Source organism: Caloenas nicobarica, chromosome 3, assembly GCF_036013445.1.
Source record: "Caloenas nicobarica isolate bCalNic1 chromosome 3, bCalNic1.hap1, whole genome shotgun sequence".
In the NCBI taxonomy this organism is placed as follows: Eukaryota; Metazoa; Chordata; class Aves; order Columbiformes; family Columbidae; genus Caloenas; species Caloenas nicobarica.
The window spans coordinates 17,049,075-17,153,480 of NC_088247.1; the positions used below are offsets into that span (position 1 = coordinate 17,049,075).

Here is a 104,406-nt window from a genome sequence, read left to right on the forward strand (position 1 = left end):
ATATCATGAGCTTTTCCTCAGGGCATTTTGTTAATTGAAAGTACAGAGTTCATTCAGTAGGTCAATTATTTGCTGCAAATATTTCATGAAAGTCTCAGTAACACCACCTCCATGGATTTATATAGATGCACCAGAATAATTTCTTGTGACTAGACTATGATTCAGAATTAGCTATCAGCATTTTCTAAAGCAGCTCTTTAGCGGCTTCATTCGAGAATGTTTAGGTTAAGATTTCCAAAGATTTGTGTGTCTCCTTACTAAAAGAAAATCAAATAAAATGAACTTAGTCTCTATATACATATGTATAGTGTAATGCAGACTATACTGAGCCTAGTAGCATTGCACTCCTATGAAGTTACTCACACGTATATAGAATTTGTGGGTTTAGATTTAAGGGACTGATTCAGAATTAATTGAGAAAAGGGGTTTTTTTTCTCCTTTCTGAAAGCAGCTCTCTTTGCTTTACTACAAAACCATCATGCTATTGCTTCTGAAGCTGCAGATGCTACCACAATTCTAATTGCCTGTCACGCAGTGAAGAAATCTAATTAAAACCACTTATTTGTACCTATTAGCCAGTCTCTTTAAACGCAGACAAAAACCCTTACCACAAGCTAAAACATAAGTACAGAGTGTGGTCTGCAACTCAGTCAGAGAAACAACAGATGTTTTCAGATAATTACACTTACCTCCATTTTCCTGCTACTACCAATTACCATTAACCAGGAACTTAAATGGCTATGTAAATCACTATACCTAGCCACTACTGCAGACATGGTTCAGACTGTCAGAATGATATTGGACAAAGCATTTCATCTCTCACATAGTTAAAATTGTGACATTTTTGTGTTGAGGGTAGACTACTGACCATAGCATGGTTTAGAGGTAACATATACAATAATGATTATAAATGTATAATAAAATGCAAGTAATAACCTGTAGTTTTCTCTCAGTAGATCCAGGATTCTCGAGCAGTTTTATAAATAAGAGGAGTATAGTCCTTTGGAGGTTTCCTTCACCACATCATTTAGAACAACTAAGGTTACAGTTATTTCAAAAGAAAAAACTCAACGCTAACACAACAGAAAGCTGTAATGTAAGAGAGGCAGGCAGGGCACTAAACCAGAATGATTTCATAAATAGCCTACTGCACAAGCTCATCTGGTTTGCTGCCCTTCCTAATGTGAAGCCCTCACCCAAGACTTCACTCACATTGGATAGTGTTGACTGGGCAGATGGAAGAGCTGGGCTGTGCACCGATCTATTCCATCAGCATCACCATGTCACTTCTTGAGAGAGGTCGAAAGAGGTTCTCCTAGGTCGAGAGAGGTTCTCCTTCCCCTCTGCGCTGCCCTGGTGAGACCTCATCTGGAATATCGTGTCCAGTTCTGGGCCCCTCAGTTCAAGAAGGACAGGGAACTGCTGGAGAGAGTCCAGCACAGGGCCACAAAGATGATGAAGGGAGTGGAGCATCTCCCTTATGAGGAAAGGCTGAGGGAGCTGGGTCTCTTTAGCTTGGAGAAGAGGAGACTGAGGGGTGACCTCATCAATGTTTATAAATATATAAAGGGTGGGTGTCACGAGGATGGAGCCAGGCTCTTCTTGGTGACAACCAACAGTAAGACAAGGGATAATGGGTTCAAGCTGGAACACAAGAGGTTCCACTTAAATTTGAGAAGAAACTTCTTCTCAGTGAGGGTGACAGAACACTGGAACAGGCTGCCCAGGGAGGTTGTGGAGTCTCCTTCTCTGGAGACATTCAAAACCCGCCTGGACGCCTTCCTGTGTAACCTCACCTAGGTGTTCCTGCTCCAGCGGGGGGATTGGACTGGATGACCTTTTGAGGTCCCTTCCTATCCCTAACGTTCTGTGAAACTGCACCACTAGGCTGAACCTACTGTAAAGGTACTCACCCTTGTACCATTTGAAGTATTTAAGAAACAGGCCATTAGTAAATTAACACCTGTGGCTTATAGCTGCGACAGGCAGGCATCCTTAAGTCAACGGGTGGTTGTAGGAACAGGGTTTTTACCCATTTTTTGTGACTTCTTCAGGGTGCCAGGCCACCCTCACACCCTGTGCGCATCCACCACTGCTCAGCTACCGAGCGGCCTCCGCGTCCGTTCTGGCAAAAGGGGGGTCGGCCAGGAGCAGAACGGGGGGCTGACCTTGTTACCTCAGCATCCGCCTGCATCCACACGGCTTCGCGCTGCCCTCGGCGACAGACACCTGGTCCAGCCGGCACCGGGGCGCGCCCCTGCCGGGCTGTCCCTGCTTCCCCACCCCACCCCGCGCAGGAAGGCACCACTTTCCCCCAGGTGCCCCCGGCGAGGCCGCGCACAGCCCAGCCGAGCAGAGCCGAGGGGAGGGGAGGGGAGGGGAGGCGCGGCCGGGCCCCTGCCCCGCGCCCCCCGCAGCGCCGCCTGCCGCAGGGCGAGGCCGCGCCGGACCCTGCGCGGTACCTGCGCGCTGCGCGCACCTTCGGCCCGCCCTCAGCGCGGAGCGGCCGCCGCGGGGCCGCCTCCTTCCACTCCGCTGGGCCGCCCCACGATTTACTTCAACGACCCCCGCCGGCCCGGGCCCCATCCGCTCCCTCCCGCCCCCCGCGCCGGACCGCTGCCGCCGGAGGGGAGCCGCCTCGTCCCGCCCACCCCGCCGAGGGGCGGGGATTGGGCCAGCCCGCCTGTCACTCTGCGGCGGCCCCGCGCGCGGATTGGCCGCCAGCGCTGTCAGTCGGCGGCGGGGCCGCGCCGGCCCCTTGTTGTCACGGCGCCGTGCGGGGCTGGGGCTCTTCGCGCTGCCGCCGCCGTTGTTGCTGCCGCCGCGGGAGCCCGGGCGGGGAGCGGCGCCGCCGCCGGCCTCGTCACCCGCTCTCCCGGCGTGGGGAGAGGCGCACTCGCCATGGCCACCAGCACCACGGGCTCTACGCTGCTGCAGCCCCTCAGCAACGCCGTGCGACTGCCCGTCGACCAGGTGAGGATGGGGAGGCGCCTGCCCCGCCGCTGCCTCCCGAGGGCTCGCCGGGGCGGGGCGGTGCCGCGCCGGGCGAGCGCCCCAGCTCCGCGCCGTTCCGCCCCGCCCTGTCCCCCCGCGGCCCCTCCATCCTCCCCGCCTCCGCCGGGCGGGGGGCCGGGGGGAGGGTGGGCAGCGCCCGGCGAGGCGGCGGCGGCTGCGTGAGGGGAGAGCGGGGGCGCGGGGGGCGGGGGGCTCCGGCCGCGCCCCGTGTGCAGGTGCGCTCCCGCCGCTCCGGCAGCGCGGCCGCGTCCCGGGCCCGTCCCGCCCCGCCGGTGCGCGGCCGCGGGCGCGCCGGGGTCAGGCCGCGGGGGCTGCGATCGCGGCGCCGGGCCGGCCAACTTGTTGGCATCCGCCTTGGGCCAGATGTGGCTCCGCAGCTGGGAACGGGGCCGCTACCAGCGCAGCGATGCGAAGGCTGAGCGATAATTGCGAATGCAAAGCAGTGCGCTGTGCCTGGATGCGCCTGCCAGGGGTTTTTAAATGCAGCGTTAAATAATACTCTGTGCTGCACACAATGCTCTTGGGGATGCATGTGTACTTTGTTGGCAGAGCGTTTCTGTGGTATCTTTTGTCCGAGTGATATAAAAATTCCTGAAGCCTGTTAATCCTGTTGTCTGCACAAAACATCAGAGGATTTCAAAATAAGATTGGGAGACTGAGGTTTGCAGAGTTTAATAACTGAAGTTGTACAATATTTTTTTTTTAATGGAAGAAGTGGTCTGGACCTGCTAAATCTACAGAATATTTATGTGGTTTTGAATACATAAGTAGCCTGAATTATCTCCTATAAATTTCATGTCAGGAATTCTTATTAAAAAAACCTTAAGTCTATTAATGAATGAATGAAATACATCAAGGAAAACAGTCTGTGTTTATGCAGAGGGAGATTTTAATGGTTTGGTTTTACAAAACACACCTAATGAGTGAGAAAACTAAGTGGAAAATAAATGCAGAGGAAGGAATGTGTGTAGTGGAAGAGTTTTGTGATAGACTGAACTACTGAAATACTTTTTTTTTTTTTCCTTCCCCTTTCCCCCCACCATTTGTTTGAATGGAGAAGAGAGAACCTTAGGTTAAGGATACACATGAAAAAGTACCTTCTAGAACACTGACAAAAGCAGGCAAGTTTAAATGGAGCTCGCTGTGATGGCAGAGATACTGTGTGCAACTTGCAATGATACCTGTGCCCGGGGTCAATGGCACCGCCTGGCTCGATGCCTCGGATGCGCAGGCTGGAAGCTCTTCTTGCCGTGTGCCATGTATTTGTTTCCATAAAGTGTGTAGCTCCTATGGGTTACCATAAAACAAGTAAGAGATGACAGTCTTTTCATGGCATGATGCTGGCGTCATATAATTATCTATTCATAACAACAGTCATAAATGTAATTGCTTCATGACGTAGTGCAGCTTCTACCCAATTTATTTTAAATGTTGTGGATCTGGAATTTTGATGATAATAAAACTACTTTTTGTCAAAGCCTGGAAAACTTCCCTGTATTGAATGTTTTGCAACAGACACTCTTATAAAGCCAAGATGTTTTTATAACATACTATTTGAGCTCTGTTGGAGCTTTTGGGGATAATGACAATGGAGGGTGGCTAAACACATGGTTTAAAAGATTTGTTATAAGCAGTTAAAAACCATACATACTTTGGTTTTAGACATCAGTGGGCTGTACGTAATATAGGTCCAGTTGTATATGATGACTGGAGTATGAATTGAGGACTTATAAAATTATGCTGCACTGAGGAGAATGTATCTATAACTTTTTTAATCAAAGTTAGATTTTTGTAACCTCTCAGCTTGAGTCTATCTTGATAGTAAGTTCGTAATACAGAAAGAATGTGAAATGTGTTCAGTGTAATCAAATCAAAGGTAGTAAAAGGAGAGAATGAGGGCAGAGAAGAAGAAGTGTTTATACTCTTTGCTGTGTGTGCTCAAAGATTATGTGTGACATTCAGTGATACTATACTCATACTTGGTATGAAAAGGTAGCAGTGCTTTGAAAAAAACCCAAGAGAATAAAGGTTTTTCTGATCAGTAGGTTGTTTCTGCTACTTGATCCCAATCTGTACTGTGACTACAGTCATACCAGTATGGCAGGGACTTGAAATGAGCACTCCAGAATAATTCCAGCACTCAGAACTGAAGGGGATGAATGGGTTTTGTTTCTTCACTTCTATGTTCAGGTTTTGACCCCAAGTAGCTACTACTTTTTATATCCAAAATGTTGCGATTGTCACTTACGTTTAAGCCATTACTGTCTAATTATCCTGCTGTAAAGTCGTAGTGAAGGCAAAGGCATGTAACTGCGGGAGGACAAATCCAGGTAGCATGTGTCAGTGACACTCTGCTGTCTGGGTGTTCAGACAAATGGACGAAGAACCTGCCTATTTGGCAGTGAATGGAAGTAGGACTTTCAGTTAAAAGGTGAAGCTGGTAAGATCGAACTAATTAATCAGATCCAAATCTGTGTGTAGATTGAATGTGAGAAATAGATTACTTTTTGACTTAATGCTTGTTAGAACTAGAAGCAGAGATTTGTTTGCGAATGGTATTGGTTATGAGCTTGTTAGAGATCAGTGCGGAAGATGGAGTATGACAGCTCCACCAGAGCCATTTGACACACTTTTATGAATGGTCTTCTCTGCATGCCCAACTGTGTTACAAGAGAAAAGCCTTGTTGCTGTAACAGATTGCTGTTCCTAGATCTTTCCTCCTGGTACTAGAGTGCTAGTTAGCTGTAGGAATGGAAGAGAACTTATTTTCTGCTTTCATGTACATCCCTCAACAAGGTATTATGTGATAACTTGCCACTATATTAAACCTTCCTTTGGCTCTTATTTTGCCTTGGACCAGGTTAACTGAAGTGACTGCATGGAAAAGCTAGTGCATTTTTGGTAGGCTTCTTGTTCCAATTTTTCTATTGTTATTTTAAGTCTTGTGGTGCAAGGGAAGATGCTTGGTGTGAACAAGAACCTATGATTATCTCTGTAGATTTGGGAAGGCAAACTTGCATACCTTTCTTTTGTATTTTATTATAAAGGGAAAAAAAAAATCGCTCCTTGGTGGTGAAAAGCCTCAAGTAAGGACTGTATCTTTTCACTTCTTGGAGAGCCTCTTTGCTGCTTGGCAAAGGAAGCATTCCGTTGACAACTGTATCACCTTGGGTCTTGAATGAATGAATGTATGTTAATGTACCACAGTATTCCCTCTGTCTTGCTGGGGGAGAGAGGGAATAAATGCAGTTATGTCCTTACCGCCCCGACAGCTAAAGAGAAGTATAGGAAGGATTATCATAAAAACCAGGCTGCTAGAGAAGCATGTATTGCATAGTGCATCGAGGTAGCAACTTGAATTATTTTATTATAGTTACGTCTCTCACCTAGCCTGCTGTTTTTCCTGTGTGTACTCATGTTGTATTTGTGCCTCTGCCACTTTCTTCTTTCTCAGAGGTGAAGCCTGACAAATAGCGCATTGGACCAGGGTCTGTTTCTAGTTCTGGCACTATCTTGCTGATTGTCTATTGACAAATGACTTCTCTTGATGACATGTCAGCCTACCTGTCATTACATGGGAGATATTTAAATTTGCTGAGAGATGAGAATGTTTCTAGGAGAGCAAAGCTTTCTTCTTGCTTTTAGGTCTTTGTGGGGTGAGGCGAGATCAGAGAACAATCTTTGCTTTCACTGCTTCCACCAGAGGGAGCAAATTTTTAATCTGCAAATTGGCAAAAATTATATGGGTTACTAATGCCCTTCATTTGCCATAGAAACAGATAACTGTACTAGAGGAGCAGCTGAGCAGGGGAGATAGGAGATTGACTGTAACAATATGTGAGTGTCAGCTTTTTGCATGGTTTGTCCAAGAGATTGATCTTGAGATCTTGAAATATGGTCTGAACAACTGGATCAACTGAACTAACTTCAGTCATTATCTTCTAGATAAGGAAAGAGGGTATGGTTCCAACTGCTAGCGGTATAGCCATGTGAAGATGTATAGACTGAATAAAATGTCCTGTTTATGATTATGCACTTCACTTAAATTCCAGGATGTAAAGATAAGCAGTATGTTTTGTTGTTTTTGTGTTTTGTTTTTTTTTTTTTCCAACAAAACTAAAAAAAACCCAACCTTGCTATTCCCGTACTTTTCTTGGTTGGTGTTTGGTATTTTGTTTTTTCTTCCCCCACAGTCTAATTTTAGCTTTTATTTGGATAAATTTGCTCATTTGTGTAGAATAAATATAATTTTCTACACGAGTGCCATCAACCTTCAAAGAATCTGAGCTGACCTTTTATAAATAATAAGCATTAAAATCCAAGTCCTCCTAAATGTGAACTGTATAAACCATATGTACTTCATGAATTTGGTCATCACAGACCAGTCTGCTCCATCTACATCTTTGCACAATTTTCTGCATATGCTTCTTTGTGCAAAGGGTTACCCAAGTTGCTTTCAACATATGCTTAATGCACTAAGTTCCACATAAAAGCAATTATCATTGACATATGTTGAGCCTTCATGTTTCACCTTATTGCCTTCAACGAGAGTGGGCAAGATTTTTTTTCCTCTTATATCTGTCTGAAATGTTTATTTCTTCCATGCACGTGGCTGGCAAGATGTATCTGCAAATTTTCTTACTTTATGCTTTGGAGATGAGCCACAGCTGGAGTTTAGGTTGAAGAGCAGGCTTGGAGGTGGCGTAGAGAGTCACTTTGAGATTGCAGCATTTTGAGAGGCCGTATGTGCCTGATCTGCCTGCAGGCAACATCTGGATGTGTCTCCTAGTTAGCGCTCTGTTCTTTCAGAAAGTTTTGGGCATTAGTGATACCTCAGCCTCCCTTGTTTTCTGCCAAGGCAACCTGAGTACTGAGGATTAAAACGCTTTAGTCTGATAAAAACCCTTTTTGTCTAAACATGGAGTGGAAATTAAAAAGTTTGTCCTGTATAGCTGTCCAGAATTTAGATGGCCTAGTATTTGTATTAAGCATTATGAAACTATAAAAAAGAATAAAGTGAAGAGTGTCCCAGGTTTTATTCTCTTTCACCATTTATTCTTAGACCTTTGTGTGCAGGTGTGAAATACAGAGCAGCACGTTACTGTTTTTTCTGATGTGACCCAGGAAACTCCTGAGTAAGAGAAGTGAGGAAAAGAAACATTTGAGTGTGTGTGAAATCCAAACACTAAAGATGAGGGAGTGGTAGTATAAGAAAATTGTGCCCCTTCTTTGCTCTGTGCTTTCCTTACCCGCTGCTAGCAGCAGTCAGAAGACCGAAGGGTGGATAGCAAAGCACAAGCCTGGCATCACAGAATGGTTTGGCCTGGAAGGGACCGTAAAGCTCATTTAGTTCCAGCCCCCGCGCCATGGGCAGTGGCACCTTCCACTAGGCACCTCCCATGACAATAGATGGAGGCTGTAGTAGGTGAAAAGAAGCTGGACAAAGACCCCTTTCTCCATCTGTATGTGCTGTTCTCAATGACTGGATGTTTTGAGTTGTTTGGATTCACTAGCAAAGTCCTGGGATGGTGTTTTTATCAGTTTCTTAGCTTCCCTTTGAACTAGTGGGAGAGAATTTATCATCAGATGGATCCTAGTCTCTCTGCATTGACACCTTTCCCAGATTTTGGGATTCATGTTTAGGTGTTGACTTAACTCTCCTGGTATTGTTGGTTGAAGTTACTCCAAAATGAAAAAGTGTGTAAAGAAGGATGAAGCTCTTGGGATAAGAGAAAAAATTGGGAAGGGGAGGCGACTATCTTGAAAGGAGTAGTGGAAGCTGTAATGGGCAGAATTGGAAAGGAAAGGAGACACTGGCTACGGTGCTGGAAAAGGTGAACCCATCTATTAAGGGACAGAAAGATTTAGTGCAAGAAATAAATACTTCTATTTAATTCAGGTTCATGAATATTGTTGTGAGGACATAAAGTATAGAGCTACTGTAATTTTTTAATTTTTAGGGAGGCAGCAGTGAATTTTCTTTCCAATATACTCTTGCTCCCTTTCATACTGGGTATGTTTTCTCCAGGTTTTTGTGAAGCAGTGGAAAACTCAAATATAATTACAGCCCAAGGTTTCTACAGTAAACATCTAAAATCCTATAGTCACCTGCTTTGTTTTCTCAAATTGTTTTTCCCATCCTTAGGCAGTTCATTTACGTGGTGTAAGTGTGAACACTTACTGGCCTATGTTTGCCACAGTACAAGCTGTTTCTGAATTCAAAATACAGTTCAGAAATTGCTGCGAAAATACTGCAGTCCAAGGATGTTGAAAAGAAATACGGGAGTGTCCAAAGAACAGGCTAATGACATAAAACCAGTAAGACATAAGGAAGATTATGAGAGTCACTTATTTACTGAGTACATATTTACCACTGTGTTGCTCTGTCTTTGGAGTGTTACTGCTGTAAATCTGTTGCACCGCAGGTATGTAGATGTTTTCCCTCTGCGTGCTTTTTCTCAGGTACAGTGCTGACTTAAAACAAGAGTTCTGAAAACCGAAAAAACTTAAGTTATCTTTATCATTCATTAGCCCTGATATTTGTTGATTTAACTCCTGTTTGCCTGTTCCTGTGTTGAGCTAATGAAGCACAGTGATACATCCTTTGCAGCTTGATTGTGGCGTGTCATCTTCACATTTATTATTTTGAGTAACATGCACTTTTCCTGAGTAACAGATGCCCAGGTTTTTTTCTTGTTTTCCAAGCCTTTGAATGAGGGAGTCTAGACTGTGGGGTTTTGGTTTTTTTTACTGGAAGGTGAGAAAAACTACATGTACCCAGCTGAAAGGCTGTTTACTTAATATGTGCATCTTTACAGCATTTTTTTTTTACAGAAAGTCTTGATGCAGTTCTTGAGTATGAATATTTTGTTTTCCCTATATGCTTTGGAAAGTACTTTAAATTCAACATCAGTTATTATTAGACTTATAGCACTTGTTCAAGTGAACAGAGCTGTTTGGCAATTTCCATTTGTCTGCAAATTTAGGTAAATGCTAGTTATGCCTGCTTGTTTTAAGTGATGTTTTTGGCAGGTAAGCCATCTTTTGTAAAGGAAAACATCCATAGCTCTGCCTTTTATTGTGGAATAATGTATCCAAAGGTGAAGAAGCTATTTTGGGTTTGGCTATAATGGCGTAATTTGCTGTAGCTGAGACTTTGGTGTTGCCTTTTAATTCTAGTTAAAGTGACCCAAGCTGCAGAAGAAGGTACTGATATTCTGAAACATGGCTTGTGAACACGCTGGTTGTGTACCTACAGTGGTATATGCTACCTGTATAGGTCATTCTTCAGCTTTCCGACCTGCCTGCAGGCTGAGTAATGCTCTTGATTCTACTGCTTCCTGTCAATCATTCATATATATGTGCGCGTGTATATATATATATATATATAAATATAAAAAAATTAATAATTCAGCAAAGACTAAGCATGTCACTCAAAAAGTGAACTGACAGCCCAGAATATAATGAATGGGTTTTTATTCTTCACGGTGGAAAACCTAGAAAGAAATTGAGGCCACTATGAATCTGCAGGAATTTGTTAGAAGCCCAGTGGTGGCTACCAGATCTGTAGAAGGACTAACCTTGGAATGTGTTAACAAATTATTATCTGTAATGGGATTGAATGTAAGAAGTTAGATAAAATATCTTACAATGGAAGCATAATTTTAGATGTTACTAAAATATTATAAAAGAAAATGGAATTAATTTGAAAAACTCTAACAGCTCGAAGTAGCGTCTATTACTTCTGCAGGTTGCTGTGTATTGCAAATGTTTTCAGGGCTGTTGTGCTTGGAGATTTTGTAGGTGGCTGATTTCATGCAGATGATTCCTGAACTGGGAAGAGCAGGAGGATAATGGACATGGAGGAGTAGAGACTGAGTTGAACAGTAGTTCATTCAAGGCAGAGCATAGTAAACTTTCTTTTTTTTTTCTTTTTTTTTTCCCCGCATGGAGAACACTGAGAAGCTGACTCTCTTAAAGATGGAGAACATTAGTTTTACTTGCTAATTAAGTTGACTGCTGCTGTTACTGGATTTCTGCAGGCTATATGGACAAGAGAGTGTTACTATCTATGTTTTGTTTATTTTAAGATGGTTTTCAGTTTCTCACGTATCAGCAGAATATACTAGTAGATCTTAATGGAGAAAAGTGTCTGTTTCTGGTTGCATTTGAGAAGGATACCTCCAAAGATGTTAGTTATTTTGCTTTATTTTTAAATGGCTAGGAAAGTGAGAAAATGGTAAAGTTTTTACAAAATTTCAGGCACTTCAGTGGTTCTCTGTGGGCATTAAATAAAACCTTGTTGCTCAAATACACGTTTGAATATATCGTATACTGCTGACACTTATGTGACAAAGAGTAGAGATTTTGAGGTTAATGACTATATGCATGTGTGTGTGACAAAAAGCCACACTTCTGAAAATGTCATAGCTCAGCTGGTCTTTGTTTGGAACTGTGTTTTGCCAACATAATGCCAGGCTGTTGTGTTTCAGTGTTGTAAACCCATTTTCCCTGGTAGTCTGAGCTCTGCAGCCCTTAACTGGCCAAACTAGTTTTCGCTCAACAGGAGCAAGTGCTTTAGGTCCCTGTTGATGTTGAGAAGCAAAACAAAGCACACAAGCAAGAACCCCAACCCAGTACTGTTAGTCCAGTTTCACCTTTGAACCAACTTGTTTCCTGGTTTTCGTCTGTTCCTGTGAATAAATAGCTGTTACGTGTGACAGCTCAGAATCTATAATGCCGAATCCTCAAGAGCTCATCAGAGAGACCCCCCTTCAGCTGACATCTTCCTATCTTTAATGAATTAGTTTTAGTTGTTTCCACTTTATTCATACAGTTTTTCTTAGAGTAATTCTGAGTAATGGTTTAGTAAGCCTTGTTTGAAAAAGCTTATTGGATTTGATGCTCATTCATTGAACAAACCAGATTATAATACTTGTACCCACATCATGTTCTTCATGATGTTCTTCACTCTCTCCAGCATACTTAAGAACTACAAGCTAGAAATTGGAAGTTAATACTGGAAATAGAAGTACTATTATTAACGTTATGTCATAGCTGTCTTTGATGTTTTGGACTGAAATCAGCTTGGAAAGAAAGCATTCAGAATCTGATGAGTAAGTCTTTACAGCTGCCAGTGCATTCATATGAAGATGAAGTATATTTGTGCACCATTAAAAAGCTTTGCCAGTGGTGTCAAAGTTGACAGACACAAATGTTTCGAGTATGTACTTGAAGGAAGTGGCTGCTAGTAGAGGGGCCGTGCTTGGAAGTCTCATTTGAAAATGAGTGTTCCTTTACATTGGGTACTGTATAAACATGCAGTAACAGACTTTGCTGCAAAGCGCATGCTGCCTTAACATAAACATCTCCCATATGGATACTACTCCAAAAATAAGCATTACTGCTTCTCCTCCATTTCTTCAGATTTCAGCCATGAAGTGAGGTTGAGCCCGAAGGGCAGGACTGTTAATTAGCCACATTTTCATCATCGAAGACGCTTGTTATTGTTTGAACAAAAAAAGCATTTGAAAGCATTGCCACAAAATTTACGATCTTTGAGTTGAAAGAGGAATCCCTGTTCCTTCCTATCAGTTAGAGAAGAAGAGTTCTCGTTATTGATCTCTCAAGTGTCCTTTACCTTTATCAGATACCTGTACCATTGTCTCTGGACTTCTCTTTCTGACATTTCCCAATAAATTGAAGAAAATTACCAAACACTTTGATTTTGATTCTTGTCATGGAATTGCTTTTTTCAGCTTTACTGCGGAAATTGTTCTTTTTTCCTTTTTTTTTTTTTTTTTTTTTTAATAAATATGAGGGCAGCAATTTTCAGCAAATAGTTGGAAAATTGATCGTTGGGTTTCAAATAGTTATTCTGACTCTTGAGCTCTTAGTGGTTCGGCAGTCAGCAATTATTGGATAATTGTACAAACTGTTAGTTTTCTTTTATACTAGATGAAGGTTAGCAATTGGGCAGAAGAAGATCCATCTGTACTGCTATCTGGTTGTTGTGCAAAAAGCATCAGCTCTCCTGCATTATAAGTATTAATAGCTTTTTGTGAACATCTGTAGCTGTTTTTAATTCCTTAGCTAATTGTTTTGGTGGAAAAGGGAAATGGTTTTGACCTAACAGGCAGCACGAACAAGAAAATACTGACATTCGAGAAACAAGGCACAACTGAGGCTCCATTAATTGTGATAAAGCTGGGCAATTTTTGACAAGTCTGTGTCAACAAATATGATGCTTGCAGAGGTTTGTGGTTTTACAGTGTTACTGCTAGTAAAATAGCCCTATAGATTCAGGAAAATAGAAGTCAAAGCTTCAGCTTCAAGATCAGCGCTTCTTTTTAAATAAAATGTGCGTTATTCTGTCTTGATCTCCCCGCTCTTGCAGGAGCTCTTTTCAAAGTGTTTTTGTAGTTCATGTTCTAAAATGTTTTTTTTAAATGTGTTTTACCTCTAATAACTATGGTGGTTGAAAATCGAGCCATAAGATGGGAGAATAGGAGTTCTGCCCAACACACTGTGCTCACTAGCCCTGTCAGACAAGGCAGGAAGCATCTGTGATAACTTTTTCTGTGGCAGAGTGGTGGGCCAAAAATGGCTGTAGACAGGGAGAGAAAGGGTGCTGGCATCTTGCAGCTCAGAGAAACTGAATTCCATGGAGGAGACTTGCTACAGTGTGGTGAAATGGGTCAAAAACCCTAAATCTGTGGCTGCAGATTCGTTGTCTCTGCAGGTTATTGACTGTTACCAGTGATGCATCTTGCATCTTCAAACTGTTGTTTTAGGCTCTGTGCATGATCAGGTAGGATTCAGTGCTTCTGCTTATATTTGGATGACCATTTTCAAAAGCCTATTTCATCAGCAATGAGAACTATACTGCCTTTTTTTTAATTTAACAACTTAAACCAAACAAAAATACCACACAAAACCAACCAACCAAACCAAGCAAAAAACCCACATGGGCTTTAATTCATCCAAAGTGTGTTATTGAGGCCACAGGTGTTCATTGCAGTTTACAGGTTTGAATACTTTTTTTTTTTCTTCTGAACAGAGAAGATTTGTTAAAAATGAGAAAATAAAAAAGCACAAAGATGACATAAATTCCAAGGAGGTTATGTGTGACATTGACAGAAGAGAGTAAAATGCAGTATTCCTGAATTTTATTTGGTGCTTTACCCTCTAGACCACTGTTTCTCTTGTATTTCACAGTCCCTATTTTTCTTCTAAGTGCCTCTCGGTGCCTTGTTAGAGCTGGTGTGCAAAACTTTGTACAGTCATGTTGCTGCTTCTCAGTGGATTGTAGGCTGTGTGGGTTTGTATGATTAATTTGTGCCATCCAATTAGGAATTATCTATATCAGTTAAATTCCTCTGCTGCTTCGGCTGCTTTTTTGAATGAGGCAAATGCCTTCTGTGCTGTGAAAGAGCATGATTCTGGAGGGTTTGGCTGCAATGATTGGCTTTTGATATTAAAAAGAAGCTGATATGAAGAGGAAGCTTAGCCTAAAATCTGAATTAGTGGATAAAAATGGCACAGTAGTGTATTAAAAATTAGTTTCATAGGATAAATAATATTTTCTTCTATATTTCTTTTTAACATGGAATTTAGAAACTTCTTTAATGGTTTATTAAAGATGCTGGCTATATCAGAAGATTGGAGATTTCTAGCTGTTCAAATTAAATGTTTTGTCAAACTTCCTCTTGATGATGAAAATCCTTGTAGCTGTCAGTGACCTTTTTCTCCTTTTCTTTTGCTACATGTAAAGGCTTGATCCCTCAAACGCTTTTTTTTTTCCCTAAGAAATAACTTCGTTTTTACAAATGCATGGCATAACTTACATTTACATTTTTAAAAGACTTGAACAGATGTCTTCAAAAGTTTTATTATAAACTTTCTTTTGACTTTTGCACAGGTCACACAAATGGGAATTTTTTAATGTGGATAGCTTAGTGCAGTTAATGATAATGGGTTTGAATTTTCTGTAGCTACTCCAAACATTGAAATTGTGAATTTGTGCTCATGTTTTACTGTTACATTTGGCACAAAGTGTGCCTGTAAACTGCACTAGCTGTGTCACCAGTCTTGCACCAAAATAGTGGATTTAATTTTCAAATTGCTAGAGTACATACAGCAGGTTTTGTAATAGCTTAGTATGTCTAAGTGGTATTTAACACACACCTACATTAATCATTGCTGAGTAACCAGTGCTAGTAATTTATATTATCGTTGTAAATTTTTTATTCTTCTGCACACATGATTTTCCATTACATGTTGCTCTCTATATGGGACTTTGAGGTGTTACTTTCATTATAAGCTGAGCTGTTGATATAAGCTGGAGGTAAAAAATTCTGTGTCTGTTTTCTTACACATATGCTAAATTATAACTATTGAGGGTGAAACTTGCTGTTCCATGCAACTGCATCAGAATTTTTTCCTGAGGAAGTCTCAGCTTTAAGTGGATTGGGCCACTTCTTATTTCTTTTATAAAACTGGAGCTGCTGATTGGAATAGATTTTATTACTTTGAAGGGCGGAGGGCGAGTTAGAATTTGGTTTGAGGAATTAATCGTGCTGCATTTGGGAATACGTTGTCTTTGTGGGTGTTCAGCTCATGTCTGACCGAGTCGTGAAGTTCTTAAACAATGTATATGAAACAATGTTATAAGAGCTCTAAGTTTTCAGAAGGTACGCAAGTACATTGCTCCCAGATGTTGAAGTTACTGTGTATGACATTTGCCAACAAAATCACTGCTTGGTTAAGCACCTGGCTTTTGTGGAAGCTTTCATGATGGTGATGCCCAGCTCTGTCCTTGTTCTTGCTCCCTTGCTGTCCAAATGGCTGTTCCATTGGTCTTCTAGGAAGCCGGATAATTTTTGTGCTCTATTTCAAGGCAAGCTGTATATCTTCAGTTCTTCACGTATCTCAGTGAAGCCGTATGTCAGCTCCACACTGGTCAGTGTGGGTTAAGATGGGAGAAGTAATTAGGAAAAAGCTAAATGTTACATTTTGGCTTTGTTTACTTCAGCAAGTAGTGCAGTACAGGAGGAATGCTTCTGTGGAATGAAGTGGTTGGCACTGAGGATCCAACATTGATCCTACAATGATTTTGGGAAATTCTGCTTTTGCCTTGGGTCAGTCCATGGGCTAAATGAGCGCTGACCTTTGGAACGGATCTTCTAGTTCCGTTTAGCTTAAAAGAAATCAGCTTTGTGTATTTGGACACCACTGCAATGCACACCAAAGCATCTGAAGTGAGGATGACTGGGAGGTTTGCTGCAGAAGCCCTCTCCTGATCTAAACTAAAACACTGTGTAGATGCACACATTGTCTTGCAGCTGGAACTGGAAGTGAATGGGATACAATTTGGGAGCCCAGAGAGTCCGTTTATCTTTCTACCCTCTGCAGGATTGGTAAGGGTTTACTCTTATTTCCATGTGGAAATTAATACCTATTTCTAATAGCTGAAGTGGTAGAAATCTATGCTTTGGACTGAAGCAGCCACAGGTAATTGCAAACAGATAAGCTTTGACTTTGTGATACATATGCTGTGTTTTCCATTTCTTTTTAAAATGTCAGAAATCAGATATTCAAAGTGTTGACCAAGTGAATATATAGCCTGTAATAGCAGATACTCAAAAGTCAGAAAAGTGTCAGGTGAAGATTACGTTTGTGACTGTAGCACAACCCAATAGCAGTTACATGCTCTTCCATTTGAGCTCCTTCTCTTATTCAGAATACAAATCAGTAGTAAACCACAGAGTTTGAGTGACCTGGAGAAACAATACAACGAAAATATGTTGTAGTGATGATTTTCAGTTTTGCTTGCATTTTGAGATACTTTGGGCCTGATTTATGGGCATGCTGATATTCAAAATAGCAGCTGAAGTTATATTTTCAGAGTACAGCTTCAGTTTAAGTTCTCTTAAAAGTATTGACTGAAGAACTAGGCACTGAGTGTCTGAAATTGGGGAACAAAAGTTAGTGGGCATTTATTTTACCCTCTGGGTTTTCATCACTGTGTGCCGGTCAGACACCTTTCAAACAGGAATAGGAATACTGATCTTGCGAAGTTTACATTTATTTTATGTGGTCTTCCCACATTAAGGACAGAACTGCATAAACATGTCTATGGGGCGATGTAAGGTGTTTCTATTCAGTATAGGATGCAGGTGGTAAGCACTTAATGGGTCATAGAATGAGAGCAAAAACTGGCAATTGCCCGTTCACTGAATGAAGCAGAAATCCTGCTGGGGAAAATGGAATAAAGCAACAGAAAGAATATTATCAGAAGCAGGTATGTGTAAAGGCTAAACTGAAGCTGCATGGCTCACAAATCTTAACTGCTGCATAGCTTGGTTTTACAAATATGTATTTAAAGCTTTGGGACGATTTGATGTGATATAAGTCTGCAAAACCGTTGGTGCTTTGTAATCTGCATTTGGTACACAACGAGGCAAGTGTCAGGATCCGATTGTTGAGAAGAAACACAGGGTGGTGTGTGAACATCGTGGTAATGTCCTTCATACATCCAAGTATGCGTATGTTTGCAGATTTTGGGAAAAGCAGTTTATAAATACCCACTGGTAGTTCTGGAGTCACTTGTTAGGAAGGCTTTCAGAACAAGATTGTGTTGCTTGAGTCGTTTAGTTGTGTGTGCAAAACACCAACATCCTGAATTGACATTCTTGGAACTTTTGCCTGTGGGGTTGGTCTGAATTTTATTGCTGTTCTCAAAATATTCTTATGGAGGAAGATGGGTTTTTTGTTTAATGGGATACTGTTTTTCAGATAGGGATTTGGTCATTTGGGTTAGTAATTAAAGCAAGAGCAAGCACTCAGGAAAGGAGTCAGCAGATAGGGAGTGAAGAGGGGACACTTTGTTCAGATTCACTTTGCAAGTTTTCATGAGGCTTTTCCACATTCCTAAACCTGCAGGCTCACCCTGAATTGTGAAATTCGAGTTTGGTTGTGAGATGATGATGATACAGGTCAGAGATGCCAAGCACTTCTCTTTGCCATGGTAATAGTAGGGGCCAGATGATGCCTATTTTTCTTCTCTGGGTCTTGCTACCCTGCTTGGAGAGGTAATCCGAAAAAGAGGGGCATCATGAGACACCAACAGGCAAATTATCTGTAATGCGCCAAAACAGTGTTGTCTGGACGTTCAGTAAAGCCAGCAATGCTGACTTGTCTGCCGTGCTATCACTTATGGACTGGTGTTCATGTCCATTCTTTCCCTCTGTCTCTCCACCTCAGCTTCACGGTGTATCTGTCCCAGTTTTCTCCTCTGTCTCCCTCTACCTCCTAATATGTCTTGGGTGACAATTTTTTGGGTCAGTAACATGCTCTGTGGTATATCCCATAGCTTAATTTCTGTAGTAAATATCAAACACAAATATCGAGACTGAATTCATAGTTAGTTGCTTTGACTTTATTTTTTTTTTTATTTCTTGCCTTCTATTTTTTTAAAAAAATGTTATGAGTTTGTTTCCCTTTCAGTGGCTCATTAAACTTGACAGTTTGTATGAAACTTTCCCACTAAATCCACAGATTTGTCCTGAGTTATAAACCTTGATCTGTTTCGTTTGCATCATTGCTTACAAAGGAGAGAAAACAGGTCAAGTCATACCCTGAGAGAATATCTCCTCATTCATTTAGGATTTTTAAAATGCTGTTAAAAGCATAATGTAAATGTGGGAATAAGAGAATGGATGGCAAGATGTATGTGACGGTTTAGTTTAGGGAACTGCTCCTGTTAAAAAGAGCAGCCCTGCCTTCCGAGCCTCTTTCCCTGTGAGCACTTAATGGCTGTGGAACTTGGTATTACAGAAGGTTTTAGGGTGGTTCAGAAAAAGGGGAATTATCCCTGTATTTGCAAATGAGGAGTCTCTGCAATTGTTACAAAGGTGAGAGTTCTGTACGTAGTTGGTGTTATTTAGCTTCTACTGGAAATATAACAGTGTTTAAGTACATTCATACCCTTACCTGTTACTGCCTGCAGCTTGCCTGAAAAATGATGAAGGAATGGACTGGCCGAATTATAGCACTAGAGGTGTGCACTGTGTTCCTGCAAACATCAATCTTAGGCTTGCTGTCATGAATATAAAAGTGTTGCCATTGTACCCTGTGGTATTAGGATAAAGTATGTATTTCAGCTAAGTGACATCAAAGAGGCTGAAACATTGTTGTGCTAAGGACCAGTCAAGCGTGCGGTGTGTGCAAGCGTCTTGTATTGAAGTGCTTATGACCTGAGGGAGTGGTCCCCAAGCTGTTGCTTATGTTAAGTTGGGATGATGCTATTAGACACAGAACATTGTTAGGCAGTTTTCTACAGAAGAAAAAAAATCCATGGGGGTGGGAAATGTTCTTTTCTAAATAAAGGAATTCATCCGGCTTTCTGTAGCTTAAGCCAGTTTTGGTAGCAGTTACTGTATTTGAGGAAATTATTTCTTTAGCATGCTCTTACTGTTATTTTTTTTCCAGGCCATAGTCAGAATGATTCTTTTCTACTCATTGGTTTGTTTTTTTTAATTCCACTTTTCAGTGCCCTAATGTCTTTAAATATTTAATATACAAGAGATTTTCTGTCTTCTAGAATAAATGGCCTGAAGCGAGGAGGAATTTCTGAAACTCTTACTTGAATGTACAAGAAGAAAGTCCAGTGTGCAGCCAAGCTGTTTATCTGTTTATGTACCACTGAAGTGCACTTTGTTGAGCCCTGCTTCTGCACGGGACGCTGAAGTTATCTGCCAGGGATTTGTGTAGCTGATATGGTTTTATTTCCAAAAAAAACCAAGTGAAAACCCAACCCAGGTCTTCACGCTACTGGGAGAGTATAAGTGATTCCATGGTTGATAGCGTGGTTTGGTGTACAGAAAATTTACAGGAATATACATACAAGTTATGTTTTTTTGTTCTTGATTCATGCATAGATTGCTTCTACTGGTTTGATCTATCTTCTTAGCTGCTCAGGGGAGCACTGTTTTGTGCTTTATGGAGGGGGGTTCTTGGGAGAAGCTCTCTGAGACTGTTGGGCTGTGCTAAGAGCTGTGGCAGAGCCAGAGGTTCTGCACATTGATAATAGTATGTGGGTATTTCTATTAATTTTTAATACACAAGTGTGTGACAACTTTTTTCTTTTTTTATACAGGTCAACTTTGTAGTGTGCCAACTGTTTGCCTTGCTTGCGGCTATTTGGTTTCGAACATACCTTCATTCAAGCAAAACTAGCCCATTTATAAGACATGTTGTTGCAACCCTCCTGGGCCTTTATCTTGCACTTTTTTGTTTTGGATGGTAAGTCGCACTTAAATTCACTTTTCAGGGACTTGTAGATTTTCATTTCTTGTTTTCAGGAAAGTTTTGCTATGAAGAATTACCTAATTCTGTGGGTTTTAGCTGCTGCAAATGTATAGAAATAGCTTAAATTTTCTGATGCGGTGCACAAATTTTGAAAGATCTTCCATTTGCTCACTGGTAGCTAACATGCTGTCTTCCTGTAGTTTTGGGAGGATGAAGCAGGTGCAGTTTGTTTAATTTGTACCAGCTTTTCTGTAAAATTGCTTGAGAAGTATTTTCTTGAGGCACAGCACAGGTGTGCTGACTAAGGTAACTTCTCTTAATATTCACTGCATGAGATAACTTGCTATGTCTTTTTCTGAATATTGGATATAATCTGACATTTTGGAGGAAGAATGTCCAGAACTGCAGTATTGATGAAAAAATACCTGGAAAGGGCCTGGTCTCAATTTGAGAGTATTTGGGAGGAGGGAGGGCCTCTTTCATGTTTCGGAGGGAGAGCGTGTTTTATTTTGGTTTTTGGTGTGTGGTGTTTTTTGGGTTGGTTTGTTGTGGTTGGTGGGGTTTTTTTGGGTTTTTTTTGGGTTTTTTTAATATGCAAATTTTCTCTGACTGCTGTTTTCACATCTTGATCTTTTCACAGTGTAGCAAGCCAGGATTTTAGTAGGTCTAATAAAGGATATGCATTTAATTGGGTGAAACTTTTTCTTTCAAAAATAGCTTACTAAATGGCTCTCATTTTCCCAAGCTGGTTTAAGATGAATTAATTGCCAGTTTTGTTCAATTGCATGGTAAACAAAGTGCTTGCTTGGCGTTAGGTATAGAGAAGACTTATACTGACTATTACTGAACTAGGGGGAATTAATCAAGCTGTTGTGCAGGTGGGAAGATGCACACTGTGTGCACAAACAGAGCGTCTATAAATAAATCTTGGAATTCCAAACCACAGATTTGGCCTCTACATTGGCATGTTGCAGAGGCTTCTCACCATGAGTTGATATGTATTACTTTTAAATTTAGGAAAGAAAAATCAGTAGGTTTTATTATTTGGATTTACACGTGCAATTTACTTGTATATACAATTCCATAACTCTCGTGCATTTCTTAAACTTTTGGCTGTGGTATTCTGCTTTCAGAGAATGATCTGATGTCAAATACTTCCAATTTTAGCACCAAATGAGCAGGATGATACGGGAGATAGGTGCTCCTGTGTGTGGTTTTTGTGAGACCTGTGTAAGCTTTCAAAGCACGTTTTGTATCCGTTGTACTGGAAACAGAAATTGTTAATTGTAGCTTGTAATTAGAAAGTGTTAACAATATGTTCATGTCTGAAATTTGGGGATCAAAGACTTTAGAAAGAAACAACCTCCATCCCCAACAGACAGAAATAAAGATTTGTGGAAGCTTCTCATTGGCAATACACACTGGAAAATAAATTTGAGAGAAATTTTATGCCGTAGTAGAAATCCTGGTTATTCTGGTTTGCTTTGGATCATACTTAAAGCAATTATTTTAGCAATTAATTTCTGTTTTACTAAAAGGCTTTCTTGCAATCATGGAACTAAAAGCTTTTTAAAAATTGTGAAAAGAACATAATTTGAGCTGTTAAAAGTATATGTTCTTTAGGAAGCTGATACTTCCATTGCACTTGTGCCAACTCTTCTTCCTAGTGCTTAAGTATGTATTACACAAGCATGTTTTTTGAAAGTTTTGTTTGGTTCCTCTCCCCCCTCCCCAAGGAATCAGAGTATATGTATAGGTTACAATCCTTGTAAGAATATTTATTAGTCATTATGTTGTCCTCTTCAATTTCAGGTGTGTTAGTTTTCAGTCACATTTGTAGTGCTTGTGATGGTGATGTAGGACAGAAGAGAAGGAATAATTTCCTTGGGACAATAGCAAATAGCATAGCTATTGTATATAGCTAAAATTTACTACTTTAGTTTGTATTTAAATGTTTCCCTTCTAATTTTTGAATTGGAGATCAATCATATTGCTACTGTTAACAACTCTGGAAGAGAAATATTCGCCAGTGGTTTGCCAGAAGTGCTCTACTATTGCTCTCTTCTAAAAAATAAAACAAAACAAACCTCCCAAACAAGGATGGTGTGGTAAGATGTGAAAAATAAATAATAATAAGAGGTTAGAACACCTTTGTGAAATAAATCTGTGGGTTTGTGGGATGTAGGGGTTTTTTTTGTTCATGTTTTTGAGACCATCGTCACCATGATCCCTTTATGACCTGAAGTAAAGAGACTGGCTGTACAGAGTTACCATTTATATTGACTGGGAAATCTTCCCATATGCAGATATTGTGGAATTAAGATATTGCTTGCCTTATCTGAGATACCTGTTCTTGGAAACAGATAAAAGATGAGTCTAGAAATTGAACCACAAAATATTAATGTTATTTACACATGAAATAATGCCAAGTGGAAGTATTATGAGATAGAATCTTTGTATTTTAAGGATTACCAGCATTTACTATAGTCTTGTTTATGAGTTCTAGCCAAGTCTGTAGTTATTGTTCATTGCTGCTGTCTGTGTTGTGCTAAAGGGCAAAGCTCTCAACAGAAGGCAGGGCTGTAGAAAACCTAAATAGAATGAAAGGCTTTTCTGGAAGCAGTGATGGAGTTAAAATTTGGCAAACCTATTTAATTTCACGTTACATAAATACATGCAGGCAGTTTACTATCATTAATGAAAATGCCGTGAGGGTTTACTCTTATTTTTTTTTTCCCTAGGTATGCCTTACATTTTGTTATACAAAGTGGAATTTCCTACTATATCATGATCATAATAGGAGTGGAAAATATGCACAAGTAAGTTTCCATTGTAAAATATTATTTTGCTTTTACAAGAATGCTACTGTTTAGGTTTTTTAGTAACTGTGTACATATGTCATACTTCTGGTTGTCTCATAATATTTCAGTACTTGAATTCTGCTAACCAGGGTTTTATTTCCAGGAGATAAAATGGCTTCATTGGTATTTTTGCCAGCTTTTTGGAATACCTAAAGCTTGTTAAAATTGGTAATATTCTACTGAGACTTCTTTTGTGTTCTCAGCGTTCTGTGTGGTGGTGGTTTTTTTATTGTTGTTGTCTTGTCATTACTTAATCGTAAGTAATTCTAGGTGTCTCACAAATGAGTTAACTCAATGTAATTTGATAACAGCCAGTGGTAGAAGAAGGAAGATGTCAACAAAATTTGTGTGAGAAATACTTTTAGGTACTAAGTGTTTGTCATTTCCTTTTTTGTGTGTGTTGTTTTGTAAGAATAACACAGTGTGAATGCTGTCTTAGGTTAAGAATACTATTGTAAAATTCCATACATAGGGCATTTTTTTAGGTTCGCTTGAATGCATGATTAGATTAACAGTATCTGAATCCATATAGAATGGTGCTTGTTTCTCTTTTTCAAGCATTCTTAAAAGCAGGAAAGACATTTATTTTATTACTGCATGCATACATCTTACTATTTCACTAGTATAGAGATCAGAACCAAATTAGGTTCCCACTGTGTTAATTCCTGCATAAATGTTTAGTAAAATAGCAAATCCTTGCTTGAACAGGTTCCTGAGGTGTGTGAGGCTGTCAGGAAAGATGCTGGTAAAAGAACGAAAAACAAAAATTGTTTTACACAGAAAGTGCAGAGCCAGTGTGGCTTTAGCTCATGATCCTCCCTATTAGAACACTGCTTCTTTATACTCTGCTACTGAATATAATTTTATTGTCTTTCGAAATATGCCATATTAAGTTCATATTTCATGGATTTTCTACAAAGCCTGATGTATTCAAACTGCTGCAGTTGCGAGAGAACTTCATTTGGTTGGATGGCTGGTTTATATTCTAATGGTTTATTTGATTAGAAATTGTTTTAAAGCAACTTATTCGTATCAGTCTCTCTTTAAACATGTAACAATGTAAGTTATAACTTATGTAGCTTAATATTTTTAAATAAATTATTATTGTGGTTAAATGCTGCGAAGGGAGGTACCAGGCAGAAATACTTTAGTCTTTATTATAACAAATTACATAGTTTTCTTGTAAAAATAAATCTAGCAGTGATTTACTTCCCTGATAGTGAGAGGCAGGTGGGCACGTGTGTATTTAATATTCGTGCGTTGGAGCAAAGGAACTCTCTAGTTCCTGATCCTCCTGGTTCATACCAGCTGGTTTTTAACCACTGCGTGGCCTGATCTGCTGAGGTGTTTGCTGTGCTATATCCAGCTGTGTACGTGTGTTCTCTGCTGCTCTTAGTTACTGCACCGGCGAGGAGAATAAAACCTAGATTGGACTACCGGGCTTATGTTGCTCTGTCACAGTATGAATTAACGTACCATTGGATAAAACTAGAAAGCTCGTCTTTCAGCGCAGGAAAAAAATTGAACAAACGGAGTAACTTGTTCCTTCAAGTTTTGGGCGGTGCTTGGATGGTGTATGGGAAGCTCCAGGAGCTGTTCCTAACAGGTGATATAGGCCAGACTGTGCAAGGTTTGCTCCCTCCATTGCCACTGTATCCCAGGAGTGGTGATGCCTCTTGGTGTCCCTATATGCCTGTATGTTTACTGAAGGAATGCATCATATACTCTTAATTTTCTGCTATGAAAATGCCACTTACATATTTCTGTTTGGCAGTCTGAACAGAAACTAATGTGAACGATTCCTCTCCCCACCTAAATGTTTGTCTTCAGGCTACAAATGTGTCGCACGGAGCCCAGGGGTGATTTAAGGTTGAGTGCTGTATCGCAGGGTGCAGCTGGTACTGCCTGGCCTCAGGACCGGTGAAGGGCCCTGTCAATGTTTTGCTGCTGCACGTGCTTGTGTATATATATATTATATATATGTGTATGATCAGAGTATGTATATATACCTGCATAGCCCAAGTTTTGGGATTTACTTTGTACATCATAGAGGGACCCATTGGCTGGTAGTTCTAGTTAGAGGTTATCTGTATTGTTCATAAGCTTCTTTAACTTGGAAACTGTAGAACATCAAATACCTATACATGTAAATATGGATTCAAATTATTTTTGTATTGGAAAAGCACTTTTGTATTGTACAAAATATTTTTGTCTATTATCTAAATTCACTCACTGAAGTAAGTTTCCTGTTTCTTTACCTGCCCTGCCTGGTGTAATGTGGATTTCATGAGTGTATGGATTAGGAAAACCATTTCCTTCCAGCTTCCATCATCTCCTAATACAGTTCCTCAGTCTAGCCTCTTTAAAAATTGTTTAAACAGATAAGAAGCAACCGAAGTTCTTGGACTACTTATCAGTTCAGCTGCTGTGTGCTGGGCATGCCAGCTTTCCTTACCATCCAAAGCAAGGAGAGGTTTTTGATAAACCTCTACATTCTCCAAAGCAGACTTTCAAGTCTGATACTGATACTCTTCTAAACCTCTGTTGTTTTATTTTGGATCCTTAAAGTCTCTGCTCTACAAGGTTCCTACCTTTGTGATTTTCCTGAGGGAACTGAACCTTGTGCAGCTGTTGCTTCCAGGTTGGTCTTGACAATACATGGTATGTTAAAGCCTTTACTTGAACAACAGAAAAGAGAGGGGAGTGTAAAAATAAAGAAAAAGATAAAACTCTGAGGGTCGTGGGGGGCGGGGGCGGGAAGAACTGATGAAAACCTCACCTTTATATTTTAGCGACTTTAGAGCAGAGTTGATTGACAGAAAATGAGTTACCTGAGACTTGGTTGTAACAAAAATTGATCAATTTTAGTTCTTATCTTTTAGCTCTTTAATTTGTGACTAAGCTATCTTAATATTTATTTGGTGCTTTCATGGCTCAGGTAATTGTGCAACTGAAAAATGTGTTTAAACAGGTTCTCAGTTCCAATGAATTTGCATTTGGTAACTGATGTTATGCTAGTATTTTTTTTTTCCTTAGAAATCCTACTCGTCTTAAAATACAAAATCCCAAATGCCACAAGGTTTTTCCTTAAAGCATTTGGCTACTGTTAGCTAAGAGCTATGTAAGCAGTGCTTGCACATGTGATTTGATGACAGGGGTTTTAAGGTTTCTAGGTAACTCTTTCTCTCTTGACTTGATAGTTCATTTTATGGTTGGTAAATAATGTTGCTCAGCCTGTGGGGAAAGTTAATCACAGGGCTCACAGTTGCTTCACTGAAGTCAGTAGTTTTCTCAGTGACTTCACTGACAAAATATAGAAGTCCCAACTGTGTCAGTGTAGAAAATAAATCTGTTTCAAAATAATTCCTGTTGAATTGGTCACTTACATTTCTTAAATGTGCTAATTTAAAATCAAGTGATAGACATGCTATTCATGTCTGGTATCTTCTGTTTTACACTTAAAGTTTCAGGATAATAGTTTTCTTGTTCCAGAGGTTGGAGTTGAACTACCAAGACTTAAGGAGGTTATTTCTGGCTTTAGAAAAGAAAAAAATTACTTAACTGTTTTCTGGCACATTTAAGTTACAAAAACTAAATTTATGAAGGACCCAGAGACCTGAGATAATAGCAGTAAATCCGTAAGGAGCCGATGTGCGTGTGTGCCGCAAGAGCCACAAAGCTGCTGAAGGGACTGGAGCATCTCTCCTGGGAGGAGAGGTTGAAGGAGCTGGGACTGTTGAGCCTGGAGAAGGCTCAGCGGGATCTCATCAATGTGTGTAAATACCTGAGGGAGGGAGCCAGGCTCTCGGTGGTGCCCGGTGACAGCACCAGAGGTGATGGGCACAAACTGAAACACGGAAGGTGCCATCTGAACAGCAGGAAACACTTTTGTTTACTGTGAAGGAGGCTGTGGAATCTCCCACCTTAGAGATATTCAGAAGCTGTCTGGACATGGTCCTAGGCAGCTGGCTCTGGGTGGCCTTGGGGGTTGGACCAGATGGAAGGTTGGTCCCTCCCAGCCTCAGCTATTCTTTCTATTTTATTTTGATGTACGTACGATTCTTTGCGCTGCACCTACATTCATGTATGTAAGCTGTTTAAACATGGTGATGTAAAGTGATATTTAAACAACTTTGGTTGTAACTGGTTTGGCCCTTGTGGAGGAGCTTCCTGGTCATCCCTTCCCTTGGGATTTGGGAACATTGGTCTGTATGAAGTTCCTTCCCCTGCACAGGCAGAGCCAGGACAGGGCAATGCCTTGCGCCCTTTTCCTTCACTCCTTGCAGTGGCTTTGACAAACAGTGGGAGATTTGGGAAAGGAGGGGTGGAGGAGATTTGATGATTTGATTTTAGCAATCTCAGATTAAGAGATTAATAAATCATGTTCATCTGAGTAAGCAAATTCACTCAGGATGTTAATTGAGGCACTTAATTTGTCAGCCAGGCTTTTAATAATGCTGAATGTCGTAACTTATTGATAGACAAGTTTGCTAGTTAGCCTACAACTTAGATTGCTGTGAAAAATGCTAGGTATTGTTTAGAAGTTACGGTTTCAGTGAAATACAAAATGGATCAAGCAAACTACTCTCACTCATCCTGTCAATTATTGGCAAGGTTTTCTTAAGCATCTTTGTCTCTTCAGAAGTGAGAGCATTCATAAGATGACATAATTTTTGAAAATGGGAGTAATGCTGCTTTTGAACTTCTGTCTTTTCTAAAGGCCCTTGATCAAGGTGAATGTAAGTTTTTGTGTGGCTTTTGTGTGTGTATGTGTGTGTGGTTTTTTTTTTAATTGCTATCTGCTTTTGATTTGATCACAGATGTCTTAGTCTATGAAGAACATACATGATGTGGATAAAGATTTTTTTTTTTTAATCTGCAAAAGAGGATCTGAAGCAACATCTAAAATAAGTCACCATCGAATCAGACCGAAATAACAATATCTAAAAATCATTAAGGGTTTGACTAAGAAATGCTATCAATTTATAATAATAATTTTTAGCAAAGCTAGGATTGGAAGCCTGCCAATATGGTTACAGTTCTTTGATGGCGTGAGGGCATGCAGACAACCGTAAACTATCTGGTATAAGTTCTCAGTGACAAATTTGTAATTGATGTAACTTGAATAAAAATGTCTTTACAAAGGTAGCTGCCAAAGGACAATGGGCATAGCACTGAGAATACCTGGATTCAGAATTTCAAGTATTAGTAGCTATGAACTGCTCTGCATATGTAAACTCAATATTTCTGCACTTCTACAGTTAGTGCAAATGAGAACTTATTTCAAGAGACTAATGAGAGCTGAAGAATATTAAGTATGTTCTTATAATTCAACCAGGTATAAATGCAAAATGGAGGAAGATGAGGTTCTGTAGTCTTAAATAACATGACTGAAAAAACAAGTACTGTTCTGTCACTGCAAGCATTTTTGTTGTCTTATCAGATCTATGTTAATGGCAGAAAACCCCTGTTTATAATTGTAAAGTTTGTGTTTGATTAAAAAGCAATTAAAAAATTTTTTTTTAATAGATGAGAATCAAATACATATTAAACAGTATAATTCCTACAGTATGCATAGAAATCTTGCCCCTCCCCCATTAGAAATAAACACCAGGGGTAATGAATGGCTGTATTAAGGAGCATATTTCAATCATTATTAAATAAAAAGAATCAGTTTTCCATTTTGAAGTGATAAGTCTTTTCTCAAAGAAAAGGAGTTGCACTTGTTGATTTCCCTCTATGAAAGGGTAGATGGTCATTATATGCAGCTGTCTTAGCGTGAGTAGTGTTCTAACTAAAATAGCTAGTGCAAATCTTCAATGTATAAAAAAGATTATCAGTTTTTTTATTTCCAGGGTAGCAGTGAGATTGCAGAATTTTGTCCCTTTCTAGTAGCCAGATTTGGAAATACTGAATCTAATGTGAAGAGCCATAGCAATGATTTGGGAGACTGAAACCAAGTATTGTTAAGAACCTTATTGGGTTCTTATCAAGGAGCTACAAGACAGTAATGCATTTATATTGGAGACAATAATGCAGAGAACTTCTATTTTAGCAGACAAAGCGTTACAAAAAGCTGAATTAATAGTGTTGAGAACAAGATTGCTATTGTCCTTTACATAGAAACTCTTTTCTGCTGTCAAAACACAGAAGTACTCAATGACTTTTTTGCCTCAGTCTTCACCAGCAAGTGCCAAGGCAGGGACTGGGAGAATGAAGAAGCACTGTAGGAGAAGATCAAGTTTGAGACCACCTAAGGAACCTGAAGGTGCACAAGTCCAACGGACCTGATGAGATGCATCCGCAGGTCCTGAGGCAACTGGCGGATTAATTTGCTAAGCCACTGTCCATCATATTTGAGAAACCGTGGCAGTCTGGAGAAGTTCCTGCTGACTGGAAAAGGGGAATCACAAACCCCGTTTTTAAAAATGGGAAAAAGTAAGACCTGGGGAACTGCAGGCCAGTCAGTTTCACCTCTGTGCCTGGCAAGATCATGGAGCAGATCCTTCTGGAAAGTGTGCTAAGGCACATGGAAAACAAGGAGGTGGTTGGTGACTGCCAACATGGCTTCACTAAGGGCAAATTGTGCCTGACAAATTGGGCGGCCTTTTCCGGCAGGGTTACAGGGTCGAATGGATGAGGAAGAGCAACTGACATCATCTACCTGGACTTATGTAAAGCATTTGACACTTTCGCACACAACATCCTTGTTTCTAAATGGGAGAGACATGGATTTCACGTATGGATCACTCGGTGGATAAAGAATTGGCTGAATGGTTGCAGTCAATAGCTCGATGTCCAAGTGGAGGCCAGTGATGAGTGGTGTTCCTCAGGGGTTGGTATTGGGACTGGTGCTGTTTAACATCCTTGTCAGTGACATGGGCAATGGGCCTGAGTGCACCATCAGCAAATTTTGTTGGCAACACTAAGCTGCGTGATGCAGTCGACACGCTGGAGCAAAGTGATGCCATCCAGAGAGACCTCGACAGGCTCGAGAGGTGGGCCTGTGTGAACCTTGTGAAGTTCAACAAGGCCAAGTGCAAGGTCCTGCATATGGGGTGGGGCAATCCCAAGCACAAATACAGGCTGGGCAGAGAATGGATTGAGAGCAGCCCTGAGGAGAAGGACTTTGCGGTGTTGGTTAATGGGAAGCTCAACATGACCTGGTAATATGTGCACACAGCCCAGAAAGCCTGAAAGCCAGAAAACCATATCCTGGGCTGCATCAATAGAAGTGCGATCAGCGGTTTGGGGGAGGTGATTCTGCCCCTCTACTCTGCTCTCGTGAGACCCACCTGCGGTACAGCTGCTGGGGACCCCCAACACAATAAAGATGTGGACCTGTTGGAGTAAGTCCAGAGAAGGGCCATGAAGATGATCAGAGGGTTGGAACCCCTCTTCTATGAGGACAGGCTGAGAGAGTTGGTGGTGTTCAGCCTGGAGAAGAGAAGGCTCCAGGGAGGCCTCCTATAAGCAGCCTCCCAGTACCTAAAGGGGACCTACAAGAAAGCTGGAGAGGGACTTTTTACAAGGGCATGTGGTGATACGACAAGGGGTAATGGCTTTAACCTGAAAGAGGGGAGATTTATATTAGATATAAAGAAGGAATTCTTCACCCGGAGAGCAGTGAGGCACTGGAACAGGCTGCCCAGAGAAGCTGTGGATGCCCCATCCCTGGAAGTGTTCAAGGTTGGGTTGGGTGGGGCTTTGAGCAACCTGGTCTAGTGGAAGGTGTCCCTGCCCATGGCAGGGGGTGGAACTAGATGATCTTTAAGGTCTCTTCCAACCCAAACCATTCTATGGTTCTATGATAAGAAATACTAGTATGGCTCTATGCAGAAGGATACTTCATCTCACATGTTGGTTAGTTAGTTTGTTGGTTTTTTTTTTAATAGCAGAGCATATAGTCTGGCTGCTAGATGGTCTTCCTAGTTAGATAAAATCTTGGAGGTTTTACGTGTGCAATTGCAAATACTTTTCTTGTTTTATTTGCAGAGGTGAATGCTATTTTTATTTTCTTCAAGAATGTAGCTTATCTTACACACATGTATTAAAAAGGTAAAAACCAGAGTTAAAATATAGAACTATCACGGATAACTGAAGCTTGTGATCTGAAATAGGCTTCATGTTTTCATTAAAATTTCTCATGGCTGTTAATTTTGTCCATAACTGCCAAGTTTCTTCTTTATATGGTTAAATCAGATGATCTACCTGAGAATGTCTTAACTTGAGTTAGCTGTGCACAGCTCAGGTTCTTGGATCCTGCTGCTGCTATCTTGGTAACGTGTGGGGATAGGCCTTGCATGGAGCACATCCGATAGTTCTTTGAAGTTTAATAGCTGCGTCCCACATGTTCTTTGCATCACTTCTACATCAAATTGCTCATCAAAACCACATGCAGTTTCAAACTGACCTGGCAAATTTAAAAACCAAACCAAACAAAAAAACAACAAGCCTTCGCCCCGTATCCCTCTTTACTTTTGTGGAGCTTGGAAACTGAGATGAATAGTGCTAGAGTTTGTTTTTTTTTTTTTCCTTGAGTGTGCTTTATTGACTTATTTATCTTCATAATTTGTTAAATGTTTGATTTTTCTGATGCTTACCTAGAGATCAGAATTGTGTATTCTGAGGAGTGTGAGTGGAAACACTGACTAGCACCAGGCAGGAATTCTCTGGGCTGAAGATGTGACCATTACAAAAATAGCCATGGAAATGGTTGGCTGCATTCAATAACTTGAGAAGTGAACGCTTGTTGAAGTAAACAGCTGTGAAGGAATTTCCTAGTAATCCTTAAGAGTTTATTTTGAAAGTATTTGTTTTAAATAGCTTTGATAATTTCCTGTAACTTTCCTGGCTGTTCTTGGATAGAACACAATGCATTACTTAAAACAATAAAGGTATAAGTTGAAAAATAACTTGATATATTATCCTTCTTAGAATTGGAATGTTTAGATGGAAAGGCCTTTATTGATCATATTTTTTGTAATTACAAAACTGGAATGAAAAGAGAATTGGAATTTCCTTATCTCTACTGCCTGTCACTTTTGCCTTATTTTTAAATAAAGATTAAATAAATATTTAATCTTTGGTGTGTGTGTTTCATGTATATATAGAGAGAAAGAAGGAAAGACAGGAAGCGTGTAGCGTCTGCAGCTTTGTGAAGGCTGACCCGTAAGTAGAGGCTGATAAAGATAATAAGCAACAATGCAAAATATGGCATTTTTGAAGTCTTGTAGCCACTTCAGTTACTTGGGTACAAAAGGAACATATGCTGCCTTAATGCAACTAGAAAATATTCCAATTGTATACTTTGTATTTCCAGGGAGAAGATTCTAAATTAGTCTGGTTTTAAATTCCTTATTTTTTTTTTTTTTTAAATTTTATTTTTGCCTCCGTTGATGATGTTGTTCAAAGAATGGAGTTCTCAGAAGAACAGGCATTTTATCAATATTGTTGGCATATAAATCCTCTATCATCATACTTGATAAAACTCAGGTGAAAAGATTTCTGGACTTCTGTTTTATGAAGTAGCTACACATTATTGAATATTGCTGTTTATCTGGAAGAGGGTTCTCTTACTTCCCAAAACTTTAAATTGATAGGTAGTTTCTTTACACTGTGTACTTGGTTTCTATAAGCACATAGAGGAAAACCTTTTCTTGGAGGGAAGCAGGAGTGTAAGATGCCTTGGGACCGAGTAGCTATTGCTTTTTGGCTTTCATAGATCTCAATTTTTTTAAATCTTTGTGCTCCAAGTGAAGCTGAGCACAATCAATCCAGCAGAAGAAAATTGATAGTGAGAGTGAAGTCATGTTTTCTGGGCTCTGTATTTGTTTGGTAATCTCTGAAAGCTGTAGCATCTCTGTAGATGCTTCTTCAAGGTGCATTACTCTGCCTGTCATGCTGCCAAGCAGCCTGACTGCCAGCAAATGAGCTCTGAGTCATGGCATTGTTGCTGCATGGTTTATTACCTCAACAAACTATTGATGTCAAATAAATCAGGCTCCCTACAAAATGAAGTGGCAGAATAAATTGTATCTAGAAGAGTTCAGTGAAAGCTGTGTTCTTCTTCATCTCTTGGCAGAGACTGCTGCTCATAAGAGTTGATTAAAAATTCTGATTGCGTGGCATTAACTGAATTGAAGCAGAGGTGCTTGTAATAGATTAGATGCAAGGATTCTTTATATTATAGTCAAATTTCTTCTCTAGGTGCTTCTGCATAGTTTGTTATTCTTTGGTGAAATATCTTGGTTTTGAGACAAATTCCACTTGAATAATTATGACAAGCTCAGCAAACAATCATTTCATTGTCCTTAATGGACCTGTTGGCTGTAAATTTTGCAGGCTGGGTTTGCCTGCAGATCTGCAAGTGGTGGTGTAACAAGTGTCTGGGTTAGAGTTAAAAGATATTTGAAGAAGTAAAAGGTGATGATGTTATGGATGCACAGCAAAACACAAAAATTCTGTTTGTGTTTTGTTTCCTTTAAGGGAAGGTGGTTGTAAAGAAAAAGACTTGATATTTAAAAAATACAAACTGCTTCAGTTTAAAATCCAGTGTCTCAATTAAACATGTTAAGAAATTTGGAGAGCTTTTAAAGCTCATTGGTTTTGCAGGTCAGGTGCCTTTACTGGAAGTCAGAGGTGAGATCACAGAATCCTAGAATAGCTGAGGAGGGAAGCATTTCTGAGTTCAGTCGATACTTTTCAAAGCAGATCAACTAGAGCAGGTTGTTCTGTGAAACCTGAGTCTTCATTAGTATGAAAATGATCCTGGATAAGTCCAGTTGTCATAAGCATGCGAGCCATTTCCTTTTGGTGTCTTGCTTCAATGTCTATTACAGCTTCAAATTTATTTCAGGTGACTTCATGCAGCTTAGTGATCCGATTTGGACTTGCTACAAAAGCTTTCTTTATTCTCAAATTTTCCCCCACCCAATAATTGCACATTATTGTCAAATTTCAAGGAAATGGCACACATTTAGCCTTGTTAACATAAATCTATTAGGCTCATTTCAATTTAAAGTGAAATAAAACAACTGCAATTGAGACAATTATTTTGGCAGGAAAAGATGTTGTTAGGCAACAAGTAGTAGCAATCTGTCTTCCTATCCTTCTTTTTTGTAAGAGATAGTATCAATAATAAAAAAGGTGGTAGGGGCGAAACACACAAAACAAAGACTATGCCAAGGGAAAACACATTAACTCTTGTGTCTTTAAGTCAGTAGAAACAGGTGGAAGCCGAGCTGAGTGATAAAGGGACTATTGGATACTTCCACTTTGGTTTTACTTTCAGTTAACTTTTCAAATGTGTTTGAAAACAAACGTGTTTCCAGTATTCAAGCAAGAAACCCGTTCTTTTTTACTGTGCCATGAGAAGATACGTAATGGATTTACTTATCCTGTCTTCAGTACAGATGAATTGCCTGGAAGTTCTAAGAAGGCTGGGTGCAGTGAGCCCTATTTCCTTGTATATTGGTTGGCATAGTTTTCAGTGGGGAAGCTTACTGGTTTATGATAATAAATTTCAAACTTCACTGTTTAAAAGATGCACCTGACTACGTTGAAAGTGAGTAAATTAAAAAAAGGTACTGTAAATTACTCTATTATTCCTGTCTTAAATCTGACAAGTGGTCATGGAGCTTTTGGTGTTCTGTTCTCTGAGAAGATGCAGGTACCTTGGACAATGTAGTGTGGTGTTATCGTCAAAACTGGGGATGAAATAAAAAATACTCAGCATAGCCAGGTGCTAAGCAGTTGCACAGTCATTACTAATCACAGGCATAACAGCAACTGTGAAGTCAGTCGGCTTGCAAAAGGAGCCTCTGGGTATTTCAGTGTATGATTATTTAAAGAGTGAATAATTTCTTTTATTAATAGATCGTATCACATGGAAATGCACAATGCATACAAGTAATGCATAATTTTAAACAAAAGTAATGTAACTGGTTTTCTTGGTATTCTGCCTTTTCTAGGAGTGTCTGTGATGTTTAAGATCCCATATTCTGAAAACTCTTGTCTCGGGCTTTTTGATTCATCGTGTGTTCCTCTTCTGTTTCCCTCCACCATGGTACCCATTTGTGATACCATGTTTAACGTATGCTGTGGCATCATCCATATGTCTAATCAATGTCTTGTGGCTTTGATATCAAGTGCTCATTTTTTGTGATTGGTATTATTGCTTCTGTAGAGAGCTTTTTGTCTTCAAAGCAGCTCACAAGCCTCGTGCAAGGTGGAGGTGGGTCTCATCGGTAAACGGTATTCATGTTTTGTCTCTAGTTGTAATGAAACAAAGTCCAGGCTCCCTTGGCTCTCTTTCTCTACGTGACCATGGTGCTCTGGAAAGCTGACCAGTAAATGCCATAGGCACATTCTTCTGCAGGCAGAGGGCATTCGTATGAAATTGTGGTCTTGAGGGCATTGTTTTTCAGTTGTATTGACTGCAGTCGTTACACTGGAAAGTTGGCTTCAGAAACTCGTGTAAGCAATGTGATTGCAATTTCTTAAGAACTGTCCCTACGGTAACTTCTTACCACTTCATATGGTAACAAAATTAGAACGGGTCTGTGTGAACATGATGTGGTATGTTGTATTACTGGGCCTGAGGGAGCTTTCCAGAAGAATGGGAGCTGCTGTCAGAGCTGCAGTCAGAAGTCAGTGGCTTTGTCCTTTCTAGATACTGGAGAGCAGAATAATGGATGTTGCTGTGTTTTATATAAATGTCTGAAGTAACAACATCTGTATTCAGGCAAGGTATCTCCAAGCTGAAATAGCTAAGTATTTGTAAACCTTTCAAAAGGGTGTAAAGCAAAACTTGGTTCATAGGTGGCTTCTGAAATGTGGGTTGAAATAAAGCTTTATTCTGATGTTGGTTTGATGTGTGGCTTTGGAAGCTGGTTGGTTTCTCTGGCATTTTTCCATGCTTCATATTTGAGCAATTAGTGTATGTGACACAATCTGTATAAACAGTAGAAGGGTCTAAATAAAGGAGCCTAAGGCACCTAGAAGCAGATTGAGTTGTGTGTTGTGCCAGCTATGCTTTGCTATTTATATAACTACTCAGTGCATTTTTCAAAGACCCTGCAAAGGTATTGCTTTTGCAGTGTAGAAGTGCAAGTACCTCAAGACTATCAAATGATTTCTGCTCCTCAGCACTACCATCTTAAAAATGAAAACTGAGATACAAAGTACAACATCTATCATCTAAAACGCACACAAAAATCAGAACTTTTGAAGGGCTGGAAGGAATGTTCCATGAGGAGTGGCTAGACTCTGGGCTTGTCTAGTTTGGAGAAAAGGAGACTGAGGGGTGACCTCATTGCTCTGTACAGCTTCCTGAGGAGAGAGGGGTTCTGAGTTCTTCGCCCTGGTGTCCAATGACAGGACACGTGGGAATGGTTCAAAGCTGTGTGAGAGGAGGTTTAGACTGGACGTTAGGTAGCTTTCCTTTATTGCCAGGGTGGTCAAACACTGGGACAGGCTTCCTAGAGATGTGGTTGATGCCCCAGTCCTGCCAGTGTTTAAGAGGCATTTGAACAATGCCCTTAAGAACAACTTTTGGTCAGCCCTGAAGTGGTCAGGCAGTTGGACTAGATGACCATTGTAGGTCCCTTCTAACTGAAATATTTTATTCTAGAAAGATGGGGTCACTGTCCAGTTCTTAGGGTAGAAGAGATACTTTTACTGGAAGTAGTAAACCCCAGATATTTTAGCAGTTGTTAATAATGCATAGGATTACGAGGGAAGTAGTGCTTTCTAAAATTAGTTTAATGGGCAATGGTGTAGAAGTAATAACAGCGTTGACTAATACAGCCATTCCTCACAAGCATCACCTTTGTGTGTTTATGAGCAGAATCAATGAAGAAGTAAAATAATTCTTAATCTTTTGAATCTTCTGCTATAGGTATTAACTAGATGTAGGAACATCTGTTATTCAAGATACTTCTTGGAAACTTACTCTTCAGATCAGCACTAGGAGCCAGTTGTTTAAAGTATCTTTTTATCAGAACAGTAATGACCTGCTGTGTACTTGTTTTCATTGTGAAATGAAGCCATTATCTGATTATCTGTAGTATATTTCTCCACTGTTGCATAATCACATATTTATTTATTTTCTTATAGTAAGAGTGAAAATATATGAATAATCAGCAGATAGTTTCTGTGTCTTAATTGTTCTTTTTCTCCTTCACCATCTGCAAACACACAGGAGCACCATGGCGGGCTGTCTGGTTTGTTCTGAATACAAGCCTCAATTTCCATGTCACAGGTCATTAACAGTGATGACATATGTTTGAAATGGCATTTGATCAAGTCACTGAGCAGATAATCTGACCAACCTGCATAGGTCAAGGTCACTTTCCTTTGCTCACCTTGGCGGTGAGGACTCTTGCAGCGTTCCTGTCCCTGTGTACAGGTGTGCTTAAGAATTGCAGTAGGTAGTGATTAACAAGTAACTCTTGCAAATTGTGGTTCGTTCAGCAGCTGAGTGAAGATGGAGGAGACCAAGCAACCCAAAGAGAATATTTAGTACTTGAATTATGGACTCTGTGTATTTATTGTCATCCTGACCTGTTAGTCTCTTATCTTTGAATAATCAGGCTTTGTCATTGGGTAACTTAATCAGACAGTCCTTGAACTATGAGTATGGTCAGTTAAGGATTCTCTGTCAAAGGGAATCTCTTGCAGACGGAAATATTGATTGCTTTTGCCAGAGAAGTTCAGAGTACCCCATCTCTTAGGGGGAGCCTGAAGGATTCCAGAATGGGACTCCTGCCAGATAGATGCTGGACGCTTTAGATGCGAAGAGATCCAAGGAGGCAGAGGGAGAAAATGAATGGTACCCTCAACATTAGCCAGACAGTTCTAGTTCCAGGCTCACCAGTGAACCTTCCTCTGCAGCAACTGGTTGCTTTGCCTGTTCTGCCAGCATCTTATTTTCTAATGGCAAAATTCTGGGCCTGAGGTTCCAGGATTGACTCATACAGGATCAAATCCTAGTTTTGTGATGCTTACCTGAAATAATCTGTTTTGTTAATTGTAATAGGCCGAAAAGTCTTTGCAGTACCAGAGAATGGTTGAAGTTGGAAGGAACCTCTGGAGGTCACCCGCTGACTTCCCAAAGTCCCTGGGGAACTTATGCCAGTGCTCAGTCACTCTCACAGTAAAAAAAATGTTTCCTGCTGTTCGGACAGCACCTCCTATGTATGTTTGTGCCCATTGCCTCTGGTCCAGTCACCGGGCACAACTGAAAAGAGCCTGACTGTGTCCTCTTTGCATTCCCTCTTCAGGTGTTTACATACATTGATGGGATCCCCCTGAACCTGCTCTTGTTCAGGCTGAACAGTCCCAGCTCTCTGTCTTTCCTCATAGGAGGGATGCTCCAGTCCTTTATATTAGTGGATGTTTGTAGGACTCTCTCCAGCATGTCCATGTCTCCCTTGTACTGGAAAACCGAGCAGTGGACCCAGCGCTCCCAGGTGTGGTCCCACCAGTGCTTAGTAGAGGGGACAGGTCAGCTCCCTTGTCCTGCTGGCAATACTTTGCCTAATGCAGCCTGGAGTACCATTAGCCTTCTTTATGGTAAGGGCACACTACTGGCTCATGTCTGGTGTGAGTTATCTAAGTAAAAGGAAATTTTATTTTGGAGAAAGTGTTTGCAAAAGTATTTTCCCTTAAGAAAACCTATTAATATATTTGTGTCGACTGTTTTTGAAACAATCCAAACTTGCTTTTGTACAAATCTTTCTAGCCACAGTATTTATTTGCCTATTTGCTGTATTTGAGGCCACACTGGCTTATTTTATTGCATGTTCAGTTTTGCTTTAAAAATTCTAAAGCAATGCCTTAAGACACAGATTTCTAAAGATTAGGTCCTGATTTTAGTATTAATGGGGTTAATTGTTCCTACACAGTTCGATCACTTCTGGTCCCCTTTCTTTCTGAAAAGTAGAAGTGCATGATGGGCTTTGTGTGGTTGGTTTCCTTCCCCTGCCACCCTCCCCTTTAGTTTCTTAGTGCATTTTAAATTGGCCAACTGTTTCAATCAGCTTGGGCATAAATTTGACTTTCTTCAAGATCATTTCCTTTGCATGTCATGGAAATTGGATGCTGAGTGAAGAGAGTACTGACTGTCCTAAGTCTTATGCTTTCAAGACCTTCACCCATCTCTTGTGGACTTGCTTTGTCCTTCATGCTGAACTTAGCCGTCCTGTCATACACACGCGTTCCTCTTCACTTGTACACACGTTCTCCCTCACTAGCTGGACCTTCTGTTTCCATTCTGAGAACCTGCTAATGGTTGTATTCCTGTGAACCTATGCAGCTCCTTGCTGTTTTCCTTCTACTTTCTGCCTGCCTCTCCCACCTTTCTGTAGAACGTTGTGCGGTGCCTTGACCTTTTTGTCTTGTGAACTCCCATTGCCTTTCTGTGCTCTCCAGTTCATGAGTGGCACGTTCATTTTTGTTGAATTCGAACTGGTGATATTTCTGTTATGTACTCCATGCTCTCATGTTTTCCTGTATCACGTCTGTTATAAATGTTTTCTGCAGGTCAGCCTCCAGCCTAAGTTTGGGAAGAGGAAGGCCCTTTTGGCTTCAGGCAGGAAAGAAGCTGTCACATGCCTTTTCCAGGCTTTTGTGGTCATAAGCATTGGACTGTATTAGTTAGACAGCCACTTGCTGGTAAAGGATTTTAATGCTCCTGTTCTTTTTGAAGGGATTGACTACTCTCTCTCTTTTACTTAGATATCAACCCACGTCACACATTATGCTATCAGAGTGTATACTAGAATCTCATTTCCTTCAGGGTTCTTTTAAAAGATCGCTTTGAGATAATCTTCCTTGCTAGAGTGTCTTAGTTGTAGAAAAACCCAGGCAAACAAACAAAAATCCCCAACCCCACAAAAAACCAAACCAAAAAACCTCAACCAAAAAAACCCCATCCTAAAACCAAACCAAAACCCTCCGAAAACAACAACAAAAATAAAACCCCACAAATTCTTGTGTGTTTGTTGTCATTTTAGAGTCTGACATAGTTCAGCATAGCAAAAGCTAAGAAGAGGCAGGTATGTGAAAGGTGAGCTGGGAGCAGGCCCTCTGGCTTAATTACTTTACACATGGACTTGGGTAGCTGTTACTTTTTTCTACAAGTATAGTTTATGGGGTTTTTTTTTAAAAAAATAATCTTTGCATCATGCTTTCCAGCTAAATCTTGGGTAGGGGGTGACTTAATTTCTAAAAGGAGACTAGCAGCTTTACCCTTTAAATGTCATAGGCTATTTTGGAGATTATTTGGCTGCAGTAATGAGAGATATTATATCATTCATGAAACTTCAGATCTCCCTGCTACCTGAACTAGATAAGTACAATGAAATGTGATTTTCAGAGGTTGCGTAAGTAGAGATCCAAATCCATAGGAAATGTTTCTAGATAGTAGAGAGCATTTCTGGACTTCCTTGATGACCTAGAAATTATTTCGTACATCTGGCTGCCCTGTTCCCAGGTATTCCACTGGGACATAAAACTGTATAAAATACAGGGTACAGAAAGTCTACCAACCAACTACTAGTGTGGAGTTCACAATTGAAATGAAGAAAGTATAAACCCTCTTTTAGATGAGCTTAGACATTTAGAGAGTGATTGATACATTAATTGGAAATTGAAAGCTTTTGCTGAGCTGAAGAGTATTAGAAGAACTTCAAGTTAGTGGGTGGTGTGTGGTGTGGGTTTTTTTTCCTCTCTTTTTTTTCCTCAAAAGCAAAGAAAGCCTCTGTATTGAAGTGCATTACTTTGGTTTTGATATTTAGACCCTTTGGCCGACCAGGGTAGACTGTGAGGATGTTGTGGTTTAGCCCAAGCTGGCAACTAATTATGATGCAGCTGCTCTCTCAGTCCTCCCTCCCCAAGTGGGATGGAGAGGAGAATTGGAGACAAAATGGTAAAACTCATGGGTTGGGATAAAACCGGTTTAACAGTATAGCAAAGGAAGAGATAAACAACAATAGCAATAACAGTAAAAGAACATACAAGCGGGGAATACACAATGCAACGCTCACTACCTGCTGATGCCCAGCCTGTTCCTGAGTAGTGATTTCCTCCCCTGGCCAGCTCTCCCAGTTTATGTACTGAGCATGATGTCAAGTGGTATCAAGTCTCCCTTGGGCTAGTTTGAATCAGCTGTCCTGGCTGCGTCTCCTCCAGGTGTCCTGTGAAAATTAACTCTCCCAGCCGAACCCAGGACAGAGGAGACCAACAAGAATAGGCAGGAGTAGACCAGAAACAATATTATGTTTCTTCCTAAGCTGTCTTCTCCCAGTTGCTGAAAAGCAGAAAGCAGTAGGACTTATGTCAACAGACTAATGCTCCTGGAAGTGCCTTTTTGAAGGAAGAAGCCTTTATCTTTCTTCATGCTGCTTTCTTATTGTGCTGATCACAGGATGTCTGGTGAGAATCAATGTGTGGGTGCAGTTCTGCTGCAGAGTCCAAGATTCCTGCTCAAGGAGAAGGAGCAAAGCTTTTAATGGAATGTGACTTTCAGTTTTTTAATCTGCAACTTCTTTACATCTGTTCGGGAGTTAAATATGCTTATTTGGGTTTTTAATGGAAGTTTTAAGAATAACTTGCCTCATGGAGGACTGCTGCTAATGTTGCTTTGGCCACGAGCTTTGTATCATCATTTAGGACAGTGCTGACTCAAATGCCATAGGGCTATTACTAGGTTTGCATCTTGCTCAATATTTTGTCCCCTCTTCACAGAAATTAAGGGATCCCTTATTCTAAGCATAGATTTTGGATTTCCGAATTTCTTCAGAGATCGTCCTCTTTCTCGCAGTCCCTGCTTTCTCAAAGGTTTTAGTAAGACACATTCCATCTGGCATTTCCAGGAGAAACGCATGTGAAGTGCATGGGAGATACATGTAGAAGGAAAAAAAAGTGTGCGTGAGAACTTCACCGTTTTCTACATTGCTTGCATTTTATTTTTGAATTTCATGGTGTGTTCTGTGGCTTATTGCGAAGAAATTTGATACACAAAGTATTTGAACAATCTGTAAGTTAGAAGATAGGAAGAAGATTGTGTTACCTCCCTGTTGCCAAACAAATGTTTCTGAAATTACTGGTGCTAAGGCCTCATTCTCACTCAGAAATACTTGTTTGCATTGATGAGGAGATAAGGGAGGTGTAGGCTGCTCCCCCTCCCAGCATAGCTGAACTCCCAAATCAGTGTTCTGTGTATGGAATATGTGTTCAAAAATAGGTACATGACTATATACTGCAAAATGTGAAATCTTTGCAGCGAACATAACCTTGGTTTGACAAGGTTGGAAACATTTAAAAGAAATATGACTAGTACTAAATGTTACGACACAAAACCAACTCTAGTGGGTGTGTCTCTTTCATTCCTGTTCTTGAGTTTGTCCTGCCAGATCATCAGCATCTTGACTGGCTCCTGCAGCTGTTTTTCCTCTCTATTGCGTCTGAGCTCCTAACAGACTCTAAATGGTAAATACTTTAAATACAGATGTCTTTTTATCTACATAGTGAACACCTTTTTAGGCAGATTTCTTTTCTCTGACTTCTAAAAATGTTTATTTGGGAAACAAAACCCGATAATAGAATTCTGGAAAAGGAGGCTGGAAGGGATTTGAGAGTGTATCTGGATCTCTAATCGAAGACAGTTTGAGATCTTCTAGAAATAATAATAATAATTAAAAAATCCACAAAGACTTTCTAGTCTTGTTAGGCAATCTGTATAGGTGCTTAACTCTGTAGTTAGGTTCTCCTTAAAATTAGCCTAAGTTTAACCTGTCTTTGGTAGTTCGAGCCCCTTCATCTGTGTAGGGAAATGTATTCCCTTGCAGCAGTCTTCTGTTTATATTGTCTCCTTTCAGTCCGGTAAAGCCTGAATGAGTCTATTTAAATCTCTCCTCAGGTTGTGTTTTCAAGGCTTATTTCCCTTTTTGCATAGCTGCTTTTGGAATTCCTTCAGTTATTCTATGTCGTTTGGAGATGTGCTTTTCAAAACAGGGTGAGGTATTTGTAAAGCTAAGCAGAGCAAAAGGCTTATTCTGTCTGTTTTGCAATGCTGTGGCTTTCCACAGATCCTTTTCTGCTCTAATTCTAACTAATAGTTGGTTTCCATTACAGATTTGTATGGTTGACTATTTACAGCCAAAATCCTCGTGATTGATGGTGTTTTATCAGATTTTTTTTTTTTTTTTTTTTTTTGCACAATGTAGTCTCTACCAACTCAAACATTAGGATTAAGACAAAGTAACTACCTCACACTGGCTGTGGTAATAGGGCAGGTTTGATCATGGTAGTCGTTAGACTTTGGGTGTACATGGTGTGGCTCTTATAGCAGAGCATGTCTGTTAGTTGCGGTTGTCTAACCAAGTCATTAGAAATAGGCTATTTTTATAGTACTTGTGCTGGACAAGCCTTTGACTGAGTTGTATTGCACTGTTTACCTTCTAGCTTTTTATAAATATATACTGGGTTAAACAAATAAAAATAAAACCTTGTATAGTATTTGATACCAATTTTACAGGTCTATGATTTTTTGAGTTCCCCTTTCAACTTATAAAGGTTTGGTTCTAAGGAGCCTTAACCCCTTTTTCCAGTTTCAAGGAAATCTTGCCCATGCTAAATTTTTCTCAGTGGATAATTATTAAATATGACTAAGCTGCATTGAAATTATTATCTCTTAAATTTTACTTGCATTTTGATTTGTGAACTCTTATCTCTCCATATTGTCTCTGAATCTTATCTTTGGATTTGTTTTCTGAAATTCGCAATAATGCCTTTGTGATTTGCTAGCTATTTGATTTGCATGTTTTTGAATGTATTGCGTTAGAAAAGGTGGATCAAAACCAGCTTCTTGTGATTTGCTCTTAAGCATTAAGTGTTTGTTAGAGACTAAGGGTTGCTGTCTATTAAGTATCCTCTACTAATAGGAAGCTAGTGGAAATAAAATTTTTCTGGGTTGAAGTTTAGCAACCCCACAACTCAGGATTATATGTGTTAATGAACTGAAAAAGACATTAAAAATCACAGAATCACAGAGTGGCTGAGGTTGGAAGGGACCTCGGGGGTCATCTGGTCCAGCCCCCCAGCTCAAGCAGGGCCACCTGGAGCATGTTGCCCAGGTCCATGTCCAGATGGCTTTGGAGTATCTCTATGGATGGAGACTCCACAACCTCTTTGGCCAACCTGTACCAGTGCTCAGCACCCTCACAGTAACAAAGTGTTTCCTGATGTTCAGGCACCTCCTGTGTTTGTCTGTGCTCACCGCCCCTGGACCTGTCACCGGGCACTGCTGAGAAGAGCCTGGCTCCGCCTTCTTTGCACCCTCCATCAGGTATTTATACACATCATTGAGATCCCCCTGATTCTGCTCTTCTCCAGGCTGAACAGTCCCAGCTCTCTCAGCCTGTTCTCACAGGAGAGATGTTCCAGCTCCTTCATTATCCTTGTGGCCCTTTGTTGGACTCACTCCACTATGTCCACATCTCCCTTGTGCTGAGCAGCCCAGAACTGGATGTGCTCCTCCAAGTGTGGCCTCACCAGTGCTGAGTGTAGAAGGATCACCTCCCTTGACCTGCTGGCAACACTTTGCCTAATTCAGCAAACAACTGAAGGTAATAGTGTTTTCTTCAGACAAAGGAGGACTTTGAGGAAATTTAGGACTAATTGAAGACAATAAAGGGATAAAAATGACAGGCTTAGTTCAACACTGAAAAAGCAAACAATATTTGCTTGATTTGGAGCTGTTCAACTGTGCGTATAACATAGCTTGAAATTAGGGATGGAGTCTGTATACCATGGAGGGCCCCCAAGAGAAGCTTCATAAGGCAAGCTAGGTGAAGTGGAGAATAACAGGCAAGACTTAGCGTTCTTACATGGATAGCAGATGTGGTGTCATACAGAGACAAGTGTTGAGAACCTTATTTCTCATGGAGTACTGCACAATTACTGAGGATTTGGAGAAGGTTAGGAAAAAGAACAAGAGAGCTGGAAAACTCAGATGAGAAACTGAGGACATTTGAGTTGGTTATCTTGAAAAGGAAGTTAATTAGAAGTGACATATGATCAGAACCTGCCTAAAGCTGTTTGCCTGCATAGGTGAAATTGCACTTCTGTTGTAGACAGTGGGGAGGAGACTGGGAAGGGATCTGGGGTGGAAGGCTGGATTCAGTGTTCCTATTGCTGCTGAGGAAATAAAAGAGCAGGTGTTATGACTGTCCTGTCCAACAGGGATACCCATTTAAAAGTACATATTTTTGTTCCTGGCAATCTGTTGCCCTAAGCAAGTACATACTTCTAATGATATACCTAGTTTGGGCCATGAATAGAGATGTATATGAAGAGGATAGGAAAGTCAGCTTGTTAACTTTGCTCTCATGAAAAATGTAAGACCAAATTGCTTTTAAAATTCCATTTTCAAAAGGTGCAAGGATTTATTTCTATCTCATTTCACAGTGAAATGCCAAGAAAGGCTTCAATATTCTTACTAGAGAGAAAGAATTCTGAAAGGTTCACAAATGCTAGATATCAAAATCTAAAATGGTTTCCAGCTATAAGGAATTAAGATAAAGCCTTCATGAGGTAAACTTTTAAAGAGAGATTTTTAAGTTCATCTTACCTAGCTTCTGATATAGCACAGACATAGTATTTCCCATGGTTAAAACAATAACTTGCTTAATGAAGTGTATTTCAAAATCAAGATTGGATGCTTTTGCAGAAGATTCTGAGAGTCATAAAATGTTTTCTTTTAAAATCTGATCCCTGTAATCACTTTCATTGATTCTAGTCTAAATGTTTTTGAGCTATATTCCTGGCATTATTTCTTATTATGCCCACCTGGTTTTCACCTTTTTAATAGGTCTCCTAATGGATGTCCTGTTCTTTCACTAAGAAAGTAACACTTGTCTTCTAACCAGGTATTTTTTAGCCTGAGCTACTGTGCCCTGTGGTTCTTGCAGCTGCCATTGGTTTGATCATTTATGTAAAACAAAAGTTTCCCAAGAAGTACCAAAATAAATTGCAGTGAACAAAATGCATCGTGGATCTCTCATGTGGAGGGGGAAATTGCTTCTTCCTGTGGGAGCTTCCTTTGGGATTAAGGGACTGAGAACCGGCTGGTGTGGCACAAGGATGGTGGCAGAGGGAGCTGCTGATGCCCATGGCTGTGGGCTTGGGTGGGTGGCCAGGGGTGGGTGACCAGGCCTTGGAGGGAGCAGAGGCAGAGAGAGCTTCCGAGAGACCGGGGTAACTGAGCAGAATCCGCCACTGTTTAGAAATAGTAGAATTGGCTGGAAGTACGGGCCTGTCTGCCAAGGACACAATGAACAGAGGGAGGGATGAGCTTTTTGTTCTGTCTACCCTACTTGCTCTCAGATTTTTCTGTTTAAAGTGTAAGCTTCTAGTTCTAGTAATGCATGTGTGTCTTGTTTTTGTTTTGTTGCGTGGTGTGCCCCTCCCTTGTTAAAAAACCTTCTAGAAAGATTTCTATAAGGGGGCAGGGGGACCCAGATGTGATTTTAAACCTGTGGCTATCTCTGGGTGCTTTGCACAACTACTGTCCTTCTTTGACTAAGTGGTTTGGGGCATGCAAATGTGGAGATTTTTTTTTAATGTTCTCCCAGAGCAAATTGTAGTGACTGGTGGAGCTTATGGTTGTTAAAATAAACTTTTTGTACTCTTTTCCTGTCAGATGCTCCCCTGTCATTCCCTCAGTTATTTCTTTTAAAGTATCTTTACAAATGCTTGGCATCTTTAATTAAAATGTGCGTTTTTCTACAATCTCTGCCACTTATACTAAAAGTTGAGATGACACATTTGCTGTCATCGTTACAGGCTTCTACAACTTAATCTGTATTTGGAAGTAAATACTCTTGTGGGTAGAGCAGTAAGAGAAATCTGGGATTTAACTGTGATACTTACAGTGCAACAGAATCTTCTATTTAAATTCACATTTAGGAATTTATAAGTTTGTATAGGAGGTACATGTGTCTACTCTTACATTAAAATAATGGGATTTTAAAGCTCAATGCTTTCAGTACAATTCCATAAATACAGCAGTATTTTATAACTTACTATATGGTGATGTATAGATGCACAGATGAAACTGTGAAAAAGTATCACTGTTGCATTTATCCCATGTGGCAACATCTCAGTTGTGCTCCAGTATCCATCACTGCAGTGTAACTTCTCCCGGTAAGGTCTGCGTCACCCTGAGTCCTGTGGTACCCTTTCTGGGCAATGCTCCTCTCTCACAAGTGCTAGGAAGGATTTTGATTATTTCAGGAAAATTAACTTGTTTGGGGACAAAAAGCTGTTAGACGCTACTATTTTATGCTTGGAATGCAGCTATGTTATTATTTGATGGCAAACTTCAGTAGAAAAAGTTGCACGTTTTCTTTATCACATTTTATCTTAGAAGATTAACAGTTAAATAAACTGAATAAATTCTTAGAACGAGAGGTTTCAGGGGGAAAGGACCTCACGAGGTGTCTGATCCAGCCTCCTGCTCAAAGCAGGGTCAGTGATGGGGTCAGATGAGGTTACTCAAGACTTACCTTGTTGGGTCTGGATAGCCATCACCATCCTATGCTGGTCACCTTCAAGCTGAGAATCGGCTAGAAGTAGATCTAAAAAAAAGATCAAAGTGGACCTTGAGAACAAAAACCTACCCTACACTTCATCATCCACATTGAATTAAGATTCATCGCAGTTAATGTATTTTGTTACCACTTTTAAGAACGTACCTTAGGCTAACAAAACAAAGTGGAAAGCTCTGGGCTTCTTAACAGGAGTTCTGATAGCCTGAGGTTTCCCTCTCTGCCTTGCAAATCTGATCTCATGGTTTTTGCAGGGGTCCAGTATGATTTGGAGAGTGATGGATAACCACTCCTTTGGATTAAAATCTTTGTCCCTTTATTTTGCAGTCATAGATTTTGTAAGAGACATGTTTTACTTTTTTTTCTACATGATTACGTTCACAGGCTTTATCGCTTCACTGTTGAAGTAATTACAGAAATAAATTGAGTCATTGCAGGGATGCAGCATGGCTGTATCTAGTGGCAATAATGAGTCTAGGCTAGAGGTGTGCTAATATGTTCATGGTCTCCTAAAAGTGCATTCTCTGGCAAAGGTACAAATTATTAAGGGAATACTGTTGATTTTTTTTTTTTTTTTTTTTTTTGTCTATGTCACTGGTTTTAATTTACTAGTAGCTGAAGGCTAACATACATGCTGCTTTCAGTTATAATAGAAATATCTGATTGGCATGGTAGAACCTTCAGATAGAGCCTTCAGGAAGGCATAGTAGGGCCTTCACATAGACTGAAAATCCTTCAATGAACAAGCAACTGAAAAGTTTGTCTTTAGCTAGGAAGTAGTTAATTCACTATGAATTGTGACAAGACTGCAGCTCCCTCTCATAGGTGTAGTTTACAGTTGATGCTGCCTGAAGCACAATGCTTTTTGTCATGACGAATTCTGTTGACTCTCTTTTCTCCATCCTTTTTCACTCTACACTTTTCTTGTTATCTTTGCATCTCCAGAGATGAAGTATGACAAGGTTCTGGCATTCAGCTGAACTCACCAAAACAAAATATGAATCTTACAATCTGTTTGCTTGTTTTTAAGTCTGTACTCTTCTTACAAGACTGCCACCAACTTTTTTTCTTCATCTTGTCTCTTTCTGCTTTGAATGTGTGTGCTGGCATAAGGCTCCATGTGAAGTGGTGTTACAGCAAACAGTATTTGTCCCTAACACCTAGCAGAAGTTTGAAAAGTATTCCATCTTGACATTTTTTCAAATTAACGCCATTTAAATTTTCTCTTCTAAGCAACAAAAAGGCCTCAACAGAGTATGTTTTCAGACTAATACTGTTTTCACAGAATGTTTTTTCAACTTGCCTGACCAACTTAATTTCATTCTACAACAAGGTTGCCCACCTAGTCAACCAAGGAAGGCTTGTCAATGTGATCTTTTTGGAGTTCAGTAAAGCCTTTGATACTGTCTCTCACAGTATTCTCTGGGACAAGATGTGCAGCACACAGCTGGGTAGACATGCAATGCAGTGGGTGAGCAATTGGCTGATGGGCTGGGCTCAAAGGGTTCTAGTAAATGGGGTTATGTTGGGCTGGTGGCCAGTCACTAGTAGTGGGGTTCTGCAGGGATCCATCTTGGGCCCAGTGCTCTTCAATGTCTTTATCAAAGACTTAGACTCAGGACTTGAGGGATTGCTTACTAAGTTTGCCGATGACACAAAATTGGGAGGAGCTGTCGACATTCTTGAGGGCAGAGAGGCCCTGCAGAGGGATCTGAACAAATTGGAGAACTGGGCAACCACCAACCATATGAAGTTCAACAAGGGCAAGTGCAGATTTTGCACCTGGAACACGGCAACCCTGGCTGTACATGAAGACTGGGGGATGAGATGCTGGAGAGCAGCCCCATGGAGAGGGGTCTGGAGGTTCTGGTCAACGGCAAATTGAACATGAGCCAACAGTGTGCCCTGGCAGCCAAGAGGGCAACCGTGTCCTGGGTGCATCCAGCCCAGCATGGCCAGCCGGGCAGGGAGGGGATTGTCCCGCTCTGCTCTGCACTGGTGCGGCCTCACCTGGAGCACTGTGTGCAGGTCTGGGCGCCACAGGATAAAAAGGATATAAAGCTACTGGAGAGTGTCCAGAAGAGGCTACGAAGTTGGCGAAGGGTTTGGAGAGGAAGCCATATGAGGAGCAGCTAAAGTCACTTGGTTTGTTCAGCCTGGAGGAGACTGAGAGGAGACCTCATGGTGGCTACAGCTTCCTCACAAGGGGAGGAGGAGGGACAGGCGCTGATCTCTTCTCTTCAGTGACCAGTGACAGAACCTGAGGGAATGTCAGGAAGATATGCTGGTGAGGTTTAGGTTGGGCATTAGGAAAAGGTTCTTCACCCAGAGGGTGCTGGAGCACTGGAACAGGCTCCCCAGGGAGGTGTCACAGCCCCAAGCCTGGCAGTGTTCAAGAAGAGACTGGACAACGCCCTCAGACACATGGTGTGAACTGTGGGGTTGTCCTGTGCAGGCATAGGACTCGATGGACTCAATGATCCTTGTGGGTCCCTTCCAACTCAGGACATTCTAGGATTCTAAGTATTCCAACAACGAAAGGTGGGAGGAGAGTGAGTACTAGCAGAGCAAGAGCATTATAAACAGTTGCAGAGCTGGGACTCTTCAATAGTAATTCAAATAGTATTCAACAGTATTTTAAATTTAGCCCTGGCTGGAGGGAGAGATACCTGGTGGTCTTAATATCAAGCAGTGGGATTTATTCACATTTTGAAAACATAACTGATAATCAAATAACTAAGGCAAAAAATAGGAATATAAACACAATGTGTTTTGTTTCACATGAATAGAATATAGCTAATTCAAGCCCCTCATGGAGGAGTTCTCATTAGCCTGTGACTATATAGATACCTATGGATTTTGGTGGCCAAACCAGTATGAAATTCTGTTTACTTAAAAGATACAGTCTACTTCCCATCACATTCTCGAGTCACTAAGAAGTGTTATAAACCCCAAACATGTTAAACTGGTGTTTTGTTTGTGGTTTGTTTTTTTTTTTAAAGACGTGTAGAACAGGGCATGCACATTTAGCTGAAACTCTTCTTCAAATTTTGTTTGTAATGAAAACACAGAAGGAAGCTTAAGTGCAGTGACACTGCCAGGCATCGCAGTAATGAATAATCAGAGTGTGCACCGTGTGCTTGTGTTACAGATTAGTTTGTCTTGACTGTTACACTATACGTGATTTTTCAAAGTCTTGACATTCCTGGCAAGTGCAGCGTAGGAGCTTCTGGATGCATGCTGAATTTCTGGCTGACTGGCAATCACGCTATTTTTAGTCTTGAAGGGTTACAGTGTGGAATTTAACAGGCTTAGAATGCAATTAAAAATTCTCTTCTGCCTGAAAATTAATGATTTTTCTTAACACGAACACAATTTATATGTATGTCAGATGCTTTCTAACAAAACTTGTTTTGGAGAGTAGACAAGTTTAGTGTTTACGTGTTCCCATAATAGTGACCATAAAGCAGTTCAGTGAATCATTAATGCACTTACTCATAGAATGCTCTTGTGAACTAGCTAAGTGTTTCTATTTGTGTTTTATAGGTGGGACAGTCAGAGAGATGGAAATAGCTCCATAAATTTAGCTCCTGAATGCCAAGATTCTGTGGATTTATACAATGGGAATTTGAATGCCTAGAGAACAGCTATGTAAATAGGAAAACTTGCATTGTGGATCTTGGTTTAAGTCACTCATCTGTAATTGTTCGATGAGTCCGCGATGGGTCTCGCAGGCTGCTGGAGTCCAGTTCTCTTCCTTGGTCGTTGTGCTGGTCCGTGCTGCTGGCTGGGTGGTGTTGTGGTGAAGTGTCTAATGCACAGTGGCACCTTTGCAACCGTAATAATCGTAATCTGCTTCTGTATGTATGTTAAATATTTCTTGCTGTGAACAAATAGGTATAAACTATTGCATGTAAATTACTTTTTTGATTGTTGCTCTAAGTTTAACAAACTTACTTTTAGCTGATAATATTTGGCTTTTGATAGTCTAAATACAGAGTTTTCCACTGCATAATAGCTAGAATTATTATTAAAAAGAAATTTGAGCATATTTCCCAATTAATACTAGTACCAGTCATGAAAAATACAAATCAAGACAAGCTCTCTTCTCAGTCTCTTTTGTAGTTCAGGTTTAAAATTCATAAATATCTCTTCAGAATTCGCATGTGCCTTTTGTGGTATCTGTAGATAAAGGAATTTAAGTAATGAAAATTTTCCCAAAGGAAGCTTTGAGCTGGCAAAATGATTGCAGGTACTTCCCTTGTACGTACCTTGCAGCTTCCAGGCAGTCCTGCTGGCAGTGAAAGATTTTGTTCATCGATAAGTCAGTGTTAGAAAAGATTTGGGAGCAAGAAGTTCATTTGCTTGGACACCCTATTTGTGACAAGAAAAATAACTGGTCTCAGCTCGCATAAAGAATGGCTCATTGTGTTTGTTCATATCCATGCTTGTACAAAACAGAATAAACCAGTAGTATGAGGAAATTTCCAGATACTTTGCAAGTATGAAAAGTTCTTGGATGCTGGAAGAAAGAAATTGCTGAAGTGAGATGCATCGTTTTTTTCCTTGAGATTTTTAAGTGGTTTTTCTCAATTACTTAAGTTCAATGAATTAAAAGTTGAGATCTGCAGTGAGTTTCAGAATATATAAGAGAAAATAATGCAGGAAGGTAATGGATGAAGAGAGTGATAGGCAAATGGCACTAATATGGGTGTACACATAGGTGAATAATTCATTATTTTGATTTCATATCTCAAAGGATAATTGATGAACAACCTGACATTCCTTATCCTTTTTAGCATTGACATGAAAACTGCATATATACAGAAATGTGGTCTCTTCCACTAACATAAATTGTGATTAAATCTACCCAAAAGTTTCTGCTAGTTGACTTTATACAATATGTTGTTAGGAACAGGTCATATGACTCTCTTAGCTGGAATAAACTGAGCAATTATGGGGTTTTGTGCATTTGGTTTTGTTTTGGGGTGTTTGTTTTGGGTTCGTTTTTTTTTTGTAGTTAATTGTAAGATCGTTTGATTGTTCTAGACATTTAGAGGGAAAATTTTGAAGGGTATTAAAAGATCATGAACACAAGCAGTCTTTACCCAAGAGCAAGGATAATATAATAATAATATTATAATATTTTATATCTTTATAATATTATAATAGAAAGCAGAGTGCAAGCACTTTGGCCGCTAGTGTAGGCTGAAAGCGCAGCTAAGCTCAAATATATATGGAGATAGGATCAAGACAGTATCCAAATAAATCAAAACTAGAAAAAGGTACAGTTTATATAGTTATAAATACGTGTGTAATATATACATAATACTCTGAGAATACAGTGACTTCCTAACTTAGAGATCTTAAATGTAGCTTTGAATAATTATTGTTTGCTTGGAGTTAACATTTGACAGTTCCATGAGCGATTGTGCCATGACTTGAACTGTCAATGAGTAGGTAATTTTCTTTTTTCAGTTTCTGATTGTTAACTGGAAGAAAAATGTTCCAAAAATAAATGCAAGACATTTTTCATGATGAGTTCCTTGTGTACTTGCATGCAACAATCTGCAGATACTGGTTCTTCCCAGCCGCCAAGCTGGAGTATTTCCGTGTGAGGGTGCAGGAGGACTGCTGCCTGCCATAAATAACCATTATGCACAGAGCTCGCTTTGCTGAGGGTTGGTTTCTTGCACTTTTTGTGGAGCATCTCAAATTCACCCCTGGAAACAGTCAATAGTGTTTCTGTCATGAGGAAGAAAATAAATCTGCATGAGAATAGAAGTTGCCATCCTGTATTCAGGAGTAACCTGTGTTAGGCTTCACCATGGAACAGAGAAAATTCAGCTGCCGACAGGTTTTCTCCAGGCTGGGAGCAGGAGACAGCTGGCTTAGATCTCTGCACGTGATTCTGCAGGACAAATATTGTGACAGTGGTGAAGTTGATGCATCAGAAGAATGTTATATACATTTCCACGCATTGTTTAAAGGATATAGAAGATAGGAAATTGTTGTGTGATTGTGGTGCTTTAACGTAGCTTGAAGTGGCAGGATGTGTGGGGGGTGTGAGAGAGAAAATTGGACAGAAGTTAAACAAGTCATCTGAAGGGGTACATCTTTCCAAGCTAAAGGAATGCTGGTTGTTGGAGCAAAGCAGGCGTTTCACTTAAGCTATATTTTAAGTAAATCAGATTTTTCAGAAAAGCTTTTATTCCAAATGTTGTGCTGCTTGGGATGTGTGTCTGATTGCAAGACAATGTGAATAGCTTGGGAAGGGACAGGGCTGCAGCTTTGGTGTGGCTCAGACCAGCCGCGGGGCTTGCAGTCGATTCAGTGGCCAGTAGAAATCAAAGAACTGTTCGATTTCTTCCTGAAGGTGAGGCAAGAAATAGGGTAGGAAATAGAGTACCATCATCCCTTCTGGTAAGTACCTCTGTAAAAGAGGGCATTTTGTTTTGAGAAATGGCTTAAAAGGAAATGAAGCTGTGTTAGGTTGTTAACACGAACACCTGGCTTGCCTTGATACTGGAATCACTCAAATATTCTGTTCCTGGAAAAAAGAAAATTGATTCCTGTGGCCTTTCTCTTTGCATACTCCACCTTGCGGGAATTTGAGTTGTTTATTAATCTGCTGGCTTCCCCGTGTGCTGATTCTGGCTGCACAACCACCTTCTCAGCAAATCACGTCCCGTACGTGTCCCAGCTGCTGCCATCCCCAGCACACGCAGAAGACGTCTCCTGGCTGGCTCAGCACAGCTTCCAGCTGGCACCACCTCGTGACTAAGCTGAACTCCCCCCTCTCCCGGCAGCGTTGCAGCCACGCTGTTTCTCTGTCCCAGGTGTTGTGTCTCCAGGCAAAGATGTGGGGGTCGCAGAAGAGCTTAGGGGGCTGAGACAGCTGGGAATCTGTTCTGCTCTGCAGCCGGGAAGGAGCAACAGCTGTGGCACGTGGGGGTGTGCGCGGGGTACGAGGGGGCTGTGCAGCGAGCACGGGGTGATGGGTGGGTGAATGAAAATAACCGTTTGCTCTTATCTTTATCCGAGATGATACTTGCCAAGTACCAGGTTTATGGCAGTAATGGGTTTAATGATTGACCTTACCATGGTTTTGTCAGCAGAGAGCTCATTCTGTTTTACTGGCTGTGAGTTCTTGTATGAAGCTTTATGGTCCACGGAAAAAAAATGATTTAGTTTTGCAGGATATTTTGTGTATAGCAGTTATAGTTTACAGTTGCTAAACCATTATGGCTAGTAGGGCTGTACTTCAAAATAGCGCTTTCGATAGTCCTATTATTGTCAATGTTCTGTAGTAACATCTTTATTTCCTTAAAAATATTCTACAGAAGTTGTGTTGCTGCCTAGCTCCTAAAACGAGACCATTTTCTAGCCATGTTCTTTATGGGCTTCTGCTGATTTGCAAAAGTAAAGATACTGGGCATGTTCCTGATGTTTGAAAGAAGATTACTTCTGTATCACATGTGCGAAAGATGAAGGATAAAATGACTTGCATGCTGTGATGCTGAAACATCCTATAGCCAGGCAAATATATAGAAAAATGCGTATAAAAGTGGGTGAACAGATGAAAGTTCACAGCACCAGCATCGAAATGTTTGTGGAAGTTTGCAGGAACTTTATTTCTGAGTTATGAGTACTCTTCTTTGTCAGAAGACGTGTCAAGAATTACCTTCCTTCATCTGGGCTTTGTAAGATGGATTTTAGCATAAGGGAGTTCTGCCTTTACATATTTTGTGTTGTGAAGCTGTTAGGCTTTCTTCTTTGTGTGTTTTTTTTAGTCGTATGTACTATTGTCAACTTTTTAAAAGATAAATGTCAGATCTGGTGCTCTTATCTGGCTTGTTTACTATTACACTTCCAAGCGATCGCAGAAATGGGAGCTGATGTGACACACTGTGCTTTTTCAGGTGAGAGACAAATTAGGTGACCTCTCAGTCTCATCTCAGTTTAACATTGGTTTTGGACTGGGTCAGCTTCACCTCTCAGCTTTGAGTCTGATAAGGGATAAAATCAATTCTTCTATTCCCACCCTTCCTGGTTCCATGTTCCTTTCAAGACTTATGGGAAGGATGAAGCACAGAACGTGTTTTTGCAATCCCAGGGAAGAAATGAAAACTCCCTCCCCGCTGCCTCCCCTTTACTTGTAGATGATGTGTCTCCTTTGTACAAGAGCCTGAAGCTGATGTCCTTGTACTTGAGATGTTCCAGATTTGGAGGGAGTGAGGTGAGAGGTCAGAAAGCAAGAAAATATCAACTCAGCACGTGGAAAATACCAAGTTTTTAGTATGCATTTTGACAAGAATATCTGTGATTTGTCGTACATTAATGTTGCGTTTGGGATATGGCCTAGAGCTGTACGTGGAATGATCTTTTTAACTTAGCTTGTTCAAGATTTACTTTATCAAGCCATTATGTTGCTGTTATGTAGTAAGGCATCAAAATACATGAAGCAAACAATAATATCTATAGAGAATCTGTAGTAAACAAAACTAGCAAACCCATTGCAAAGGGTTCTGGGTGCAGTTGAGCTAAGGAAGCCTCGTGTCCCATGGCTTTGTGTGTCTGGTTATATGCAGGAAGCCTCTGGGCCTGGATGGTGTTTGTTTGGGCTGAGCAAAACCCAACACGGACACTAGTGGGTCCCGAGGTGTGGGCCTGACCCGTGGCCAGCACCTCTGAGCAGCTCAGCGAGCGCTGCGCTGCAGGGCGGGCAGGCCAAGCGACTGACATTGGAGGCCACATGCAGCCATTGTGCCGTATGTTGTGTAGCACTGTCATGGCATCTGAATGTTGGAGAACTCTGCCCACTTGTTAAATTTGCTTTGAAATGACTTCAGACAGGACAAGGGGTAATGGTTTTAAACTAAAGAAGGGGAGATGCAGGCTAGGCATGAGCAAGATATCTTATAATGAGGGTGGTAAAATACTGGATCGAGTTGCCCAGAGAGGTGGTAGATGCCTCATCCCTGGAGACATCCCAAGCCAGGCTGGACGGGGCTCTGAGCAACCTGATCTAGTTGAAGATGTCCCTGCTTATTGCAGGGGGTTGGACTAGATGAGCTTTGAAGGTCCCTTCCAACCCAAACTGTTCTATGATTCTGTGATCAGATCCAAAAATCTTCTATTGAGGGTTGAAGAGGGTTGGGATGGGATAGCCAAATTGCTTGCTACTAAAGCATGATGGTTTGAATGCTTCCTTCTCTGGAAATGGGCTCATAGTCAGTCTGGGTTTGTGTTTTTTATTTTTTTTTTTCCAATGCACTTTGAATCTCTGCTTGAAGTAACCAGGAGGGACAGACTAGTGCATGGATTAGAAGGCTTCCAGCTGGCTCAAAGGGATTAATATTGCATACATTTTAGAGAGTGGTTTCTTGAAATACAGGGAGGATTGGGACTTGGTTAAGGCCACACACTCTGAGTCTGTTACTTATTATGTCAGAAAACTGATCCATGTTGTGAGAAATACCAATGATGTGTATCAGTAGTGCATCCATAGTCTGAACAGCGATTGAGAAAATAGGAATTTCTTTTTAGTGTAACAGCAGGTTGGGGCAGGCTACCTTATCTTGTGGCTCTTAGGACAGTCAAAACTAAACTAATTCTACTCAGTATTTTTATTGGCTTGTACTTGTTGTCTTGTACTTGATGATTACAAGTGACTTGATGATTACTACATCTGTACTTGATGATTACAAAATTAGATAGATGTTTAGCTTTGGTACTTTGGACCTTTTTGCTTGACATATAGTTTTTCCATTGAAGTTTTGCAAACAAATATTGTATGTTCCAACTGCGTAGAGTTGAATTTCCCTGTGTGAACAATGAAAACTAATTATGCTCGTTAGAATTAAAACAATTAATATAGCTGCATTTTGATAAGAATTCAGTTCTGACCCTAGAGACAAGAATTTATTTTTTTTAGGTTTTTTTATGTTGGCACGAGCAGTAGAAGAAACAAACCAACCCAGGCAGCAGCTTTCAGAACAGCGCATGGGAAAACTCGGAGGCTGTTCCATCACCTTTTCTAAAAATCAAATCAGTATATTGTTACATGGTGGTCAGGTCTGCCTTTTGAAACTGAATTATGCTTTTTTTTTTAACTAAAAAAACCCCTTCATAACATAATGAAAGGAGTGGATCTTGACTAAACGTGAAACCTTTATTTCAAGGCTAAATCCATAGTATGTGCTGACTAGCTGGTGAAAAAGTGCCCTGTGTTGATTGGTTTATTTAACTTTCTTCCAGCAAAAGCAGACTGTGCTGTTGTCCTTCCACTGCATGGGAAGAGCCTAAAATAACAGAAGCTGTTATGACATCTCACAAAGCATGCCTTTGTCAAGGTCATGGCTCTATTTTGGCTGCATTCTGTGCAAAGAGAGAGATAGGTATCGTAGGTACTTTACCAAATATTTTATAACTAAGATGCTAAGTCCCACAAAAGTGTAAAATCAAACAAAAATCCAGCTCCCACCCCGGTTATGCAGATACAATCAGCTCACGTGTGTGTGGCCCGGCTTGTCCGTCAGCAGATACAAAGTTCTGGAATTAACCTGAGGATGTTCTTGCTCTGTCTTAGCCAGCAACCCAGAATTTCTGAGGGACACAGATAAAAGCTGAGGGTTCTGCTGTTAAACCACAGAATATAAAGCTGTGGAAGCTTCATATAAGCAGATGTTGCTGGCTCATTCTATGCTATTGAATTTGTATGTAGTTATATGGAAAATGTGGAAATTAACAGCTATTTCTCAAGTGTATTTGGAGCAAAAGAGGGTGGTAAAGATGTGGGTGTGCTGTGGAGCAAAAAGTTGATGGAGGATTAGTATGCAGAGGGTTATTAAATGTGTGGATGCCATGTCTGCATCCAGGTCTTTCAAGTGCTGATGGTTTGAGTCTGGGAGAGCATTGGGAAGTAGTTCGTAAATCGAATTCCATTGAGATGTTTGGAAACCAAAAGAAAGTTCATGTAATGTGGAAGAACTGAAGCCTGTATATCTGTACATGTGTATGTTCATCTGTATATGTATAAATACAGATATAAGGAAGCTTGTTGTCCTTATATATACGCAGGTAAAAAACCCTAACGTTTATATCGATTAATGTTACTTGACAAAAATGACTGGACAATGCATAATGATATAGGGCAATGTATTTTCTTTACTAATAAGAGATTATTTTCCCCTTTTTAAAATAGAATAAACAGAAGCTTTCTGTTGAGCACCTTCTGTAGAGTACTACTTGGAGAGGCTGCTTACTTAGTATTTATATTTTATTTCTATAACGTGTATAGTATGTTACAAGTTATATTTTATGTGTAATATGTTAGAATATACTTAGAATATACTCTTTGATTAGTTTACTTGATATATTTCTTTTTAAAGGAATGATAGAACTTTATGGATGGAACATATTAAATTTTATTTTTAGTGCTCTGGGAAGTTCAAAATAGTAAGGAATTAAAACCTAATATGGCAGACTTGTACAAGAAAAACCCTCCTATACGATGGATTATCCAGTATTGTTTGCTTGTTTTTAAAATTAAATTTTAAAGCAAAAATTAGACGTATCAGACAACCTGTTCTGCTTTCTGTTACTTCATTACGGCAGTGTCTCCCAGACATGTCTGACTTTGTTGCATCCGTTGATACAGTAAGGTCATTTTAACAAAGATCCCGTGAATTAATCTTAAACATATTCTAAATGAATCTCTTTGTATAGAGTAGCAGGTATAGAGTAATGTCGACTTTAAAGACCAATTGCTTTTCTGCTGAAGGAGAAAATTTAGCCTTGGGTAAAACTGTGGCATTTATGTACAGCCTGTAATTAATTTTGTTGTAGTTGGCTACAACTTGATGTGGTTGAGCTCTGCAAAACCTTCCTTAATTTTCTGACCTAAGGGGTGGTTTTGGTGAATGAGCCTTTGCAGAAGGTAGGAAAAATGCAGTAAGTGTACTTTTATAAAGTTAGTAACAGCTGTTGCTGGCCTCCAACTCAACTTTGTGCCACTGATCACCACCATCTGGACCTGGCCGTTCAGTCTGTCTTCAATCTACTTGACTGCTCATCCAGCCTATATGTCATCAGCTTATCTGTGAGGATCCTATGGGAGACAGACAGCATCAAAAGCTTTTCTGAAGTCCAAGTAGACAATACCCACTGCTCTTCCCTTGTCTACCAAACCAGTTATTTCATCAGAAAAAGTTAACTTGCTGTAGAAGTTGGAAGGCGTTTAAGCCGCAGGAACCTCTAAGTGAAGAAGTAACCTTTATACTGCCCTACACACTCCGTTGTTCCAAAGTCAGGCAGCATTGCTGCCTCAATCCGTGTTCCTAAGTGATAAACACTACAGCGTGGCTTAAACTACTTGTGTTAGCTACAAAAATAATCTTTCGCCTTTCATGAAACACCCATGGTTAGGATTGTAGAAATACAGAACACGTGTGTGTGTGACTGAAATGTACTGGTCATGTCCTTTCTGCCAACTTTTTTAAAGTTCACCCAAGAATTAATAGACCTTGCATCTCACCAGTTTGGTATTCAGACCCACATAATCTCTTTATTTCTCAATATCCTCATATATGTAGAACTGGGGTAACATTGAGTATCACTGAAATTCATCTTAAAGAGGGATGCAATTCGTTAAACACTTGAGTGCATGAAGAATAACTGAGCAAGTGCTCATGGGGAAACCCAGACTACTTGAGTGCAGCATGTGGAAGGTACACAATACATAAAATCACTGGATGTGTCTTGAACTCGAATGCAAAGCCTTTAAAAGATATCAAGATTAATGACCTGTTTCTTCAATTAGACAGGAATTGCAGTTGCATGTTCCCATAATGCTGCAGGACAGTATCATAATGACTATATAGAAAAGAACCTAAGGTTTCCTGAAATCTCAGTGCTTTCCTTTTAGGAAGTTTATTATTTTTTCTTCACCTCTACTTATCAGCATAGCTTTTGTGCTTGCAAAAAGACGTCTTCATAATGTTTTATTTAAAAACAGCATAAATATCTCACAACATAAAGTGCGTGAGGTAGAAACTGGTGTCTGTTTTCTTCCATCTGAGGGTAGTTACCTAATCCACTAACAGATTAAGTGTGTTTCTTGTCCTAACAAAGTACGTATTGCTGCTATGGATAGCATTTTAAGTTATGAAAGGTGTAGTTAGTGTCACTTTTATAATTCTTTTTGTTCTAGACCTAGTGAATAGACTGTTGTTAATAAACACATGATCTTGCCAGTGGGGATAAAATGAGGTTCTCTTAAAACTACAGTATTTTAATTTTTCTTGCCTTTTTAGTAATTAGTATGTAGGTATCTCTGCAAGTTACTTTTAATCTGGAATTGTTTAGTATGTAGATCAGGAGGCTGGTAAAGCTGAAAATCATAATGAATTTTTCACTTTGGAAGAAGTGGGACTTAGTATGGGAACTAAACCCACACACTCCTCACCCATGTGAAACCTGGGTGATTGAGGCGGGGTAGATTTTCTTAAAACATCTTGGCAAAATTTTAATTACAAACTTTTCGAAAAGAGTTATACACTATATCATATTCCTCATACCTGCAGTCCACTACATACTACTTAATTGTGTTAATTTTTTTTTTCTTGCTGAAATAATTTGGTATAATGATGAGCCAATTGTTGTATAATTTTGTTGGGTTCTTATTGTAAACATTTTTCATTTTTGTACCAATTAGCCACCCAATATAATATTGTTTCTGGTTTATTAATATTCATGAAAACAGAAAATAAACTATTGCTAAAACAGGCACCCTAAAACTTTTTTTCTAAAAAAGTAACGAGTGTAGTTTAATGTAGCTACTGATATGTAAGGTAACCTGTAATTTGGAAGCCGAATGTTTTAAAATACTAAATGGTTTATATCTAGCACAATTCTTAATTAAAGGTTAGACTACAAATGTTCTGTGTGGCAAAAATAGGTATCGCTATCAGATTGAAGAATAATGTGTAAGACTTCAGAATTTATTATGTTGACTTTTTTTTCCCCAAAAATATTTATTTGTAAAAGGGAAAAGCATGTTCCAAACTCTTCTTGTGGTGTCCCTCACTGTTTAACCTGAATCCAGTCCTAGTCATGATTTTCCATTTGGTGTGTGAATGTTTTCATTGTAACTGGATTCTGAATGTATAATATGATCTACTGTAGGGGTTGCACATTAGCCTTGTGAACATTAAACAAGTGCTTGTTTTCATTACCATGAATGTTTCCTAAGTTATGTGGAAATGTTCAAGACTCTAAAGTTAATGCATAAAGTGTTAAAGGATTAGTTAAGTTCCTGCTGGCATTCACGATCCTCTCGGCTGCAAAGAATATCTGGCAGATTTTGTGAGGTGTATTGGCAAATAATTTCTCACTACTATAGTGCTGTTCATCTTAAAAATCCTAACCCTGACCTGAAAAAGTCGTATGTGGAATTAAATTTATAATACTTAATAGAAGGTGGTTCTTATCTGTGTTTTTCTTACATGTGCTGAAGATCAGCTTTAAGAGGAGGCATAAAGGCATCCTGTTCCTTTTTAACTCAGATATGTTTTAATGTGTGTATTTGAAAATTAATTGCCTTTTCCAGTTCCTTTGAAAACAGCAGCAGTGGGATTTGTGGTGCTGAATTTTGAATGTATAAAAAGACATTCAATGGAAATGATGTTTGATCTATAATTTGCCCAATTTCTATGCTTGTATAGGCAAACATTAACTTTGCATTTTTAAAAAAGTTTAACAGATTCATTTTCTCTTTGTAGGAGTTCTAGTTTTTACAATGGTGCTTGAAATTATGAATCCTGCACTTTATTTATGTGAATAAATATATTGGCTAATGACAATAGAATTTGTAAGTTAGTACTGTACACTTTAAAAACAAAAAACCCCTATGTGCTTATTTAGAATAAATATTACTAAAAAACCCAGGAGGTATAATTACACACTCCAATTATGTAATATTCACTAGAAATAAGACACTAAACTCGACTTAAAAGGTAGTTTATTCCATCGAGAACTGTTTATGGTTTTTAATTGAAGAGCTTTTTTTTCCATTTTCTTTCCAGGTATTGCTTTGTTTTTGCTTTGGGATACCTCACTGTGTGCCAAATTACTAGAGTCTATATCTTTGATTATGGACAGTATTCTGCTGATTTTTCTGGGTAAGAAGAAAAATAATCTTTCTATCCTGTCCTCCTAAGTGATACTGTATCAGTTATTGGTATTTTCCCATGTTGAGTGTGTCCACTTTTTAACTTCGAGAGAAAGCTGGGTGTGTGTGTGCATATTGGCACACATACAAATATATACGTATCTGTATTTTAATTGTGCAAATTGAGAATTTGGGGAACGGTTGTTGTCTGTTAGAACCATGAATGCATTATCTGCTGCCTCTTGTTCTTGTCTGAAGTGCATAAAGGATTTGGTGGCTGTGGGAATTTTTTATTTTGCTTTTTTCCCTAAAATCTCTGTTGCCATCCATGACAACATGATGAAACTTGAGTTGTATCTGATGTACTTGCATGCCTGCCACAGTCTGATACCTCTTAGTGAGGAAAATCTGAACGTTTTATGGGCTTCAGCTTTTAGCTGCTTTTTTTGTTTTTTTTTGTTTTATGTTAGATGTTCCAGAAGGAGAAAGCTAAGGAGAGGGGCACCTGTATTGTGGCGTAGTCAAAGCCCTTGGAAATAGACAGTTTTGTCTGTATGTGTTCTTATTTTATATAATGAACTTAAATGTATGTTGGGCTTGAGCTGTATAGGAGCAAAACCGAATTGAATAGGCAAAGTAGAAATAAACCATATTGGTGATTCTTCTTTGTACTGCAGACATGGAGAAGTGAAACACAGCATTTCCTATAAATAAGTTTGCTACTGATGGTGTTTTTAGTGATCTAAAGGAGACTATGTATTTTGGAAGAAAGAGACGGGGAGTTTTTGTTAGTCTGCTTAAAAAATGCATTAAATTCTTTTCAGGAATACTGTGAATGGCAGTGGTCTTTGTAGTTCAGTGTTACCCGTGTTGTGTAGTAGAGTTGTGCTTGTCAGCCTTGTTGCTTCTCAGTCTTCATCGATAACAGGCATGTAGTCCAGGAACTTCTCTTGTAGGCTGACACCAAAAGCTTTTATGGTTAAGTTCACCTTTTCTGTAAGTTTTAGCTGGGTCTTACCTTCTGAAACATCTTTCCATGTTTATGCCTACATCCAAGTGTCTGCCTTCAAGCTGGATATCCAAGTTCTAGTTGTGGGTGGCAGAGATCTGATTGATGTAGACAATAGAGCCTGGAGGGCACTTCAGCTGACCCACCTTTAAGTGTCTAACTTAGTGTGAACTGGGTCACTTGCCAGATGCCCCTGACTGTATTGACCTGATCTCCACTGGCTATAACGAGAACTTGCAGCACAGACACTCATAATGGCACTTTAAAACTCGGTTTACTGATGTTGAATTAAATTTCACCATTGCAAGTGGAACTGCAATCCAAATGCTGTCCCTTCCAGTTCACTGTAGAGCCAAAGTGTACAACCTTGGCAGTGATCAAAACTCCGAGCTGGCTCTGGAAACAGTATAATTGTGCTTGTTTGTTGCTGCTTTCAAACTATTAATAGAGCTTCAGCCCAGCATTGCTCATGTGCAACTGTACTGCTTTCAGTGAGCAGCTGTCTCTGTGCCTCTGTTGGTTTGGTGCTAGCTCAGAGATTTCAGCCAGGTCTAAACACAGCCAAAGATTCCTGAGATCAGTGCTCTGGACAGAACTGTTCTGAAGCCCGGATCCAACTCTGTTATGTTTGAGCTGCTTGATTGAAGCAATCTTTTCATGCACCGGTTTGAGAGCTTGATGTGTGTCTTTCCCATTAAATCTCTGGCATATACTGCACCTGCTCCCCTGAGGCCTGAGGCAGAGGTTGCTTCCAAAACAGGAGGAGAAGGAAAATGAACCAAAGGGGGCTATTGCATGTCAGTTTTCTCTAGTTCCAAGGGAAGAGAGTAAGCTCAAGAAAATAACGAGAGTTGCCTAACCAGCTGTTGAACCCCAGTACCAGCAAGTTCTTCCAAAGGTGGATTCATTTAGTGGCTAGCTCCAAAGGAACTTTGAATGTCTGTTGATGCAGATATTTCTCCTAGCATGCCATGCCCATCCGAAGTGTCCAAGCCCAGAGAATCTGCCAAAAGTCTGAAGGAAGGTATCAATGCACTGGCAGTGGAGACAGCTGAGGAGACCTCATGCTGGAGGTGCCATTGCTTGTGCAGGGCTGCGTGGCCCTGGCTTCAGTACTGATGGATGCCAGCTGCCACGGAGCCTTCCATCTGTCCAGCCAGCCAGCCAGCCCTCCTTTGCCCTTCTGCCAGCACTGAAAAGGGATTGTTAAAACCCTGGTTCACATCCTCACTGTTCCAGGAAGGGCTCTTCCTCTTTTAGTCTCTGGATTGTTGCTCCTCAGCCAGATCTCTGGAGGTACTGGAATAGCCACTTGAGAAATAAAAAATACCGGGGTCTGCTCTGATAACAATGAGAGATGTATGAGCCAAAATTAATATAAGGTCTAACTGAGCTCCATCCTTCCACCAGGCAGGATCCATGCTGTTACACGTCCACTTACAGAAGGAAAACCCATTATGTTCAGAATCAATTGGGGATTTCTGCCAGCCGCCTAGGTGCTAGAAAGAGATATGAGGGATTTTCCAGACTGTCTGTTCTTGTTTGGTTTTCTTCCTTGCTGATCCTTGCCCGTCACTCTAGTCTTGATATCAGGATTTTGTGGCACTTGATAGTACAGCAGAAATAACTTTTTCCCTGATTGTATTTTGAGGACTGGAAATATTGTGCTTATTGAAATAACCACAACCTAAAAAAAAATAGTTTGACAGACAGAGCCATCTGGCAAGATACTGACAGCCATGTCAGTGAAAGAGGGCTCAATGGCTCTTGGATTTGTTTTTCTGTCACAACTTAAATATGTTAAAAAGGCCACGTGCAGTCAAAAGACTTGAACAAAACTATGTGCCCATCCTACAGAATGTTGTGGTTGGTGGTGTTTTGTTTTTTTTTTTTTAGTTTTTTTTTTTTTTTTTTAGTTTTTTTTAGTTTTTTTTTTTCTTCAGCTCACACACTACTAGGTAAATACAGTCCCTGATATGTTTTTGAGATCTGATTTCAAAGTTAAATTTCTAAATTCTGGTAGCTTACTTTATGGTCTCCCCCATCCCCTCCTTGCCCTCAGTTAGGGAGTTAGCAGTGCTGGGATTTATATCAGTCAAAAACTCTTAGATACCACGAAGATGGTGTAATTTCTAAGTGAAAAGCTGACTCAGCCAGGGAAGAATATGTCTTGGACAGTTTAAGATTGACTCAAGTGGACCATATTCAAAACAAACTAAACTCTGTTGGAGCCAGCATAATTATGCTGGGTTTTTGTTTTGCCAGATATGTTTAGTTGAAGCAAATAATAATTCTAAGTGGAAAAATTAAGTGTAGGACCAGGTATTAGTTGAAACAGCAGAACTGGTCTGCAAATCTAAATAAATTATAGTACTGTTCAACTTCGGTATGTATTTTTTGTCCTTTGCTTACTGCTGCTCTAGTTTACAACGAATATAATTGCTCTTACTGCCCTTTCTTCTTTACTCTTCCCACTGTAAAAAACCAAACCAAACCAAAAACACCAACAAAAACAACAAAACCAAAAAAACCCCAATGTAAGTAAAAAAGTGAAATACTTTGCCAGTGTTGGTGGAGCCTAGTGCAGCAACAAAAGGCATCAGTTAGCAAATGCCATATCTGAGGATTAAATTCATTGCATTTAATGAATGGTTTGAGCTCCAAAAACTAATCATTTTGTCCTTGCATTGAAAGTCTTCCAGTTGAGAGTAATTAACCTGGACTATTAGTATAAACTTTGTTTGATATTTACATGTGAAAGAAACACGTGAAATTTTTTTCTAAATCATTCTTTCTTCCTTTTTTGTAACAGTCCAATGATGATAATTACACAGAAGATCACTAGTTTGGCATTTGAGATTCATGATGGTAAGACTTCTTTAAACTGTGTTTAGTTTTTTGTACAAAATAAATTTAAGGGAAGTTAGTCATGAGTCAATGAGTTACTTTGGACAGTTTGTGTTTTAGGACAAAATATATTAATTTTTTTGTGTCTCAACTGATTCTCTTGATGCATAACTAATGGAAGTACCAAGAAATGTTGCTCAGACACTAGAAAAGCTCTGAAAATACTCCCACTGGGCAGAAGACACTACTTATCAGAAGACCAATGACACTTCTGGGGCCAGTGACCAAAGACCACTGACATATTTTTGTGCTGGAGTGTTGATCCTGACATTTAGCTAAATTATTTCCAAATTCAGAGATCACTGTTGCTGACAGATTGGTGAAACAAGTACATGTAATTTCAGTTATGGAGCACCTCTTATTTTAAAATACTGTTAATCTCACCCTAATTTGTGTCATGTATGTTGATTTTTATAAAACCTTTGCATATGTTCCTATTTAGTTTATTATCATAGTTGCACTCACTGCTAACTTATCAGTGTGGACAGGCAGACTATCTAATTATGTTTCTGTCTTTTCTCGTGTCAGATTTATCCATCAGTTAAGTGGGCCCTGGGTTGTGACAAAAATGAATCCTGATGTTGGCTTTTGTGAGTAGGGTATCTAGATTTTTAGTTACCTTTAAATTCAAAGAAGTAATTTTCATTTTAAAGTTTGAAAAGATCATTCAATAAACCTAACTAATTAGCTTGAATCACTTGGAGCTACGGCTGTCAGTTGAAGATTTGGGAGTGTAGCCCCAGACACCTGCATCAAACCAGCTGTTTATCTGAAATTTCTTTAGTAACATTATGTATGGAGTTTGTTTTTGTCTCATTTGCATCCTAGCCTGGGTGCTCTTGGTGTTTCTTTTTTTTTCCATTCTCATTATGATACCCTTTCTAGAGAAGTCTGTAGGCAACAACATTCATGAATGTGAAAATTCAGGAAAACATATTTTTGTAAGAATTCTTGTGTGAATGGAAATAAATAAATAATGCCCGACATACCTAGTTGGTTGAAGAAGCTGATGTCTAACTTGCAGAGAAAATATATTCAGAAGTATTAGTCTTCCAAGCTATAATCAATTAGATTACAGAGTGCACAAGTTAAAGGAAACAGCTTATTATGAGGAAGCAATAATTCTAATATCAAAGATAAATGCTTCCTCTTACTGTTATTTTGCTAGGGGAAGGAGTTATTCTCAATCTGGTGCCATTGTGCACAATAGTGGAGTTGTGGTATGGGACAAGCCTGTGAGTGTTCCTGGTAATCTTGAAACAAATGTTTCATTCAATCAGCTCTATTCTTAGCTTTCATCATAAACGAAACTAGATTTTTTTTTCCCTACTTTAATTAATTCAGATAACTTGTATTTTCTTCATAAGCCCAGTTTATTTTTTGTCAGAACTTCTTTCAGGTATCATTGAATTCTGAGCATCAATCTTGAAATTTTGTTCCTTGTTCTCGTATCAGAGATCCTCCAGGATATTTGGCAGCCTGTGGGGAGTAGCTGATTATATATTGGAAAAGTTCTCTCTGGTTGCATTTGCAGTTTAGTAGAGCCCTTGACTTGAGCTGGTTGATCGCCATTGCTGGGAGCACAGTTTGAACATGACTTTCAAAAGTTGGTGTGACCAGAGTGAATTCAGGAGTGACCGCTAGTCTGGTGTCAGGAGATGCTAGAAAAGATGTACAGGAGAAACTGGGGTTGTATTAAAGCAGTGATTTTTAACCACAGACAACTTAGAAGGGGTCTATCCTGAGAAATTAATGAAAAGAACCCTGCTGTCAATGGGCTTTTGTTCACTGTACAAAGGTCCATGCTTCCACTGGAAAATACTTCGCGATATACTGATGGGGAGGAGATAACATTGAAAATCATTATACTAAATGATTAATGGAACTCTGAGGCTCTAGTCACATCAGCTTGGCTATATTAATCACAAATTACTTTATTTCCCACCCCCATTTTTTGCCGGTGCATCCAAGGAGAGATGATGAAAATAAACAGCTGAAAGAAAGGTGGTGGTGTGTTGGAAGATCTTGGTCAGCTTCAAGACCCTACTTGTAGTTAGGCTGGTTTTGTGGTAAAGGCTTCTGGACTTGATCTTTTCCTGGCAGCCTGTCCCTTGTGCTCAGCTGCTGGCAGTGTCACATTTGAAGGTCCTGGAGAGCACTGATGGAATCACGAAGGCTGCTCACTCATGCTATGTATTGAAGAGTCTGTCTTAGCTAAGCGGATATGCTTGATTCCAAGTTGAACACTAGTATGGAATCCCATAAATAAATAAAAACTACCCCTCTGTTACAGCCCTGTGCACTTACTGTGGGCTTTTTTTTTTTTAAGCAGGAAAATTCTATGCAAGTTGCATAGGATTAATTTAAGCTTGTTGTATAATACCGACTTTTCAGAAGGTTGCATGGATCGCAAATCTACACCTGAGTAAATTTAGGGTACGCCTTTGGTATACTCTGATTTATATTTTGAACTTAAGCCCTTGATAGTTCTTGCCTTCTTGCAGTTTCTTGTTACTTAAATGAACAATACCAAAAATGAGTAGCCAGTACGTTAAGATTTGCTCTGTATTTCTTGTCGATTATCTTTGGCAACACATATGTATACTTTAAAGGCAGAAATGTTTTTGCATTATTTGGAGACTGTTTTTGTCTATATTAATTCGTTATGGCAAGAATTAGATTTATTTATGCAAAACTTTAGGCTAAAACAGAGTCAAGTTCCTATATTCTGGAGTACCTTTTTTCATCGAACTTAAAACTAGCAGATTTTGGAGAAGGAAAGGTGCATTGCATCTAGAAGGAGGGCTCTTTTCTGCTGGTGCAGTTTAGAAGGTCTGTAAAATGGAGGATTGTACTTGCACGAGGAATTTCTAGCTAAGAGATGGTGCAAGTAGAGAAGCTTTTGCAACTATAGCTGTAAGGTACTAAAAGTTAAGCAGGGGAGAGGAATTCATGAGTTCCTGATTTCACATGGCATTCTCCCTCTTTTGCTAATATCCCACTCATCCTCACAGAACCTCACTCATTTTGCTGCAAGTTGCTATGAACTCAGGGATTTTTACAAGAAGGACCCATGTTCAAACCTAATCTCACTCATCTATATGTGCTTTGGTAGCTTTTAAAAAATATTCTAGTTCTCTTCAAATGTTTATATTCATAACCCACTGAAGTTCTGGAGCTCGTAATGTATTTATTTTAAATCTCCAAGAGATTAAGCCATCAAAACTAGGAAATGTTAGACTCGATTTTTGATATTTAATGGGGAAAAAAAAAATTCTCACAGCTTGTTCCAACCTTGTTCGGATTTCTTTTCTCTAATTTACATAAAGTAATATAAAATTTCAAAGAAAAAGTCATTTTAAAATGTAATAGCCATCTACTAAACATAAAATCTCATTCTTCCTAATTATTTCTTCATATTACTATGTTGCACTTGTGCATAAAAACGTGTGGCTAGATACAGGTAAGAAACCAGAACCATAACACTCTTCTGTCAGCTGTTTCTTGGTTCCCAGAGGCTTATTTCACATGCTTTCTGACCACAAAAAAACTCTTTGTTCCTGTGTGTACCCTTCTCCTATCTTGGGTTTCAGATCTGTAGTTGCTAATTTTTAAATGGGCTTTTCCTGGAACACTGCTTGCTTTTTTTTTCCCTAATTATTATTTCCTCCCATGTATCTGGCATTCTCCGTTTTTAAAAGCAATAGAGTAGACATCGATGCTCATCTGGTAAGGCACTGCATTTACTGTGAAAACTCAAAGGAGCACAATGAATATGCAACTCAAAGGGTTTTGGTTTTTTTTTTTTACCTCTGCCTTTTCATTGGAGTGATATATTGGCAAGACATAATTAGAGGCTAGTCTTAAACCATTATTTTAGGTCTCATTTACTTTGCTCCAAAAGCAGGTTATTGGGACAGTGGCTGGATTATTTCATGCTGTTTTTCCTCATATTGCTATTGCACTATTACAAAGTTGTAAGATTTCCAAATAGGCTATTAGACCCTATTTCCTCCTGCAAAATAATGAAAGTTTAGTCTATGTCTAGTATGACCTCTGAGAGGAAAGACACTTCAATAGATGGATGAAACACATGGCAAATGGGAAGGAGATAAAAAAAAGAAACAAAGGTGATGTTGGAGAATCTAATACTATATTAGTCGCCGTGGTCTTAATGATCTATTCCTACCTGCCTCATCAGGTTGTGGTGCTACACCATACACTTGAGATATTTTTCAGACAATGCTTTTTTTTTTTTTAAATGACAAAGTAAGTTTCTTGTTGGTTTCCAGCTAATGAGCAGTCCCATCCAAACTGCAGTCCCTGCTATTATGTTGGTAGTAATGGTTTTCTTACCTGTTCTTGAACTTGATTTAGTTGATATAAATGTTTCTTCTTTATTTTTAGTTAACCAGGTTCTCTGCCTTTTACTTTTCTCAAAGGCAAATACTTCCCATGTTCAGCAGAAAGACGCTACATCACTCTACAGGCTTGCAGGCAACTTGTGTCTGCTCTGGCTTAAAGGGTAGAACTGTGGATGTACTGAAGCATTGAACAGCTTATGTATTTCTGTACATTAGATGTGATATTTCAGATTTATTTTAAGTAAATACCTACAAAACCAGAACAGGATTACCAAGTAATTACCAGGATTACCTGTGGAAAAAAGGAACATACTGTGTTTTGACCAGCTTTTGCAGTTAAGATGATTTTTTTGTTGTAGTGAGAATCGGTCAGTCAAGAATGTTGTTACGTTTATGAAAATAAAGGCCTCATAAACGATCAGTGTACCTTTCTGATTTCAAATAGGTTGATTATTATTATTATTGTTATTATTATTAATTTTTAAAAGTGTATTTGGATTATTGCTGTTGTGAAAACATAAGCAAGAGAAAATGGAACAATTCTTGAGACAGAGAAATGTTTGCTTAGGTATGTAGAACTACATACTCTTAAGAATTTTTGATAAGTCATCACGACCCAGTTCTACTTCATAAATGTTGGTATTACAGCAAAAAAAGTTGCAGTTGTTTAACCAAGAATGTTGTTTTCTAATTAATCTGTTAATTATGTCAGTGAAACCGCCATGGTGTGGTGGTGTGTGGGGGTATATTTTTAATTTTTTTTAAAGTAACTTAATTCTTTCTTCTTATGTCTAGGAGACATTTTTAATGCTCCCTCTCCAATTGTCTCTTGATCTATATCTATAGATATATTTTTCTAAAAAATGCTTCCTCTTGTGTTAGTGACAGCATGGTCATTCTTGTTTCAGTATAAGTTACCAAATCACTTTGATTACAGTACATGTCATTAGTATTTTAAGGAATTATGTTGTATTTCTCCCCTCCTAAGTCTTCAAGTGTTGTTCCGGGCCTACATTTGCTTGCATGGCTCTCTGGATAGCAAGACTTCTGATTTTTCTTGCTTTTTGTAGTTTGTTTGCAATTTTACTCAGCTGGCATCTGTGTCTGTCTGCTTTTGTTGCTGCCAATGTGTTAGTAACAACTAAAACTGTTATCGTCTGTCTTCTTCAGGTCTTAAAATAATAACAGCATGCATTTGGGCTTAGCTGGTGATCATTTCAGAACCTCAAATTAAAATTTGCTGTAATTACAACATAGCCTGTGATATGATCTCCATGTTTAAGTATTATTAACGTAATATAATCTTATGTCTAAGCATTATTAGTAGTTACTGATTAGCCAGATTTCCTGCAAATACAAAGGTGGATATATTCAAGCAGATTAACCACAAAGCTGGGGTAGTACTATGATGATTGTAAGCATTGTATTATCGTAGTGAGATCATGGTAGTATGCGCAGTATGCTTTAATAAAGCCTATGTGGCCAGATATTGATGCGTACCTTAGATGTTGATTTTGTTACTGTTAGGATGCGGTCTCCTGAGGAGGAATGAAAAGATGCAACCTCCTCATGATCTAGACCACAGGGGATAAATTTTGTTACCAATGATTTACAAAATTCTTTTACTGAGGAAGGAACGTAGGAGTATTTCCCACTTTACAGGTGAGAAAATTGACTTATAGTTGCTGAGTGACAAAATGATTTCACCTCTCTAACATGTTCAATAAAACCCATTTTCTCTAATCCCCACCGTGTGATTTGGTAGCAACTAAAAGCTGCAGCCATTGCAGTAGCCTCCTGCTTTAGGACAGGAGAAAACAGTTCTCCTAATCCCCAGAGGAAGGTTACAAACCCTCCTGAGCTCTCTAGCAGCAGCGTGCTACTCAAGTGGGGTTTCCTCATATCCAACATGTAGCAGCAGGTAGGGAACAGTTATGATTTATGAGGCCTCTGTTCCCATGGGCAGATATACTGCCTGGGCAATGTTGAATGTATATATTAGTTCATGTCATATTAGATAAGTGTCAACGTAAGAGCACCTTTTCCGTATGTATTTTCTATGAATTAAAAAGTGTTAACAGTAGCTTCCCGAAAGCTTTCAGGAGTGTGACACAGCCAGAGATTTATGGTTTCCTCATTCTTGCGTGCTATGCAAAGATGATAAATGGGCCTTCAAGGAGCTGAGAAGACATTTAAGAAAAAAAAAAGAAAAGGGAAAGCTACTGACCTGACTTTGAAGAAGCTCCTGACCGGAGGGAAATCTTAGTGAGATAGGGAAATGAAAAATTAATGGAGAGTTGCATGCGGTATGTTTGAGACAGCAAGTGTATTGCTCACCAGGTTATTTAGGCCTTAAGCGACTTCTCGTGTATGTATGTACATAACTTGAACCCATTTTAAATATGCCAGTTCTTTCTTCCTCACCCTCCCAAAAGTAAAGGTCGTATTTAAGTGATTAGATTATTCTATTTCGGGTTTGAGGTTTTTTTCCTCCTATTTCATACGGCGTAAATGGTGTGAAATCTTCCATTTGACTCATTAGCTTTATTTAGTAGTTAGTCTGGCTTTATGCAAGTTCCTTTGGACAGACTTGTTGACGGCTTCCTCTTTCTGACTTAAAGGCAAAACATTCGTATGGAATATAACAGCGAAGGAGGCTCTGGCTCCAGTCAGTTTGCGTTGTATATGCTGTGGGAGACCAAAGGCTCTGTACGGGCTGCTTCCCTACACTAGTCATGGCATGTGATCTACATCCATCTATAGGAGCCTTTGTTTTAAATTTCTGTTTAAATTTGTGTTAAATTCAAAGATTCAAAGACTGCCTGAGAACTGTGATCTTGTGGCCTTAAAGGTTAAAGGACCTTCAAAATGCTTCTCCCACATTTTTTAATTCAGTACAGTTATCAGCGTAGAAATCTTTGCTTGTAGCACCAAAGAGAAGATGGGAAAACGTAATGATGGGGAAGAGAAAATGCCTGCATGAAGTTAGGGGTGATGCTTTCTCCTTTAGTTTCTTGCCTTGAGTGGATATGAATGGGGATGACTTTCCACTGTGAAGGATCAGGACCAAGGAAGGTATTTTTCCAGGTCATATTGGAAAAGAGGAGATGGCACGTTCTAATCTCTCCATATTGTCAGCTTTGTTGAAGATTAAAAGTGTAGTTTTAAAGTCATAAGTGTGTATAGGTCACAGTTCCTGGAGTCACGTGAAGACAAGAGAGTTATTTTCCTTTCAGATAACATGTATTTCCATGAGTCATAGAACTAAACAAAATTTGAGTTCTCCCCCCCTCCCCCCCCCCCCCCAAATCTTTTTTTGTCTTAAGTCTGACTGATTTGGACATCTAAAAAAAATTTGGCTCCAATCGAAACTCTCTTTATACTTGGATCAAATGTTAGGGCTCCCCTTTGTGGATTTACTGGCATCAAGCAGTGGGGTTGAAGGCAACCTCTGTGCGAGTGGAGAAGGATCTTCTATAGAACCACCTGTTTTCATAAAGCACATGTGGATTTCATATCTATGTTACCTCTACTCTTTCATCAAACTTAATTAGAAGTTGGCTGTTGGGTTTAGCCACCGCTAGGGAGGAATATCATTGAAGTGGGATTCCATAAACTTAATCTCCTGTAGGAAGCTATGCTCATAAAAGTATATTTTTTTTAGTGCTTGTTATGGCCAAGACAACTTGCAAATGGGGATAGCAGGGAATGGATGCATGTGCTGGTGTCTGGAGCAGTGGAGAGGCTGGAGAAGGAGCTGAAGCAGTCACTTTGGCAAGCAGTGCTGGCTGGTGTAAACCAGGGCTGTCTGAAGGGAGGAGCTCTGCTTCTTCTGTGCCCCTGAATTGGTGCATTTCATAATAATTTCGAGTATCACAGGTCATATTTTTTACTTTTGTCTTTTATGAGAGTACAACTTTTGAAGCCTATTTTTCAGGGGTAGGCCATGAGCATTTCAGAAAGTGCCACATATGGCAAGAAGGTAAATTCAGTCTTGCTGCTGAACTTGGACTTGGCCATTCCACTTCTGGTAGCAGGAGTCAGGGCTTCTCATTATTGCTTGTGAAAGACTTGAGCACCCTTTACATTTGTGCCTGCTTCAATGGACCTCGTTTACAGTCTGTACTTGCAGCATGAAGGCGCTCTTCAGCTCTGCCTTAAGTTTCGAATTGCTTAAATCCATCTTGGGATGTGCTCATACTATACGTCAAAAGTGCAATGACCAGTGTAATGTCCCTGGGTTACTGCAATATTGAAAGGTGTTTGGGGCTTGTCCAGTCTCTGGGACTGGGAATGAAGGGTTTTAAAACCTGCAGACTTTGAAATCTTAACCAATGTAGGGGAATTATATTTGTCAACACTTATTACAACCTTCTTAATGCTTTCCTGAAATCCATGTGATTTCAGGATTAGGCACTGTTGGACATAACTGAGGCTGTGAGAGTTTGTAATTTTGTCAACAGTAAGAATTGTTTGATCTGAGTCCAGCAAAAATATTATGTGACATAATACCTCTGAAATTACTTGAGGACTTAAAAAATTACGTTGCAACATGAGGATTGCTCTGAGTAAAGAAAATGCTAATTAATGTGTGGGGTTTAGCTTTTCTTTATTTTTCCATTTTCATGTCCTCTTCTCTAGGAATGTTTCGGAAAAACGAAGATTTGACTCCATCCCAGAGGTGCTTGGCTGTAAGGTAAGGCTTTCCGACATCTCCGAGAGTCTGGTCTTGGGGCTGGGAGGAGCTGCTGCTTTCTGTGCTTTATTAATGCTCTGTGGAATTGCTGCAGTTCACATTCAAGACAGAGAGTTTACAAACTCATAAAACAGATCCACGTATTTCATATTTGTAGCTTAATTCATACATCTGTTTTCCTGGAAAATATCACTAGAAGTAGGTTTTTATGCTTTTTTAAGAAAAACATTCAAAGTTCTATACATTCTGTGCAAATTAATGCCATATCAGACAGGAGACTAGTTAACATTTAGTACACATATAAAGTAGCTGGTGAAAGAACATGCTTGTTTAATTCTGTTTTTCAGTATTTAACTTACCTTTTCTGCTCGCTCTATTCAGGAGACTTGAAAATATTATGTTGTCCTGGGCAGAACAGTCTTGACTTGAATAATTTTCCTTAACTGAAATTATTGCCAGTTAACACAAACTTTTGTTTACTGATTCAGTTATTGAGGGGGGGGGGAAAAAAGAAAACATAAACAGTTGAACAAGCACTTAGGGAAACACCCTTCCTTCTCCTTCCCCAGGCTCAGCTTCAGCCAAACACCTCTACTGAGCAAGGAGAAAGCCACCAGAGTTCAGGAGATCTGTTTGAAAATGCTCAGTATGGATTGGAAGGAAATACTATGTATAGAGTGTTTTAAGCTGTGATTACGAAAGACACACAAACTGCTTTTCTGCATGTGGTTTTTACTGCAGTTAGAGTAAGCAATGACATGGAGTATGACTTTTCCTACTGTGGAAATTCTGTAGAACTGCACATTCCATCTCACAAGTTGCTTGTCTTTGAATTACAGACGCATGCCAAGTCTACTGGAGTATTTAAGTTACAACTGTAATTTCATGGGTATCCTGGCAGGCCCGTTATGCTCTTACAAAGACTATATTACTTTCATTGAAGGCAGATCATACCAACTGCAACAGTCTGAAGCAAATGGGAAAGAAGATACAAAATATGAACAAACGGATCCTTCTCCAAATGTAAGGTGTATGACTCTTGCAGTGCCGATGCTTACATGATCATTGCATGGAAAGCTTGGTTTGCACTCTCCATTTACAGGTGTAACTTTCGAGCTGTATCTGGAGTTTGTTCATCAACAGTATAGTTCCCTGTTCAAAAAGTTAAATACTTATTTTTTTAAGGCAGGTTTTCTCCATGGTTTCCAGTCTGGGTCTTGTGGATAAAGCAAATTAAATTGGAGCTTCCTAACAAGCTTATATGGTAAAAAGCCATCTTTAAGTTAAAACAGTTCATGCATGTTTCCTTCAAAGCATATACTGTGCACAAAAAAAGTCCTGGTGAGGACGAAGTCCATGTTTGGTTGTTTGAAAGCTAGTGAGACTTTAAAGTTCCAGCAAAGTTCCATGAACATTCTCAAATTCTACTGTTTTTTAATGTCTTCTTGCAGCAAGTACAAAACATTCACTTGTAACAAGCTGAAAAACACTCGTAGAAATAGTTTCATTTTTCTTGCTTTTATTCATATATTAAAGATGGATTTTGATCTGCAGGCATAATAAAAGATGTACTAGCCATAAAGCTATGGCTAGTAATCCATACAATATATTTCTTGTCTTTGTTTTGTTTATTGGAAAAGAGACTAAATACATAGAGAAGAAAGTCTAGTTGATCATACCTTACAGAGATATTGTATGGCCTGAATTACAAGCTTCCAAAGCTTGTTGCTTTTTAAATTTAATCCAATTAGTTTAACGCTTGGGTACTGAATATTATCTTTTTGTTCTTTTCGTGTTTTCTTAAATAGGAGTGTATCAGACTTTTAAATTTGTGTGTGCCTAACAGAGCTATTACCACATATCAAAAGCAGAATTACCATGGAGTTGACTGGAACACTTCAGATCAATGGCTTTCACTAATTCCAGCACCAACTACCTGTTTTCTGCTTATCTTGTGGGCCACCAGGTGTTTTTGGGGCAGGTGAAGGCACTCCCACACAGAGCTGCTTGTCACGTCCCACCATCTGGAGGTTCCCTTCCCCACAGCTGGGCTAATCAGTTGTGTCATCTCCAGCCACTTCCAGCCGTGGAATGTGGATGAGGACTCTTTGCACATTCTGTTCTACCCGTCTTGTGTGGTTGTAGTAACTTGCACCGCAGGAATGTAAACTAGTGGCTGGAGGGTGATAATATTTTAAACTTCTCCCCATGTTGGCGAAGTACCGGAGCTCCTAGAAGTGTCTTGTGGAGCAAGTTCTCAGGAAGGGAGAAAGACACAGAGACCTCCTGTCTCCTGGCATAGATTAGCACCTCATACTCCTTTGGTGGTCCAACACTGGTGTGTTGGATTGACAACATAGCAGAGGATTATTTTGTTTTTAAACATCGTGTTGACTCAGTGCAGGCATCACATCTTATGTACTACATTCCGATTTGTACAGAAAAATAATGTAGGAAAATTATTGCAAATAAATGGAAGTAACCAAGTCTGCCAGTATCAGTACTTCTGGACATGCATCTACTGGTTGCCTGGTAGGACTTCCTAGCTTTTTACCATGTAATCTTGCTAGCAATCTGAACAAAGCCAATAGAACTCAGTGTAAACCTGTGATGGATTCTTCTTTCAGGTAAGCAGTTTTCCTTAAAATGAATTGCTCTCAAGATGCTTGAAACTTTTTGCGATTTATGCTGCATTAGCTTTTGACATAAAAATAAAGAGAAGCTGTCTATGCTGTTGATACTTCATTTCCCAACTGGTGTTAGAGAAATCTGGCTGCATTTTATAACACCAGAGAGTATTGTGTGCTTTTGGAGAAATATGGATGATATAATTTAACTGCATTTGCTGCATCAATTAGAGCATTCATTGTCTTGTTCTAGAAGAATGGTTAAATACTATTAACTTCATATTAATACTTTAAACTTGTTCCTTGATTCTCATATTCAAGAAAAAAAATTGTTAGGTAACTCAAAAAAATGAAATGTAATGGGGATCAGCAAATGTGAATGTAGTAAATGAAAAAAATACCCTTCAGCTGAGTTACAGTAAGTTTAATTTCTTCTTAAGTATAACTACATAACCAAAGTAGTTCATGCCAGCCTCCTCCTCTATCCTGTGTGTTGACTGCATGATGTTAACTTGGTTTAGTATTTTTGCTGTGTTCATTGCATGTTAAATGAATCAAGTTAACATATTAAACCCTATTTTTTATGGCCCTCCTATTGTGCCTTTTTGCAAGCTATCAGTTGTTGGTGCTCAAAGTGGTGTCAACTCTCAGAAATTAATATCTGTCTTTGTAAGTTTTTTTTTAGTATGGCTACCCTTAAAATGCAAGATTCCTGTCTAGCAGATATCTGCTTTCTTGCTTATTATACAGACTCTTCCTACAGGTTATAAGGTTCTTGCTTGATTAATTACCTGTAATTTTTGCCTGAGGTACTAACCTCCTTAAAATAATACACTTTAACATAGTTCAGTATTATATTGAGCTCCTTATTGATTGTCTATCAACCTAAGAGAATAACAGATTCATTCAAATAAAAGGTTAAAAGATCCTTTTCTACTTTTTGGTATATATTTATATATATTATACATGTTTATACAATAATATATTTATAAAATTCCTGACCTCAGTGACTGTTTTACCTTTACTGCTTCACTTAGAAAGCTGTTTCTGAACTCCTTTCTCTGATTCAGAATCCAGCTTTCAACTTAATTATATTACCATCTAATAAATGCACATTTGGTTTTGTCTTGGCACAGTCTTTTAGCTTAAGTACCTTTTTACCTTCCCAATGTTGGCCATATAAGATATTTTTATACAGGTATGCTCAGTTTTTGTTCATCAAAGCTAAACGAGCCAAGCCTTTCTACCTTTTTGTTGTAAAATAAATTTTATGTTCTACGTTGTGCAAGATCAGTTATCCTGCAGTTTGAGTTCTTTTGATTCCAGTCTGAAACTAATCTGTCATTTAAAAAAAAAAAAAAAAAGGCAAACCCCTCAAAAGCTAGATTTTTCACTTCATTTGCTTTTCTAATCTGCCTCACTAGAAGGAAAAGAGCAAAAACATGCAGGCAAGTTGAGGAGACGGCAGGACTGCTGCTTTGTGTTGCAGCCTGACTTTGGATTGTCCATCAGAAACTGTTTAAACCAGTCTCAAAACTGCTTGCTAAGGACACCAATATACCTGATACCGATCCCTGTAAGTGGTATCAGCATGTTTGATTTGGCTTCTGGGATTTATAATTATTGAGTGAAGTCATACAATTAAAAAAAAAAAAAAAAAAAAGTCATGCTGTTTCTGGATGTAGCTATGTTTGTCCCTATATCTAAGTGTTGCCGCTAAAAAAAATTGTGGAGATACCTCAGTTGAATACATAATAAGTAAATTAAACCACCTTCCTCCTACAGTATTTTTGTTACAACTACAAACTGAAGACTGCAGAGTTTAGTTTTTAAAAAGTGTAATTTATGGCAGAACCCTGTATGAGTTAATTTTTTTTAATTAAGAGAAATTTTTTTGAAACTCCATGATCTAGTTAAAAACCTTGGAGAGTTACCAAGCATATTTTGGGTTGAATAGGCAGATTAATGATTTCTATTTACCAACAGAAAAACTGGTAAATATTGACAGCAGCAAAAAGCAAACCTTCAAACAGAGATAATGTTACTTCTAAGTTGCCAAAATGCATTTTGAGACTTTGTAGAGATCTTCAGATGGAAAACACCTATTTTATATGTTTATGCTTATAAGTTGCATATTGAAGTTTTAAGTAGCCTATTAATGTTACCAGCCTATAAATACTATTTCTCATGCTTAAATTGAACATGACTTTAATTTCTGGCTCAGACTTTGAAGTTAAATCATTGCAACTGTATTCAGAACTTTGGGTTGATGCCTTTTGGTATTACAAATATCCAACTTTTGGGTGTATCAGATATTGCGTACCAAAATTAAAGATTCATTAATGTTAATAATAATTGGTTTTCTGAACAATCATTTCTATTTAAATTCCTTAAGAAGTTTAAGCCAACTGAACTTTGCTCTGGTAAAGAAAGAGATGGATTAATACTTGCTAGAAAAACAAAGGAAAGCTTTTAGAAATTTAATACCCTTTACTTTTTGAACTCTTGTAATAGAGTAAAATATTAAAATGAAGTTTATTAGAAAGCAAGTAGAAATAAATAATTAAACCCCACCTTTATCTGTTAATAGGACGTTTCCTCCTTAATTATCTAGCTGGTTTGTTTAATTAGCTGGGTTTACTGATCTCTGAAATATCTTCCGAGATGGGCCACGTGAAATACATGCCAATATCCAAAATTACCCTCACCATTTATACAGCTTTTCCAAGTCTAATTTTTTATCAGTTTGTACCACCTCTTACATCTGTGTGCCTGGGTGAATCTTTGATACTGTGTGTCTCACAGAAATCTGTGTTTTCAGCTGGGCACTTAATGCTCCATTCTGTATCATGGAACAGAATTACTCTATCTTTTGGAAATAGGTATGTGAAGCTACACTCTTAATTGAAGCAAGATGTTATCTTTAAAAGTTTGGCCAGGTATAATGGAAGCAGGATGGACAGAAGAAGGATTCTGGTTATCTTTTTATGCTGATGCTTCAAAGAAAAAAAGCTAGATTGATTGTTTTCTTGCCAAGTTTAGTGTTTGTAGAATTGTAATGTAAATTAAAATTTTAATGTTTAAATTTAATTCAAAACTTGGAAATTACATTTAAGTGTATTAGCTCTCAGACTTTCGTAGGTGCTTGGTTAGTACATTACTTTAGAAACTTGCACTTTGGCGTGTGGATGAGACTAGCTGCTTAAGCAGCATTACTGCTCTATGCATTTTATAATAGAACCTTAGAAATGCTTTCCTAAAAATACATAATCTTTAGTGTGGTGGTTATAGGAAAACTGAATTTTGAGAAAATCCGAGTCCAGGTCCTACCTGAACAATGTATTTTTACATGTCTGTGAGCATGTAATTTGGCCCCTTGTAGCTTGATCGCTCTAGTTGGGAAAACAGGTCTATGTAGGACTGAGGTATTTTGGCTGTAAATTCATAAATTATTTCAGTATTTTAGTTGGTTTAGAATTAAGATATTGTGTAATAATCTGACAGAGATGATTGATATATTGAGTTGGGCAGCAACTGAACTTCTGCATTATGCCAAAGATTACCAAAAGTGAACTGAAGCTTTGCTGTTGGTTTTGGAATCTCTGCAATAATTGTACTCATTGTGTCCTACATTGTACGCTTTGTGTTATGATGCTTTAACAACTTACTTCTGTCAGTAATTTGACAATGAAATAAGAAAAAAAAAAAGAGTTGCAAAAGATGTTCCCATTATTGAAAGGGTTTTTAGAGACTCACTGTAGTCAGATGGGATTTGCTGCGTTTGCCAGAAGTGGTGCTCACAACTTAATCAAGGTAACAATATTCCGTGAGCCCCTGTAAAGTGTTACCAACTATTTGAAAGTTTTGAAGTAGTATATATTACTGAAAAGTTGACATATATACACATCTGTATAGGAAAGGAAGATTATAACTTGCCTTTTTTTCCGGAAGATAACCAAAAAATGACGCTGACAGAGTCTCCCATCTTGAACTTTTCAGATAGCCGTGGCACAGAAACTTCTCATCTGTGGACTGTCCTTACTCTTCCACATGACTATTACAAAAACTTTGCCTGTGGAATACAACATTGATGATCACTTCAGAGCTACAGCATCATGGCCTGTGAGGTTTTTCTACCTATACCTGTCTCTTATGGCTGCCAGACCCAAGTATTATTTTGCATGGACTTTGGGTAAGTATATCTACACAAATATAAGTATATCTACACAAATATCTATGTAAAAGAAAATGTATTGAGTTTCATTTGAGATGAGGCACACTAAACATGTATTAAAAAGTGCCAGTGCCCTCTTGAGGCCTTAGGAAAACATTATTACATTTAAGTATTATGAGGTTTTGTCAAGGTATATTGAATGGTGTCTCTTTTTGAGAAACAAAACTTACTATAAATCTAAGCATAGTGTTGTATCTGGATTGCAAATGAGATCATTGGTCTCCTGAATAAATCTGAGCAAAACATGGGGTTTTTGAGAGAGCGATAGTGTGTTAACGAGCAATGGCTTTTTTGCTTTTTAAAAGTTGTAGGAAAACTAGTCAGATGTACAATATCTGGTTTCTTTATGTGCCCTTTGGTTTTTGGCATATCTGAAAAGTTACTCTAAGCCTCTTTCTGTGGTTAGTTATCAGTAATTTGTGTGGTTATTCAAACATGAAGGAAAAATCAATGTATTGAAATTCAGATATATCACAGTGTTGTTAATAGTAGATGGCATTCACAGTAAAATTTTATAAATTTGATGAGTGACACTTCAGTTTTAGCCTTTTTTACTAAAAATTCTAATTGACCCACAGGGGAACACCCAGTCACTGAATAGGTGATACGGTTTAAAAAACATTTTGCTTTTCACTTGGTGTTATGTGAAACAAAACAAAACAAACAAACCTAACACACATAAGAGCTGACATCTTGGAAGGCTCACAAACCAGATTTCATTAGCTTCCTCTTCCTCTCCAGTTTTACATATTTGTTTCATAACCCTTTTGAGAGAGAATCTGTGGGAAACAAAGCAATAAAGGGAGCCTCAGTGTAGCTGCGCAGCGTGACTCATTTACAGCTGCTGGTTTCATTCCTGGTCAATGAATGAAGTGCTTTGAGCTTGTCTGGATATGGTAATTCTGGAGCTTGTCATGGAATGAAATAATTTTGAATATTGTGCTTTTATGCACCAGTATCATCGTCTGTAAAAGAGTAGGAGTCATCTGAAAAAGGAATAATCTTCGTTGTTTTTTTCCCTGTAGTACTTCAGATAGATTTCTTCTTATCCACTTGCTAGCAGTGTAGAACTGCCACTCCTCTGCTAAAATACTGAAGAAAATAAACTATATCAATTCTGTACTTTTAGTTTGCTAAATAACTTTTTTTACCTGCTTCCTTGCACTTTACCCCATTTAAACTTCTAATGATATGAGTAGAATGTGAAGGGGCCTTAACAGTTTTACTGGATGTTATGCTTTTGAGCTGTGTATTGCTGGTCTTGGGTTAATAAAATTAAACACTTAAAATGAATATTTACTAAAATGCTGATAAATAAAATGAGTTTTTACTCTAGCTGTAGTCTTTGTACTCTGGCTGGCAAGGGGATTATGGAGTTCATGTATTCAGCTGTTTCTAATTGAGCATAAAATGATTGTCTAATGTTCGAAGTTGACAGCAGTGATAGCAGATGTGTAGCAGCAAATTTTATTGCTTTCAAAGATGCTTTTTGAAATGGTTATTGGTGAGGAAATAAAAATGTTATAAACTACCCTATACTAAACAAAATGTTACAAAGCCCTCTTCCAGACTAGAGGACACCCGGACAAACTGAACTTCAGGAAAGGAACTGTTTGAGTGTTTGAGTCAATTGTTTCCTTTACTTTCCAAACACATTGGATTAATGTCTTGAAAAAGATGTTGAGAAGAAGGGAAAATGCAAAATATATTAATGTCTTACATCTTGCTATTGTATAAAGTAAGTTCTTTTTAATATGGTAATACAAACTGAGCAGTTTCTGTTGCCTTGCTAGTTGTAATTTAAAAGGTGATGGTCTAATTACAGTGCTTTAGATGAATTTTGAGCTAACAGAGAGGGCTCATGCCCTGGAAGTAGAGGACTGGATCTGTATTGCTTCTGCAGAGCCTTGCGCCTGCCTCGCTTCCCAGTTCCTCGGGCCTCCTCTGGCCTGACAGAGGAGCTGGAATCACAGAACCACAGAATGGTTGGGGTTGGAAGGGACCTCTGGAGATCTAGTGCAGCCCACCTGCTAAAGCAGGTTCCCCAGAGCAGATCCCACAGGAAGGTGTCCAGGTGGGTTTGAATGTGTCCAGAGAAGAAGACTCCACAGCCTCTCTGGGCAGCCTGTTCCAGGGCTCTGGCACCTCAAAGTAAAAAAGTTTCTCATATTCAGATGGAACCTCCTGTGCTTTGTTCTGTACCCGTTGCCTCTCATCCTATCATTTGGCACCACTGAAGAGTCTGATCCCACCCTCTTGACGTCCACCCTTGAGATATTTATAAGCATTGATGAGATCCCCTCTCAGCCTCCTTTTCTCCAGGCTGAACAGACCCAGCTCTCTCAGTTTCTCCTCATAAGATGCTCCAGGCCCTATTCATCTTTGTAGCCTGCTGCTGGACTCCCTCCAGTAATTCCCCATTCTTCTCCCTGGGGTCACTTATTTACCCTTGTAAATGGATACACAACTGGATTCACGCCTCATGGATGTGTGTCCATGTGTGGGTGCATGCAGCCAAGCACCTGGCTCAACAGAGGCAATATTTGGGAAAAAACACCCTTGTTTCCTTGTATGTGGCCATCCTAATTTGATGAGTACAGCTGAGGATATTTCAGTGTCTGAGCTAACAAAGCTGTGGAAAAGGTGGGTGACTGAAGTGACAGGCGGTATTCAGCCTGAGATCGCTTGTACTTTCCTGCATCTCCCAGGTGATGGTAGCAGCTTTTTCTCCTGGGGAAAAAATATTGTTTGCTTTGAACTATTTGACCTTTGCTTTGACACACACTGTAAACACTTCACATTCCGAAGTGCTGTTGACAGCGGACTTGTGCCGTTAGTGGGAGTCTGACAAACGCTGCGTTGCTTAGTAAATGACTGTTTTCTTCTGTTAGGTGTGCAGTGGTCGGTGCGTGGTGCTGTGAACATGCACCTGCTTGAAGCCAAGCATCAATTTTTATCTTTATGCTTTATATGTCTCTGTTTCTGCGTAACGAAGACCAAAGACCTGCATCTGAGTGCTGAGCTGCTCTCTCAAATCGTTACAACCAGTCTTGATGCATCTCATTGAGTTTTTCTGTCAGATCGCTCAAGCAAGTCTATGAGAGAGAAGGAACATCTGTACTGTGCAGTAGATGTTGCAACCTTTCATTCTTCTGCTTTTGTACAAGGTTTTTGTGTTGCTTGGATTATTTTCTATTTGTTCAAGTGTCTAATACAGTGATCCTCAGTATTAAAAAAAAAATACGTAGCCTTTAAAATGTGATAAATATTTTGAACAGACTACGTGTTGTGTGATGCACAATTTGTAATACAGGCTGTTTATAATTTACTTCTTTTTTGTTTCATTGCAGCAGATGCAATCAATAATGCAGCAGGGTTTGGTTTTAGAGGCTATGATAAAAATGGAGTTACACGTTGGGATCTAATATCAAATCTGAGAATCCAGCAAATAGAGGTTTGTTTCTGACTCTTTCAAGTAAAATAAGTGTCCATGTAGGTAGTTGCTTGTAATTTCAGTAAATTTTCCTGCACATTTTGTGATAGTATGTTCTAAGTCAAAAATGACAAGTTCACAAATGTCATTAGGAAAGGATGGAAAATAGAGGCTGTTTTGAACATGTTCTGCTTGTGAATTGACTTCCAAAATATTTTTGTGATTTTTAACTAGTTAGGTAAATACCTTTTTCAACTTATCACAAAATTATTTTAAAAAATAATTTCTATGTCAGAATTTTGAAATATTTTGTAACATTTTACAATATGGAAGTAATTAATTTGTTTTTACTTTACAGTTTTCAACAAGTTTCAAGATGTTTCTTGATAACTGGAATATCCAAACAGCTCTTTGGCTTAAAAGGTATTTATTGCTTCAAGGAAAGCTTTTCTCCACTAAAGTTTCTTAGATAAATATTTATTTGAAGAAAATTTAACATTTAAAGCTAAATTCCACAAAACATCAGTTGTTTAGCAATTGCATGGAACACTCTTCTTGTAGTACTTGAATTAAAGCCTCTGAAATTAGGACTTATATCTTAGTATAAACTATTGGGTTATGATAGAAACTGTTTTTCTTCACTGGTCATAGGGAACCTTAAATTATTAATCTGTGGAGACGTACCTTTTTTTTTTTTTTTTTTTCTTTTTCCTTGCTTAGCATTCAAAGTGCATGTTGCTGAGAGCAGCAGACAAAATGTACATCTTGGCCTGTGGAAGCTGTGTATTATTTTTAGCCACACAATGATGCAGGAACTTCCATACATTCTGTGAGACAACTTTCTGCACTCCTTCCATAATTAGCACATGGCAAATGTCAAACCCTACAATGTGCTGTCAACAAAAGTTGCAAAAGAATATCCCTCAGATGCACTTTTTTCCTTGTCTGAAAAATGGGTATAGTGCCCAGTGATCTAAATCACTTTGCTTTTACTGCTTTTTTGTGTTAACCTGAGAGTAAAAAAGTGTTATTGAATAGTGTGTGGGTGCTGTTTCCCTCCTCTTAGTCTCTGTGTAGTTGGTGTTTTATCAATAGGTGTGAGTTTAACTGAGACCCCTGTCTTGGGACCACCCGGGGGACTTTATCTCTTATTCTAGGATGGCTGGCAACAGGATGTTTCTTCCATAAAATTTATTTACAGTGTATTCTCTTTGTTCCATGATTCCTTTCCTAAATATTCTTCTGACCAAATTAAAAATGGAAATTGAATTTTATGTGATTATTCTAGTTGTCTTAATAGGCAATGGAATCTATTACTGGGACAGCCAGCAAGGAAGACTTACATGATTGCCAGTATTGGGATGTGTCATTTAATAAAGCAAATAAGCTATTTAGCTATTTTAAAATGCATTTTAATTTAGTTATAGGAGTTTGTCGGTACTAAAACTTCACAGGAAAAGGTTGTATTTCAACAAACTTTCAAATCTCCTAAATAGAATGATTCTAAATGAAAACTTCTAGTGGAAAAGAGTAACATTTCTGTGAAGAATTGAAAGAAAAAATGCAAATCAATTGCTCAGGGTGACATTAAAAGAAGATGTCAAGAAAAATTAAAGCATCTCCTTTAGTAAATATTTTTAAGAACAATTGTAGAAGAATCTTTGAGGATAGTCTAAATCCATATTGATTCTGCCACAGTGAAAGGAATAAGGGTGGATATTTTCTTAAGGTTTGTTGCAAGTAAAAGATTGTTTTAATGATTATATATAAGCACCATAATAGTGGTACAGAGTGTCTATTATATTAGCAATCATTTGGTTAGTTGCAATGCTACAGCAGTTTGAATAGAGGACAAGCTCATGTATTACTTTAAACATCCACTTTTAATACTTCACTTGTTTACCGTTTATAGAAATACCTAAAATCTTGGGCATTTTTCTGACATGAAACACCAGACATCAGCATTTCTTGTTCTGATACTCTCTGAAGAGAAACTGAACCATCAGAATTACAGGACCCGATTGTGTGTAAAAATGAACTCCTTGTAAAACACAGCTAATGGATCTACAGATCATAAAGAAGTTTAATAAACATTTAATGTAGATCACAAAATACAGCAGTTTGAAGGTATTATTGTTAGAAGCATGCAAGTTAAAATAGATATTTACATAGTAGCATATATCAACAATATATATCATCATAATGTTTCCTGACTGGGGAAGCTGTTATGTTTCCCCTCAGCCTGTTCATTCTTTCTTCTTTTGTTTTTTTTGTTTTTTGTTTTTGTTTTTTTTTTTTTCCTCCCCAAAGAAAGCATGTAATTCCATTTGTCTTTGGTCGTATTTGCAAATCCTCTGTGGCTCTTGTTGTTCTCTTCTGGCATCTTTCCAAACTCCCTGTCGTCTTACAGCAGATGTGGTATTTCTGCTGAGACCTCGAAGGCCTTTCCCTGGCATGTTACAGGCGGAGTTGAATGGTTTGAGTGGATTAACTACCTTTCTTTTCTTTAGGTAACACTCTTTCTAACACATCATAGTATTACATCTGTCTGTTTTGCAGCAGCAAGCTGCTGTTGATTCACGCTCAGTTGATACTCAGTGTTTCATGCTGTTGATTCATAGTCATACTCAGCTACACTTGTTCAGTGATGTTACAGGGATGGGGACTGTTTTGTATCTTCTGCTTTTCTTACTAGATGTTCTATACTGTGGACCATCTTGTTGATTTCAGAACATCATTCAAGTCTGCCAAGGTCATTTTGGATTCAAGTGCTCTATGTGTTAAGGAAACAACACCAATCTCCTTCATTGCTGCCACCTCCTCCACATCCCCCCCAACCCTCCCCAAAGAAAAGGAAGGGAAGGCAGGGTGGAAAAACATACTTCTCAGTCTGCCACCCAAGCTAGTAATAAAAGTATAGAACCAGACCAAAGGCAGTACCTTGTTGAACGATTAATGCGTCTTCCCACTTGTAGAGCAAATTATGGGTGAGATAACCTGAACCATCCATATTTGAATACATTTTCTCAGCCTGTTATGATGACTCGGTTTGCTTTTAGGATTGTCAAGGAAAGCATTTCAACACAATTTATACTTGACAAATCCATGGAGGAGTTTAAGCTTGCTTTTCGCTTTCTGAAATTAAAGCCTGATTATTTTTTCCAAGTATGTATCTTATCTGACTTGCATTGATATAGCTGTAATTTGGTTAGTTAATTTAGTTTCGCTAGCTTCTGAATGCTTTGCAGGGGAAAAATTGCTTAGTGAAAGTATTTTAAACCAAATAAAGATTGGAGGCATTTATTAATGAGACCTAATTAACCACCAGTCAGTGAAATATACAATCAGAATTAATATCAGTACTAGAACAGGTAATGCTTTGTATATGTTTAATGTTCTGGTTTAATAAACATTTCTAAATGCTCTTCTGTAGCTAATCCCAAAGAGTTTCAAAAAGAGCAGAGGCACACACAGTCACACATGAACTGTGTGTCCCACTGCGTGTCCGTGGGACACAATCCCACTCCTCCTTCTGGGAGCGTGGGCCCCCTGCTCGTGCACCTTGCCTGGGGGAGACGTGGGTGCTCCAGCTCTACCCCATCCTGCTCATTCACGTGCCAATTAGAAAAGCCTGTAACGAGTTCACGTGTGTGCAGCTGCAGGGACGATGTGTTGCTCCCTGTGTATTGCCCACTGCACTGACAGTCCCCTCCTTGGTATCTGCCGGGGGGGGGATGCTCTGTCTTGGCCGAGATAGAGGTGGTGATGCTGGTGGGGTGACTTCTGGCACTGCCAGGTCAGGTTTTGATGACTAGAATTTTGCTCCAAGATGTCTCCCTGACTTGTTACACATGTTCCTAGTGCCTTTGTACTTTCTAGGCTGACAGATTCTTTATCTCAAAAGTCTCTTTGAAATTCCCTGGTTACTGTTTAGTCTGGCCAATGTTGCTTTCCTCTTCAAGGTGCTCTATTTTGGGCAAATGTCCTCAGATAGTTTTGTGTACTACACATGCACACACCTCCACCCTACTTAGCCTCATGTTCTCATCTTAACGGGCATTGTCAGCAAAGCCCCTTGGCAAGGGGAGAGGGCTGTGCTGGCACCCTGCACTAAGGACCTCATATGATAAAATTCACATCTATTTGACTTGAAGAAACTAAATTAGCAAAATATACTTTTGATCTTTACCTATTCAGATCCTGTCTTTTCACCTTCTGCTCTTTAACATTGGCTGCATCATTTGGTCTCAGCAACTTTTGTATACATGGAAGTTGTAGTAAAGTAGTTACATTAGTAGTGAATGTTTTAGCCCTCTGTATCATTAGTTTGTTGTCTTCTTTGGATAACAGATGTGCATTCTCTTCTCTGTTGCTTGCTATGTGTGTGTAAGACCTTTTTACATACTGCTGTCTATGGCTTTTTTTTAGTTAAAGCTCATTTTTGTATATTAGCCTTAGATTTGTGTTCATGCATGCTTGTGCTGTTTATTTTTGCTTCATGTTAGTGTACGTCTGTTTCCATATTTCCTATTGCTTTTTGGTTTTCAGATCATTAAAGAACTCTTGATGAAGCCATATCAGAACCTTACCATGTTTCCTATCATTCTTCCACATCATGATGGTTTGTCATTGTGTCATTTAATGTTGTCTTCTAGAAACTACCTTTCTTGGATTCCTTTTTCCCTTCTTCCTTCTAGAATTCCTTACTGTAGGACCTTGCCTAATAATTCAGAGTCTCTATTTTTAAATAGCAGAGTTCAGCATTCTCCTTATTTGATATTCTCGCATCTCTAGAGTCATTAATTGTAATTTCATCATCATGCTCACCTAATTGCCCTACACAGACACATTTTCAGCTGTAGTCTCTCTATTGCTTAAAATTGAAGGTAGTTGTTACTTTCCCCCTTCTCCTATAAGCCGATTTCATTTTATGGAAAATACATCACCACAAGAGTTTGCAGGGCAGTCTGTGCCTTCCAGTGTAGCTTTTCAGAGGTGTTCTTGGATGGCTCAAGATCCCTTATTAACACCAACCACCATCTTTGGATGCTTGTTTATCACGTCATTGTAAGTACCACATGTGATGGCACTGAGCATAGTTTAGCACTGAGTTAAATAGTTAAATCGGGAGCCGTGAATAGCTTTAAGTATAATATTTTCTGTAAGTCATGATATAGTGGCAACATTATTACATAATAGTAAACAGCAATTGCATTGCAAATGATATGTTAGAGATGAAACTGCCAGAAGTATAAATGGTAGCTGGGAAGATTGTTGGTGATTTATCTAGTGTTATATGTATTGAATTGTCTTTGATTTGCTAGAGTGTGCTATGAGCGAGCCACCTTCAGCCCAACGATTCAAACCTTCATCCTTTCTGCCATCTGGCATGGCGTTTACCCAGGATATTATTTAACATTTTTAACAGGAGTACTAATGACACTAGCAGCACGAGCTGTAAGTACCAACCAAGTATCTTCTTAAATAATAATAATATTTGTAAAACAAAACTGTTCATGTTTTGTAATCCAAAGGTGCACTTTACAGTTGATACACAGTCTGTCTGATAGTGGTGTTTACTTTTTTTAGTTATGAGAGCAGTGGGAAAGATTAATTATAAGGAGAGGTTGATTGGTGGAAACAAGACTACAAAGCCTGTAAAATCTTTGTAGCATATCATTTTTGGAAGCTCTTCCTCTGTATTAACTGATCATGTATTACTATGCCATGCTGAACAGGATGATGTTATCTAGGATCATTTGAAAAAATGTTCTGATGATGAAAAAATCACTGAGTAGCTTAAAATTTGGGAGTCAATACTATATATATATAGAGTCTGCCCCCTCCCTAATTTCTGTCCAGTACTACCGTAGAGATGGTAACTAAAGAAAGCTCCCCCGCAACCAGCAGATAAAAGTCTCTAGTGCAGTTACTATTCAGAATTGGCCAGCCAGCAGTGCAGTCACATTAACAAGCTTTCGTAGCTGCTATTCAGGACCATATGGAACTAGCAAATCTGCCAAGAAGTGTCTCACAGTTCTGCTTGAGAAAGCTGCATAAGATAAGAACAGAGGCAGGTTTATCAGTTACTCAGTAGGAAAGAGGAACAAACAAATTAGGTGTCAGTGCAGAGCAGCGTAACAGATTGCTTCTCTGTTTGAAAGAACCAGCAGAATGAGAAACGAAGCAGACTGCTCTTTGTTGCTATAATAGCTAGGGGAAGGTGTTACTTCACATTAAGATTGTTACTAACAGTAATAAACCAGATGCTCCTCCCCTTTCTTTGCAAAGATGTGAGTATCATCCTTGTTTGACAGAACTGACTCCTGTCTTTACAATAGGAATAGCTCCCTTCTCCCTTCCAGATTCTATCACAGTGAACTTACAACATTTATCAGCCAGAGGCTGGTGCAAAAGCCAAGGTTCAGGGACAGTTCACAGGTAAAAGTTGTTGTATCCCCCCAAAAAGGTGAGTCCGGTAAATCAGGAGTGCTCGCACTGCACCTCGTCATGGGCTTCGCTAGTCAGCTGCGGTGTGTTCACATTTCATATATATCAATCAGTAGGCTATTAAATAAAAATATTGTTAGTTTCTCCGTTAACAGGTACTTAGTATTATCTGATAAGATATGTTATAGGTAGTTAAGCATGTTTATTATTTAACTTTACTAGCCTTTAATTGCAAAATGTGGCAGCTCTGAATCTACACTTTCTCCTCCTGTCATGCCTAAGCGTGTATTCAACTAGTTTTACTCCTTTTAGTCATTACCTGTTTCACGATCAGGTGTTTATTAGGGACAGTTAATAGGTGTATTTTTAAAGTTGTCCTTCAAGTCCTAAAATACCAGATTTCTCCACAAGAAATTATGTGAAACTTCACCCAAGTTTTACAGAACTTGGGAACAAGTCATTGCATGTGACCATAGGGGAAAACTGGGCAGGAGATGGCAGGATGAAGGGTATGTGGCTGGAATTATTAGTACTTATTTTACTTAGCTTAACTAAAAAAAAAGGCTGAGTGGGAATGCGGTGTCTACAGGGGAATTAGGGTAAGATGGACAAGAAAGGTAAAAAAGGTTTTTAATGTAAAGAATGAAATTGGCAGGAACCAGCCTTGGCTATGTTCTTTAGAACCAGGAGTTCTAAAGAAAATGAAGGTTACAGAAGCTGAACTGTGTACTTTGGTGTGCAACTTTCCAGAGACCACGGCCTCAGTGGAGGTGATTGGAAGGTGGCAACTGAGATACCAGGCTACACACAGGCTGAACTGAGCCCATCTTGGCTTGACAGCAAATAAGAATGTGAGCACGGGTGACAGTTCAGTCGAAGGAAGGAGGGGCGAAGACCTACTGGAGGGTTTTTAATTATAGACTTAAATAAAACTGAACCCAAACTCATGTGGGTTTGGGATTTTTTTTAAATACCTTTGATATTCCATTGTTTGAACAGAATTTTATGAACAAAAGAAGACTGCATAGAAAACTGAGTCATTTTATAATAGTCCCACTTGATATTTGTTGTTATTAAGACTCCTGAAATATGTCATAAGAACTGATATTTTGTATATTCTTACTTCTCCTAAAACATATCTGATTAGTAAGTGTATGAAAATGGCTTACTGTAGAGAAGCTTTCAACAGAAGCATTCTGGCTTTCATTTACTCCAGCACTATTTTTACAGACTGGCTTGATAGAATAGTGTGTTTGCCTCGTTCAGACAAGCGGTCTAAAGTTGGATGGGATCTAGGGAGTGGATTCATTTACTTAAATTTCTAAATGCTTAAATTCCTGTGCTGGGTGAAGCACCCTATCCTAAAAGGCAGGGATTTCAACTGCTGTTGAAGTTGATGGGCATTTTGAATAGTTTGAAGATACTTGACCAAGCTGTAGCATTTAAATTCATCCTATGAATTTTGTAGAAGTGCAACCAACACTTTATAGTAAGATAGCTCTCAAAGTTTATTCCTAAGCTAACTTACTATTATCTGTTTTTTCAGATAAGAAACAATATCAGACACTATTTTGTTGAATCTCCTGCTGTTAAACTATGTTATGATTTTATAACATGGATGGCAACTCAACTAGCAATAAGTTACACAGTTGTGCCATTTGTACTGCTCTCTGTAAAACCCTCTTTCACCTTTTACAGGTAAGCACATTCTACCTCTTTCCTTTTTCTTTAACTTGGAATAGAAGTATTTTCTGTGGCATAAGATTTCTGAAGCTCTTTTAGTGATAACTGTAAGATTGATTTGTTAGCTGAGCAAACTGTATTTCTGTTCTAGTGCTCGAAAATAGTTTGTGTGGTGTGTCATTTTCCTGTCATAATAGGCTTATTTTTCCTGGGGGAGGGGAAAAGACAAACAAACAAAAGCACTAACCATAAGCAAAAACAGAGGGCACCTTTGAGATTCCTGTACGCCTGGGAACTGTTTTATAGCAAGATTAGAGAATGACTTCCCAAAAGTTAACTTGTGAAAAGAAGCTGAAAGCCGAATTCTCTTCATTTACATCTCTGTTACAGCCCTAAGCCCTGTGAGGGAAGACTTCATTTCTGATTTCCCCCTTATTACTGCTCTTAAAGGAATTATAAATGTCTTTCTCTCTTATGTGCAAAGTACTGTATGCAAGTAGGTTTTGACAGTTTATTCCTTAAGTGTCCTGTAAGAGTGATCAGAGTTTTACTGAATTATTATTTTTGTTTCTTTTTTAGCTCCTGCTATTTCTGTCTTCATATTGCCAGCATCCTGGTGTTGTCGGTATTTCCATTGAAAAGAACTCAAAAAGGAAGTAAAAAGCATGAAAGTGTCCAGCCCCTGTGGTCCAAAAAACTAGAAGAAGAAAATCTTTTGCAAAAGAACAGTTATTCCACAACAAATAATAGTTTTGGTCAGAAACAAGAAATAACCTGCAGATATCAAGCATTAAAACAGTGATTGAGGAAATACTATGATGAATATATTTTGTATGTTTTCAGAAACCCATTTTAGCACCTTTTAAAGGGGTTTGTATTTGTTTGCAAAGATGTTTAGCAAGAAAAGAATGCATTACCTAGGAAAATCACATACAATAGCAAGACTGGAAACAAAACAAATTAACCCCTCCCATGCCATGTCCCTGTGGGTCACGCCTTATATGAAGATATTACCATTATTTCAATGGGCACTCAGGACTTGCAACGTATGTCCACAGGGTCATATGTGTGCCCTTTGCTGAATGTACGTTGTGTATCCCAAGGCACTGATGGGGTGGAATAAAATTGTGTCAATCTAGGATTAACAAATGGAATGAATTTTTCCAAATGAATGACTTGCCTTAAACCCTCTATTTACTGAAATATTGTTTCTAAGTGGGTGTTTTCAAGTTTGATTTTATGTGGAAAGCGTATTTGAAATATATAATACTATATGCTATAAAGAAGAAAAATGTAGGAAATGTGAAGTCATTAGAAGGCTTTTGAATCTTTAAAAGGGAACTGCAATAAGCATCTCAGTATTTGGAGGGTTTTCTTAAAGTATCTCAAACTATTACAGTACATTACAGAACTGTAAACATTACTGATGCCAAATTATAGTTAGGTTTCTTTGATAAAAGGTATAATTACACATAGCCCTTCTGAATGCATTAAAAAAAAAAAAAAAAACCAAACACCTGAAGGTTCACCTTTTCCAGGGCTTGATAGCTCTAATCCAGGTTTCTTTTACTTTAAAGTACCTAAAATAAATGAACCACTGCCAGGTGGGCTTTGCAGCCAGCAAAGGAAAGACAGCTGTGGGACACAGAAGACAATGTGCAAGCATCAGGATTTCAATGAAAGTGTTTTTACACCCTTAAATACCAGAAATACTTGTTCTAAAATGGAACAGTTTTACAACAAAATATTTTTAATACATAAGTATTTAACTTTAATACTTAAAGTTGTTTTGACTTCCCAGACATACAGTAGTTAATTAATGTTGTTTTCAGTACAAAATAGCAAAATTACCTTGAGCTCTAGTGCATAGGTAGCCAAAGGTGAAATTGCTATCAGAACCAATTTCTGTATGCTTGATAATTGATGACCCTTTATCCAAAGAAGTATATGAATTTAAGAAAAAGCTTTTTCTTTCAATTAGAATTTTAGATGCAGTGTTCACACCATATTTGTGGGTAACACAATGAAAGAAAGAAATCCTTCAGAATATCTGACTTACCGAATTATTGAAGTGTGTCAAGGGAATAATGCAGTGGTTATATCTATTCTAGACCATTTATTGTGACGATGGTCCCTGCTAGAGTACTACTGTTAAAGGGCTACATTTTAATTGCTTATATTCTGTATTTTCGTGTAATTTTTTTAAGTAAATACAAACTGTTTATCCATGTGGGTTTTTTTAGCTTTAAAACTGACACAAAATACTACCAGAGAAAAATAATGCAGCTTGTTGATTAATAACCTACAAATGAATGAGAAAAATTTTGTCATAATATTTTGAACCTTAAATTTTTCATCAAATAATCTGGCACTAGTGGGGCGAATATTCTTAGTACCAGAAGTGCAATGATGGTCCTCAGCTTTGGGGACAGTACCATGCAAAAATAGTCACAGTACTTCTGGCTCACTCTAAAGAACCAGATCCTAAGTCAGGTCAGAGCTGTTTCCTTGCCGTGATAGTTCTGTGTCTGGCCTTGGGCTCCTTGCCTAAAACCCCAGGAGGGTAGCATCCATTTTCATACACGTAGGTTAGTAGTAATTAACCTGCACAGTTAGAAAGGGGGAACCAAATACGGAAGTGGATGAGTTTGTTTAGATGAGCAAGGATGTTCGTTGTTTCAGTGACAGTTGTATTATCTTTAAAAGAAAATAGTCCGACTTCTAAATCCTTACTTTGATTGCCCAGGCAGACCTCCCCTTACCATGGGGCTGTGGTTGTCACCTGCCTCTTCGGAATGGCATTGTGGTTTCTTCTGTTGTTTATAAGTAAGGGCACACTAGTTCCTTATGTTTGATTATCCTTATTAGATACAGAATCAGGAAATGCATTTTTCCACTTCCTGTTCTTGAAGGGACATTTACATAAAATAAATTAGAATTGCACATTTCTGGGTGGGCAGGTAGAATTAGGGTTGATTCTTTCAGCATTTGTTGCTATTGAACTTAAATTCATCTTGGCGCAGTCTACATATCTACCCAAACAAGCACTTTTGGATGCCAGTACGACATCTAATGTGCCATTTTCCCTATTAATGTTCTTGTACTCTTGTTTTCTTGTTTTGGCATCTGTGCCCATATGTGCGATGGAGGCTTCCTATTTCTTCATTATGAAATATGGAAAGAGTTGTAAGCACTCCCAGAAAATCAGCACGTTTAGGATAGTGCAGACTGGTACTTCAGTGTGAGTGAATTCACAGATAGAGTTTTGTTTAGAGCTTTTGTATATAGGGAAGTTAAAACAGGTAAGAAAATACGTACAGGTTTTAGGCGCAAGTGGCAAGATATGGGTTTCAAAACTGGACGTGACTGGTGTCTGTGTGCAGTGCAATTACTTTCTTCTTTATGATCTAAACCCCTTAAATAATTGCAACACAAGAAGATCATGACAGTTAATTAGTTCTGCACATAATTTATTTTTAAGTGTAGTGTCCTAGAATTTGCCCTTTAAATGTCATTGCTGAATATGAAAGTACTTGAACCAAAATCTGCTCTTAATGCAAATGAATTATCTTGGGGACTATGGAAAGAGGTTTTTTTGTTTTAATGGCAGCACTCCGATTTTAGTCAAACTGGGGTTTTGTAGTTTTTGCTTTCCCTCTGCTTTACTAGTGTTCTGCCTTGCTGTCACACTGAATCCTTTTTATCCACTCAGAAAGTCAAGAGCAGCCAGCCCCGATGCTTTAGGTAATTTTTAGATTTTACACATATTTTATAATACTGAATTTGGAAGGATGGTGGCAATTTAGTATTGCTTTTGCTGAAAAAAAAAAAAGTAGAAAATAAATTTCCTAGGAATGTTTTGGGCATGAAGGAAACATGGTTGTGAGTATTCTTTCACTTACTAACTAATGTATATCCAAGAGGTAAAAGTGTTTTCAGTATTGCAGATCAGCACACTATGAAAAGTAAATACAACATATCATTCATAATTTTATGGTGCTTTGCAGATATTTGCCTATTGTGAACAATTCATTCAGGCACTTAATGAGTAAATGTTAATTAGTCAGTGTAGTCACCCTGATAGTAACTATTTGCTTGCTTAACCTTTTTTTCACCTTTATGATTCTGTATTAACGAAAGAGATACATATATATTATATTTAAATACTACTTTCAGTGGTGCCTACTACTGTTGTAATCGGGAAGGCTTTACAGTTAGAGATATGCCCTTCTTATTCAGGAAGCTGATTCTTCCATGGCCATTCCTTAAGTTGACATGTAGATGAGATTTCAGTAATAGGTGACATTTTAAAATATATTACCATGTAAAAATACTAATATGCATTTCAATATGCTCTTGATAACAAATCATACATTAGTGAGAAGACTTTATGAAGAGATCTTTGTGTATTCCCTGCTCTACACTGACTTGTGGTATGAGTTTTACTGGTATATTATTTATTGGAATAATTTTACACTTAAATAACTCATTCTGTTTCCCCTGTGGGAGTAAGCAATATGACTATAAATGCTATGGCCGTGTGACAGGGTGCACACTAGGTAGTTGTGCCTCTGTTGACAGGATTGATTTGGTTAGTGGTAAAATGCCCTCTGAGGCAGAGGAGACCTTTATGAAATCCTCATCTCCTGTCAAATTCATATCAAAAGTAATGTTAACAGAGCCTGGATTTTTCTCTCAGAAGCTTTGCAAACAAATTGTTAGGAATTTGTTTAAATACATGGTCAAATGTGTCCTTGCGTTTGCCTGCAAATGTGTCATTGTTGCTTACGTGTGAACTTTCACATGCTCAACTTTATAAGTTGGCCTTGAATGACAAAGAAATTTAAAAGCACAATTTACAAAAATTTAGGCCTTTTCCCTTATCCTTAAGTCTTTTACTTTGTAATTCTCATTGAATTCTGAAATCAGGTTTGAGAATTTTTTGTTTCAAATGAAAATTTGGAAATATTGCCATTTATGCTGAAAAGTGATCCATGTTAGAAAAACAGATGGAAATAAATTTAAGGATTTTAACACGATGCAGGCTCTATGTATAAAAAAATACATTGATTCTCTGCTGATTCATCACAGCATGTCATTACATGATTAGCCTTTATGTATTTATTTAGGTCCAGTAATACTCAGAAGACCACTTGGGAGTATTTTTAAATTTCCTGGTAAAAAAAAATCGATCAGCTCTAAGTACTTAAACAAGTGCTTAAATGCTATGCTGAGTAAGTGTCTAAGCAGATACTCTCACGTTAGATGACCAGACCTGTCTGGATCTAAGCTAGTTGGCACTGTCTGTCTTGACCCTCTCCGTAGCGATGGTTGAAAAGCTGTCTGGGAAGAAGTATCTGGTAAGACCGTGTCCTGTCGGTGGCCGGGAGGGTTTGCCACAGGAACCCCCACGCAGAGCTTGACAGAGGATCTACTTATTTGTGACCTAGGCTACAGCTGCTCTATGCTAGACCTATGTGGATTTTTGATGTGTTTGCTGTCTTAACCTGGACATTTTGCAAACACCGTGAAATCCAGGCATCTGCGAAGTCACCGTGCAAGTTTAGAACTGCAAATATTGCAACAGTTCCTTATTACAGTCAAAACTAAACAAAAGAAAACCCCACTAATTTCTTAAAAACTTGTTTTGAGATGAGTTTTTAGTATGTGTTTTTACAAAAGCTATCAACTGTAAGAATTTTCATACCATTAAATAATATTTAAACCATAATTTTCCTCACTTTAGCTATACAAGTGCACAAAAGAAAATTTTTTCTTTTCATCATCTTCTGTATATTAGCTATGTGTCCAGTGACTTAGGCCTGGTTTTGGTTTTAGATGTTTTTAGATTATCTAAATCCATGTGCATATCCATATAAGCATTGTGTAAATGTTATGAATTGACAAACTGTAGTTACATATCGTGTGCATAAATATACTTAAAATAGGGCATATCAATATTTATGAGGCCAGTGTTGAGCCCCCCAGTTGTGTAGTAAATCTGCTGAAGGCTGTTGGGCTCTGTTCTCAGAGTACTAAGCTTTCTGCTTCCTAAAGTGAAAACAGAATCTGTTGGTTACACTTTGAAGTGAAATGTAAAGGGCTTCATCTGCTCAGTTGCAAAACCAACCCTTACAGGATATTCTGCTGCAGGCTACGAATACAAAATGTGACTTCAGATATATGACTGAAATTGAAGTTAGGGCCACTTTCCTCTGAAAGTTTCCCTATTAATAGTGACTTAGTCCAGCACCTTATTCCATACAAACCTCTTGGCAAAAGAGACCTCTGCACAATCTTCCTCTCTTCTGTCCTCTAAGGGAGGAGTACCCCAAGCTGTATTTTCATTTAGGTTTTGCAACAGTATGTCATATGAACAGATAGCTGTGGTCCTTGCTCTGCTCGGATTAGGCTTCCAAACGGTGCAGATGTAATCTGAAACAAAAAATAGAGAATCAGCGTGCCTAGAGACAGACCGGTCATCAGAATAGCGCCACATGACGTATTAAAGGTGCAGCAACCTTTTGTCATGATAAGTTAAGGAGTATTTGCCTACGCGTATTTTGCCTTTCTATGTGTTTCTCAATTCTCTTTACATCTTTTCTTTGTACCTTCTTTTGTCCAGTGGTGTTCACTATTTCTGTGAAGAATCTTCTGATGTGTCTTACTGTGACAAAGGTGTCAAAATGAGACAATAGTAATTAGGTAGTAATTCTTAAATCCCAGCCCTCAGATGTGTTCTAGATCAGTTAGAAGAGAGCATTCAAAATGTATTGAATGAAAAATAGTGTAAGATGGGTAAATATAGAGTTATTCGAAGATGTTGTAATAAGTTATTCAATTTAAGAATTTAAAATATGAAACTTTGTTCTTTCCTGCCTTGGTTACACATTCAAGGGAATAGTTATACCTCAATGCAGAAGTAGTTATGCCTCCAACTACCCATATGTTAAGGTGAGAAAGCACCCCTAAAAGTGGATAGCTACAGTATTCCTAAATTTGCCTTTCCTGGTTCAGATTATAATGCATTGTTGGTGAATTTCATTTTTATTATTGCAAAATATATATTTTTTAAAAAGGTGTTATTTTTCAACAGATCCATAAACTAAGTGTTGGTGTATGGTAAAATTAAAATACCACTGTTAGTTACACTGTGATTGTGATATTTTAATAATTACTTATTTCTAATTTGTCTCAGCAGTGCTGCAGAAGCAGCATGCTCTTATGTTTTAAAGGTGTTTTTAACTTGCCTATAAATGTTTTTTTCTAATTTGTGTCTTTAAATCTGATTAAACTGTAGTTTAAAAAAAAAGTTAACTTGTTCTTCTAAATTCTTTGGTGTCTGTCTGGCTTTAATGGGGGCTAAAGAACAAACATTTTAATGCAGCTTCTCCTTTGCTGTATAGATTACTAAACATTACAACGCATGCATTTACACTGTTAGTTGGAGTATTCTGTTTCAAAATTGCTTTTATCCCATTTGTTGTCTAGAGCTTATATACAAATATATGCATATAATTATTTCCCAGTAGAGCTGGTAAACAGAATTTCAAGTCTAGCCTCTTGTTACTTGGGAAAGGTACTTAAGCAGCTTTAAGGTATCCGTGTCAAAGCATATTGCTGCCTCGTGCACTGTCTCTAAAGATGACAACTCAGATATTGTTAGTTTGATACGTGGAAACTACACAACTAACAAATCAAAACTGATGCTTTGAAGAAGCTGCTTATTTAATTGATGATTCCAGAGAAGCAGAAACAAATGTGTGCCATACTTGTGCATTTTTTTGCTTTTTGAAACTCGAGTACTAGAGCTCCAGTACAGCAGTTTCTGTTGGCTGGTGACAGTAATGCAGGCTGAGACTCCGTGACCTCCAAGTTCTTCACCATGTGCGTTTAGGTTGTTACAGAAAAGAAGGGACATTATATATCACTACTAAACAAGGGCCGTTTCCATTGCTTCCTGTCTCATACTGGAGCTTTTTCTCTCTTCTCTTGTTCTGGTATTAATTCTGCTTCAGTACAAACTTCATTAAGCCCATGTGACTTTGTAAAGACATCTTTACAACGATCTGCTTCTGCAAATGGTCCCACCCTAGAGGAGTACTGGAATGTGTGTGTTGGTCTCTTGAAAGACCCTGCTGTATTAATGAATTTTTAAGTCTTGTGTGTTTAGAATTCTCTTTTAGCAAGCTGTGTCGGGGAACGTTAAAATACTTGCCATTTCAACATAAACGACTACAGATGTGATTTTATTAATTTTCATAGAAGCTCTGGTGGTTTTTGTCATTTCAACCAGACGTTAGATACTGCCGTGAAAATCACCTTCTCAAATGTGCATTCACAATGGTGTGGGTCAGTAGTATGAAAAGTATATTCATGAACTAAACATTTATCACTGTGTTTAGTGAAAAACTTACTTGAACAGAGTAAGGTAAAAGCCTTCTGTTGCTACTTCAGGATGTTAAGACTTGATGAATATGATTATTCTTATAACAGAGATTTTTAACTCTGCTCTTGTAAGGTACTGCACAGAAAGAGTCCTGATTAAGAACGTCCTGGAGCCAGCAGATATTTTCCCGTGCCTATAATTAACTTAATTCCATCTGAGTAACTTCCTGAGAAGATGCAGGATGTTTTGGTACAGAATACCGAAGTAGTTCTAGAGGAAGGCGTCTTCAACCGATTGAGTTGGAGACCTGTACCCTCGGCAAGGTTTGCCAGTGCATCTGACAGATCTTCCTAGGACAGTCATATGTGGTACCAAAAGAGTTATTTCTCTGTTGGGTTTATTAATTATCTCTCCAAATAAATAAACTCTAGCAGTAAAGGGACTCTCTGCACTTTTATTCTAGTTATTCTGCTGTCACAAGAAATTTAAATACAAGTCAAGCATGAGCTGAAAAGGAAAACACTCTTGTATTGCACATGCTTAAAGCAATGTTTTCTCAGTGATTTCCTGATGGGATACCTGAATTACTTGCTTGGTAATTAAGAACTTATTTCATCGGAAAGAATTCCACACCAGCTTTCATTTTGCTTGAAATAGGTTTGCTTTTGTATCAAATCCTCCTGGTTTACCCTCCATTGCCTACTTTAGGCTGATAAACCATGAGTAATGTGGCTGCCTTTGTGCTCTACCCTGTAACAGCATCTCCTCATAGTAACCGTCAGATTTTTATCAATTTAAGTTGAGGAAATTGGAGGAAGGAAAGAAAACCGTTTTAAGTATTTTAGTAATTACAATCAGTAGAATAATAATTAAAGCACAGCAATAATCTTCAGTTTATATTGGGGCGATTTTGTGCCTGAGACAAGCTTGGTTACTGCGGCATTAAAATTTTCAGTTGTTTAAAAACTAAAAGATTAAAAATCATACATCTGTTATGAGGGCAGCTAAACCAAAAGGGTAAGAATTACTTGAAAAATGCACTTAATGTTGCTTTTCTTGTTTTGTTGTTATTTTGGGAGGGTTTTTTTGCCTCTCCCCCCCTTTTTTTTTTTGTGACTCTTGCTAAATTTTATCCATGATTTTGCAGCATTGAACACGGGGGCTATGGCCTTTCGTTACCGCCCCAGGTTTAAGCTAGTCTCTGTGGTCTCTGAGGGAGATGTTATTACTGTAGTCATTAGAGATCATCTCTCATCCAGTTACCCAAATGAATTAAATATAGAAGCGTTCTGGTATCACGGAAGCGACCCGTTCTGGTCCCTGGATGCGTTTGACCAGAGCACAGGCCCCAGAACTGCCCTGAGCGGGGTCACAGGCGCTCCGGCCTCGGCAGCAGCGGCCGCTGGTCAACAGCAGGGTTTGTGGTAATTTTTTTTTTTTTTTTTTTCCCCCCTCATGTTTACCAGCTGCAGCCCTCACCCCACTTCTGTTTTGTGTATCAGACGGCAATTGCTAACAAAACTTCCCCCCCTTTTCTTTGGGAAAGCAGCCCCGGGTGGGCGCTGAGGCGCGGCGCTTCGGGTGCTCCCGCGGCTGCGCCGCCGCCCGGGCCCGCTCGCTCGGCGCCTCCTCCCGCCGGGGC

The 104,406-nt window shown here is 39.0% G+C and overlaps 1 protein-coding gene across 5 annotated transcripts; it reads left to right on the plus strand.

Annotated features, from left to right (window-relative positions):
* The first annotated feature begins 2,791 nt into the window (after positions 1–2,791).
* MBOAT2 (membrane bound O-acyltransferase domain containing 2) lies at positions 2,792–101,645 on the plus strand. Of its 5 annotated transcripts, XM_065631539.1 has the most exons (13): positions 2,792–2,973; positions 20,174–20,319; positions 23,067–23,144; positions 62,887–62,982; positions 66,794–66,849; positions 75,894–75,948; positions 76,788–76,971; positions 82,575–82,767; positions 86,160–86,263; positions 86,601–86,665; positions 91,567–91,699; positions 94,239–94,390; positions 94,955–101,645. In XM_065631539.1, exons 1-13 carry the CDS (start codon positions 2,902–2,904, stop codon positions 95,175–95,177), a joined length of 1,557 nt encoding a protein of 518 aa, XP_065487611.1. In that variant the 5' UTR covers positions 2,792–2,901; the 3' UTR covers positions 95,178–101,645. The 5 variants fall into 5 exon arrangements, with proteins under 5 accessions (XP_065487611.1, XP_065487613.1, XP_065487612.1 ...); XM_065631541.1 differs by lacking the exons at positions 2,792–2,973; positions 20,174–20,319; positions 23,067–23,144 and adding an exon at positions 42,609–42,680; XM_065631540.1 differs by lacking the exons at positions 2,792–2,973; positions 20,174–20,319; positions 23,067–23,144 and adding an exon at positions 44,769–44,818.
* The last annotated feature ends 2,761 nt before the right edge of the window (positions 101,646–104,406 follow it).

Bases quoted from the DNA above. Each gene is read 5' to 3' on its own strand.
- MBOAT2 (XM_065631539.1), top strand. From the start codon at position 2,902: ATGGCCACCAGCACCACGGGCTCTACGCTGCTGCAGCCCCTCAGCAAC. The intron at 76,972-82,574 runs GTAAGGTGTATG...TGAACTTTTCAG, and splicing joins AAACGGATCCTTCTCCAAAT to ATAGCCGTGGCACAGAAACT. The intron at 91,700-94,238 runs GTAAGTACCAAC...CTGTTTTTTCAG, and splicing joins TGACACTAGCAGCACGAGCT to ATAAGAAACAATATCAGACA.